The sequence below is a fragment of the Dryobates pubescens genome, chromosome 29 (genome assembly GCF_014839835.1).
Source record: "Dryobates pubescens isolate bDryPub1 chromosome 29, bDryPub1.pri, whole genome shotgun sequence".
In the NCBI taxonomy this organism is placed as follows: domain Eukaryota; kingdom Metazoa; phylum Chordata; class Aves; order Piciformes; family Picidae; genus Dryobates; species Dryobates pubescens.
In genome coordinates this window covers 5,657,555-5,779,450 of record NC_071640.1, presented here as the reverse complement: position 1 = coordinate 5,779,450, position 121,896 = coordinate 5,657,555, and the positions used below count along the sequence as shown (strand labels likewise).

Below are 121,896 nucleotides of genomic sequence, written 5' to 3'. Positions count from 1 at the left end.
GCTGAAAGCAAGCAAAGGGCTCCCATGTGCTTCATTTGTCCCCCTTGCTTGGAGTGAGACAGTCTATTTCTGATGTCTACACCTCTGCCAGCAACTTTTTCCTGTTCAGAACATTATTTGTTCAAGAACTCTTTGGAATTTCCTTCACATTTCAATACATTGTCTGCTTGACTGCACCACTTGTCTGCTCCCTGCCTCAACTTCTTCCAGTTTTCAAAGTAATGAAGACACCCTCTTGGACTCAGATCAACTTTATTTTCTGTAACAGGTTTAAACACCTCAAATCTTCTGCTTTGGGAAGCTACAATTGCACAACAAAGAAGGTCCCTGAGAGATCACCGTCTGCCAGACCCAGGCAAATACTTACATGATTAGCTTTGTTTTAGCCACAGGTTGGTAAAGTTTTAGTCTATCTACTTCTGATCTTGTCAGAATTGTATTTAAATTCTTTTGACAGATTCTTGGCCTGCAGTTTGTTAACAGATCGTTGTTGAAGCAGGATGATGGAAATTAGAGTGGTTTTGAACAGGAGAGACACATGGTGCATTTATTCTCCAGTTCAGTGATTATCTCTCTGCCTGGCTCCACTCCTAACACAAGTTCACCTTGGGACATTACAAGAGTTGCTGGCTAGTTTGGGAACTACTGAATATTCACTGGAATATGCACAAGATGCAGCCATGTCAAGGGTCCAGGCACAACTGCAGTGTGTGCTTTCAGCTTCTGGACAATTTGTATGGCCTCTGGCCAGCTCAAAAGAAAATCAGTCCCATACAGGGTTGGATCGTACAGGGCCTCAGTATATTCTCCCATCAGTTCTGCAGACAGACATTGAGTGTAAGTGCAGTCAGCCATCCAGGTATCTGGACTTCATGCAGCAGAGACACAAATGTAGCTCCTGACAGCACAAGAAAACAGTCCTTGGGTTTCTCTAACTGACTGTCATTTCACACACAAAGGCCAGTGGTGATTTGTCACCTTCTGTTGCAGGCAGTTGCAGGCTTCAGTCCCATAGCCACAAGCTGCTGGGCACCAGGCTCCCACCAGTGCTATAGTGGGATCCCTGCTGACTTTCACCTAGCAGTGCTTCAGGCTTCACTGGTGCACTACAGAGCGCTCGAGACTGTCTCAGTGTGTGCAGCTGTTGGGCTGACTGTGGCTGTCAGAGTTATCTGGCTGTCGTTTGAAACCCCTGAGCAAACAGATTTAGGTGCCAAGCTATTTCATCAGAGTGCTGGAACAATGAAACCCCTCTGCCCACCACTCTCACCTGTTACAGAAAACCAGTCCTCATCTGCTAAGACTCTAGTTTTTGCAACTCCTTTATTCTGCAGAACAAAAAAGTGACTGATGATTCGCACTTGTTGCCCTGAAGAAGCAGCATGTTTGTCTTTCACGCTGCAAGAGCAGGTGCAATGTTCATAGAGTAAAATAGTACTGAAGATTTTGATAAATATTCCAAGCTACCCAGTTCCTCTTTAAATAAGGTCCAAGGTTTCAAGATGTCATTTGGCACTCACACAAAGAGAAAGCACTGACTATGAAACTGGGAAACAAGGCAGGGTATAAATGCAGACGCCAAAATACCTGGGAGTTTATACACCATATCCACACATCCTGTAAAGACAGAGGTATCAGTTTCAATGGCCACCTGCTGAGAAAAACACTAACATGCATTGTATCCCAAATAAGTTTTCAGAAATGTATCTAGGGTCTATTTAACTTCCCTGTCAGATGTCTTGTAGGATAGTAAACTTGGATTGCAGCTTTGTTAATGCTAGAAACAGACTTCAGGAGTGCTAAAAAAAACACCCAAACAAACAGAGAGAGAGAGAGAGAAAAAAGTTTACATTCTTTAGGCTTGGACACAGTTCATCCCACAAGATGAAGGTAAGCCCTGAAAGTACATAGCCTTAGCTTTGTAAAGAGGGCATTTCAGACAGTATAAGGATGACCTTCCTCGTGCTAAACAGAAACTGCTGAGCAGACCTGTCAGACCACATAAGCACTCTAGATATTGGCCTAGAATGTTAAAAAAAGCATTTCACTTGACACTCTTTTCTTCAGCCTTCTTTCTTCTAAATGCTTTACTACTTACCATGCTCTTCAGAACAGGATCACCACATTATATCTCTTCTAACCCAGAACACTGGGGACCCAGTAAATTAGGGATGGTGGTTGTGCCCAGTGATGCCACTCATTACCCCATCATCTGTTCAGAGGAATGCAGGGAGGTTGTCAGGGTTTACTGCTCCTAATGATATCTGTGCTGGAGGCCTTTGAATGACTGTAGAAAACATGAACAAGACACGAGGAGAGGCTAAGGGAGCTGGGGTTGTTTAGCCTGGAGGGGGCTCAGGGGAGACCTTCTTGCTCTCTACAACTATCTGAAGGGAGGTTGTAGCCAGGTGGGGGTTGGTGTCTTCTCCCAGGCAACCAGCACCAGAACAAGAGGACACAGTCTCAAGCTGTGCCAGGGGAGGTTTAGGCTAGAGGTGAGGAAAAAGTTCTTCCCAGAAAGAGTTATTTGCCATTGGAATGTGCTGCCCAGGGAGGTGGTGGGGTCACTGTCCCTGGAGGTGTTCAAAAAGGGATTGGATGTGGCACTTGGAGCCATGGTTTAGTTAGTCATGAGGTGTTGGGTGCTGGGTTGGACTTGATGATCTCTGAGGTCTTTCCCAACCTTATTGATTCTGTAATTCTGTGATTCTGTGAACAGTGGAGGGCATCAACCCAGAAGGAAAGTTTGCAGTCCAACAGGTGTGAAAAAGCCTATGTGACAAATCTGGGAAAGATGCTGTTCTTAGGACCATCAGCTGTGTCTACATAAATAGGACTGGAAACATATCCTATAAAGTTAACAGGGAGAAACAAGCATTTGTCTGAATCTCAGCCAGCAATAGATGGAGCTAGTGGTGCACTAAGACAGCTTTGAACTATGAAAAAGGTGTACCTGCACATCTGCAAAAGAGCCAGTCATGTACCTGGGAGGATAGGAAAAGACACTATATTACCAGAAGGTAAAACAATAATTGTAGGACATCTGCTTAGTTGTCAAGGACCAAGAGGGAAATAAAGCTGTTGTCCCCTCTAGCTAAAACCTGCTGTTTCTTTTTCCCTAGACTCCCAACTACCAAATGCTCTACAGTTTGTATGCCAATCCAATTTTGATGCCTGTAATTCACCCCAGAGACTGTTTATTTTAACTTTATCAACTGAAGTGAAAAACAACTGTGTTAAAATAATAAAAAAGGGGAACATCTGGCAGGAGGATAGTCTTTCTCTCAGACAGCTTCCCAGACTAACTGGTGTACAAGAAGATACGACTTTAGATACTCAAGGGTCAAAATGAGGGAGAGAAGAGTGCAGAGTGCAGGTTCTCTCTGTATTTATCTTAAAGGTGATCTTTTTGGTCTGTTGGAACAAATGTTCTCAATATGTGTGCTCCACCTCAAAGCAGGCAGCCAAGCATCATCTGAGCGCTACAGGACACAATAGAGACAAATCCACACACAGGGCACTATCTGGTGTAGCCTATGCCAAAGAAAGTGTCCTTTGTAACTCCACCAATGTGGCAATGTATCTCCAGAGCCCCCTGACCTGCGTAGGACAGAGCATCAAAGGGCATTTTGGAAAGCAGATGTGTCTGCTTCTTTTTCCAGATTTCAAGTATCAGGCACCTTTCCCACACTTCCGTGGCACAGACACTCTGAGCAATGTCAGCACATGCCAGTTTGCCATGTGCAAGGTGTCCTCAGTTAGAGCTTGTAAATCAGGGGATCTCTCATCTCGTGACATAAGCTGATTCCTTCATATTTTGTGACAGGACTTTCCTATTCACTGGCAGGGGCTAATGCCACGCTTGGCTCTGCAGCTCTGCCAGTCTGGCTGGTGGGGTTTTTCTTTGCAAGACTGGCACCAAGAAAGAGACTGGGGGTTGGTTTTCTTCCTCTTGACTGCTTCGGTTCCCTTTCGTTGGCAAGTCTTTTGGAGCGCTGGAGGAAACCCCAGACATTTCACAATAGCTTTGCCCAGCCACCCTATTTTTGTTTGCATGCTTTCATCTGAGTATTGCACTGACAGAGAACACTCATTTTTAAATAATCAGGAGGGACACTGCAGATGTGTAGATTTGGCCTGGACACAAGACCCTAGTTTTGTATTTTGGCCATCTGCTAACTGGGTGCTGTTCAGAGGGAGTCTGCAGGATGTCTGACTCGCTTCTGATGTAAAAGGCTCCGCTCCTCTTGGAATGAAACACAGGCCTGTTCCTCTCAGCCACGCCACCTACTCGAACAATGTCATGTTCTGAGCATTAACTATCTCAAGAAGGAAGACACTGTACTTAGTAAAATGGAGAAAGTTTCCTTTAGGCAAGAAGCCAATGCACTACTTACATTCTTGTGTTGTTCTCCGAGACAGTCTCCTGTAATTAACATTTAATGTTTGGAACAAATAACATTTTACTTTATTTATTTTTAATCAACAAGGTTTTATTTCAGGAACTTACACATCTAGAAAACATATTAAGATATGTGGTAGGAAAATCTCACTGCATGGCTGCCATGTTTAAAATCAGAGAATCAGAATGGTTTGGATTGGAAATGTTACAGGCTCTTTTCTCTATGGGTAAACCAGGGCATTTCTTTTAACAGGGCAGTAAGCTGGAGAAAATCAGTTAAAATGGAGGTCAGATGTAGTTTATCCAGGTAATACCAAACCAGTTTTACTGACCTCCTTGACATGCAGCAGGATTCCTTAATTTTGAGGTGTATGTCTCTTTTTTCCTTTCACCATGTAACATTAAAAGCACAGCAATTTTAGGTAGGTTTCCTTTTTTTCTTTTTTCTTTTTTTCTTTTTTTTTTTTTTTCCCCCCATGCATTTTTTTTAAGGCTCTTTAGCCTGGAAAGGGGAAAGTTGAGAGATGATATAATTGCATATAAATATCTAAAGGGTGGAGGTCGTGAGGATGGAGCTGGGCTCTTTTCAGCGGTGGTCAGTGTTAAGAGAAGGGGCAATGGGTACGAATTATAACATAGGTTTCACCTGAACTTAAGGAGAAAATTCTTCACTTTGAGGGTGATGGAGCACTGGAACGGACTGCCCAGAGATCGTGGAGTCTCCTTCTCTGAAGACTTTCAAAACCTACCTGGATGCACTCCTGGACTACCCAATGTAGACATACCTGCATTAGCAGGGGGTTAGACTACATGATCTCCAGGGGTCTCTTCCAACCCCTACCATTCTATGAGCTAAACATAAAAGTTTGGGAGGCTTCCCCCTTCTTTGTCCGTTATCATTTTTTATTTTCTTTGAAAGTCTCCAAGCTTTACAGAAAACCCCTTAGATGAGCCCCACAAGCCAGTAAGCACAGCATTGCTTCCCTTCACATATGGTAAAAGAAAGGCAAAGGAAAGCGTAACAAGACAGCCCGGGTAAAAGCCCGGAGGAGCATGTCGTCTGATCCTGTCCTGCCCCAGGCTTGTCCCCAGGGGGAAGGGCCGTTGGAGGGGGACACGGGGCGGTGGGGTGAGGCAGCCCGTTGGGCGGCACAGCACGGGCCGGTATCACCTGCTTAGTGTGAATTAAACCAAAGTTACAGAGCCAAAGCCAGGTTCAGGTCCGCAGCGATGTACAAGCCCTCGGGGCTATGCTTATTACTCTGGAGAGTCCGTCCCGGCAGGCAGAACGCCCAGGCACCGCTGGCCCGAGCAGGACCGCCATTTCGGAGGCTACGGATAGGGACGGGGTGGGGGGGGGGAGAGGGTGGGGAAGGGGCAGCCGGGGCGGGAGACGGGGGGCAGGGGCAGGGGCAGGGGCAGGGGCAGGGGCAGGCGGGGTCACCCCAGGCCCCGCCGCGGTGACCCGGAAGTGCTCAGCAGGCGCCGCCCGTGCCTGTCGGAGCGGTAAGATGGCGGCGGTCTCCGTGCTGCAGGCGCCCAGTGGTGGTTTCAGCTTCGACAATTGTGCTCGGTGAGGCGCGGGTGGGACGCTGGGGCTGGGTGCGGACCCGGGAGGCAGCGGGTCGCTGTGGCCGTGGCCAGGGGAAGCCCTCCGGCCGGCCTCACTTCCCGCTTTGTGTTTCAGGAACTCCTTGCTGGAGGCCGAGCTCGTCCAGAAGGGCCTGCGACTGCCCACCGCCCGTAAGACGGGCACCACCATCGCTGGCATCGTCTTTAAGGTGAGGCGGGCTCTGGGATGCTTCACGGCGGGTTGGGAGGCTGGGGGCCGGGTTGCTCTTTCTCCCTCAGGCCTGGGCCGAGCCGGGCAGGGGCGCGGCCGCCCCTCGCTCCTGAGCCGGTCCAGGGCAAGGCCTCTCGGCCCCATGGCAGCCTCGTCGGGAAGCGGTGGCCAGGCATGGCTCGCTGCGGAGGATCCGTGGTGCTGAGTCATCTTCGGCGGCCCGAGTTACGGCCTGTGCGGAGATGGCTCCTGCGGCCTCCCACAGCAAGCCGCCCCCTGCCTCTGGTAATCCTGCAGGCAGATCAGGTTTGGAGATCGAGGTTTTGGAAATCATTCTCTCTTTCTGTAGGATGGCATCGTCCTTGGAGCAGATACAAGAGCAACTGAAGGAATGGTTGTTGCTGACAAGAACTGTTCGAAAATACACTTTATTTCCCCTAATATCTAGTAAGTGTTAAAATTGCTTATTGTGTTATGCTATTGGTAATAATATTGGGATTTTTAGCCATATTAGCTAAAAGGAAATATTAAGGTGTGCTTTAAAATGATAATTTATTAGCAAGGCTTGGTGACTGTTGGCATTTCATTCACGCTTAGGCTATCTTGTCTTGTGCTCTGAAAACACTAGCTTAAGAGAGAACTTAATTTCTTCTGTTTAACAACAAGATGGCTTCTGCTTGTTGGATAAAGCAGAGATGTTTCTTCTCTGCTTATCTTTTCCTAAATTGCTTTTAATATTTTCCAGTTGTTGTGGTGCAGGAACAGCTGCAGATACTGAAATGACAACTCAGTTGATTTCTTCCAATCTGGAGCTCCATTCACTATCTACTGGACGACTTCCAAGAGTTGTCACAGCTAATCGAATGCTAAAGCAAATGCTCTTCAGGTAACTGAATGGGTTTCTTGTTTATTTACACTGCTGTTAAAACCTTCCTTGGCCTCCTTAGTCTTCATAACAAGAATTATTTAATAATTTCTCTTTGCTTTATTTGCTTCTTTCGAAATGAAAGAAAAACTAAGTCTGAGGCGTTTAGAGAATTGATACTATAGTTATACCTTGTTGCTACTGTTCACAAGGCAAAAATAAAAGGACAATAGTTTTGTTAAACTGTTGCTCACACCCATCTGTTATGTGTCTCTGTGGTGAGATGGCTGGACCAGTAATAATCTTGTAACATACAAGCTTGTAAAGTTGGGAATTTTATGTGACTATCTCAAAATGATTTATTTTTTTCCAAATGAATAAAGTGTTCAACCATTTGAAGCCTATAGCTGTTAATAGAGAAGTCTGCTGGTGTTACAGTGTGATAAATGAGTAGAATGATTGAAAGTTGTGCTTCAGTTATCCTAAGACTTCCTTTTGATTTCTTGACTGACCACAAGTCGGTGGTAGCTGAACTTCCTAACTAGCAGCGTGATGCAGAAGGCTCCCTTTGATCAAAGGTATACTGTCTAAACTTTCAGTGTTCCAGTACAGTTGGCACTGCCTTTTGCAGAAATAAAAATGGTATTGAAAGAGAAGGAAAGAAAGGAAGAAATGTGTGTTTCAATTAAACATATATTGTTCAAGCTGTTGGAAAGTCTCCAGGAAGGTGAAATAAAGCAATGAAAAGGGTGTGCTTTGTGCAACAAAGTGGCTTGAGATAAGCAACTGTGATTCAGCTCAGCCACTTAATGCTGCATTTCTGGGCAGTTTGCTTTTTCTTTTAAGTGTATTGCAAACCAAATGAAGTTAATGCAGCCAAGAGCATTTCCTGGTGGGAATGAAGGACTCAGTTTTGTTTGAGGTCTGAGTAAAAACTTAATTGCATATACAGAAATTTCATTTAAGGCTTCAAAACTAATTTGAATTCTTTCCCTGTTAGCACAAATGTATCATCCAGCCTACTTGCTTGTGCAGTGTTTGTTCTGTTTGATCCTGAAATACACCTTGTTTTAGGCAATCTCCTAATTTAAAGTACTGCTCATGGACAGTACAAGTAGTCTTGCTAGCACAGATGTACCTGCTGTAATTGTGGAAAAATTCTCACAAGCATGCAATGTGTTACAGAACCACAGCTTTACTGTGGCCTTTCAGATTCATGTGTAAACATTGCTCCTAGGTATCAAGGCTACATTGGTGCTGCCCTGGTTTTAGGGGGAGTTGATGTGACAGGACCTCACCTTTACTGCATATACCCCCATGGATCAACTGACAAACTGCCTTATGTCACCATGGGTAAGTGATGCTCCCTCAGAATCGTAACACAACTGCCTGGTTAAAAGGATGAACATTTCAAAGCACTATTTAAAGTGTTTTTACTTAAATTCCATTGTTTCCTGGGAGCTGTACAAACTTCAGACTTCCAAGAGAAAGTTGTCCCCATATTTCTTTTCTAAGACTTTAAAAACATGGGCTATTATACTAGTGAAGCTGTTGGAAACCTGAAACTAGTAAAGTTGCTGTGTGTATTCCCCAGCATACCTTAAAGCAAGAGCATTGTGATATTCCCAAAAGTTTGCTGTGTGGGGGGGAAAAAAGAGAAAATCTTAGAAACTTGATTTGCACATAGTCCTGACTCATGGTTCATGTGAAATCTCACCTGAGGAATTACATCCTGCCTAAATTCTTCTGTAGTTTCATTAGGACAAAACTGTGCCTTGCTCCTCCTTTAGGACTGTTGTATTTCTGTATTTCAAACAGCAGCAGCTGTTTGACTCAAGGTGCTTCATTGTAGTGAAGCAACACCTGGTTTACTTGCTTCATATAGTAATTGGTCTTAACTACTGTATGGAGCTTCTCCATGAAGAAGTTTAATTCTGTTACTGGGGTCAACTTGCCATTAATCACCAGGTTATTAGGTGTTAGTATCCCAGCTCTTTGTCTATGTAATGCCTTCTGTAGTAGCAGTAATGGAATAGTGCTAATACAGAAAGCTGAAATCACGGATTTCTGCATGCTTTTTTGGCAATTAGGAGCTATACTGTCAAGACCAATTACAAAAACAATGTTCAGGATATATTGTGAAATACAATCTAGGTAAATATATTCTTATTTGCTTGGATTTTTGACTATAAATAAGATTATGGAGTAGTGTGGAAATAAGCACTTTGTGGTAGCAGGATGGAAGTCACATACAGCTTTTCTGGAGTGTCTTGTCTTTCTTACTGGAAAAGCAGAAACATTGCACAGTTTGCAACATTCCAGTTGTACTGAGGGAGATGAAGAATGATTAGCAGGAGAGAATTAAACTCTTGAACTCTGTACTGCTTTGGAGTAGCAATAATTTCAAGTAGTGAAGTGACTTGAGCCACATACCCTTTATCTCCAGGAAGACACTATTACAGAATACAAAATCTTTGTCTGTAGTCTTGATTTGTGACTTCAACTTGTCATTCCTCCTGTGTTTTCTAACTATTCTTTGTCCATATTCTCTAGGTAATTTTTTTCTTTAGACATCTTGTTCTGTTTTAATTATTGAGGGATACTTGGAGAGTCCCCGTGCTAAGAATCCTGAAATAATAAGCTGTAATAAGCTTTGTGACTTGAAGGAGAGCCTTAGTGATCACCATCATCCTCATACTTTTTTCAGAAGGGAAATAACACAGGCATTGTTGAAGGGAAGGACACACCTTGCAATATTACAGAACTTGCCAAGTCTCTGGCAAAGGGGGGGATGTTTTCAGTAGTTGTGCCAGCTTGTTTGATTAGTTCTGAATTCTTTTGTGATTTATAGGCAATAATCTGGGGTCAAAAATAGTAAGAAGTATCACTGAGAGACTGGTAAGAGATTAAATTAGTGCCTTCTGAGCTAGTAATATTCTTGAGCACTTTCATCTGTGTCTTTTAAGGCTAATGCCCTACTGAGAATATATATATCTGGAAAAAGTAAAGTTAACAAAAATCATCAGAGTTGCAAATTTGTTTGTCTTAAATTAAATACAGGTGATCACTGTATTATTTCAGACTTGCATTGGTTTGGATTTGAGACTTGGATGATTTTTAAATGAAAACTGGGTTTTGGTAGATCTGTGAAAGTGTAATCTAGAGTCCAAATAAATATCAGGGCAGGGGGGAAATGGGAAAATAAGTGTGTTGGATTAGTAAATCACATTCAACCTGTGTCTGTGGTTGGCATCTCTAGAGAAAACACCTGTTTACTATATTCTTGGAAATATTGAAGGTTTTTCTTCTGTATCTTTGCACTGCTGAAACAGTGCAGCTGTTCCCCTGAATCGTCTGGTTGACTATCATGAGAACTGTGATTATCTTGTGGAAATTCTGCAGAGGTGGTGTTGAACCCATAGATGGTGCCATTACCTCAGGAACTGGCAAATTCTTGGCAAGTGAAATCCATGTAACAGTCATGTGATGTCATTGTTTAGCCTTTGATATATAAAAAGTAAATGTCTGATTCTTCTAATTGCCTTATGCCCAATATTGTAGTAAACTGTAAAGCTATGATTTGAGCTGCTAGCAGTTGACTGCTTGAAGAAAATCACGCAGTTTCCTTTATATATGTGGTTATTTTCATGCCTGTGTTTTTAGAGCTTCAAAGTATGGCATTTCTGAAAATCCTGGCCACTCCTCTTTCCCTCCACAAAAATAACAGAGCAGCAGCAGCATAAGTTCACAAAGAGTAGGAAGCAGAAAGTGAGTAGACTAAGTTCATTGTAGTTTAAACTTTGTTGTTTTCAGCTGTACCAGATTTGTGTCTGGTGATTGCATGTTACTTTTGGCCATGCTGTCAAACAAAACCCTGCTCAGCACAACTGCCCTTTACCTTTCTACACCCAGTGCACTGATACTTCTTCCAGTGCCTGGGATATGTTTTAGTAAACAATTTATACAGATAAATGAAAGAACTGAGACAGCAGAGAAAAGATCACAGGTTAAATGAGAGGTAGTAGTTGGCATTGTATTTTGGTATTATTTACACAAGTCTATTGTTTGTTTTTTCTGCACATGTTCTAAGAGCAGTTTATTAAATCAGTTTAGTTTTTTTTGGCTTGTTAATTTCTGAAAGTTTAGTAGTAAATAGGAAAGATGGTTGAGGTGTTGGATTTTTGGTTGCTTTAATGCGCTGGAGTGTTTTTGGGGAAGGTAGAGAGTGGTGTCCTCTCTTGCAAGGGAGATTTAAAAGATATTCAGTGCTTACTCAGGAGTGAAAACATCAAATTAAACTGTTTATGCTGACAAAGGACAAAATTGGATTTCAGCAAACGATGCAAGATCGTCTGATTGCTTGGCTTGTCTAGGAAAGCTTCTGGCCAAGACATAATGAAATGCATGCATAAAATTAAAGCAGTTGAAGTCTGTAGTTCAGCTTTCGGAAACAGTAAGTATGTTCCAGTAGTCTCTGGTGGCTGATGCAGGTCCCCTGGTACTGGTGTTGCTTCATATTCATAAATCAGCTCTTCACGCATTGGCAGTGTCATCCTGCAGAGCAAGCACTACTGCTGCTGAGACCCAGCCCCTCAGCCAGGAACCAGGGTGAAAAATGATCCCAATCGATGGGGCTGTGCAGATCACTGAATTTTTACCTAGAATGAACAGCAAATTGAATAACAATGAGTGTGTGTGAATAAATGCCCTGTCAGGGAGCCCTGACACTGATGGATTAGGAAGTGCTAAATGTTGCTCTCTCAAGGCTCTGTACATCCTCTGGTGTGGCAGGCTGAGGGAGCAAACAGGTCCTTGCCTGATGAAAATGGACTGTGCTTAGCAATAAGGAGTTGTCTTCAGTGAATGGTCTGCTGTAAAAGATCCAGTTCATCTGTTTTAGAAAAGCTACTGCAGTTGCAAAACACAGTGAAAGTTGTCAGCTGGGTTTTTTTTTGCTATGTATCTATAATTGTCTTTCATTTGCAGTCAATACCGAAGTGGTACAACTGCTCAAGAAAAGACCAGATGGGATTTTTAAAGCGAGTTTATTGCAGTTGACTCCAGATACATATTTTTTTTTTAATAACTTGGCTATGAACACTTAGGAAATGACCAATGTTTCTTAAAGGGGAGGGGGGAAGAAAAATCTTTTAGGGGCTTATAACTTACCTGGTCCGTGCTAATTATCACGCTGAAAAGCATTTGCCTCAGCTTTGCATCTCGGTTTCTGTAGTTCTTTGTAATTTGTTTGGCATTAGATGCTAGATAATTACTTCCTGAATATTTGTATCTAAAATGCATACACAATAAATTCTTTGGAGTTGATACAACCATTTATTTTTTTCCTTGATGGTTGTTTCCAAGGCTGAAGTGTAACCATTCATAGCAGTCAGTGATTCCCAAACATCTACCTGAAGGGGTATTTTCCTGAACATCACAAATAAATGATGATTTGACCAATTATGCTTTATTACCCTTATTGCTTATACACAGAACTGTTACAAAGTTCCAATATTGAAACAAAAATCCAACAAAGAGCATCCTATTATGCATTGGTTGTGTGTTATTTTCAAACTAAAGTTCTCCAAGGTAACCACCTGGTTTGCTGTTACTTTGAGCTCAGTTGAAGGCACTACTTAATGATGCATTATCTTGCAGCTTTTCTGAATGCCTCAATAGATTGGAGGTTAGCAATGCTGAATCCTAAATGGTAATGACTTCAATCAGTCGTTGTTTGTATGAGGGGGAACATGTATCCCCAATTAATGGATGATGTTTAGCAATGTTTGAATTTTACCTTTCTCTAGATGTTTGAGAACTGTTAAGCTTGTTTCTACTTAAAGGCAAAGCATGCTTGTTAAAAATGAATTATTGGTGGGCACTGAATGTATGGACAAGAGAACAGCTGTTTCCCACATACAAACAAGTTCTCCACAGACCCTTAATATCTTAGTTTTCTGTGCTTTTATGGGTACTGCAATAAGAAAACCATACTGCCAGTGTTTACTTAAGTTCACAGATTTTATTGCCAGCTCTCCTGTTACAATGCCTAGCTTTCACAAGGCTGTTGGACTACTTGGAACTTTGTGAGGTTGTTTGGATCTCATGTGGGATTTGACAAGTTGAGGGAAGTTGGTGTAAGTGAGTAGTGGGGTTCACCACTATGCTCACAAGCAACTGTCTGCTGCTGGGTTTCTGCGTGGGCAGTCAAATGATAAGGCCCTGGTTCACCAGCAGTGCGAAGGGGTGTTGAGGGGTTTCTCTTAGTTAATGTGCTACAATTGAATATATGCACATCACCAGTATGTTGTAAAAACAGTTTGTATTGCGGTTGTCAAACAGCAGATGATTTGATGAGGAGACTCAGAAGTGTACCCCTGTGTTTCTGAAAACATGGCGTTCGCATCTGGTGCTAGTAAGAGGAAAGAATTTTCATTGTGCTGTTTAAGGTTACAAAAACCTGTTCTTTCAGAGAATGCTTAGCTGTGCTGTGAGACTTTGGCTAAGGCACCTTTAAAATGGCAAGCTTATAAAGCTTATGTTCAGGATTTATGGCCAGTAGAGGGAAAAACCAAATGAGTTTATTCAGCTTTTCCAGCCTTACTTCCTGTTCTGTTCGAACCTCCTTGGGATCTTGGTTTTCAGATGTAAATGTCTACTTGTAGGTTTAATCAAATTAACACTTGCAGCAGCTCTTTGGAAACTTAAATGCAAGCGGCACTAAAATGTATTTATTTAAGTTAACATTAGATTTGGCATTTATTGGCCTCTTGGTAACACAGTGAGATAATCTATGTCTAAACAAATATGCTTTCCAGGATTTCACATAATGCAACATAAGGTGTGGTGGTGTCCTGTCTGTGCCCTCCACCTTTTTCTTCTTTGTACATCACTCAGATCTTGCCCATGGGTTCTTTTGGGAACCTCTTTTCAAAAGGAGCTGGAGGAGTGAATCCTGTCTGAGCTGTGCAGGATATTACTGCAATATCTGTGTCATTGATAATTCTTGCTTGCTGTAGAAGAGTTAAGAAATTAAGAGTGCTTTTTTTTTTAGCTCAGCAGCTGCTGTAGTAATTTCTGTCAGTTGCTGCCTTTTATACTTCATTCTTGCACATTTTTCAGTCTTTATATTCCTTTTTCAGAGAACCCTTATACAAGGGTAAGATTGTTTTCTGGTTTTGAGGCTTCCCATGCTATTCATGGTAGGCCTTCATTTGAGTCTAGTAAGACTGTTGTCTTAGTCTGAGACTATATCTCAGATTATTATTTTTATTTCCCCCTCATTAGAAATGTTCCTGTGTCACTCCACAAGAAGAAATACTTTTAGGTTCAAGTCCTGTATTTGTTTTGGAAGACATTTTTGACCTTGTTTGAAGGACCAGTAAAAGTCCTTTTATCTGTGATTTGTTGTGTGGCACCAGCTGTCTGTCTCAGCAGTTCATTTCTGCTATTAGTTGCTTAAAAATATCTTTTTTTTTTATTCCCAGTTTCAGCATTTAAAAAAATGGAGTCATGAATTGCTCCGAGGTGTAAATGAATAGTCATTGCCTGTAATACAAGTACACACTTAGAGTGTCCTACTGCTTTTAGATGTGATGTATTTGGTACTGTAAAGGTAATGATCCTCAACCACAGCAATATTCTGTAACAGGAATATCTGTCATATTCATTGGGATTACCATGTTCATTGATTTGTGTCTGTAAATCTGCTGTTTCTACCCTTTAAATTTGATCTATAATTGGACCTCCTTAAATGGTTCAGATAAGGTAGTCTGTATTTTCTCAACAGTGTCACTGTCAGCTTCTCCTTTTTCATTATACATTCAGCAGACTTGATAAAATCAGCAGGACACCTCATTTGAAACTGTTTAATCGCTGCCTTTTTCTTCTGCTAAACCATTGAGGTGGTCAAGCGATATACACAAATCATTTTAAATAGAAAATATGGCTCTCTCTGTGACCCAGCTAAACAGATAGCAGTATGCAAAACAAGTTAAAAAGTAATAAATGCCAAAAAATCTTCTAATTGGAGTAAAAAATGGCGGGTAACTTTATTCACTCCCCAAAAGTGGTGCTCTCTGAAATATGGTTAGGGCCACAGACAGACAAGATGCCTTCCCAAGGACTCACTCTTTCTGAACAAAGCAAGTTTACACTTTCAAATAGTGCCAGCCTGCTTTTTGTGCTAATTTACAGAAAGCACATTTCTAACACTTGCAGTTACAGTGTTTGGGTGGAGATGTTCAGTATTGCACTGGCACTGCATCCTTCAAGAGAAGTAACCTCAAACTCTTGACTTTATATCTGTCATTTTGTCTAGTCAGCTGGTATTGTTCAGTGTAAAAAAATAATGGCATAAAGTAAACACCTAATTAACTGTTTTAAAGTAGGTATGGGAAATAACCTGGTGGCAGCAGCCAGCTCCCTGTTACCATTGCTGATTTACTCCTCCCCATGTGTAAAGGTGACTGTGCCAGGGCAGCTTGTTAAAGCAATCTATTCATTCCCAGTGTCTTAGTACTAAGTGACATACCTTCTGACGTGGCCAGGCACAAAAGTGGGACAGGAAAAATGGAGGGATTACAAACTGGCATTTGGTTAACTCTCTTTCTAACCTCATTTTCATATCTTATGGTAAAAAAAGAGGCTGTTGGAACGAGGACCATGACAAGTCTGCACAGTGCCTGTACATTTAGGATTAAATTAGGTGGTGGACTTGAAGACAGTAGATACTTTGGAGTGTATAGTAAACTGAAATAGACTTAGCTTGGTTTGTGCTTCTGATATTTGTTATCTTTAAAATATACTGGCTAAAGTAGTATTCTCATTTTGTTACCATAGGCTCTGGATCACTAGCAGCTATGGCAGTATTTGAAGATAAATATAAACCTGACCTGGAGGTAAGGAAGTTTATTTTATTTTTTTAAACCTCAGCAGACCTCATGATCATAAGAATTGAAGAGGTTTGAAGCCTTACAAAAGTTAAATCTGCTCTAATTTCCCTGATCTTCAAATATACTGATGTCAGCTACTGCAAGTAAACTGATGAATAAAATTTGGAGTAATACAGCTTTTTGCAAATGGGAACACTTATGTGATTTCAGTGTATGTGGAAGCTTTTCACCTACAACTTACTAATTATAGTTGAATTGAGGAATTCAACAGCTCTTGCATAGCCAATATTCCAGATTGTCAGTAGCCAATCCTTCTCTCTGTCTGGTAGAGAGAATGCATGATTGTAAAATCAACAAAAAAATGTTTGAGGAATATATGAAAGGATTTAAGATTTCTGGTGGATTGAGTATAAGCAGAGCTAGTAACTGCACCTCTAATAGCCACTTCTAAAAGCTGATGATTAGAAGACTTAAGGTTGTGGGTTGCTTGTGTTTTGCTGAGGATCTTGATAAGAATGGAAAAATGCTTCCTTGCTCATTATAGAGACTCATTCAGGAGGGCTAAATGCTGGAGTGTCATGATTAAGATCAGGATGAACTGTTCAGTTCTGGGTGTATGCAGTGCATTATTTGTGTTATCTATAGTATTTACTTACACTTAGACCATGTTCAGTGCCTGCTAAACTAAGCAACAAAAAAATCCAGATATCTGCAGACACAATCCAAAACCATTAAAGGACTTCCTGTAGCCCTATTGTGTGAAGTGCCCTAGTCACATCAAGCCCTCTTTTAAACCACACCAATCCCTTCAGACTGTGGATGCTCCTTCTTATTCCAATTAAAAATTTTATCATGAAGAAAAAAAATGAGAATTGAACCAAAACTGAAAATGGAATCCATTAAACCACTAACAGTTGCAGCTGGTTCAGCCTAAAATGCAGATGTAATAAATCTTACAGTTACTGAGTATCCCTGAATAACATGGAACTGGAAAAAATAGCTTTGTTTCAAAAAAGGTCTTCAGAAGTTCCTCATCTTCATAATGCAACTGTTGTGGGTCACTTCCTCCCTTCAGATGCTGGTGATGGTCCCAGAAGTCCACTGGGTTCCTCTAAAGTTGATCAATTAAGTGATGCCACACATCTCCTGATGAAATGTAAGGTGTGTGTAATATCAACTGATCTAAAATTAACCCCACAAACCCAACTTGTTTAGAGTTTTCCATTAAACTAATCCAAGAGTCAGCAATAAGCAGTTTCCCAGTTGTTCCTGTGAGTGGCTTCTCTTCTGTCAGCACAGGTGGAATAATTGTGGGTGTGCAGAATGAGGAAAATGCAGTTAAGATCAGGACTCCTGTGTTGCTGCAGTGTTGTGGGCATTATGTGACACACTGGGCTTGTGGCCTCTAGCAGATTTATAAATGCCATCAGAAATATTTTAATATTTTTAATAGGCATTCAAATGTTTTCTCTATGTAGTGTTGCACTAGATGACTGGTAGGAAGAACCACTAGGTAGAGGTAGCCTCTACTATTTTCTTCTCCCCTCACTGCTGTGAGAATGACAGTCTCTTTTTCAGCCTCTGGTGTGACTGTGCTCTTGGCATGTGTGCTATTCATTCTGAAAACATGGGCTACAAATCCTTGGAATCAACAGCTACAGCAAAATAATCCTCTTTCAAAGATAAAAATGTCAAAGAGCTCTGCTATGAAACGAAAAATTTCATCTTATTCTCAGCTAGTTTTCAGGCTTGTATTTGGAGTCATTCTTTGTGTAAGAGCAACCAAAAAAGGCACCAAAAATTGGTAAATCTCCAGCTTTTCCTATTTAGAAAGGTCATCCTAATTAAATTGTCTTCATACACAACCATAAATGGCAGCAGATATTCAGTGTTCTAACAAGCCTGAAGAAGTGCAGCCTACCAATTTGTAGAAATAGATATTTAGATCTTTGAGACTTGCATGCACCTTAACCCTTCCTTTGTTTTTACTAGATACACTTAATAACAGTTTAGCAATTGCAGTCACTAAACCGGCAAAGTTTCAGGTGACAAAGCTCAGCTGTGCTCTTAAACATATTTTGTTGTGGCTGCCTGCTTAAAATATTTACCTTCTCAGTCAGATGTGTGTTTTGTTCCAGTAGAGCAACAAAATAAAGGATATTTATGCTGAAATGAAACTGAATCTGAAGCCTGCTATGTATGTTTTCCATAACATTTGCTATGAAATGGCAACGCCGGTAAACTCCCGAGTTCCTGGAGATTAATTTAATGAAATGGGGAGAGGATTACTATTTTTCTGTCAAGATCAATACCTCTTTCTTTTGCACTAATTGTCAGAATATCTTGCTAGGGCTACTGGAGGGTAGTGGTGTGCTTCAAGACCATCACATCACAGCAAAAAAAAAAGATTCAAAGGCAAACTGTCCTGCACCCTCTGGTATCGACTTGCAAATTAGCATCTGGAATGTAATTAAACAAGCTTAATGAAAGTAGCAGCTGAATACTACTGGAAAAGACAATCAGCTTTTTCGCCTCTGATATCTATTCTGTACTCTTGAAGCTGATCACCAAACGCAGCGCGTGAGCACAGTTAAAAAAAATTAGCATTTATTTGAAGAATAGGAACTGTTTTTCATTCTGTTCTGCTTTTGGCATGCACTGGTGTCCCAGGAGAGCCATGCCACAGCAGATAGTGCACAATATTTATAAATCCATGACAGGCAATAATAGCAACTTGAAAAATTCTTTTGCTAGAATTTCAAGTTGAGAGCTGCCAAAAGCTGAGAGGATCAAATCTGCAGTGGCAGCTGCTGTGCCCTACAGTTAGAATTGTAGACTTTGAAGATGCTCAACTTAAAAAAATAAAAAAATAAAGGAAGACTGCAGGCTTAGCCAATTTTTGCAGGTTTCTGGAGCCCTGGCTCTCTGCCTTTTGAAGATGAGTTGCTGAAGCTTCTACCACTGCCTGAGGCATGCTAACACCAGCAGGATGTGTTTTTTTCCATAGACTTAGTGTGTCTTCAGATTTAAGTAGCACATGCTTTATCAGTGCCAACTGTGATGGTCCTTTCCCTGGTTGCAATGCCGGGAGATGATCTTTACCCAACATCCTTCAGAGAAAGTGCTAAGATAGATGGTGACGTACCCAAGTGCCAGTTCTGCCGTCTGATTTATGGAGGCATGTTTCATTATGAAGCAAGTGCTGGCCTCTAGAGGAACCATTATAGATTGCTGAAGATGTGAACACTTTCAGCCCTGAAGGCCTGTAGATGCTTCAAAAATGTAATGCCAAGCACCTAACTACTGTGGAACAATATTAATCTGTCATGTGGGCAGCTATAGATCTACTTTAAAAAACGTAAGTGGAAGAACAGCACATCTAATAGAGTGTTTTGAGCTTAGATCTTTCATTGCAGCCAATTTTTCTTTCAATAGAGTAGCCACATGGTTTTTAAACCTTACAGGTAGATTTTTTTTGCAAATGCATTCATGCCTTCTGGTGCTAAAGAGCAGTAAAGAAATACTCTTGAGTCAGTGGGTATGGAAACCGCCGTGGTCTAGGGAAAAAATGTCTACAGTATTAAATACTGAGATTCTGGGTTTATCTTCACTGTGCTTGTTGAATTCCTAGGGAGATTAGGCAGACTATTATCTATTTTATTCTGGTATTTGATTTCTGTTTTTTGAGAAATGGAAGCTTTTTGTCTGTAGAGGAATTACGTGATGTGTGGTGAGGCTATGTTGCAGCCTTCTGACAAGAGCTTCATCTTTAAGCAGGGAAACAGACTGCTTGTAACTTCCTCTCTTTTACGTGTTTCATCAACACAGCCAGGGTTAATAAAAAGAGGATCTAAAAGGAAGAGAATCTGTAGAAGCCACAGAAAGCAGAACTATTTCAAGGAAAGGGAAGTAAATCTTAGTGCAGTGAGTCCAGGGGCACAGAGTGGGTGCAAAAGACAAGAAAAGGTAGATGTTTATTTCTAAAATGGATCACCCCAAAAAGGGAAAATTATCTTTGCAGGTGTTTGTGTGTGTGTGTTTGTTTTTTCAAGTGTGACAGGAAATCAAGTGATAGTGAATGAAAACAAAATACTCCAGAGGAGTAAGAACAGATTAAAAGAAAGAGGGGGCTGTTCTGACTATATTCCACTTGGTGCAGGGCATTCCCTCTCTGGCAGCAGCCATGCTGTCCCAATAACTGTTTTGCTCTCTTCTCCTTCACCTGTTGGCCAGATCTGCTTTTGTGATCATTCTGCAGTGATTGCTTTTGCTAACTTATTTGTTTTTGACAAATGTAGGTCAGGGAGCAATCTTGTGAGCAGTTCAGATGGCAGATTGGGGTAATCTTCTGTAAAAGGAGAAGTAACCTTTCAGTGAATAGTTGCAGCTGTCGGAGTAGGTGTGTTCACAAAGAAATAATAAGAAAGAAGAGAACTGCAGGTTGCAGAACGTGTAGACTCAGGCTTTCCCGGTCCATAGTTTTGTTTCTGGTTTTGCCAGGCTTTTGAGCAGCCCCATATCTCCGGAGGGAAGCTGAGGTATAGATGATGCTGTTCTCCAAGTGCTTGATGTGTGCTTATCTTTGCTGTATCGAAGTAAAAAGTAGTCTTAAGTGCAACTTTCACTGTGCACCTCTTGTTCCAGTAAAAAAAATACATCAGGCAGAGTACAAAATATTATGCAAACATGTTGCTTTCTTCTGTTAAGCAGCTGACACACAAACCATTCAAACGTTGCTGTGCTCCTATTTCCTACTGCCCCTCAATATGGTGGAATTATTTTTTGTTAACTACTGACAATAATACTGAGCTATTTTTGGAAACTGTCAAAACTCTCTAATCTTCAACAATAATTGTCTCATCAGTCTTATTTAGCCTGCATCTGTGTGATTCTGGGCTCAGGAGCAATGACAAGCTGCATATGAATTCTGTATTCATTAGTGATGGTGATCAGAATGCCGGTGTCCCTGCCACAGGGCTCAGGTGTGGCAGTCTGCAGGCTAATCCCACCAGCTGACAGTCGGAGGTTTAATGGCTCCATGGGAAGGTGACCACTTGCTGGGAGGTTTGTCTGCTGAACTCAGACAGCAGACAATAGAGATCAAGCCAGACTATCAGAGTTAAGCTAGAGAGCCTGCCTGAGATACTTGAACCCCTGGTGGTGTCAAACACAGTGATTAAGTAAATGGGGGGGAAATCTGACTCCATGAGCAAAAATAAGTACTTCGTATTTGTGTGCTCTGTGTATCTGTTTATTTCACTACCCAATGACAGTAACTGAGACAGTGGCATTTCTTGACTGCCTTTTCTGACAGAGCTCATGGTGATACGGATTTCATGCTTCCGCTACATACCTGTGTTGTTGTCTCCTTTAGAGACTTGCATTTCCATGGTTAAGTACCAGGTGTTAGTGCAGACAGTCATCCAGAAAACAAAGGCTTATCATGCTGTTATTAAATTTTGATGTTAGCTTGAAATTACTCTGTAGAAACCTGGTTTCCATGTGAGGCTTTACAGAACTAAGGTTAAACAGGAAATAAGAGGCTGATCTAAAGTGTGCTGGCTTCATGTGCTCTGGAATGGCTGGGATTGCTGGATGTGTGCTTTCTGAATATATCAGGGCACAATTTCTGTGCAGAAATCAGGTGGGAAACTGGCAACATGAGCCTGAGTTAGTGATACCCAGGAGCACCACCTTCTAGTTTTCTGTTCTGTATCAAGGAAAATAAATTTTACCTGAGTTTAAACTGGGCCTTACTGCTTGATGAAGAGCAACAATTCATCACCTTCATCAAAGTTACACTTAAACTTTGTATGTAGTAATGTGGACAAGCTAGTCAGAAGTAGGGCTCTGTGTTAAGAGATCATTTCCCTGCCCTGGGTAGCTTTGATGCATTTCTTAGGAGCAGGTGTTCCAGTTTAAGTTGTTTCAGTTTGTATATCCTACAACTGCAGAACATCCTGGATGTTTCAGGTGACACAAAGCCTGAGTGCTGCTCCTGTGGTGAGAGCTGTGGAGCCAGAGTGTGATTCCTGTCTGAGCAGGGAAGAGTGGATGGAGGCAGGGCAGAGTGGAAGGCAGGTAGGAGTTGTTGGGGGAGACCCTTGCCCTGCTAGTAAGTGTTATGGAGCATTTTGATGTATTAGGAAAAAGCACCAGAGGGCCCAAGACCTTTTTCCTAACCAAATGTTGATCTTCATTCCTTTCCATGATTTCTTCAGAGGTGAAGGCAGTTCTGTGGATGGAGATTTACTTTATTTGGTTGCAGATGTGTTATTGTTGGATATGAATTTTTTGATGTGCAGTAATAATACAGACTAATTTGAATTGTCCTTTTGGTATGGTTTACATATCTGGCTATTTCCTGGTAGCTGAAGCTCAGTGTGGTACTCGGTGGTAATGCAGCAACACAGAAAATTGAGGCTATTGCTCTGCCAGAGTAGAACTTGTAGGCTGGCAGAATCTACATCTTTTACCCTTGAGCAAGTTCTTATTTTGAGCATCAGTTCCTTAGAAAAAGACCTTGAACTCCACCCAGATGTAGGAAGTGATGGGTTAAAGCATTGAGAGGAATGCTCATATTCTTAGTTCAGAGTATTGAAAGAAATCCTGTAGTTGTGAGAGGAGCTTGTAATTTAATTCGGTGCCATTGGAAACATGGTTTGTAGCATATTGTAGGAGTGACATAGAGGAGCTAATGTTACTGAATAGCAGTTCCCAATCAGATAAGTTTCTTGTCTTGGCAGGTAATTTGGCATAAATTGTTAATGTAAATCCAGGTTAGTGGGGAAGACATTATTTTAGTAAAAAAGATAAACTGCTGATTAATTCAGTATAGAACTCAATTACAAATTGAAAGTGTCTCTGCGGGACACCAGTACCCTAAAGACAGCAGATGTTGAATTGATACTCCAGCATATTTCACAGTGGTATGAAATATTAACATGGTTTATTATACTTGTGTGGTGTATCAGAAAGGGGGAGGTGGTGGTGGGTCTGGGCTTGCAGGCATCTACCATCAGAACAGGGAAAAACTAATTGCTGAGAATAACAATTAGGGACTAAGGTGCATTTTATTTGAGAAGTTCTTTGTAGAAAACAGGTGTAAAAATAAACATTACTAACATACTAGTCACAACAAACCCCACACCAAATGCTGTGAAGAACTACTTGATCTCTGGCTTCTGTGAAGGAATATAGGTACATTGGGTAAAAACTGGAATTGCTGAGCTTGAACCAGACTGCTGGGGCAGTGCTAGGCTGAGTTCTTCTTGCATGATACTTTGCCTGTGCCATATTGGTGTTGAAGATTGTTGCTTCCCAACAGAAGTAATTGTTCTGTATTCATCCTGTGAGGTAGGCAGCATGTTAATCCAGATGTCTTCACAGTCCAAGAATTTAAGCAAGCTGGAGTTTTGTCTTACTGCACTGTGTGGTGGTGGCTGTGAAGATTTTGCCCCGTGATGAGCAGGGTAGTAGTGCCACTGCACAAGGAAGTCAGGAATGTATGGAACTGAAACTGGCTTGTGCTTTTTTTCCCCCTTCCTTGGAAGGGGAAGTCCAGCTTTGAAAGCTTGCAGAGAGGTTAGAATTTAGACAAGAGTATCTGAAGTCACCATTCCAAACAGAAGGCCTACTCAACAGTGCTTGAAGCCCATGTGTTCTGGAGAGAAAATTCTAATCATATTTCATAGTCTTTGAGTCCTTGAGACTGTTTGTTGTGCAAATATTGAGTCATTCACTTGCCTTCCTGCAGGTGAATGAAAGTAATGTTTGAGAATTCAGAGCATTTCAATTTCTTGTTAAATAAGGCTGTGGAGGGAGGACTGGAAAATACCATGATACACATTACCTTGATTTAACATTACCTTGCTGTTTAACACACAAAGTAATAAGAGTTATTTCACTTCCCCTCCTGACTTTGCTTTAGAAACTGCTAAATTTCTGTTTATATTAGTCCTTAACAGCTGTTCAGTAAAACTAAAGTTGTATGTAATACTGAAGGTGTATTTTCCTCTGGATTTAAGTGTTTTGATTCCAAGATAGCATGTGGGTGAAATCCAGCAGGTTGGAGGCAGTGCCATCTTTGTACCTATACATGGCAGTCTTAGCCCCAGATATCTTTAGGTATTTTACTTTTTCCATCACATGCTGGGAACATTCTGGTAATTTCTGTCCACTCTTCTTCATGGTGCTTGTTTCCAGGACCCTTCTCTGTATTTTACTGCTCCATGTCATCCAGATACTGCTATTTCACAGCTGTTGATTTTCATAACCCCTTTGCCTTTGGTGTGATTATTGCTTTAAATCCTTCTGCTTGCAGCTTCTATCTTGTAAATGCTTCTTTGTGCTGTGGTCATTTGTCAAGTCAGTGCAATCCTGGGTTTTGCTTTTTGGACTCCTGATCCTACATACATGCTTTGCATCATTTGGAGTTAGGTCTTGGCATTCTGCCTCTAACTTCAATGGTGACTGTTCAGAGTGCAAACAAAAGGTGTTGGAGGAGAAAGGTGAGTGGAGAGCTAGAAAGACTGGCTACTTGGATCAGGTAAAAGAAAGTTAGAAGATCAGAGAAAAGCAGACTACTGGGATTGTAGCATAGATCTACTGCTAAATAAAACTAGGAAACCAGGTTTGTCATTCATTGGTTTAGGAGGTACTGCTTGAGATCCACACTTGGTTTTGGTGAGGAGTGGTTTAAATTACAGGTGCCAGCCCCCTGCCAGCCTCAGAGGGCAGCCAAAACAAATCCATTCTCACTAATGGAGCCTTTCAACTCCCCTTACAAGAAAAACACAAAGTACTTTCCTTCTCAGTTTTGTTTTCTCTTCAGGCTTTGCCAGCAGATTTTAGCATCGCTTCCAGTTACATATTGATCTCTACCACAACTTCTCCCAACAGGCAGCTTACACTTCCTCTCACATGTTGTAGCTGCTGATTGCTCTTCCAAAGTGTAATTATGCTTCTGGAGGTGCGTGTGTCCTTCAAGAGGTATCACTTTCCTAGGCCCAAATTCCCAACACTCCTTTATAGATCTATTTGTTTTATTACCATTGTTCTTCCTAAAGCTTGATTATTCTTTCCCCCCAGCTTCTTCTCCCATGAGTCTTACAGATTCTCACCTTAAATAGGATCAACTTTCTATATAATCTGGAAAAAAAAAATCATTCTGTTGTCAAACTGTTAAGTATTTGGATTTTTATTTTTACCAAAACTGCCTCACACTCTGATACTCAATCTGGCCTAGTTCCTCTCTGTATTTCAAATTCTTCATAATGTTTTGCTGTTGGAGAGCTGCACTGTGTATCTCACACCTACCAGCACACTTGTGACCTGCAGAAGGTGATAAGAAGCTAAGAAAAAAGTCCTTCCTACAGTTTTAATTGGGAAAAGACATCTCCTGTTAAACTTGCTCATGAAGGTACAAAATATTGAGGAAATAATATTGACAAAGCTGTTCCAGCTGCTCCCTTTGCTGCTGGAGGCATAATGACAAACCTGTTTAAAAGCTATTGGTAAAGATAGTAGTAATGGGATGCAGAAATACCCACAGCTTCTGCAGGAAAGTATCTTTTCTTTTTTCCTCCAGTAGCATTTGAAGCCTGGAAATAGCTTAAGTGAGAAGAGAAACTTGATTCAAGTCATATACAAGAATAATGTGTAAAAGTTCCTTATTGGTGCTGTTTGGGACTTGCACTATAGCAGCTGTGAAGAGGTAATCCATCAGTTCTTGAGTGTCTACAAAATGCAACTCTCCAGATAACAGGTTTAAAGTAAAGATTTAATACAGGCTCTATCTACTATGATGTTGCAGTGACAGTTTAAAACTCATTCTCTAAATCTCAGCAGACTTTATAGCCAGCAGTGGGCCCATATAAAGCTTAATGGCATCACAAGACATAAATCATCTTTTAAAGATGCTACCAGTAGCACCAATATTAAATGCAGACAATTGTCTGTGTTATAAATAATTTATCAAACACCATTTCAGATTAGCCTTCCATGCTGAGTTATTTATTTTAGCCTTTACTGTACTATTCCTAAGACACATTTTGAAAGATCCATTACTGGTCACTTTAATGAACTTGGGGCTCTCTTTTCTCCCCCTTCGAGCACTCCGGTACATCTGTGGTGACCATTACAGGGCTGATCTGGACCTCTTTGCGCCTTTTACAAGTGCTGCCCATTTGTCATGTGGTGGTAAATGGAGTTGCACATTGGAGTCCAGGGACACATGGTGTGATGTGGTGATGGAGACAAACAGATAGCTCTATAAAGTGCTGCTTGTCACAACCGCCTTGTACTGCGGCGCAATCACTCTTACTGTAATCTCATTTAGGCAGCAGTGTGGACCCAAGAGAATGATATTCCCAGTTAGCTTGGTCTCTGCAACCATAAAGCAGGAAGTGCTGCTTTTATATACTCTGAACTTTTAGGTTGTTCTTTTAAGATTAATTATTACAGTGACTCATTCCTGCCCCTGTACTTAAGACTCTGTCAGCACTTTTCATGCTAACCCTGTTTTCTGACTGTAAAACAGCAGTCCTTGCTGGAACTTCCTCTGCAGGATCTCCAGCAAAGAATGTTGTGGAGTTTTTCTTGTGGCTATTCTGTTCATCTTTCTAAATTGTAAAAGGGAGGAGGAGCAGGGTTTCTGTAATTAAAATTATTGCAGGTTCCTGAAGCAGGCTGCACTGTCAGATGAAAGAGCTGAGGTTAGAGTTTAGACTTTCTCAGCACAGTGGATGTCTTAGTGCAATTACAGCTGAGCTCTCCTGGCTGCAAGGGCTGTGTTTAGAACTACTTTGATAACACAAAGTTGACAGAAAATGTTTTAAATATATAAAAATTTAAATGGAGAGGCCTCTCAGATTTGCAGTTACCTAAAAAAGATTAAATTAAAAGGGAGAGTGACAACTCCCATCAGTCTGCTTCAGCTTTTGCAGTACTTTTCTTACACTAACACATTACAGCTTAAAAGTATTCTGGTTGTGCTACCACCTAACTTCTAAAAGACATCTGCTGTTCTGTACTGTTCTGCTCATCCTGGTTTATTCTATTTACTTCCACTATAGCACTAAAATACCCTTAGCATGCAGCAACTTGGTGACAGTAGTCTTCTGTGAGTTGAATGAGAAAATAGGTGCTCACCAGTTTTATTACCAAAACCACTGAAGAAAGGCACAGGAGTTATTTTTACAACTTGGCTCTTTTGTTCTGCTCAGCTTGGTAGAAAGTGTAACTGAGTGTTTTGGAGGGGGGCTTTGTTTGTTTGTGTGTTGTTTTTGTTTCTTTTTTAGAGAGTGATGATAAAGTGGGAATGAAGTAAGAATTTGTGCTATTTCTCTAGGCTGCTGGAAAAAAAATGGCCCTCTCCTGGTTGATCCCTTAATTAAGCTGTTGGAACAGGAATCCTGCTATTACCGAGCTCTTTTCTGGAGGGCCATCGGAGAATGTGGAGTATGCCCTGGGAGCAGACACGATGGTAGCTGAGCTAATTTTGGGCTCCTCTTCAGCTGCACTTGTACACTGGGGTGTGTGCAGCTGCTGCCTGAGTGGGGTGGGCTGTGGCTCTCAGCATCATGAGTTTCATGTGGCAGGACATCAGCAGAGCACCGAGGCTTTGAAAACAAAGGTAGTGTTAAAAAGCTGCGTTTATCACAATCAGCAGTGAATATTTGTTCTTTCATTTGTGATGCCACTGTGATGCCTAGTGGCAGGAGATTATTCAAAGGTGTGAAATACCAGCAGAGCACTGAGTGATCATGGTGAACCGAGCAGTCAGTTATGATTGTGTTGGACTGGCTGAGCAGCAACTGCCAGGAGTGACTTGAAGATAAAACAAGAGTCCAGATTTCTTTGTAGCTGTTTCAGCCGTGTTCTTTGCTGGACGAGGCATGCCCTAATCACAGCTCTCAAGTTCCTTATACATATTTGAGAAAAAATAAGGCATCTTACTTGATGTGGTATGTACTTGGACTGAAAAGAATAAATGTCTGTGTGTGCATCTGTGTACAGCCACCCAGACACAATCCACAATCTGTTATACTTTTGCCAGACAGCTGAGCTCTAACCTGTAGTCTGTATGGACTTAGTTGGAGCTGAGGATGCAGGACATGTCTTGGATGGTTTTGTGGCTCTTGGCGTGTAACCCAGTGCCCTGTGAAAAGGTGCAGGGCAAAAGGCCCCACCCTGAACTGTAGGGCTTGTTCAGGTAGTAGTGTGTCTTGTTGCAAGGATGGGCATGTGGAGGTGCTGTCTGATGTCTGTACCTGCTTTTTACATGAAAGTTCTTCTGCAGCATTTCTTTGTGCTCACCATCCTTGGTTACAGTGCAAAACTAAGGATTTACTGGCTGCTCATTTCGAAGAGCACTGGTTCTGACGTGCGGTTTCCCGTAACTCCCTTGGAAGCAGAAAGCAGCCCTGCCTGGGTCTGTAGAGGGAGCCAGCGCAGCTGTAATGACTCTGCTGTGCTGCTACCGGCAGTCGGGCACATCCAAACATGTACTGCTGACGCCCTCACCTCAGTAACGTTCATGTCTCTTACAGGGAAGGAATGATGATCTGTTCTAATATTGTAATGGAGAGTTTGAATTTGAAATACAGAAGGGGCTGATCTGAAGGTTGTGTCTGTAAAGCTGACACCACTGTACTCTTTTCTGGGCTCTTTACACACCTTCTAAAGAGCCAATGTCCCTGTTTGCTGCGGCGTGTGCATTTCAGCAGCTGTGTGCTTGCCCTTCTGAAAGACACTATATATACAAAGCCTGCAAGAAAGCAAACATTAGAACTTGTGCAGGATTATTGCTTGGTTTCAGATGCAGAAGAGAGCTTTATTTCCTGGTCTGGTTTTCTGGTGTAGGTTTGTTGCAAAGGATGTTTGCATGACAGGTAACTGAGACATAGACCTGCTCTGGAAACAAACACAGCACTGAATGAGCTGTACTGAGTATGTGTTCTGCTTTAGCTACCTATGGGATTGCTGAAATGTTCAGCAGAAAAACTAGCAAATTATGCTTTTTTTCCCCCTTATTTTTTCATTTAAATATTAAGAACTACAAATTGTAGTGTTTTTACTGAGGTACCCAGTTTGACCAGTACTTTCAGCAGGTTTAACTCCTCTACCCTTGTGTTAATGACTGGAATGAGTAGAGTTGGCCAGCTCCAGCTCAGCACAGGGCTGGGCTGCTTTGCACTACAGTTGGTTAAGATTGCTGAATAAATTCTGCAAACCAAGCTCTGGTACAAGATCATAGAAATAATTTTGGTACTACAGAGGCTGACTCAGTGGTCCCTGCCTGGGGAAGTCTTGTAACTAAACTAGTGTGGCTCTTTAATTTGTATGCAGCTGTTACGGTGAGGGCACTACAGGGACCTTGCAGCGTACAAGTGGCACAAAAGCCTGGAAGATAAAAATTGTAAAACTTATTTTCTCTGTTCATTAAGACAGAAATCTTCATTTTGCTTCCTTGACTGTCTTTAAAAGTCTGATCTGTCCTAGGGGTGGTGGATCATGACCAGGACAAAAGGTGGTCCCTGCAGACAGTCCCACTGTTGAGCACCGTTGTTAATGCTCTGCAGTACCTAGTGCCTAAAAAGGCCCTGGTAGCTCAGTTATTGTTCTGAGAGCTCACAGCTTCCCAGGTCACATGGACAAACATTTCTGTGAAATGCCAACACTTGTGCACTGACAGCTTTTTGAACTTTTCCAGGAAGAGGAAGCCAAACAGCTTGTGAGAGATGCCATCGCAGCTGGCATATACAACGACCTGGGCTCCGGCAGCAACATCGATATCTGTGTTATCAGCAAGAGCAAGCTGGATTTCATCCGGCCGTACGACGTAGTCAACAAAAAGGGGGAGAGGTAAGATTGGAGCTTGATACTGTCCAGCTTCTTCCCAGCAATTCCCATTTCCTGTTATACTAAATTTTGTCAGAGTAGTCTCTAAACAAGGAAACAGACTTAGTGGCTGTACCTGCAGTTGCTAGAGGCTGATGTGTGAAGGATAGAGAAGGGCTGTTTAATTCCTGCTGTTCTAGGGGCTGCTCTGGAGTGCACATTTGTGACTGAGCAGATACTTGCGTTTCCTTACCAGGTAGCAACACAGTCTCGTTCTGTGGTGGTGTTGAAGTTTGTGTGGTGTCAGGAACATCAGTGGAAGTACTGAACCCTCTGCAGCTCTGCAAAGTGATAGCGTGGGGATTTGGAAAGCTGTTTTGGGCACCAGAGCTTGTCATTAGCTTCTATAAAATACCAACTCACTGCAGGACAAAACCAAAAACCAGGAGAAAACTTCTCACTCCAGCCTGTGACTGCTGGGTTGTGTTTTTTGCTTTCTATAGGCCCTTTCCAGCACATACAAGATTTTTAGGACAACACAGACACTGTTTTGATCCCTAGATGGAAAGTGTCACATTTATCATGATGTGCTGAAAGGACAGGGTACAGTTAATAGCTAAACACAGCAGTCACAAGGTTTTCAGTTGGGCTAAACCTGAGTGCCATTTCCTGTATGAATAAACAACAGGCACATAAGCATTCCTAACCTCCCAATCAAACACTCCCCTCTCAACCACTTCCAATACTTAGAAATTCAAGGTTGGTTTTTTCCTTATGCTGAGCTCTTCAATTTGGCAAGCCACATCAAAAAACCCTTCTGCACAGCTGCATTTTACTACTGTTCATTTTCTTAATGCACATGGGGGGAGTGGTGCACCATGTGACACTGCCCTGCACTTCCCCTTCAGAAGTGAGGTGATTGTTTCCTTAAGACGAACACCAAATCAGATGTTTTCTGTCGTAACAAGGCTACATTTAAGTGTGGATCATGTGATCTTGTCCTACTGGTAGTGTTCAGGATGCAGAAGGGGATAAAAGAGCAAAATTGGAGCGTTAGAGTGGGCAGCTTTTACTTCTGCACCCTCAGGTGTGTTGACTGCAGAAATGCCTTGCTGAAGTGGTAAAATCACAGCCCCGCCAAAGGCAGCTGACGGGTCTCCATGATGTACTTATGGTACATGTAACAAGCTGTACAGCTCTTCTGCCCAGTGCCAAAACAGCTGAGTTTAAAGGAAATCCTTTTCCCCTAGGGCCAGTGTGTGTTGGTTTCTTTAAGGGCAGTGTGCTTCTTCAAAATGCTCATTTTGCTGAAGCTTCAGCACTCTGGAGTGGGCAGTAAGCACAGTTCCTCTACTTACTGTGGACTCTTACAGGAAGCTTCTAGAGAAAGCTGATTAGTTCTCAAATTTTACACAAGTGCCATCTTCCAGCTTAATTTTCACCTCTTTCTTCACAGGCATGGCAGATACAAGTGTGAAAAGGGAACTACTGCTGTTCTCACAGAAAATGTATCACTGCTGGAAATTGAGGTGGTGGATGAAACTGTACAGACCATGGACACATCCTGAACCATCACATGCAGCCCTCCTGTGTCACTGGAGACCAGCAGTAGTTCTGTAGAAGCCTTCCAGCACAAGAAACAAACTTGCAGCTGGCATAGAATAAAGAGCTTCTGACCCTGCTTTTACTGAATGTTTGCAAGTGATGCTGATTTCTTTTGCTACTTTTCTATTCTCACCAATCCTGTAGTACTTGAGATAAACTAATTTCAAATTGTTTCATGCAGCACCACATAATCCTGAGGAAAAGGTAAGCTAGCAGAAAATCCACCTGCATTTATTTTTTCACTCAGTCAAAAGGGAAGGCCTAGCCTCTGCACTTGGCTTCAAAAGGTTAATTGGTACCAGTCCAGCCTGGAGAAACTGCTGTACCTGTGCCATGTTTCCCATGGTTTCTGTAGTCCTGTTGCCCATTTTCTGAAAAAACCCCCAAACATCTACAAAGAAGAACTGTTAGGAGCAGCCTCACAGCTTCAGGCCTCTTTCCAACAGTTGGGTTTTTTAACACATGTATTTTTCCTTAATACTGGACTCTCTTCTTTTTTTTTTTTTAAACAAAAGTGTTTATTTTGTAAATCATTTTTTATTTATCTAAAAAGGCACAATGGCAAAAAATTACCTTTTGAAATACATTTACTTGTAAGCACTAATAAATTTTATGTAGCAAGAAAGTGACCAGACTTCTCAAGATACTCAAAATTTCAGCCGAGCTTCCCTGGAAGCCAAAGATCCTTTTCTGTGTTACACCACCAGGAGAGGCACAGCACAACCATCCCTCTGAACGTGTAGCTGCCACCCTGGCTTAAAGGAAATCTGCAGTGGAGCAGTGACAGTCTTAACTCTAAGGATTGCTAAAGAAGCTGGGTATAAATTAAACAAGGTAGCATGGGAATGTTGGAAGCAATTTGGTGCCTCCACTTCGTTCTCATGCTGATTTGAATTTCCTGAATCTCTCATGAGAGCAGCAGGCTCAACTTTCTGCTGAGAAGACTCAATAAAATGGCACCTTGCATTAATGATACCAACATTATTCACAGCAATTAATAGCTCTTCTTTGCTCCCCTATATAAATAGTTTGAGATTTGACAGAAGTAGTTGAAGGTAGCACTGCAGTTTTCCTTTAAGCAGAGCAAATTAGGTTAAAAAACCCAGAAAAACCACTAGAAGCATGTATGTGTGTGTGTGTAACCCTCTAACTCTAACCTTATTCCCAAAACATTAAGGATTGTTTGCTTTTCTTAAGAAAGAACAGGCCCAGGCTGCAGTGGAACAGTCAGACACAAACGCAGATGTTGGCACACAGGGCAGCAGTGCTGAGCGGGGCAGTTCCTTTCCCTGCTGCAGTCCTTGAGGACACTCAGTGCAGCCCTGCTCCTCTGAACAGGCAAATGAAACGGAAACACTTGAACGTGAATCCAGGTTTGTTCCTAAAGCAGTGACTGTTTCTCATCGCCAGTAAGGAAACAAATCATTGATTCAATGAATGAATTTAGTTGGCTGAAAATTTTCATGTAAAAGAAGATGACTCCTTCAAATCAGGATGAGATTTTACAAAAATTCACATTCTGTAAATGAGCTTTCACAGTTGAACAGTTGGGGGCTGAGCCTTGTGTAGAATTAGATACACAAAGCACTACTTTTTCAGACGTGTTCTCCGTGTTTCAAACACTGCTTTGCTCAGGTTTTACCTGCAGTACCTAAGGTACCTCTCTGAACGTGGAGCAGTATCTTCACCAGGATCGAGCTGGCTTAGATCAACCTTGGTTTCTAACAAAACCCTGTAGTCTAAAAAGACTCATGCCAAACAGGAAGAGTTGGTTAAGGAGAAATTCTTTGCAGAAGCAATGCTTGTTTGGGATTCCCTTGGCATGTTTTTTTTTTCCCCCCACCCCAGGTACATGCTCAGCTCGCCTCGCCTCACCTCCTTGGCTGTAGCCAAGTTCAGAGATCTATCCAAGTAATCACTCTAAAATTGCAATTAAAACAAAACAAACAAAAAAACTTGAAAGAAATGAGTTTCCCCCCAGTTCCTAATCCGAAGAGGAGGGAATTAACACAAACACAGAAATGACTGCTTTAAAATATACGAAGTAGAAACTGGATTTGCTATTAACCATTTGCAGAAGAGGCAAAGTAGCAGTTATACAAATGACACAAAACCTACTGTAATTCTTACATTAGTATAAAGTGATTTCACTGAAGGAATTATTTCAATATTTCACATTACAGTTAAGATAGAAGGGGTGTGTCAGAGCTCTGGCACCCCTGTTAATATCATCTATCCTAGATTACACACGACAGTTTTAAGAAAGGACCCTTAAATGATCTACATCTGTAACATGTTATTGGCTTTAAAAAAATAATAATAATAATAAAAGAATCACTTGCAATACCTCACAGAATCTTCACGTTAAAGCATGACCACCTTGTAAGAGTCCTTGTCAAATAACCTGCAGAAATAATAGAGCATCTTGCTACGAGTGCTCAACCCTCTCGCTCTTGTGACTAGGCACCAGTCGGTTTCATCTGAGAAAAAAAATTCAAGTAAGACTGAGCTGTGCTGGCTTGGAGCGCGGAGGCCTCATGTGCTGGAGGTCCAGACGTGCATTTGTTTTGCTATTTGGTGCACGTAACCAATGTCAGGTCTTTGATCGGGGTCGGGGTATATGCACATGCTGACCAGCTCCCGCAGCTGAAAGACAGGAAAGCGTGGACAAATGTGAACAGATCCAAACGGTTCTCACTGGAAGAGAGCATGGGAATGTTTGTCCGACCGCTGGAACCCAGGACAGGAGCTGGGCCTCTCGGCAGACTGCAGGCACATCTCCATCTGTTCTGTCCTGTATCCCACTCAACCCTGCAAAAGGAGCAGGATGAACCTTTTCTGCCAAACCTTCCCCACCGACAGGTCAAAGCTTCCATGCAACCCAGTGGATTTTACATCATCCTTTACAAGGTGGTAGTTGTGCATACATACCTGGGGTTCCCTGCTCAGTGGGTTAGTGCTGCTGCGCAGCCAGCCACCTCTGACCTGTCACACTGGCAGCTTCACAGCATTTCCTCCCCCGACCAAGGGGAATTTCAATTCTCCTCAGTGAACCACAGCAGCAACAACCAGAGGCATCACACAACCAGCAGCTCACAATCAACAGGAGTCTGAAGCACAGGACAGGGGAGCCAGCTGGCAGAGTGGGGAAGGAAGCCTGGCCCAGGAGGACTCGGTGACTGTAGCAAGGGCATGGGCAGAGGGAGGCATCCGTTGCGTGAGCAGGATGTGCAGGAAGATAAATGAGAGCACTACCAGCTATCTGACTCAGCTGACAGGCAGAAATGGACTTGCCAGTGAAAGTGGATGCTGAGGAAAGGGAGAAGTAGAGGGAGCGGTTTGGAAAGGTGCCCTCACCAGAGCTCTCCTGCATTTCCCACACCAAGCCCTGGTAGCAGGCCAGGTCAAGGTTTTTAATGGAAGAGCAGCCCCTGTGCTTTGTAAGAGAGTGGTGCATGCCTGTCAGACACCAGTGCCTCCTAAAAACCTTTGTGAAGAGGAGAGACTGGTCATTGATTATGTTTAATAAATAAAATGCAGAAGGGCTGAAGTCTCCCTCCCCCCCCCCCCTCCCCCCCCAACCCTTTTTATTGTGCACATGAAAGATTGTAGCTTTTAATTATACAGACACTGAAAGCTGCTCATACCCCCAAGGCACCGGGAGAAACAGCCTTGAGCCTCTGATCTTCTCACATCCCCCAGTAGCCACAGTGCCAATTATTTTAATGGTAATTAAAAGCATGACCATACAGCTATCAAGCACACGGCTTCAGCCGCATCACTGAATGTCCTCAAGTGAGGTTTTGGCTCTGGATGGAGCAAGGCCTCCTGCTTCACACTGAGCTGGGCCTGCCATGGGCTCCAGCAGTGATTCCTATGGGGGCAGGAGGGAGGGAGGCAGGGGCAGCACAAGCAGCAAGGACAGGGTGTAGTGCAGAGACTGCTCACTGCCCTGCCTTGTCACTGTGCATCCGAGCCAGGCTGTCTCCACACTAAACTCATCTCCACTGCCTGGCTCTGGCCAAGCCTTTCCTAACTGCTGTGGTCACTTAATCCAAGGGCCAGGGTTGCTGCCTTTGTAACCCAGACCCCAAGGATTTAACACTTAGCTCAACCCTGATCAGAAAGACCACAGACAAGTTAAAGCTCTTCTAAAGCTCTGACCAGAGTGTGCAAAATCAGAACGATTTGTCCAACCAGTCAATACAGCACTTAACCACAGCCCAGGAAGTTTCCTTATGCCAGGACAGCACAAGCATTGCACCATCATCTACAAGAAGCTGTCAGACCAAGCCCTGATAGGCACCATAAGCCAGTATCTCTGATTACTAACAAATTTGTTCCTGATACAGAAAACTAATCCTGGCTGGAGTCCCAGGTCCTCCTCTTGTACAAGCAGCCAGTTGATCAGAGAGGATTTGGACTGGTTAGTCACAAAGAGGAACATCACTGAAAGGAAACCCCATTAAAGCAGGCATTCTTTAATAAATGCTCTGCCTTGTTCATCTAAAACAACACTGCAGCTAAAATATTCATGTGATCAGCAGTCAGCCTACAGCCAAAGCTTCGCTTCGAGACCGCATTACTGAGGCACAGGAAAGCCATGCCGATGGCTGCACTGGAAGCGTGACATGGCCCAATCCTCACCCCAGTCCTCAGTGGGAGGATATAAAGGCTTTGCTGTCCCACATCACTGACAAACCTGTGGCAATGATGATATCAGAGGGGCTGTGAGATTCTGTCCTTTCAATCCAACCCAGAGACATTTGCTCCTGAAGGACCGTGCCTCCATCTGGAGTGAGGAGCAGCCACCCATCCACCACAGGAAGAACAAATTCTTTCCAGTGCAACCTGCTGCTTCAGGCAGCTGCCTCTTCCTTTCCAGTCCTGTCTGCTTGCCTTATCTATCTCAGCTGATGGGAGTCACCAACACACTTTCCTACTCCAAAATATCCAAGAGTCCAATCTTTGGACTAAAAGCAGGTACTGAAAGTGGAGCCATGTTCTGGTGTTGAGAGAACTGAAGCTCCTTGTGGTTTCAGTCAGAAGCAGCAGCTAACACAGCAAGAGGAGCCACAGCCAAAGGCACAGCCCTCCTCCGACTCTGTCAAGCATTCTGTTAATAGTGTATGAACACCATCTGGAGTCTCGTTCTCTGGGACCTGGCGCCTTTGAGCTTTAAACCATCCTTCTCACCCTGGATTGTATCACTACACTACACACACTCTTTAGCACTGCCAGAGGGAAGCAAACAGACAGTAATTGTAAAGACAGGAAACACATCTGTCAACTTACACTAATTCCTGCTGCCAGCAGGCATATCCTGAAATGCACGCTGCAACAGCATGGCAAACGTGAATGCACAGAGCTGGGCCTGGCTGCTACGGCAGCTTGGGGAAAAAACCCAGAAGAGATTCACTTTTCCAGAACAGTTCTCAAAATAATCTTTTTGCATGAGCTACACCGAATAAAAAGCCAAGTAAAATGTAAAATATGTGGTGCAGGGTCCCTCTCAGGGTGGAGACCAGACTGTCTGCTGCAGACGGTATTTCCCCTGCATCCTGCCTCTTGCTCCTCAGAACTCTGAGGTGGAATAAAACAAAAGAAAACCCCCAAAGGATATGGTGAACATTTAAAATTACATTAGCCATTTCCTTTCAAATAGAAGGCAACTAACTGACTGAGGAGGTAAGGAAAACCAGCTGGTGTGTCTAGGTAAGGCGGGGGTGGGGAAGGGAGAGGGAAAAAAGCCAGCTCAAAAGGTCTGAACAAAACCAACAGGAGTGTCTGCAGCTGAAGCAAAACATCACCAGGGAGCAGGCACAGCCACCATTCTTCATGCACTCCAGTTCAGCTACTGCTCTTTATATCCCTTGCTTTCATATGCACAAAACCTAGGCTTTAAAGAGCCCTGGCATAGCTACTGTGTGGATGCTCACTGCACTAAACTAAAGAGCTTTCCTTCCTTATTTCTTAAGAAGAGACTTTCCCCCCCCTTGTTTCACTCCACAGATTTCATAAACAAGTACTGAAGCTCTGGTCCATGGCTGTGTTATTGTAAGGGGAAGGAAGTGAAGGGGAGGGCTTTCCCATGCCTCACTGCTGGATATTGTCAGCATCACTGACTTTCAGTTTCATAATATTCCCTGCATTAAGAAATCTTTTGTGTCTTGATTTAGTTTGTCAATAGTCAGACATCAACAATGACAGTTTCCTTAGCCAGCCCTTCAAGTACCCAGGACACACTGGCCTGTTCTGCCTTGGATATGAAGGGGGTGCTCCTCATGCAGAGAGGAACTTCACTGCACCTCCCACATTCCCTGCAAAAAATCTTCCCCATTTACCTTTTCAGAATAATGTTCTGCTGGAAGAGGTGGGTAGTCACATTGCTCTATTTTTTGGCAGAGGGAAAACAGGTTCATTTTATCTCCATAGAAAGGACTCTGAAGAGCTGCCATCTGGAGAGGAAAAAACCAGAAAATATTTCAGAAACGTGAAGGATTTAACAGCCCTCAGCACTGCTGCTCTGCAGGAGCAAAGTCTTTGACAGCACACAAGTGATAACTTCACTCTCAGACTGTCCACAGCCAAAGCTGCTCCCAGCTCACGACACGCTGTCACAGGGCTGCTGCCAGGCTGCCACCACCACATGCTCACCAGCGCCCTGCTGGCCTCACACTGAGCATGCAGCATTGTGCAACTCCTCCTGCCAGTCGTGCAGATGCAGCAGTGCCAGTTGTGCCTGCTCTGACACCATTTACTGGGCACACCTTGTCCCAGTCTCCCACCTCCACTACCCATGACCAGGGCACACAACACTGTGCTGGGGAAAAAAACCTCTGTTTTCCTGTCCCTGTGATTCTTTCTGCCCAAACCAGATGTGAGACACCAGGTATACACAGACAGTCCTGCAAGCACACAGGAAAAAGTACCTGTTTAAAACAGAAACAAATCAAGAACTAGGATGCTCAGGCCATGGGGCAATCAGTGAGAAACCAACCAGCTCTAAGGTGACTATGAAAACCTCGCAAACACAATCATCTCTTTCAAAAGCAGAAGCTCTTCTGTCTTTGACCACATGTCATAGTTCCAGTCTCCCTTGGTTACAACCATATTCAGTCCATTTGCTCTCTGTGACCAGCAGCTTTTTAACAGCCTGCCATAGGGACTAAATGGATTATTTGTGGGCATTTAGCTGTTTCAAAGACAAAGATCTAAAGCATGAGCAATGCACTCCAGCCTTTTAAAACAACCAAAACAGCCTCAAAACAAACGTCCTCTCCTGCTGGCAATCTGCTGTTTAGAAAAGAGTATCCCAGGTGGAAGTGGGAACCAAACTACTGCAAGTTCTCCTCCTCAATCTGGCCTTTTTCAGTTGTTTTATAAATCCAGCATTTGCACCTCCAAAAATCTGAGAGATGTCCCAGACAAACAGCCTCTTCACGCTGCAGGGAGAGCATGACGGAAGGCTCTGGGTGGGGAAGAATTCCTTTCAGGGCATGTGGAGACTCCTTACAAAGATATGTTTATATCATACTTAAGTCTCAGGAAGGAAACGGTATCTTTGTGTGTGGAAAACCATTTACACTGCAAGCTCTCAAACAGGAGGTCTAAATGACCGCTGGAGGAGAAGTCTCAGACAAACAGTTGTGGCAAGACAGGCATTTCTGAAGTTGGAAGATGCAGCTGAAGTCTACTAAAGGTACACACCATGTAGGTGCTCAGCACCTTCCCTCCCACTTGCCTCCACTAGGACCCAAGCCCAGCAGAGCCACCTGTGGCTGATGGCCATGCCAGGCCCATCTGGTCATCAGTCCAGGGTGCTGCTCATGCGCTGCCCACACAGTACAGTGATACCAGCTCCTAATGAAGCACCACTGGACAACTGTGGATCTTATCCACTGTTGAGATCTTAAACAATTTTGCTACAAAACACATCAAATTGGCAAGCTTTTCATACTGAGGCCAGCTGAAGTTGATGCTTCTCACTACAGCTTTAATAGGGGGTTATTTGGTAATTATTAGTCTTTTGCTCATTACCATAGACTGTGAAAGCCAGCTGAAGAATGCTGTCTTGTTGCTGACACACAAAGCAAGCTCCCAGCAGAATTAAAAAAGTCAATACTAGATCCTCCACTCAATTATCCTGCAGTTAGGAATCAAGATTGATGGATTATCAGTGATTTGGTGACAGAGAAGCAGTTTGGAATAAGGCAGAGGTTTGGGCTGGACTTCCAGCAGGCTGTGGCCTGGCACAGAAGCATCCCTGAGCAGGCTGTGGCTGGGGATGTCTTACTGAAACCTTCTTCTCATTAACACATGTCCAAATGTTAAGCAATGTAGGACATGACGATAAACAATCCTTGGTTTAAATTATAAACATTTTAAAAATAATTTGCAGTCCTTAAGCTCATTCCATATAGGTTACTGTGTGAAATCAGAGAAAAGCTGTCTCAGCTACAGGGTAAGACAACTGTGCCAGAGGCCTGAGACCCTCTGCAAGGAGTTCTGAGTCATTACGGGAAGTAGTAAGATATGTTCTGGCCAAATTTCCACAGTTCTCTCCTTATGTACCACCAGGCTAAACTTTCTCAGGAAGCTCTGCCAGAGGTATTTATCATCTATCCTGAGAGGCTTATAAATGGCAAAAGAGAACCTATGCAGGTAGCCAAATTTCACTGAAGGACACAATGGACACAGGGCACAGCTCAAAAATCTCTCAGAAGGTTCCAGGCTTGTTCAGTTCAGTGTCCAGTGCTTCATGTAACATAGCTTGAGGTATCTGCTGTGCTAGTGACATTTACTGTGCTGCAGGCTGAGCAGGAATAGGAATTACACATTTAACAGGGGCACAAAGAAGCAGGTTGGGGAACAGGCAGGCTTTTAGCTCTCTGTGGTTTCACCACTATTACCAGTAGTAACACCAAAATACTCCCTATAAGTCTCCAGACCTGAAGCTGAAGAGTTGCCCAGCAGGCTTGTGAACAGGCAAGAGCCTGGAGAGCCTTGTGTCCCTGCCTTCTGGAAGGTTTTGAATGTAAAAGGTGACACTATGTCACTGTTACATCACTACTGTCATAATAGGAACAGGCAAATCAGTGGGGAAGAATTACAGGCTCCAGTTAGACTCTCATCTCCAATTAAAGATTGATAGCAAACTGCTCTCAATCAGTTACAACACAAGTGGAGAGCCCAGCAAGCAGGGTTGTTCCAAGAAAAGCACTAATGGGCACATTAGGGAAGGCACAGGAGGCACTGAAGGGTTAAACAAGGTCTTCAAGACTTTGATACAAACATCAATAATGCCAGTGAGGTTCAAAGGGGTTTTTCAATTGCCATTAACTCTTCTTTCCAAGTCTAGTTAAGCATCATGGGCAGAAGAGAAGGAGTGGAAGCAGTGTCGAGTTCTGGGGTGGTAAATGCAGGGAGTTAAAAGGGGAAGAGGTAGCACACATGGCCTGACTGAAACAGTCAGGTCTGCAGGGATTGTGACCACCACAGGCCACCCGAGTGTCTCACTAACAACAGTTTGTGATGCTGCACTGGGGTTTGCTCCTGACATTTTGATTAGAGCAATTACTGCAGGACAGCCAGATCTCCACTTAAAATGACCACCATGCAGTATGACTGGTTAAAAAATACATACATAGGAGCCACTGCTAGCGTTTAAATTGATTGTCTTGCCAGAGAAGCTAAAGTCATTGCTTGTAGCTATGTTCTGGGAATTAACAACTTATTTTCATCCCCTCCAAGTTATCTTGCTGACAGATATCTACAGGAAGTGAGGGCTGAAGACAGTTACTACTATATTGATAAGATTTAATAAAAATCACTGTAAGATTATCAATGTCAAAGTTAAGTGGTGCTATGTGGCATCACATCCCAAACCCCTCAATGTTCCCTAAATGGATTCCAGTGGACACGCGTGTCTCTGAAGGCAATTTGTCCATTAAATCTCTCTGCAGCTTATCTACACAATCTATCTGGAGAAAGATCAGAAGTGACTCATAACCACACAAACATCCCGTCCTTACTTTTAAGCCAAATGGAAAAAACCATTCTCGTTACATGAAATTAGTGAAGATAAATTACAGCTCCTTCAAAAGACAGAGGAATCTGATCTTTAATTTTCCAAATTCTAGCAAGTTTAAAGAGTCAAGTAGCTGTTTATCTACTGAACACACAACTGGAACTGTCTGGTCCTCCCTGGAATCTGAAAGCTCGCACAGCTCCTGCTCACAAAGTTAAAGCTTACCTAGGGAGAAAGCGTATTTAAAACCGCTTCCCATGCCAAAGCTTTCACGTTACTATAGAACTGCTACTCCTACCAGAGAATTATGTTTAGTGCACAATTAAGTCAGCTTCTTGAAATGTAAGGAGTACCAAGACTACTGTGCCATAAGGGGACCATATTGCCTGCAACAAAAACATAGCACAAAGCTAAATATTTCTCTCGGCATAAATCTGGAATCCCATCTCCAGCAGAGCTCAGCCTCTGACTTGCCTCAGAACAGCCCCCAGAGCAGCTCTGTGCTACAGCAGCAAACGGGCAGCGGTGTGCAACGTGAGTGACTTTGACCATGACTGACAGACTTGGCAAGACCAACACACCACAGCAGGGCCAAAGTCCTCAACCTAGCAAAACCTTAAACTGAGATTCCTCTTCAGGCCCTACACATGAAACATAACTGGAACTGTTCAGCATCATGCATTACTGGGAGCTGAGGCTTCCCTCCACCTGTTACCACAGAAAAGAAGCCAAATTCCTTTCAACCACCACCAGCAGACCCAGGTACATGCAGCTATACTGCACCACTCCAGCTTTCAGTATCTCATTACAAGCAAAACCACCCTTTATAAAAAAAACCAAAACAACCCAGCTTTTAATCATAGGTTGTTGCTGCTTTGGGAATTATTAAACATCTCCTGAACTCTTTTGCTAGAGGTAATGAGAGCTTGAGGACAGAAACAAAGCCACTCAATTTAAGCTCCCAATTTTCCAAATGTTTTTGATCAAGTACTTAGCAGAGTGTCTTACAGCCTTCCTCTTCCTCCTATCCCAGGGAACTTCAACAGCAAAGCAGTGATGTAGCCATGCTGGGCTCCAGTGTCTCCACCAAACTGGATCTTCCCTTCAGCAGATCTAGTGGCTACTTGCTCTGATACTCCTAAGGTCAGCACCGGGGCTTTTACACCACTCATGGTGACTTAATGGGATGTTTAAGCCAGACACCCAGACACATCTTGCTCCTTAATGAAGCCCTATGCCGTGGCAAGCATACAGCACCACCAGCAGTTGTGAGCAGGCTGATGGACTGTGGAGATACAGTTTTTGGATGGACCCTGGTTGGAGTACAAAACGAACGAATGTGGGTTCCCCTCCCCATCAAGAGCATTTTCTGGAACACACTTCAGTCCATAACCACACCTGGGCAGCTCTCTTATATTCGAGAAGCTGAGGGCTGTAGGAGCCCCCAGCTGCTTAGGTCCCTTCAGCAGCATTTATTGATTTATTTCACTGAGCTCCCAGCACCAACCTCCCTCCCTGAAGACACCCAGCACATGGCACATTCACACTCTGCCAACAGGAAATCAGCACCTATGACACTGTACAGCTCAGGGCTTGGTAGCACACTGATGACAGTGGGTCACCTCACTCAACAAGCAGTTGGTTGTATTAGATGAGCCTTCTCCTCAGCAGCAAGGAACAGTGACAAGCACTGTGCTCCTGCTGGGAAGATCAATGGTGTGGGGAAATTTATTTTTATACTGCCAGGTCCCAAAGGTTTGTTTAACAACTTGCTGAAGTGGATGCTTAACTTTTGTAGTTTTCACATCTGATGTGCTCACAAAAGAAATTGTGTTTCTGTTTATTCTCTAACTCCATGTGGTTAGAAGTTGTGGTGAGAAGCAAAATGTCATCAGTTCATGTAATTTATTATGCAAAGAGGATGTGAGCAATACTCCTACCCCTAAACACCCCAGGGATTTGTAATTCTCTGGGCTGGAACAAAAGTTTTCTCAATGTTGACAGACACTGGCAATTGAATTCAAGGACATCTAAAAAACCATTAAGATCAGATTATGTTTTATCCCTGCTAAAACCAAAATCACTAAACAAAGTACTGGTATAAAATCATAGCACTGATTTTCAAACTACATGTAGTAACTTCTAGGAAAAGCTGCCTGCTGGTGTATGGGTCACAGAGTGCCTGCTTTGTCCCTCTCTGTTTGGCTAGAAGACAATGTACAATTAGAAAGACTCCAGCTCTAGTTTAATAAATTTAGAGAAACTGATTTCACAGTGCATAAAGCCTCTGTTTTTCTTTACTGAAAGCTCCCCAAATTAGGCTATTCTGGTTGGTCAGAATGCATTTTAACAAACTAGTAGCTCAGATGGAAATAAATTTGCTATTTTTAAAACACACACAGAGCAGTCAGGAGAAACTATCAACCTGCTGCCCTGACAACAGCTCTGCTGGCAGTCAGGAGGAGGAATGCAGTAAGCTGACATGTTCATGTCCACAGCCTCAACATCCACTGTGACCTACAAATTAACTTTGTGTAAGCACAACCCCTTTGTTGTCCATACTCTAGAAGCACACAATGAGCACAAGAGGAGTTAACTTTTCCAAAGGTTTCTCAACAATTAAGCTGAAGTAAGTCTGGCCTATTCAAGCCCTGTACTGCATTGTATGGTTAAGACAAACTTGGGGGGGAAGAGGGTGGGGGAAGAAAAAAAGTTAGAAGATACTTGCCTCATACAATAAACAGCCCAAAGACCAGATATCAGATTTAAAGTTATAGCCGTTTTCATGTATTCTTTCTGGGGACATATAGTATGGAGTTCCCACTGCAAAAACAAACAGACAAGGAGTTAGTGTCTCCAGAGTGACTGTGCAGCCTGTACTGGACCACAGCTTGACTTTGTTCAAGGATTAGGTTTAACACGAGAACCAACTAGAAGAGATTGGCACAAAAATTCAGAAACAAATGGTGGTTTCGAAGGCACAGCACCAAATACATCATCCTGTGCAGAGCTAGAGGCCTGGGGGACACTACTGAGAGTATTTCCTGTGCTTCTGAAATCTGAGAAACGTTTTCTTCCCCCTCCAGTCTTCTAAGTACCTCCAGAGTGTCTCGGGCGGCCAGAGCGATCGTAAAGGATCATCCTCCTCTGGATCACTCAACAGCACCGAAACCGCAAGTTAGATGTCATGAACATACTCGGCTGAAACAGGGCTCCTGTGACAGCATACTGACTGAGCATTCACCTGGCACCCACCACACCAGCAGCACGACAGGGGCTCAGATATGATGACAGGGTACCCTTTTTATAGGTTCAGGAGACCATTTACTGCAGCAGAGAAACAGAAGTAACAAGCCCAGCAGCAGACAGGTATTCAGAAACTTTCTGAAAGAACCAAGGTAATAATTCCAAACTTTAGAGCACTGCTGCAACCTGCAGCCACATCAGAAGCTGGGGAATTTCTATGTACTTCCAGAAGTCTGTATTTTATCAAAAGAAATTTACTCCAGCATTTTGGACAGAAGTTACAGGAAATTATTAATAAATTCCTTACCTCAAAAGGTTCTTTTTTAAATCCTAAATAAGTTTCAGTTGTGGTACTGAAAATACAAGACATCCTGGCAGTCTCAACTACATCAAATAATCCTCAGATACATCATTTATTAAAACATCCAAGGACTTTACATGCTCTCTTTTCTCTTGCTTCCCCTGCTTGCCTGTCCCCTGTCAGTTTTTTTTTACTTTTTGCTTTTGGCATTCAAGTGTATCCTTCTCCTAATTAAAGACCTTTCCTTGCAAGATGGCAAATGTTTAATTTGCCTGCAACGTTCAGTTTACAATTTCTCCATTTGAAATGCTGACTGCAGACAGCTGGAAGACTAATAAGCAGTTGAAGGATGGTGTTAAGAGGTGGAGGGGGAAGGAAAGCCACCACCTTCCCCCAGCATTCCTAAGGAGGGGTTTGTACAATGCAGGAAACAAATGAGCTCTGGGGCAGAAAGCAACAGCTTCCCAAAAGGCAACAAAATCACCTCTTGTTGAGTGCACAAGTGACCCAGCACAGAGCTGCTGCTGTCAGTGCACTGAGCAGAACCACTTTGGGGTCCCTCCGGCTCAGACTGTGCTAAGCTTACACGAGTGCAAATCCTAACTGCGCTCCTCTGCCTCTCAGAGAACCTAAACTCAGGCCAGCATCCCAATGGTACAGGCACTGTTCCACACCTGTCCTCCCAGAACAGAAAGACCCTTACAGCCCTGAAGAACTCACCACATGTATATAAACCAAGACAGAGGAACAGTGATCAGCTGCTCTATCTGAAACTCAGCTTGTGCTTGCAGGTCATTCAAATCAGAAATCTCTTCACTGTCACAGTGAAGAGCACCCTAATGAGAAACCACATTTCTGCAAATCCTATATACAAACTACAACACAGGAACAACAGTTTTATTTCCATGCTCAGCAACACAACATCCAGCCTTGGAGCACATCATACTGACACTGTCCCAGATCTGGAAGGTTTTAACTGCCAGTGAAAGGCCTCTGTGGATGGATAGCCCAGGTTATCTTCCAATAGCTACCTTTTAGCAGAGTGCACAGAGTAACCACAGAACACCAAGAGCAGACAGACAAGAGTCATTCAAAGAGCCCAGCATGGCTTTCCACGGATGTCTCCCATGTGCATGCAAGATGCACACGAAGGACAGCACAGATCTCCAAGTAATTCCCACACATTTGCCAGATTTCTGTACAAGAACTGACTTGGTTGGGAATAGCACTGATTCATTTTCCTGCTTAAAAATATGCAGCTGCAGAAGAAATGGTGATTCATCATGTGAAATTCTTGGAGACAGTTCCGGAATTCCCCACTGAGCACCAGTGTGTAAGACACTTCCCTACCTTCAACTTCTCCATGCTGCTGCTTTTCTCCACTCTGCCAGAAGAGCTAACAGGGCGCCTGAAGCTGCAAGACCTGCCAGCCCCTCACTGCCAGCGACTCCAGGAGCTGAGCAGGAGCACACAGAAGCACACAGCTGGCAGGAGGCAACAGAGAGATCATTCCCACTCTTGCTCCCCAAACCCTTCGTGCTTCAGAGTGCTGGAACCAGGGGTAGCCTCCAGCCTTCGCTGTTCTTGCGATCAGTTATTCTGGGTCACAGCGTGACAACCTCAGAGCAAATAACAATGTGTGGGCTCCAAAGTTCTGGCCTTGCCTTCCACGTTAGCAGGGGTCTGCTTGGTAGGCTAAAACTGTCCTTTCAGATAATGCCTTAACCTGGCCTTCGATCAAAGCAGGATGACAGGGTTTATAACACGGCTGAGTGCCTTATAGCCCCTCTTTGATTTTCTGAGCATTAGTCTCTTCCATTACATTAATGGGTCTGTGGAGCAGTCCACGCCTGAGCTGATTTTAGGAGGTCTACCTTGCACATTTACCTATCATTACTGGAGTGTTGTCAGCAAATGGACGAGCAGGCGAGCCTCTGCGTTTCAAAACCGAAGCATTAATTTTTAAATAACTGTCATGATAAAAGACTGACAAGCCCAATTCTCTTTATGGCCTGTCCAACATTATGTGGGAATCTCCTGTAATGAGCATCTTCTAGAAAACCACACAGGGCTTCCAGTGCAATCAGCCAGGGCTCACCATTGCATTACATTAGTCAATTTGACAAGAACAGGCTAATCAGGGACTATTAATCAGACACTTTCTTTGCATTTGCCCTGCTGAAAATACAAAATATTGTTCAGATTCAATACTAAGCATCAGGTAGTAGAAATTTGTGAAGGTTGCAAAACCATAGAGCAGATGATGACTAAAATTCCTGAAAGTCAAAACACTTCACTTGAGATCAGCCTGCTTCAGTGATACCAGAACAACATTTCTTCCTGCTCTCCCCAGCACTGTCTGTGTGCACAGCTACAACACCCACATGGACCAGAACAGCTCTGGGATATCTGCAATAGTCAACTTAGGGAAATACTAATTATTTCCACTTAGATTAGGAGCAGAGGCTTGGTTCACCAGGAAAACACACAGGCAAAGAAGTGAAATTCCTTTCCTCTGAGCTAAGAGCCTGATCTGCACAACTACAGCAGCCAGTGTGCATAAGTGCTTAGCTGCCACATAGATGCTCAGAAACACCCAGGGAAGATCGTGCTCATTTCTCATCTTGAATCAGGACTGTTGTTGTTGTGGAAGTGACAGTGGTCAGGTTATTTACCACAGTCACACATACCAGGGATCAAGGTTTCCTCTGAAATTCAGCCTTAGCTGCTGATAGGCACAAACCCAAGAAAATCTGATTCATGCTTTTAGGAGGCTCAGAGTCCCATTCAGTGAATTCAACATGCCACAGACAAGTCTCTTGCAGTGGCAGCTCTCCCACACCTTTAGGCAGATTGTCATTAGCCTGAAATCGTGCATTTCCAAACATTTTAATAGGCTCTGTATGTTGGAGCTTTTTAAATGCTATTAAAAAAAGGGGGGGGAAAAGGGAAGGAAAAAGAGAGGCATTTCCTGAAGTTAATCAAACTCCATAGCCGCATTTGGCTGCAAAGTACAAGTGATAAGGAAAGCTTTTATTGTGCCAACCTCACCAGCACACCTTCCTGCTCATCTTCAACTCTGAGCTGAACAGCATTTCTGCATCTATCACTTTTCTTTCTCACAGCAGGGAAACAGAGTTCTGAATATGAAAGAACCTAACAAATTCTGACCTTTATTGTATCTTTACAGAGTATTCCCAGTTTCAAACCAAGAGATATCAGAGCGCAACGCAGGCCTCAAAGGGGTAATGTTGATTAAAGCATTCCTTCGTTCTAGAGATGTTCCACTCCTGTCAAAACAAACTTTGCAATGTTTTGAAATACTTGTGATTTTTGAAACATGCTCATTACAACTGAAAAAGGCAAAGAACTACGCTTGAAAACTTGAGATACCATCCATGAATAGCAAAAAAACCCACCCAGTTTTTAAAACAGTCATTAAGTATTTCCACGACTATTAACTTCGCTTCAGTATCTAAGACACACTGTTGCACATTCCATGAATGTAAAGACAGCTGAGAAAAACATTTTAGCACGTTTTAGTAATATCTGGTGGTGCAAACCCAGCAGGGAAGCAACTCTACTTGAAAATGAAAGTCTATAGCTCTCACCTGTCTCATCTCTCCAGACATGATTATAGCTTACCAAGAAAAAAACCAAACCCAGTATTATTTAAAAGGAGTCTAGTTCATACACAGCTGTTTCTAAAGGTCTGCACTATGTGGGGCACATTGTCCCAGTGGTCTTTTACCAGAAGGAGAATTTGGGAATTAACCCACCTTTGGGCAATTAGCTAAAGTGATACTGTGGTCAAAGGCACTAAAAAATACTTCAGATTCCTTCAAATCAGTGTGAGTACCTCCACTAGGTGTTTCGAGGGGAGGAAGAAAGGAAAAAAACAAACCAACAAACTAAAAGATAAAATCTACTTATGCTTAGAAAAAAAGAGAATAAAATATCTTGTGCATAATATTGCAGCTGTTTTACAAGACCTGTTGCTTTAAGCTATTTTTTTGTTATTAGTACTTAATTACATAAATAACCCTATCAAAGTCCTTACCATTTTTTGGTTGGTTGGGAGTTCTTGTTTTGCTTCTAGGCAGTACAATGTACCTGCAGTAATTCTGCAGCAATCTTTTCTTCCACAAATACTGTAGTACAGGCACAGGTTAAAAGGCCAACATTTCTCAAAAGGCACAGAATATTGGCTGTTGAAATTTTAGGCAGATTTCCTGTGCCCATTTTTTCCTTACAAACACTGCTTACCACCCCCTAGAAGTACTGCAGTTTTGTTTCAGATGGCAAACTGGCTTGGCAAGCAAAAGGAAAAGACGACAAATAGTCCATTTATAAAAGAGCTCTTCTCATGAGTGCAGTTACTGCCTGCTTGCCCTCATATCCAATAAGAAACCAGAAGGAACGTGTGACACCCCACGTACTCCAGGCCACTGTTATTTGCACACTCTAAACTGGGAAGCTTTGACTTCCCCCAGAAGGAAAATCTGCTCCAAAGGTTATTCTTGTCCAAGAATAAATAATCATCATCTGCTCCAAACCAAGATTATTCTGTGTAAAACTGGTTTTGGTTCTGAGTATTTTTTGTTTTCTCTTTTTTTTTTCCCCAGTATGTAAAGTCAGCAAGAAGCTTTGGATAGTGCCAAGTTTACAATAAAAAGTTATCCATTTTAACATTAAAGCAAATCTATTTAGTGCTGCTCCCATAAACTGCAAATGTAAAGGCTGTAAGAGTTTTTCAAGAAAACAGTACGCAGTACTACTGAAAATTAAAACAATACAAACCAAAACAAATGGGAAAAAAGCATTCCTCCTCATTTTATGCTGAATTGTCCCCCTGTTCCTACCTACACTCTCCCAAAAAAGAAGCTTCTGTGGCATACAAGTCCATCTCCATTATCTTGCAGCTTCTGCTACAGAGGCCTAGTTAAGGAAAGAAGGATGACAAGCCACCACGTTGTAGCAAGAAGCAGTAAAATTCACCTTATTTACACTCATTAACTTTAACACATGGACATTTTCTGATAAAGCTTGTGCACAAGGAGCTCTTCCCCACAGAAGAGTACCTCCTGTCTTCTCCCAAGTCATACAAGGAAAAGGGAACATGGCAGCAGAGGTCCCATCTGTGAATTCATCCACAGGTGAACCAGCCCCCAGCTGTTTCCCAGTGTTTGTCACCCACCCGCACTAGTGCTGCCTTCCTCCTTACTTAGCAAAGACAGGAGGTGTTCATGCCTCCCCTCTCACAGCTCTGCCTGTGGAGGTTTCCAGGGGCTGGGGCTTTCCCTGCCTCATGGCTGCTGCTGTCCCGGTGCTGCTCTGGACCGGCCACACTGCCGGTCAGGCATCCTGCCACTGCTCCCAGCAAGGCACCTGCCTGCATCCCACGAGCTGTGTATAGGCAAATCTTTCATTTTTCTTTCATTACCCCGGCATGTACTGTCACTTAATTTTTATGTATGCAATCCTTCCTGACAAATATGATCTGCTGCCTGGTAATTCATCTGACGTTCATTCTGTTCCTTGCTCTAATTACAGCTCCCATTCCTGACACGGCGGCGGCCGCGCTGCCGCAGCCCGGTGGTACACCTGTCAGACGGGTCGTGGTACTGCCTAATGCCCTTTTATGCCAGTCTGATGCTAGCAAATACAACGAAAGAAAAAAATTAGATGAATATATTTGCATAAGCTGTGCATTCAATTCATGGGTCAGCAGCCAGAGAAATGATGGTTCAGGGCGGTTGCCAGGGCAACGTGGCTACGGGAAGTGCCCGGCATCACAGCCTGGGTCCGCACGGGTACCACGCTCTGGTTTGCAGGGTGTTCATCACTCACAGCTACTTAAACAAATGTCTTAATTAAACCAAACCCAAGATCTGTAGATTTCCTGCTGCTCAAAAACCTGTATGTCTGGCAATTTACCAAAAAAAAAAAAAAAAGCAGCCTGAAGTCTGCCTATTTTTTGATTGTTGAAGTGTTCTTTTTGCACGGATACAAGCATCACTGGAAATGATGGTGTGTCCATCCCTCCCACAACACAACATGCTGTCTCCACCATCACTTAGCTGCTTCTCCCTTAGTGTTTTGCACCTTACTCTCCCATTTCCAGGATGCTGTTGATTTGAGGAAGGGCAAGGTTCATGTAGAAGAGGCTTAACTCTTCCCACATGAGCTTTCTCAATTAAGAAAGAGCAACCCTGGTAAAGGTCACAAGCTTGGCTTACATGTGCAGCCAGTTTTCAAGCCCCAATTTATTCTTATTAATATAATAAGTGCAGCAGTCAAACTAGATAAGATCATATCATTAGACACAATCATATTTTTGCCTGTTCAGATGATGTGACTAACTTTCAATGAAGAGGATTTATTTTCATCTAAGCATAGTGTGTATATATCCTAGGATAGCTTTTGACACAAAGGGAAATCTAATATTTTATGGAAGTGAACTATAGAAATGCCCTTTTTATTTTTTAGGCACAAATAGTGAAACAAATGTCATGTGTTCCAAAATCAACTGTGAGAGCTAAATGTAAGAGAGCTTAAATACCACACTAAAAGCCAACATCTCTTCACCGCTGTAACACAGAGGTGACTCAAAAAATTGAGACCCATTAATAAAAATGGAAAAATCAGCCAGCTCTCAAGAGGTTACACAGTTATGAAAGACTTTCTACTTACAGAATGCACACTTTATACTGCACACTGCTCTACAGCATTGCAATTAATGCTAATGGTAAAAATGAGAGAAACTCGGATGCTCTAAACCAGCCAACTTAATTTCTGTACCCAGAGAAGTGCTGGAGGTATAACCATGCTACATTTAAAAGAGAAAAAAAATCCAACAACTGAACAAAGAACAACAGTAAAACCAAACCAAAGACACAAAAACCCCACCAAACCAAAACAAACAAAAAATCCAAACAAACAAAAAAAAAAAAACAAAGGGGAAAAAAACCCAACCAACCAAATAAACAAATACAACAAAAAATACCACCAAAACCAAACCACCAAAACCCCACCAACCAATCATAAAACCAACCAAACCAAACCAAAGAATCATCCTTATTGTGACTGGTCTACAGAACTCCATGACAAGTGATAAAATATTTTTCCATCATAAGGTAAGGGGCCTCAGAGGGAGGGAAACAGAAGCAACAGATGTATTAACACATTAATGCTTCCATCAAAGGCTTGTAACTTTACTCAGAAGTAAACTGTTAAATCTCTCTCAATAAAACTACTTATTGACTGCAAAATTGGTTGGAAAAACAGAAGGCCTACTTCACTTTAGGACAGCCATTAGCTTTAGCTTTGTTCCACACATGCATTAGCAGAGGACCATAGTGGTGTCACTGGCTACATAGCTAACAAAATAACCTGGAATGAACTAAAGCACAGTGGAGTACAGAATTAAAATCCAGAGTAATGGTAAGTAGAATTTAGAAATGAGATACCATTTCAGATCAATAAAAGTAAGGTACCACACTTTGGCAAGAACTAGTAGCTGCATCAACAGAAAAGATATGTGGAAGACATCAAAAAAACTTGGATCTTTAAAGCTTATTCTGAGTTTCAGATGCAGTCCTGTTTGTAATAGACGATTCCCTCCCTCTCCTTAGACAACAGTCACAATCCCTGTTTTGGGTAGGATGTCTGACCAGTATCTGCTCAAAATGGTGGTGGTCTAACATTTAACTCCCATAGGAGAGCACAGGCAAACACACTATATAGGGTGGGAAAGCTCCAGTTCCCTACATTTGCTGTTAGTCAGACATTCACCAGCCACATCTTCTAGGAAAAAAATACCAAGTGGAGTTTTAAGGCACAAAGTATTAATTTCATGTGAAGAGTATTTAAAAGACATCACAAAATATAACACACATCCACTGAATCAAGCTTCTGTCACAGTAAGAGGACATCACTTCTTTTGAACTTCACAGCTGACAACTGTATAGCAGTGCTTGGTTAATGTCTCCAAGTACCATCTTACCTAAGGAATGTGCTGCAGTGGTTTTAGAACTAAAAAACCGGCCTAATCCAAGATCTCCCAGCTTCACCACCCCTGTGGCTGTTATAAACACGTTGGCTGGTTTTATGTCTGCAAGAAGAAAAAGGTAAAAGGTCAAAGCCACAAAAGGTTATTTGGTTCTACTACTGCAATAGAAACATAGCCTGGAGCACACTCTGTACAAAAGAGGCTCGAGCAGAACTGTGCTTCTTTATAGCTTTGATATGCTCAATCTTCCAAGACTTCAAGCTCTGCACATACACAAAAATCAGAGTGCACTTCCCAGCACACAAGAAATACCAATGAGGGAAAACGTAGGAAACGGCACAACGAAAGAGGCAAATCAAGGAACCAAGCCTGCTGCTCTTTGGAAGTTGTTTTCAACAGAAATTTGCACTGCCCACCATCATCCACACACGCCAAAGGCTAATTATTGTCTCACATACACATAAATTCAGGGCTCTATGCAAGCCAGTTTGATTACGGAGGATAAAAATTACTGGAACCCCGGTTTTCCCCAGCATTCATGTCACGATTGAATTAGTGAGGCTCTTTCTTCCCCTTAAAGAAAATTAAACATGTACGGCGCCAAATCTCTGCTGCCAATTACAGATCTAATTCAGGCACAACTGATCAACTGCACCAGGGGATGGATGAAGGAGCAAAAACGGTATCACATTGCTGGGGAAAAAAAAAAAAAGTGACGAATTCACTACTTCAAAGGAGAAAGGAAATAACGAGCAGCAGAGATTGGTATTGGTGCCTTCTGGGATATTTGCATTTCCTGGGTCAAGTCCTTCACAAAGGATTTCATTTATGCTGAAAGAAGCAGTGTAATTTTTGGACAGAGCTCAAAGTTATGAAAAGTTCTAAGACAAGAGATTCAAAAATAATTAATGAAAGCAGAGAACGGGTGATGAGAGTGTGGGACATATTTGTATTAATATTTCAGAGAAGCTTGCAAGATAGAAAAACTCTTCTAAAACTCTCTAAGGTCACAGCTACTGCAATGAAGTCTGTTTCTCAGAGTTCACTGTATCCAGTAGTCTCAGCATTTTACTTCTGACACTTTTCTAATGGCAAGTTTGACACTTCTACTTAATATCAGTGTCTGGAATACAAAGCAGCTCATCTTCCTAATACCACCCTCACTTCGGACTGAATCCTTTAACAATGAGGCAGAGAGACAGAAGGAGAAATCCATCTTGCAAGCTCCAGCCTCTCTAAACATGCATTGGCTGAACATCAGCATAATTGTTTTTGAATGTAGGCGCTTACTAATTGGAACATTATATTATTATTCAGTGAAAAGAGACTGAATTAATGTTACCTCTGTGCATCACCCTGCGGGAGTGCATGTGTTCCACTGCACTGCATAACTGCACAAAATATTTCCACACCGTCCTTTCCGGGATTAACCGTTTCTGCTTTTTAAAATACTGTGGGAGGAAATAAATAAAAGATCAGTGAAAAAGCAACATATTTGACTCCTTCCTGGACTTGTGTCAGTCAGCTGCTGGTTGCTCATGTCTTCCAGATCTGCAGCAGCAAGACTTTTCTTCCGATTAGCTTTTAACTCCTTCTTTCTCTCTCTCCACGTAAACTTCAATGCAGTCCACTAATTAACAACTATTATGAGAAATACACTTAAATAGGTTTGACATTTTTGAATGGACACCAATTATAATTAGCATTAATCTCCTTAATTACCTTGCAAAACATATTTAATGCCTCAAAACAACAAATGTCTCAAATATTTTGCCTTAAGTAACAAAAGATCATTAAAAAAATCATCTTGTAAACATTCATTGTTGTTCAGTCTATTAACGACAATAAGGTAATCTGTTTCCTCTTTTTAATAGAGGGCCAGAGCATCAATAAAATGTCCCTGTTTCTTCTGTGATCAGGTAGAATAATATATTCTATTTCATGCATAATAGGAATACTAAATTAACTGAACTATCTCTAGTGAGACAGAAAGACACTACTGATCAAGAGACACACAGATCTGGAAAAAAGACCATTTTGTGTGCATTTACCCAGCACCCAGCATAGCTGAATCCATATTCAAGGTATCTTTGGGTGCCAACAGCTCTCTAATAAAATAATTGTAAGCCTAACACGGACAACACAAAGGAGCCCAGCCAGCCTGGTGATGGTTGTCTGCAATACTGAAGTCTCCCTCCTGAGCAACTTATTACAGGAATAAATAAGCAGCTGCATACTTCAGTGAAGGCTAAACATTCTGTCTCTCCAACTACTCTTTCTCCATTTCACAAATGTACGGCCATGTACGTCACACACAGACGTGACCGCCTCCTCCGCTGCATCCCAAAAATTCCACTGCTTTGGATTATTGGTCCCTGACTTCCCATTGCTTCTTCCTGTGCTAAGCACTGAGCCAGCTCTTCGGCCAGAGCATTAACAAAATACACTTAGAATAGGCTTCCAGAGGGTTAAGATTTATTCTCATCCCTTGATATGTGAGGTGTCACTGGGTAACGACTACCTCACAAACGCTGTACACCTTCTAGCGCACCGCATCGCACCCCTGAGAATTTCCACCAGCAGCATTCGGAACAAGAATAAAAAAGGAAGGGAATTGGTTGTTGCCCCTTCCTGCATCTTGTGCTTTCTCCTCTCAGTACAGCCATCTGATGTCCGTTGTCACATTTTATAGTTTACGTGAAACGCTGTTACTGGTTCGTGTTTGACTCAAGTAATGGCAAATTCTCTTTTGCAGATCAGCTGTGAAGGGGCACGACCGTGCAATTCCCCAGGCAGCAAACCCGACAGATTGCAAGAGTTTCAAACCAAAACTTGATAGAGAGCACAGAGGAATTACAGAGGGTGAGGGATAAAGTGTTATATACACAATAAAATTATTTAATTCTCATTAAAGTATTTAAGAGTGGTTATGCAAGACCACAAGTGCTAATTTTCTAAATGTCATGTCCAATAAGATTTCTCTGACATTTACAAGAAGTCCCAGCTCTCCAGTGGGTTATCCTGCAGCACTCTCTTACATCAGCTTTACAATACCTCATAAATAATGCAGGCACCAGGGGCGTGACAAAGACAGTCCCTGTTTTTATCACTCTCGCACCTTCAGAGTGTTGTTACTGCTGTTCCTACCGCCTCGCTGAAACTGAAAATCCTCACATAAGCTTCAGCTCCCAAGGGATGGGGGGTGGGGGTGACAGAGGGGCAGGCAGGAAAGCTCCACTTACACAGTTAAAGCTATTTGAGGAGAAGACTTCTGTTTCTTTTGGGGTTTAGGGGTTGGGGTTCCCCCCCCCCTATTAAAAAGAATTTAATTACAAGATCTTCACCAATGGAAAAACATCATTTGTATGACCTTGAAAAAACACACTGCATCTTCTTCATGCCTGCAACAAACACGTGGGAGAAGAGAGCACACCAGAGCGCTGGCAGGAAGAAGACATCAACCTAAGAATCTACAAACTACATTTTGGAAAATGCAGCTCCTTTTTATAATGATGTAAGAAGGGATTCTAAAAATAAAATAACCAATGCTGGTAGAAAATGGCCCCAAAAGGGGAATATTTTGTATTATGGTATCTCACTTATGTAGGTAAAACTTTTCATAAGGTAAGATTTAAAATCACGCAAAACACCTGCACACCCCAGGAGGATCACAGCCCTGACTCCTGCTCTTGCAATCCTCACTTTTTTTTCCATCTTTAACCACAAAAATTCTGAGACAAACTATTTCCCAGGATCTGTTGGGAAAAGGCTAAAACAACATAGGAGGAACGACAAGAAAACAGTGAAAGAAAAATCCACAGGAGCTCTTCCTGGGCAGAGGACAAGCTGTCTCCATAAGCTTCAGTGAGCACAACCAAGAGCTTGCCATCAGCAGCTGCAGGAGATGGTGGCCATTGGCACAAGTCACTGCATGCTGAAGGTGCTGGCACAAGCCCACACATGTGGCTTCGGTCACCACCGTCTTGTCCCTCGTGTTTGGGGCAGACCCAACCACGGCTTCTGCTAATGAGTGGCCACCCAGAGAGGCCATATCTGGAATTTTTGGGGCTCTCCTCAGGAACAGCTCTGCCAAATGCCTGTTCCCAGCTTGCTTGCCCAGGGGGACTCTCCTGTGAGATGGAGCAGATTTTCATGGATACTGTAAATTTAGCCATTGACTATGGCCTAAATGGATAACTTGTTTGACAGCCTTTGGCCTAGTGCCTCATAGCTCTGCTGGCAAAGAAAACAAATCTGTTAATAAGATATTTTAACTGCGACAAGGAGGAGGTGGAGAACTTTCCAAACATTCATTTATGATAATTACAGTATAATGATGGCAAAAAATCAGGTAAAACATGGAGAGAAGGTTGAGAGTGCTAACAAACATGATATAACACATCTGTTCTCACAAGGGATGTATGTCTAAAGATTAACATGTCAAAGAAAATATAAAAGCAGGTGGTAACAGCTTAACTAAAGCTGGTTTGCAGCAATACAAGTATTCCTAAGAGCAACATAAAAGAAGAACAAGTACTTGAAACATTTTCTCAAACCCAAATCCCCATTGCAAAGAAAGTCAATACGCTTCCTTGAATGTCTTTGGAGTGGCAGACAAGCTATGTGAATAGTGAATCTAACAATAATTAAATGTCCCCATCAATCATAGGTGGATAAAATGGCCTTGCAAGTAACACACACGTCCCACCAAAGCATGCAGAAGGTTGCTTCCTTCTGAAGCAGTGACCAGAAACAAGCAGCACACTCTGGTGTACTTACAACACTCCAGACAATTGGGTTTAGGCTCTGGAAGCATCCTGTGGGTGTGTAAAACTGCAAGAGCAGCATAAAAATTCTTCTAGAAGATACGCTCACCCCTGCCATCCCATGTCTCTACCTAATCCTGAAGGCTTGCAGCACCTCTAGAACTGACACATCCTTACCTTAATCATCTGAGAGAGGTCACCAGCATCAGCCAGTTCCAGGACAATGTTAAGCTCATTGTCTTCAATAAAAGAGTCCAAGTACTTAATTATATTGGGGTGGTTCAGTTGCTGCAGATAGAGGGAATGCAAGAACGTTGTAATGCTGCAGTGACAACAGCTCTGCTCCAAGATACAATACCTGTGCCACTTCTGTAATCATTACACAAATCAATTCACAACTGCTACAACTACAAACTGTGCTCTGAGCTACTATAGACAAAAAGTCCTGTAAGGAATACATTTTATTGCAAGCACAGCATAGTAAAAGTGCCTTGAGCAAAGAGCAACACAGCAACACAGCCCAAAATATCACAAAACCACCTTTTCTACTGTAAACTCAAAATATTTAAAAGCAATGTCCTGAAAGAAGCTTTGTTGAGCAGCAACTGACTTTTTTTTCCCCACTACTAAATATAAACAAATGCTCCAGCTGTTGATTAGAGTACACCTTCAGGTCTCCTTGCCCCTTAAAAGAACAGAATTAAATGAAAACAAAACAAAGCTCTGATGAAGGAAAATAATGCATAAAGTGCATAGGTCAGTTTATTTTTTAAATTATTTATCTTGCACCTTACTAATTTCTCCTTCCATGTCAGTATAGCTGCAGCTTAAGTTCACAACGGGTATTTTGATTTTTCCACTCCCCCTCCACACACTTTCTATGTTTCTTAAAAACCCCACACCTTCCCAGAGTGTTACACTTTACTCACAGCACTAAATTAAGCAACAGCCTCAATAAATTAGAATTTCTGTTTTAATATTTTATGTTGCAATTTCATATATTGGAAACCTGCAATTGCTTAGAAGGTAATGTAGTACCTAGAGCTCATTACTCACTCTCTCTTGCTCATTTTGGTTTATATTATCTTTCTCTTGTGCTCTTAGAAATGCAGTAAATTTAGAAACTACTAAAGTGTGCATTTCATCTACTAAACAGCTGTGACTCAACCCGTCTATTCCAGGGGTTACAAAGCCAAAAGCAACACCGTTCTGATCCATCACACTAATCACTCCTCTCTGCATGCACATTAGGGGACAGATTCTCCTGTGCAATGCCTCGGCACTAGCACACATTAGCGCTAATGGGATCCATGTGCAGGCATCAGGAGAAGAACATTCCCACAAGCCCAACCCTTAAATAAATAAATAAATACCTCAGTCCATCATTTCTGTTGAAATTTCTTTTAAATGTCTGCTCTTAGGTACAATGGTCAAAGATTAACTTCCAGTGAAAAAAAGCACTGAAGTCTGGAGCAGCACAACTCCTGACACTCAACACACATAAGAGTGCCCTCCCACCACCAGCACACACACTGTCCAGCATGGCAGACCCCTAGGACAGAGTCACACCAATGATTAAAGAGAGATTTTCTGTCCTCTTCAGAATGCTCTGATGGAAACTCTCTCCAGAGTTCCCAAAGGCATCAGGGAGTTCCAGAAGTCAAGCCTTTTTGTAAGCTCCAGCACCATGCGCCAGTAAAAAGCTACAGCTCTAACAGGGGATGGAGACCACACATGGCTGGGAGAGCTCCTACACTAACATCTTGCCTATCCTGCACCCCAGGCTTGACTTAGTTTATTTGATATAACAAAGCCCAGCTTACTCAGACCTAAGTATTACTTACCAAATATAAAGAACCTAAGTATCTTTTGTTAGACTCCACACACTTTTTCTGATGCTTTGTACTTACTTAAAAGAAACTCATCAGACCTAGAGAGGCATATTTATTCTATTATCATGTAAAAGCAAATAAACAAAACACCCAAGCCAACACACTAACTTCTGTGGTAACCTCTCTGAGGAGCAATCTCCCAGGAGTTCCCTTCCAGCAGCAGAAGCTGACACACCCTCTGCTGAAGCTGAGCAGGGGGTGAGGAGTCTAGAAAGAGCCTTGCAACACCGTCTTCCCTGCTGGGAAACACCAGAGACTGACCAACACCTTTTTACAGGTGAAAATGCAAAAGGACACTTTTTTCCTACCATTCACTGACCACTTTTCCCAGAACAGCCAAGTAGATCACTCTGGATAAGCCAGACTTCCTTTCATCAGCCTCCCTTTTGTCAAACTTATTTTAAATACATATATAGACGATGGGTTTTTTAAATAACTGTTGTATATTTGTGTGACATGGCAGAGGCTACCTGAATTTCCTTTTGTTAGAAGCAAGTATATTCATTCTCACAAAACATTACAAACACTTTCTCTTTGGTTAATGACTTTTCTTTAATGCATCCTAAAAGTATGACAGCAGTTAATGCCTGATGTGTATGCACAGCAGCACTGCCAGCAAGAGGCACATGGAGGAGTAAGTCACGACTAAATGAGTGAGTGTGGGTGCTGGCAGCCCAAACACTGATTACAGCCATATTATGGACCTGGTTTACCTAAACCTTTTACCAAGAATTACACTGAAGGTAACAGACAATTTTGTCTGGCTTCCATTAAATTTTGAATAATTAGAATTCATTGACAAATCACAAGAACCCCTTTGTTTCCATGGGCACATAGGAGTCTTTGATCAAAAAACCCAAAGTATTACTCTGACAGGGATGGGCTAGAGCAAGTCAATGCAATTTCTTTCCAAATCTCTCAAAGGTCTAAATTAAAAATAAAAACTAAGAACAACTCCTACAGCAAGGTGACTTGGCAATAGTCTGTAATTGCTTTACACTACACACTGGAATTTTAAAGCAGCAGGAAAGTTTTAGAAGCACGATTTTCTCATACTACATGGCCAGTCACTAAACAACTGCAAGGCTTCATGTACTTCATAACAGAGTCGTGAGAAAAATAATCTCCTCTGATCCCAACTAATCTACATTCTGCTCGGAATAAATCCAGGGCAATTTTCTGATATCTTCCATAACCAGAGTTCAAGACAGAACTGCTTAGCTGCCCTAGAACCCAGAAATACCACATATTTTCTTTTGAATGTTAGTGTTGACATTACTCTCCTCTCTGAGTGCTAAGCAATTGGAACACATTCAAACTGCTATCTTCGGGTTTATCCTGTGTGCCTTCACTACAGTTTAGCAGACTCAAGCTTTGCCTACAAGTGCATAAATATCAATTGATGGTTTAACTGGCAATATTCAAACTGAATTCTTCAATACTTTTACAGTTAAATGTGACTAGCTAAACTAAAACTTTAGCCTTCCACAATCTGTTGCATTCACTCAAAACAGCTGCTTTTAGAGCCATGCATATATACTTTCTACCATTTTGAAATAAATGGCTGAGATGGTAAAAGAATCACTACATTGTTTAATCCCCTAGAAAACACCCTCTGGTTTGAGATCCTTTCCCTAAACTACCATTTTTCATGTGATGTTTATACATAGACACACGACATGCACATGCAAAAGCCTTTTCCCTTTTAGCTAGCTGACTGATTAGCTTATTTTGAAGTGACAAATAAATCAAAACACACAGGGCAGAATTTACATGCCGCTCAGAGAGGAGTACTTGTGCTTCTTCATGACAAAGATTTTTAACAGATTCCTTAGACCACAGGTAGAAAACTCAAAATTAATTTTTAAGACAAAAGTCTTCCATCATGTAGCAATCCTAGACTGCAGAGGCAGTGTTTTTAAGATCATACTGTGTGCTATATGAGTGTTACTTGCCACAAAAGGCTCATGGCTGTTGCCAACCTGAAAACTACTTTTTCCTCAAAAGAAGAAACAGAAAAATTCTTACCTTCAAGAGGTCAATTTCTTTAATGCAATCTTGCCTAGCCTTGGCATCCATCATTTCAAAAATCTTCAAAGACAAAAACATAGAAGAAAATGAAACAAGAGCAAAAAAGAATTCTCTATTTTAACAAGAAATTGGTCATTCCTCCCCCAATTTGTATATCCTGCACTGTAACGAGTATAGACACAATCCCCAGATCAAAGAAAGATCAATGTTTTCTTTATTTTGAAGCTGCTAAAGGGCTAGCAATGGGGGGAAATTAATTTTGGGACCTGTAGGTAATATTCTAAGCGGCATGAAAAATAAAGACACTAGTTTGTGAATTTGCTTCTGTGACTTTCAAAACATAGTTTAGTTACTGTTTCACATGATAAATAAGACAAAATGTTGTGTGTTTTTTAAACAGAGATAACAGTTTGCACTGATTTCTCTGTAATAATTAACAATATAGAGCATTAATATGCATTCTGTAATAAACAAAATTGTTAGAAACAAGAGCTTAAGGGATCTGTTGAAGGATTAAAGACAAATTTCTTCAAACAAAATGCTGAACACTGCACAATACTTTAAGCCAAGTTACAAACTCTTCTAAAACTCCATCAGCAAAGGCAGAAATTTTTCCCTTCATACTCTGCTGCTCTCAGGATTCCTGTGTGTTGAGGCAGCAGAATCCCAGCTCTCTGACTGTGCCCATTTGGGCCTTGCTCTTTTACACACAATTAAAATTTAGTGAACCCTTCATGAAAATAAAAAAGTGATATTAAAAATAAATATGAAATTGCACCATTGCTGCATGATTCTGATTTAGAAACAACCCCACTCCAAGATGATGAAGGCCATGCAGTGCAGACAGACTGCTCAAAATAGAAATAGGGTCCTGTATAGAATATAGGAGAAGATAGAGGGTAAAGTCAAGGGGTAGGCAGGAGCACAGTGGGGCCACTTGGTCTCTTCTAACCAGATGTAAACTATGCACCATGAAACTAACCTGACTTAATCAGTATTTGTAAAACTGCTTTGAGACCTCCAGAAGCATTATCCCTTAGTCCTCATGTTGGAGTAAGTCGTAAACAAACAAACCTCTAAAACCCAACTGAACAAGAGTAGAAAGCAGAGTGTTGGAGTTTTTAATACAGAAATATCAAACCAGATCATGTAGTGTAGATCATGTAGTGTTCCAAACCTTACACTCTCAATTTCTAAAGCAGTTTTTGTCACATCGTTACTGCTGACAAATGAATACTGAAATCAGTATCTGACTCAAAGTAATCTGTGCAGATGCTTAAAGCATTGCCATTCTGCCTGCTAAATACGAACACTTCGGAATTAAATGCTCACCTGAACCTTCTTTAATGCCACAGGTTTTCTGTCCAGAAGACAAGTAGCTTTGTAAACTTCGCTGAACTGCCCTCGTCCAATCTTTTTCTCTATCTGAAAATCGGCCAGCGTGCAGCGATATGGATATGATGTTAAATGTCTCTGTGCAAGTCAAAAAAATTACATCAATGAACCAGAAAAAGGAACATAAAAGCATACATTTGCATTCCAGTCTGCCTTGTTTATGACCACACACTAGTGGGTTCTATGACTAATCATAGTCACAAGGATAAATTCCTCACAGTAAGGATTGCCCAGTAAGAAAGACAAAGAAACTTGGTGTTGGTTTGCTGTACAATGGAGTGGTCTGGTTTTCCCTGTGCAACCTTCAGTTTTCTTTGTCCACTTCAGACAACCAGAGCAGTCACTATATAAAGGCTCCACACAAAGGTAGTGGTTAGGACTTGTACACAAATGTTAACCAAAGCTGACCGTACCACTGGTAGCAGCTACCAAAACCATACAGAACAGAGTTAAGATTCTGAATTATTCTTGTCCTCACTGCTGACGGTCAAGAGTTTAATCTAGGCTGATTATCTATAATTACAACCATAAATACATTAATCCCTAGTAAATATATTAGCAATGTTGGCTGAATGAAGCTAAATGCCTTTTTTAAAAAGGAAATAGTGTCTTGTCTGCCACGTAAGGAACTAATTAGTCCCAAACTACTGTCTCCCTAGTTACACACCCTCTCATCAACTTTGCCTGCTTGTGTCACTGGGGAGATGCTGATGCCTGCTTCTGAGGGGTCTCAGGTAAACACCCAGCCAGGCAGGTAGACACAGCATAACGAGGATTATGTACTCCATGGACCAGCAAGTGCTCCCTAGAGCCATTCTGGTCTCTTCTGTAATTAACAAGGCTGCTAACCAACGTTTAAAAAAGAAATTATGAAAACTAATTACTTAAAGTTGCCACACATGCCAAGCAGAATTTATTTTCAAGCTTCAGCTTCTTGAGCCACTTCAGAGCTCTCTCCAGATGACAAACACACAATCAAAGCCTGGGGGAGGGCTTCCCAGGGAAGGAGCCCTTGTTTAAAGATGGATCTTTAACAGACAACCCCAGCAGAAGTGCAGAAAGAGAGCAGGCCAGGAGGGCTGGGTGTCTCAAGGAGCCAACTATTGCTACCACTGCCATTTCTTAACACAGTGAATTGGGGATGGAAGTAAGATTTAAAATGCAGGTAAAGCTTTCAGTCCAGCATCTTTGCCAGCACGAGGATTTCTTACATGGTAGATGTATTTTGACAAGTAAATAACCTTGAACTTCTTTTCAACAGAAATAAAAAAGATTACTATTCAATTACACACAAAAAAGTATCAACCAGACATTTGAAAATGCTTCCAGATTTCAAGGTGTTGGCACAGCTCTGAACTACAATCACAGTTATTTGGCAGGTTTTATAAACAAAGTAGTAAAATTCAATGTTTTTAAGAAAACTTACCAATAAAGTACCCTAAATAGTAATTCCTGACCCACAAACTGTATCAATCAACCAAGACAAGCTATTTTGAAAACTGTCATCTTTACAGCATCTTGATCACAGCAAACACAGCAGAAATGCCCCCAACAAAAGCTACCCTTCTGCAGGCATGCTCAAGAAAAACAATGGCATTTTAAAAATGCTGATGATAACAGAGCTGCAGATCTAAATCACAAACCAGACAGGGAAAAGACTAGCAGGTCTTTTTGCTGTCACCTTCCCCCTCATCTCTCTGGCAGTGAAAGGCTGTTTGTTGCTGGAGCTTGTCCCACACTTCCACACCACTGCCCTGTGTCAGCCGTTGAGAACTTCCCGAGGATAAAGCTCTGCAGCTATGAACAGAGGTCTGTTGCTGAACTGAGAAGCTTAGACCGTTATGAACGCCAGGGAAGACAAAACTGCTGCACCCTAACGTCCAGCCAACGCCTGCTAATTCAAGCAGGCACATAACTGCAAATTTAACTCCAGGCCATCACAATCATCAGCTTTCTCAGTTTAAGCTCCCTAAAAGAGCTCCTCTGCAGAAGAAATGACACTTCAAGTAATTATTTTTGAAATGCCAAGGCCACAGGTAAGTTTTTTTTCCCACCATGAGCATTTAAACAGTTTCATACGATGAGAAATGTTTTGCATTTCTCTAGGCTGAAGATGACACACAAAAAAATATTAATTCATGAACAATAACCTACAGAAATAAGAAGGCTGCATTAGAATTAACAGGAATACTCATCTCATTCCAGGGACTGCTTAATGCAACATAACTTTATGTGCATTTTTTGGTGGGAGAAATCACAGAAAAAGTGATTTCAGAAGTACATCTGAACAAAGGATTTGTTCAACTTGACTGGATACTAACCAGAAACACTTCCATTTCCCACCCTTTTTGTCAGGAGCTACTAAGCAAATAAATTGAGCTGTCCAGTCAAATTGCTTTACCCAGCCAAACCCAAGATGTCAGCACATAAAATTACAAAACACTTTTCCCTTATTAAAAAATGAAAGGAATCAAAGCATTTCTTTAACAAACAGTGTGACTCATGAGTAGTAAGGAAGTTTGAGGAAAAGCTTTTCTAACTTGGAGTTAATATTTGCAGCCAAGGTAGCTGTTTTAATGAGCTTTTATAAAGCAACTATCACAAAACTTTCTTTTTAAGGAAGAAAGCCATGCTGCAGTCAAGTATGGTATCCATTTGCCCTTCATAAATCATTCAATGGTGTGTTTAAACCAGGAGTGTTTAAGTGTAAATTAATATTTTAAGCATGTGCCAAGAAATCTAGCAACTTCTCCACTTGAAAATATAAATAAATGCTAGGCAAGTGACAGGGTGTATGTGTGTGTCCCAACCACTTTCACATGGTTAACACATAAAGTCTGCTTGCCATGCTGGAGTTAATGCTGGGTGATGACTGGACACCTTAGCTGATATGTTCTGGCATCCTCCAGGACTACAGCTGCACATTTACATATGCAATGACCTAGATTTGCATTTGTTATCACAACCTATCAGACCTAATTAAAGTAATGGAGCTTTCATACAGGCTAGAAGACGTTTGATTATCGTATAAACCAGGGAGCATGCTCAGGTTAGAGCAAACCATACCAGGAGCTCCCTATTGATTACAGCAGCCCATTTTCCATACGTCTGTTTAAAATTAATCTTCTCTTACGCTTTACTTCAGCATACACAAGTAACTCTTCGAAATACTGTTACAAGGACACATTAAGAATACCTAAGAAATATTTACTTTCTCAGAATCCCATCCCTATGGTCTGGCCTTGCATACATTTCACTTACTGCATGACTTTTAACAAGGGAATTCCATTTCTTTCAAGTCCTTCCACATTCAAATGCTGCAATTTTTCATAGGGCTGCCACAAAACCAGTATCTATCCATTCAAATAAACCAAACCCTTCATTTTCTGCAAATATCAGTATGTAAAATTAGAGACCAACCTCATCTTCAAAACTAGATTGTCCCATTTTTCAGGACAGATTCAGGCTCACTGAAGGGTTCAGGTCTGCACAAATACTGCGAAAAGCAAGCCACCGTCTCTGCAGAACAGGTTTCAAGGTCAGTGATGGAGCTTGCATTAAAAAAAGAAATCAGAAACAAAAAAAGGAGAGGGAAAAAAACCCAAACCTTCCAACCACTGGACCTCTAAAGACACTACAAAAATTGGGCCGTTTGCACATTTCTGTTTCCAGGGCAGTTGTAGGAAGGGGACAGTCTGGGAAGAGCCTGTTTTGAGACAAAGGCTGCTCTCTTTAGCCACACAATGAACTCTCATTATTCTACTACTCCATTAAAAAAAAAAAAAAGGCCAAAGATTAAAGCCAGTTAATTCATCCTTCAAATAAAGAGACTATTCATTTTTAAGAAGAAATGCAGAGATTATTCCAAGAACAAGCTATTCAGAACAACATCTCTGGCATAGGCATTCACTTTTGGATACAATCACTGATGCGAGAGCAAAAATTCCAAGGCTGGCAACAGCCTGGAAGGAAAGCCCTCATCACAGTACTTGAGGGAGAAGTTTAATAGAACTTTCAGCCCCCAAGTTTGAGGTGCTATGAGATTTTCTGCAAAACAGAATTAGTAAGGGTCTTACATACCACAAAAATCTCATGTCACAGAGATTTCAGTTCTATTATCTTGTACACACCTGAACAGATCAGCTGTGAGAATAAGAACACTGAAGGTTAATAGGAGTCTCTATTTATATCAGATCATAATGCAACCCTCGTTATCTACTTGCTCCTTGCAGATAGGTTGCAGTTTCTACTTACAGTGCCCCATTTTCAGGGATGTCCATCCCAGCACTACAAGAGCCATCTCACCACAGGCCACTTGGAGCACACAAGTTATAAAATGTGTCCAAATTTGCCACTAGAGATTTGATACCATTTCCTTCAATCCCTTCCCATGCTGCTGTAACCACGTGCAGCTAGGACAGCTACATAACCTGAACATTTATTTTTTTTTTTTAATTTTGTTAAATGAGTAGCTGTAAAGCTCATAATTTGTCTTTTGAGATAAGGAAAAGCAAGGGGGAAAACAAACAAACAAAACCCAACAAACTCTTCTGCAGAAAGACTTTCAGTCTCCAGAGCCAATACATTTACCTCTTTGTAATTACTTAAAATTGGGGAAAAACCTGAACAGTTCTGAGAAAACTGACCAAGCAGCCTTGCCCAACATTTCAGGCAGAGCAGAGTACTTAGAGACTGAAGACAAACACATCAGTAAAATACTAAGACACTGCAGAGCAATGCCTGGGTGAATGCTTCCCTGACAGGCACAGACAAAAAACTAAGCCTGAATGAGCTGCAGAGGGGGGAATGTTCCCTGTTAATTGCACAATACGTAAACCCAGAGTGCTACTGTTAATTGCTGATAAAGTCAATCGTTTTACTGCTGTCTGATTGGCATGTGGAAATCCAGCACTAGTCATCAGCCTGCACAAATGGCTACAAGGTCAGGAGACCTTTAGATTATTTGCAGTCACCTTAAAAATTGTTAAGGACTGGTTAAGCAACAGTTAAAAAGTCAGACACCACAATCTGCCAATAAAAGCATCTTTCCTGTAGAGCCATGAAATGAAATATTCTTTAGAAGAGTAAAAACATACTCGCCCAATTAATTTTCTGAAATCTCATTAAAAAATTTAGCCCGACTAAGTCATACACTTCTGACCTGAATTTTAATTATCTTTACACTGGATAGAAGGCTTTTTCCTGATATTTGCAATGCATCATTAATTTTAAAAGAATGATTTCCTTGCTTCTAAAGTGCATACTTCATCTGAGTGACATTTACTGTAAACTAATTTCACCTTTAAAAGACATCTGCGACAGTGGATGGGGAAGCTTCAGCCCCTGCAGTTGAACACGGATACATTATAAGCAATGATTTACTATCAACATCAGTGTTTCAAGCCTCTTTATGATGTCCCAAATTATACACCCATCTCCACTCAATAATGCCTACCTGAAAAGAGTTTTGCATACTTTGAGGTTGAAATTCCAGTGTGAATTTATGAGAACACATTAGAATAGATTGATTAAAAAGAGAACTTCTAAGCTCCCTAGAGATGAGGAAACTTTTAAAATATGGATTATCCTTCAAACAGGTAGCTAAGTAATTATTGAAGGATACATCAGGGTTTTCAATTTGCAGCTTCAAAACTAGACCACAGAGTCCTACAATATCCTTAACTCAACCTGTTACCCAGAATTTAAAGTTCCTGAAGAACTCGGCTTGAATTTCTAAGTTTTAACACTCCTATCAGGAGATATTTCTACTAGCTTGTAACAAGGAAAGAGAGAAGTATTCTCTTGAAAATAGTAGACTAAGATCATAATCACAAATAAATTAAGACAGACATAGAAATAACCTAAGCATTTCAGAAAATGATGAAGTGAAGAGACTGCACTGCTAGATGACCAGTTCAAGTCTACTGTCAATTGGCAGACCAGTAAGAACAACTATGAACAGCTCTGCTGCTGTCTGAGTATATAAGAAGGTTGTTTGAAAGTGAGTTATTGTGTTTATTTAGCACAAAAACCATGTCAAAAGTTATAGCTCCCTCCATATTTTTATATCACTGATTTACTCCTTAATAACTTTCATTGCTTACTGCTGTAAACACTAATCTAGAGATTTAAACAATTGACACTTTCACTCTGGAAAATTACTAGAAAACATTCTGCCTCTGGCTGACAAACTTCATCAGGGTAATTCTGGGCAAGTAAGGGAGTCAAGAGATAAACCTGTGACCTCCTTTGGCCCTTTTTTATATTTACATATTAACTTACTCCAGAAACCTTCTAAATCTGAAGCATTACTAGTTACAAATCAGAAATAACACTTCTGTCAGAATGAATTGAAATTGACAAAAACCCCAACCAACCACCACCACCACAAATCAGCTTTAGGAAGCAGAGCAACTATAGGAAAAGTTTCTAGCAGAGGAGCATGCTGTTGCTGTGGTGTTTCATGGGGTGACACAGAAGCTCTGAATGAAAGGGCTGGAAGGTAGAGAGGGCTATTTCAGACAAAACCCCCTCCTCATCCAAGGCTCTGAAAGCTCAGGTTCTGTTTTTTTCTGCTTAAGCTTTCAGCCCTGCCATTCATAACATTTCTTGAAGGATCAGTTTGGTCAATTTTTCCTTTCTCTCTCTCTTCCACAAGCTATTATATAGCATGCCCTCACTACTCATACCTTCAGAAGAAAGAACTGATGTAATTTTGAATTCATGCAGGTAATAGGTATGAGAAAACTGAAAGTGATATAATTATGTTCCTGGAAAATGGAAAAATCAGAAATCCATAATAAGCAATCATATCATGCCATCAGTACAGGGTAGCCTGCCCTCAGAACAGTACCATTTCTGTTAATTTCTAAACTGAGTTTGCTGAGGAAATCTTTTTCCCCAAAAAAATTCTCTGTCAGACTGCCTATTTCTGTTATTCAGCTTTAAAAAAAATAAACCAACCATTAAAGAAAGTATTTTTCTGCACTACTAATTCCAAATTAGATCATTCTCAGAACGGTTAGTATAGTCAGAGACCTCCATTAACACAGCCTGGGTATTAACCGAGTTGAGGGGAGGTTTCACTGAACAATGACCATACAGCAAAATGAGCCCGCTCAGCATCAGTGTAAAACCAGAATATAGATTATTAGCTACTAATTACACTTAACTATGTCATTACAAATTCTAACATGTGCTCCAAGATGCCATGAATGTATCTGCTGCACAGGAACACTTCCTAATCTTGTTCATGAAATAATTACAGGGGCTCTATCCTGCCAAATGAGGCAGTAATTAACCCTAATTGCTCAAAATGCAACTGGCTAATTCTAGGAGATTAATCAAGGGGATTCAATTATTATTAAATTACTTAATATGACAAATTGCTACATTAGGAGAGGGGGGCTTTGCTCCATACAACATTACTTTTCCAGCAGTGCTGGGTGAGACACATTCATCCCTGTACTCTGAATGTAGGCAACTTACCACTTCTGCAAACCCTACCTTGTGTTTTGATTACACTTTTTCCTAAGGAACCTGGATCACCACAGGGCCACACATTTGGAATGAGAAATTAACCTCCACAGTCCCATCCCCAAAGTAAGTGTACACCACAGTTGCAAGAGTTTTCTTTCTGGCAGCTTTTCTTCTTTAAAATACATATAGGTAAAACTTAATTGCTCTGATAAAAAGCAGGCAGGCAGCCAGAATTCACAACATACAAGGTTCATGACTATAGGAAAGGTATCAGTGCTGCTCTGAGTGCAGGTCTAAGCCTTGCTTCAGCCCACTGCTGCAGAAAGGCAGGGAGGAGAGAGATGAGCTGCTCTGGTGAAACTTGGTAACAGTAAGGACAAAACACATTGTGTGAGAGATTCCAGGGCCTCACAGGAAATGAAGTCAGAGACTACAGCTTCACATAGGATGAACTACTTGTATTTGGTAATTACCTCTTCAGCTTTTATTACTAAACTAAAAAATAAATTCTGTTTATTCACTTAGACAATCAATTGATTGTCCCTTTCTTCAAAGAGGAAAAGGAGAGAAATCCAACACAGCGAATGTTTTTACAGGACGATTTAAAAATAGTTACTTTAAGCAAAATTCAAACAATTTGCCTTTTTTTTTTTCCTCCCTCCTCATTATCACGAAAAAAAAATTGATTCAGGAAACTCTTGCTAGCTGGCAGAATCCCAAACTGGATATACCCTGAGACAGCCCTAACTGCACTACAAAGAGGAAAAAAGGCTAAATGGTAAGAAATCTGTGGGCCTTTATAAAGGGAAGAAAAGACAGGAGAAAGATTAGAGACACATGCACTTACCTGAGGATCATGCTGGTATTCCTGCCCTGGCAGCTTGCAAAGAGGGTTGTTCTGGTCCCCTAGATGATGTGGATGGTTGTGCTGCCCTTCCATGGTATCATACCAGACTTGGCCTCACAGTTCTGCAGGATTTAAAAGAAAGTGGGGAGAGAGAAGTCTCATCACTGTCCATCCAGTGCTGAAAGCAAGAAACTCTTCCTAGGGGTGTGCCCAGATGTGCTTGTATACCCAGACAGCAAGAACCGATTCCTCCCCTTTCTCCCCTCAGACTGACTGGGGTGTACAATTCTCAAAAGAAAGAAACCTCTTGTCTACAGCAGCCCCACCGCAGCTCAGCTGGTTCCTGGCTGACCAGCAGGCACCCACTGCTGCCTGCAAACTGAAAGGACACAGCAACAGGTCAAAGATACCCTTTCTGTCCCAACATAACAAAAGTACCAGTATCACTAATACTACTGGTATCATTTCAGAAGAAGCAAGAGCAGAAAACAAGTTTATTTGGTCAGCGGAGTGTTACCCACAAAAGATACTGCTTTTGTCAACTCTAACAGCCACTAGTGCTACTTTCCTAGACCTACTGAAACTAGGTGATCCCCAACAGTATCAGACACTTGGTGGACAAGTCAAGAAAGGCCAGCACCTTTCCATTTGTGAAACAAAAAGGACAACAGACCCGCCAGCCAGTTGTAGCTTTCTTTGGCCACTGACAACCCAGAGGCACAGCTTCAGCCATGTTCTCTCTTGTCTACCCCCAAATCAAAAATTTTCAAGCAGGGTGGTAAAGCCACAGGAAGCAGTAGCTAGAAACCATATTAAGATTGAACAAGATCAAAATATTATTCTAGGACAAATATACAAACAAGGGGAAATTCCATGAATTAGCTTATTCCAGCTTTATCTTCAGCAGTTACTAAGCACAGTTGTCCAGCACTATTTCCTACAGAAATTACAAGCATGCAGTGCTGAAGAGAATCTAGCTGAGGTTACAAGACACAGAGCTTACTCTAAGAGTAGTAAACAGTAATACATATTTTCTAGCCCTTCTAGGAAACTAAAACCACACTTGAACTATTAGAGTCACCATGTCCAAGCCTGACGCAGGGCCAAATCCTGGTAATTTTATCAGCTATTCGGGGGACACAGCATGGATCACAGTGCTCCCTGCTCCATGCCAGTTCTGGGGTCAGGCTCTGGAAAGCCCCAAGCAAAGACAGTCCTCAAAATACATCCACAGCATATACAGAACATGCACAATAAACCCACTAACATCCTTTCCCCACAAAGGGCTGTATGTAGGTTTGGGGGCTTATTTAAGAACGTTATTCATAGAGAGCTATTTATTATCCCTGCATGCTCCAGGTAGTGTCACTTAGAGTTACACTGTTGTTCTCCCAAGCAGCGACTAGAAGCCTAATGGTGACAAGGGAAGATTTAGTGGCCAGCAAAAGCATTTGCAGAAAGTTGTTTCAAGAGTTTTGGCAAGTATTCACTCAGTGAAAGAGCACAACCTGACCTCATTAGTGTATTAATAGTGCATGCCTGGCACTAGGGCAATGACTAATTCTTAATTTAAAATACAAAGGTATTTTAAATATTTTGGGGGGAGTGGGGGAGAAAATATGATGCAGAAGAATTTCTGTAGCAAGCTGTGCTTGGTTCTTTTAACACGTGTCCCTGAAACTGGCCTTTAGCTGTAGCACATCCTTCCCAACACCAGCTACCCTAATGTGCACACAATACTGGGGAACAACCAGAGAAAAGGCTCTCCTGACTCTTAACATTCAGTAGAAAAAGAGCTGTGCAAGCTGAGTACCTGCTGCATACAAACAGGATAACACAAAGGTTGCTCTCAGTAAAACAGTTTTTCAAAGACACTATGAAACTCCAGTGGCAAAAGGATAATCTCTAGTAAGAAGTAGTTTGGCTTCCAGATTCCTACAGTACCAGGCATCTGTAGCTTTACTAGTAACCAGGGGAATACTTAAAATAACATTATGTCTCTTAAAATCAACATTAAACTGTCCTATGAAATTTCTACCTTCTATTACACTATTTTAATTACTTTTGTATTCATGGTTTGAAGAAGGGCTGCTTACTTGAAGGGAGAACACAACACTCGTTCTTTCTCAAGTCCACAAGCAGAGAGGGACTGAAGGCTACTGCCAGCCTCGCTTCTGCCACTTATCTCCAGAGGAATTCAAAAATCTCATGTTTACAGCCTTGAGATAATAGGTGTGTCCAGGCAGTGTCATGTGAAATGTCTGCAGTCTAACACTGATCAAACATTGCATTTACTGAGTCCAGCTTTTGGGAAGGACTAAAACTCAAAACCAGAAAAGGGAGTTATTTCCAAATACAGGAACCTGACTCATCTGATCATACACAGCTCTGGGACATTCCCAAGAGAACCACAGCTGTCCAGCTGCCATAACGAAGCTCCAACTACAATTACTTACTGTGAAGGATTAGACAAGGGGAAGACAACTAACAGCCCAGAACAGCCTGCCTGCCAGGAACTGTATGGAAATGGGTTAGGTGGAGTATTTGGGTTTGGTCACTGTTTGTTTAAAGCACTACAGCTGGAAGCAAAGAAAGAAGTAAGAACAAAATATCAGCTTTGAAAAGAGATATGGCACAGCTCACATGACACCAGCTCCCAGCCTGCTGACACCTACGGGACAGCATGTCCTGCCCAGAGCCGTCAGCTCAGCTATTCTGGGCTATGGGCAAGCACATGTTATAGGTAGATTGGAAGGGGAACCCCCCAGAAAGGGGCTTCCCAAAGGGTCTTCAAATAGAAAGGAGCAACAGAAAGGTGCTTTATTAATGTTAAAAAAAATAAATGGTATGGAGATTGCACAGAATTTTAGTTCTACAAGAATCTACAGATGTGTTGAGATTCTCTCTTTTTAAAGGTCTAACTATAGAATATGGCAATTATAAACATGGAAATGCTGAGCCAAAAACTTGACAGTGTCCAATACAGCTGTTCAAAACCAATGACTTTCACCCCCATTTCAGTTACTTGCACACTCCTGAGGAAGTGACCACATTTTGAGCTACATTTTACTAATCCTGAAGTTAATGTGGATATTGGGTACAAAATGTTAGGCAGGAGTTATTTTAGACTACTGAAGAAAACCACAAACATGTAAGAAATGTTTAAACCCATTTAGCCACCCCTTCCTCCATCACTCCACATGATCTGTGCATTAAGTTATCCCATAGAATCCAACAGTTACCATGAAACCTTTCCTTCTCATGCCAAGAGAAGCTGTTTCTACACACAGCATCAGGTGAAGGCTAACCACACAGCAGTAAAAAGGCTGAACTACACACAAGATTTCAGCTTCATTAAAGCATGTAACGCCTCATTAACTGACAGAAGTATGTAATGCCTCATTAACTAACTGCAATATTAATAGGTAATGAATTTTCCTTTAATCATTTAAGTAGCAATCTTAAAATGCAACAGTTAATTCACCAACATCTAGAATATTGACGTGTCTAAACCAAAGTTGTGTCTCCCCATCTAATTCGAACTCTGACCTGCGTAAGAAGCAGGAGAAAATAAATCTGCTATCCTGGTGTATTTTAGGGTGTAACTCTACTAACAACTGCTCAAGACACTGACTTTACATGGCACTTCTCAGCAGCAACAGTTATCAAAAACTGTCAGGCAGGAGGGCCAATGGCATCCCTGGCCTGCATCAGGAACAGTATGGCCAGCAGGAACAGGGAGGTCATTCTGTCCCTGTACACTGCACTGGTCAGGCCACACCTCAAGTACTGTGTCCAGTTCTGGGCTCCTCAGTTTAGGAAGGATGTTGAAGGTTGCAGACAGGCAGAGGTTGGTCTCTTCTCCCAGGCAACCAGCACCAGAAAAAGAGGACACAGTCTCAGGCTGTGCCAGAGGAGGTTTAGGCTGGAGGTTAGGAGGAAGTTTTACACACAGAGAGTGATTGCCCCTTGGAATGGGCTGCCTGAGGAGGTGGTGGAGTCCCCATCACTGGAGATTTTCAGGTGGAGACTTGATGGGGTGCTTGGTGCCATGGGTTAATTGTTTAGGTGGGTTGGATTGGTTGATCGGTTGGATGCGATGATCTTGAAGGTCTCTTCCAACCTGGTTTATTCTATTCTATTCTATCTTGAAGGTCTCTTCCAACCTGGTTTATTCTATTCTATTCTATCTTGAAGGTCTCTTCCAACCTGGTTTATTCTATTCTATTCTATCTTGAAGGTCTCTTCCAACCTGGTTTATTCTATTCTATTCTATCTTGAAGGTCTCTTCCAACCTGGTTTATTCTCTTCAATGACATCAAAAGAAAAAAAGAACTAAAAAAAGGGTAACTAGGCATAAACCCAAGTAGTGATTACACTCCAGATTCCATCTCATTTCCTTATTATCAGATGAGGGGGAGGGGGGGAAAGTCAGTTGCAGACAAATAATTGAGGATTTTTCTATCTGTTTAAACAGCCAAAGACAATAGTAAGAAATAAGACAAGAGGTCTTGGGAGTAAGCTCTCTTCACACTGGCACATTTTTACTTTACATTGTTCTACCTCTGCACTTTTACTTCTCAAGTGAGAGTTTTTCTTAATCTTGCTGCCAAGTTTCCTATGAAGTTTTGCAGTGTCAGATAATCTGAGACTGGGTCTTGACCATGACAGTAAATGAAAACATTTTTTTAATTGCATGAAGCACCACATATAATGGATCAAAGAACAGGATCATCATCTGTGAAAGGATTTACAAGAACAGCCCAACAGCTTTCTGGAATTAGTACAAATACTCCAGCATCTCATATACACAATTCCCCAATAACAAATATGCCTCAAAAATCAATATACACAAAAGGAAGGACAGCATATACAGTTTATAAAACCTCCCACAGCATCCTCTAGCTATTAAAGACAGATTTTCACCCTATTTTAATAACAAATGAAGCATTTACCTCTACCTCAAATAAATTACAGCAATTGGGTTCCAGTCTTGGAGAGAGGAATGGGTAAGTGGAAATAACCATGTTTGTCCCTACAGGTAATGAAGTGCAGGGAGGAAGATTTTACTGAAGCTCTATTGGTGTAGCAGGTACTCCCAGGATAGTCCAGCCAAGTTCTGTGAAGGATGTATTGACAACTGTTTCAGTATTTGGGGTCAATTCTAATCAGCCAAATTCCAAATTACTTGGCTTGGCTGCCAACCAATGCAATGACTTTTACAACAGCAGTTCAGGAGACATTCAAATACTAGAGTTTATGGTCATTCAAGATAAAAAAAATCCATTCCCTTCTACAACGGCCATCTCTGATTTACAGTAACAGACAAAGGCTCATGTCCCTCTGCACCAACCACAATAGTACACTTACACCAAAACCAGAGGGAACTCTCATGAATACAGGATCCACTGCTCTTTCAAATTATTAAAATATCAGTACTTAGCTGTACAGTAAAAATAAAGTGAGACCTACATTGTCTTGGAAAAGCTTTTACCTTTCTAACACATTCAGACATCATGGCAGCACAGAGCCACACACAAAAGGTGGCAGCTCTCCTATAACTGAGTGGTGCAGGATTGTTTGCCTGTACCTGATCCACAGGGGAAACAGTTTCTGAAAACAATGAAAGGAAGTGAAGTATTTCAAATTAAATCAAAGACCTACTTAATATGAGAATATATAACTGAACTCAGCATAGAGCTGCTTCTCTTCTCCCAACAGAGCTTAAGGTATAAACCAGGAAATTTTGACAACAATGCACTGAAAATACCCAAAGTACCAAAACCTTCCACCTCAATGTCTCCAGTTTTGTATCTGAACAGTTTTTCAGGCATTTCAGTTACTCTCAAGAGTTCAGAGTAATTTAACAACAGAGCAGGGAATACGACCAAAGCCCATGTGGGATGAACAGTTCATTATTTCAAACTACAACTTGAAGTAGGTTTGCCTGTCACCATGTGCCCTCCACTGGGCAAGAATGCAAAAAGGAGAAACAAAACATGTCCAGCTATGCCAAAACACCTAAAAAAGAGAAGTCTCCACCCATGCAGTATCGTGACAAGCATCGGTCTTCAGGCATCCTGCCATTTACTGTCACCCTTCTGCAGTACAGATATTACTGTACACAGTGGCAGTAGCCACAGGTACATGGGAGTTCTTACAAATCAAGTGAAAATAAACTTCTCCTGCAGTCAGCTCCCCTACCACATCCCAAGTACCTAAGTACTTACACCCCTTACCTTACATCCCATCCCATCCCATCCCATCCCATCCCATCCCATCCATCCGATGCCTGAATCAGCAGAAAGCTAAACAAAACAAACCCCATCAAACCTCATGGTACCTTACAGGTACCCGACAGGTGGGATTCTCAGAGCCCCAGAGCACTTGATAGCAAAGGCCAAGATCATTAGTTCCAAGATACTCATTAAGGAGCAGAACCTCAGCAGCGTCTTGGCATTTAGTCTCACACACCCTCCTGCCCCGGGTGCAGCTCCTCTCTAAACCAGCTTGGTGAAACAGCTGTGACCAGTCTAATCGAGTATCACCATGTGTCTCTGCATGCCTCAAACTCCACTGCAGGCCAAATTATTTACTCCCAGATGAATAATCAACATAATAGGACCATGCACCTCTAAAGCATACAGCAAAGCAGCAGTTTGAGCGCTGTGTTGGAACCACTTTCTGTACCAACACTCTTCACCTTCCTGCAAGACACACCGGCTGCTCCATGTGCCCAGCGTTCAGCTCTGCGGCTGTCTACCACACTGGAGGAGCCAAACTCTTAGCACTGCAGCCACTGCTACCTGCTCCTCAAGGATCAGGGAGACAGCAAGGGGTGGCATTGCATAGAGCAGCTCTTTCTGTAGCACATGCTGAAGGCTCCAATAAAGAGCTTTGCCAATGCAAAACCAGCCACAGCACTTTCAGCTCTCCCTAGTACTGCCACAAGAAGTATTCTGTGGAATAAACTGGAAGGTTTTCCACTTTTGCACCACTTCCTACTGTAAAAGCAATACCAGTCCATCTTGAAGAGTCTCAGCATTCTGGCTGTGAAGTGAGGGCAGCTGTTCTGGGAAACATTATGGGGCTTTTTGTACCTCTGACCTGCCCCAATGCCCTCAAATATCATGCAAGATATACATATCTATATGCTTTTCTGCTCAGTTCCTATAGTCTGCTCACATGCTCTTGCTCATGCAGACTCGGGCCAGGGAAGCAAGCAGCTCTGTTCAAGTACCTTGTGTGAAACAAAACAAAAGGGCAAGTGTTCTATAATGTCAGAAATCTATAAGCTGTTTAAACACTGCCAAGTACATTACTTAAAACATTGCACAAATTTCCATCTTTAAACATACACAAAGAATTGAGATTAAGAGTGAATAAAATCCACCCCTGCACAGTAAGCAGGCTCCTCGGTCAGGTGTGGGTACCTGCAGAGGAGGAGCTGACAGAGGGAGTGCAGGCTCTGCTCCCTCCCTCCCCTGAGCCATCAGCATGCTGTTTTCTGCAGACTCCCCCAAGACTGGAGCAATGCAAACTATTTTACAAAATAAACACAACCACATCAGTAACAATTTCTGCCTCTCTACTGCCAAATAATATTCTTCCTCTTGCCTGCTCATAAAATAAATCTGTCAGGATACTACATGAGATTACCTATATATTTAAATGATGATCTTGGCTTATGATTACATTATCACTGTGGTTCAGGGTACGTGCTGTGGGGAAGGCAGTCCAATCCTCAGAGAGTATTATTTCCGAGTGACTTTTATTGTCCATTATCTTACACCATTTGTGTCACAGCTATGATGTCTGGTAGGAATAGTTCACAACAGAAATATCTTTGTCGTTAGTATTCTCATTGCAATTTAGTCAGATCAACCTTTAAATCTCATCCATCATACTGAAGAGCTCTGGCAAAGCAAGCGCAGTAATATATGCTTCCATGCAAAACCTAATTACAGGCTAGGTTAAAAAGCCTACCCCATTCCTTCTGCAGTGCAAGGTGACAGGAAATCCTGAGCATCCCTTGGTTTCTCACTCTCCCTTTTTGCTGGTGAAGTGTGTAACCCATTCATTACAGCAGACTGATTCTGTCTGGCACATGACAAACTTACTTGAACCTAACAATTAAACTTCTGACAGCGTTTCCAAAAGCAGAGAGTATTTACTGTAAATGCTTGACAATTTTTTCCTCTCTGCTCATCTCTCTCAACAGTCACCTTGTGATGACTGGAAATTACCATAAGCAAATAGCAGTCTAACATCCAAAACCCCCTCATGTTAATGTGAAATACACACCTGCCAACACTGAAAAAAATGACTATGAATGTTAAAGGAAACAACATGAGGAATGCCACTGAAATGCATGAGACAGAAGAGAATGCTGCAAGCAAGAACAGAGTTAAAAAACACAATTCAGTACAAAACTGTTCAGGAAGAGCTGCCTACAGAAGGTACAGCTGGCCGGAACGCTGCGGTGCCATGGCCGCCTACGAAGCTCACCAGCCCTGCAGAGAAGGACTGCACGGCTTGTCTTACCCACAGCTCCAGAGTGCAACCACAGAATTCAAGCAAGAACAGTTAAACAGAGTAGATGCATCACCAGGAAACAGCTTCAAAATTTTAGGCTTAGCATTAAGATGAAACTGCATCTATAGGTACACACATACACGTAACCCTGCTTGAGCTACGGGCAGCTGCCACGCCCCAGGAAGCATAAAATACACACAAGAGAGAACAGACTTTTAAAACTAACATATAAAGACCGCTCCCTTACACAGCTTCGTTCATTTTAATGTCATCCATGACCAAAGTAATATTACCTAGCACAACTTTACTCATCCTCATTGACAGAAGCTCTAAAAGACAAATGACAACTGGCAGAAATTCATTTCCCCAGCCTTCAATACCAGGAAACCTTTACCAGGTAGGCCCTGAATCTAGTACCAAAAGTACTAAAAGCATCAGCCACCAAATGGCATTAAAGACAACAGTTGTGTTTTAAAGTAGCATTTTTCTTTATCAGTATTTTAAGTACTAAGGACCCCAGCTGTGTTTTTTTAACTCAACCTTTATTTACACTTCCTTTAACAGATGGCTATTTTCAAAAGCTTTCAGAAGCACATCCTCATTCAATCTGAAGTAACGCATTGATGTTACTCACATTTTGGAAAATGACCACATAATAGGAAAACACAACAATACATTTATGCATTCATGTATTCAGAATGTTACAAATAGCTGCTGCCCAATCGAGATGCAAAAAGGAGACACAGCCTTCAGTGAAAGCTGCACCTGTAATTGATAAACCTTTAAGAAGGCTGAGGATGTTTGTAAGCAACTGACCAACCACTGAGCACACTTCCATTTTAGGAGCATTGGAATTACCCTGAAAGCAGGTGCAGGTGGGTTTGTGTGACGACTGTGCAGACCTGTTGTTAAGATTTTGTGCAAACTAGGTTTTTCAACAGCCAGTAGCTGAGTGCTGGCTTCTCAAAGACCCCAAAGCCACTAACATAATGTTTTAGTGAAATGGCTGAAAAGCCCTAGAGCTTTTTCGTACTATGTCAACAACTGATATTCATTAAACAAATGCTGTGACAGACACTGTAATTCACTGTTCCATACCTAGAAGCAAAATGACATTAAGTCAACTATTTAAAGCTATTCAGAGCCATCTCACTGTAGATGTCAATAAAACAAATGCTTCCTGCCAATAATTAAGTATTTGTGTCAAACTTCCCACTCTCTTTCCAGTCACTCTCTGCATCCAGCTCAGGTCCACATTCCCATTTTAAGCAAGCAAAATTATCATTTCAAATACTCTGTATTCTAGTCTGGGGACAAATCTAGTAAAATGACCTGAAAATAGCAAGGTCTGACACAGTGTTCTCCCCTCCCCAACTGTTTTATTATGCCTCAAGATGCTACTTGAGTTTCTGTAACACTTTTGACAGAACAATTTGTATTCCCATTACTTAAACCAGTTCTCAACAACAAGGAAGGTAGGTAGTTCACTTCTAACTTGGAGTTTTAAACATTTCATCTGAGTAAGGGTTTGGTTTGTTATTTTGGAGGGCTGTTTTCCCCCCTATGTTGTAGTATTAGCTCCCTAGAACTTGGTCCCAAATCAAAAGCCCTAATTGTATGTAAAAGTCTCTGAATACACTTTAGATGCTATATAGCTCAATCCATCCATTTTAAGGGATGGTTTCACATGGCTCCTATTAAACAGTCCTAGGACCACTGCCAAGTGTGCTTGGTGATTTATAGTTATGACTAAGGGACCAATGTGATAAGGTAAATAAAAGTTCCTTTTCAGCAGCCTAACTGGACTATTCCTACCTCTTATTTCACTGCACAGAATTTCCTAGCACAGTAAATATGTAAATATTTATGTACTATGTTTGTGTGAAATGCAGATAAATATCAAATACCTATCCCCATCTCAAACTGAGAAAGGATAGCAGTCAGCAGCATTTAAAGTGACAACAGTTCCTTTGAAGGAATACAGTAAATACAGCACAGCAACAGCAGGTTGCATTTTTCCACAAGTCGTTTTCACTTATGTATGTTTTAGATACAGAAAGAAGCCAAGATACCTCAGTTTATATTCTTCTAGTTGCAATTTTGAGCCCTCCAAAATTATTCACTATATTAATTTCTACAACCTTTGAAACATTAGAGATAGAACTCTCAGGCTACTACTGGTGCTAACAAAACACGTTAAAAATAAGCACACACTAAATCTACCTGGAATTTTACTGTATTGCTTACTAAGCATGCAACAACATGCTCACCTTTTAATTTATAATGCAATAAAGCTTTCAAGCCCGAAGCCAAATTATTTAAGAACACTTGTGTTATCCTTCTCAGAACTCATTCATTTCTGATGAAGGAAAGATTAAATATAGGCTGGAAATATATTCATAACGTATATGTTCACAGAAACTGCCAGACATTTTCACATCATTAAATCATAACTGAAATAAGTAACATCACATCCAGCTCTGAAGCGTGCTGCCTGTACCAGTAATGTCAACTTCATTATCGCACCGGCTCTATGCTCTCCCTTCCGCATCAAGGGAACAATCAGCTATTTGCACATAAGTAAGCAAACTTACTGTACTACCAGTGAGCTGACAATCTACACATGAAATACAAACAGTTTCAACTCTCAAACAATATCTGAACAGATCTTGTAAAAAAGAAGAGCCCAAAATCAAGTAGTAGGGAAGACTGACTGCTCCCAACCTATGGCAAAAACATCCAGGTCGAGCCAATCCCTAAACTTTCTGCCACACACAACTAGGAATACAAATTACTTCTAGAGCTTCTTCCCATCAAGACACCTTTAGCAACTAACCATCCCAAACAAGAGCACAAGCTGATAGATCATCTTAAGCTAGCAAGACAAAACCACAAGTAACATCCAAAGTACAAGAGTTCAAATAATCTCTGTTGCTACAGAGTTCCCCAATGCTGGAACTGTTCTCAGAAAGCTTAACAAGCAGATGACCATCAATCCTAACAAAGTTTTCTAGAAATGCATATGTAGGCATGTGATTAGAAACACCACCATTTAGCACTGATAAATACCTTCAAATGTATTCCAAGCAGTTGACAAACATTAAGCAAACCTCACTCACAGAAAGATATTTCTGAAATACTACTGTAATTTCTCCGATGTTTAAGGAAAGCTTAGGCAGACCAAAGAGAGCAAGGCTCATGTATGATATACATGAAACCTGCTGTAAGCACTCTCTTCATACAGTTTATCTCTAGAGCCATTCATCTGAGTCTTTAACAGCCAAAACAGCTGTGTCAAATACAAGGGAAAGGAACAGAAGATATAGATATATATAGATACAGATACATGGTCATCCAACTTCAAAACATCAGAACAGCAGCTTGAAGTATTTACATTTATCATAATCAGAAATAGGAGGAAGTGATGCCGAGAATTACTCAGCCCAGCCAATCTAAAGATTCATGTGATGCAAATCCAAAGGCAACTTCAAAGCCACCTCATAAAATCCTGCGCAAAACATCCAAGCAGCCAGATGTGAGCACTGCAGGAAGAGTCTTCACAGCATCTGGATCTTGCAAGCAACAGCCAACCGGAAGCAGAAACTCTTCCCCATGTAAAACGTCTAACATTCTTCTACTTACAAAAATAGCTACATCAGAAAGATGTTTGTATATTTTCTGCCTCAAAATATGCTAAATAGGACACAATTACCATCACCAGTGCTATAAGGTGTCTTACCTCTACTAAACAGTCAGCTTTTCTACACATGTTTGAGTATCTGGAACTAATGGCACCAGCTCTCCAGAAATTAATACAGCTCTTTAGTTCATACCCACACTTCCATATCACTTTAACAGCTCCATCTCCCATACAGGCACAGCTTTCCTTAAAGAGTAACATTCATTCACCCATGCATTGTAGATCACAGCTACAGAGTAAAATAAAAAAGATATGTTCTTTACAAATTCTGCATAGCTACTTTTATTACTTATTTTGATGAAAGACAGGGTTAATGAAGTTCTTGCAGAGAACTCTCCCTTTCCTGGGCTAAATGCCCAAATTCTTTCAGGATTCACAAGACTTGTCTATTTAAATTGGGTCCAATTTTTTTCCCCCGAAGAAAGGCCTGCACAGAATGTTCTGAAGAGAAACTGGGAATTAACCTTTCAAGAAAATCATAACTAAATGTGCAAGCTTTGTATAAAGAGACAAATCACATTTTACACTATATTCTGCCCTCTATGTAACAATTTTCCATTATTCTAATAAGCTTCAATTTTGAGGCACAAATTCAGTAGTATCAGATTATTAAAACCTATAAACTTATTCATGCAAACAAAACCTCTCCTGCCCACCCTGCATGTCTTCCCAACCTCCCCTGACTGCCAAGACACCACGCTGATCAATACTACGCTGTTAAAACAGAGATTCACCCATTTGAGGGAACTAGAAAATTAAACTTTACTTACCAAGACAACAGCTCCACATTTACACTTCCATCCTGCCTGAAAAAAAATTCTGCTATATACCACACGGAACTTTTCAGACATTCCCAGCTCTTACAGCAATATATTGATCAGAGTGAGCAGTTTCTCAATGTACAGGGACAGGGAATGGCCATAGTGAAGACGACTTGCCCTGTCCTGGTATTTTCTTTCCTCTAAAACTGAGGTCCATCCCACAGTTGTTTGGCAGATACTACGCAATCCTTCAGATAATAAAAGAATTTGTGTCAGAGAGCATGAATGAAAGAATTAACAGACGTTTGCAAAGGCCTCTATGTTTTCAAAAGGCAGCATCTGTTCTATCTACCACCAGACCACTACCTACCAGCCACAACCATGATGAGAAATACTTAGGGTTAATGTGCTAATGCAATTAAAGGGGAAAAAACAACAACAAAAAAAAACCAATCCAGCTGAGGCACATAATGCAATTTAGCTTTCAGCAATCCATGAAGTAAGCAAAATGTAATTTTCCAACCATCTCAAATTACCTGGTTTTAAGAGTAATTATGCAGAGCACTGCTGAAAATATCTACCATGGACCAGTTCATCAGCATTCAAAGACACCTGTTTACCATGAGATGCTCACACAAACACAAAGGTTTGTTTCAAAAAAGAAAGACAAATATTTACAGTATTTCAAAATAAGCCACAATATGGTTCAGTAATATCAATGCAAATTATGTTGGCACCTTATTAGTACCTGGAAATAACACACTACTACTCATGAATAATTTTTTGAGTCCAGCAAACTGCAGGCACAGCCATCCTCAACCAGTGAAACAGCAAGGAGCATGGCAAAGTGCAAGAACAGAAAAATAAAGGAGCAGGAACAAAAAAAGCCAACAGCAACAAAAACCAAAATCAAACTGACCCAATGTAAAACAAACCAGCTTAAACAGCTAGGAGAAAAATATAAATGAATACTGATGTAGTAATTTACTTGGAAATGAATTTTCTGTACTTGGTGTCCAGACTTGGCTGGAGTCAAAGATGGGAACAAAATACGCCTGCCCTGACTCCATACTCTACTCTGCTCTAACCCCCAGACAGTATCACAAAATAAATGTGGATCACCACACTGATGTCAGCAGGACCCAGATATTTGGAAAGCAAAAAGAGCGTGTGGGCAAGGTTTCCATAAAAAAAACAAAGCTGTTCCAGCAGCACACATTCCTGTGAGTGGAGAGAATTCCCACACTACAACCACGAGATGTAAAACAGCTTGTTTTAGAAGAGTGGAAGTGTGGGAAAGGGGAACGTGTGGAAGAAAAGAAGATCTTTAAATTAAGATATTTGTTAATGAATTTGCAACACCTACCAGGTGGCTGACAGACATGAAATATTTCAGACTGATCCAAAGTCTGAGAAACGCAAGCCCTCAGTGTAAGGAGGCAGAGGCAGGACCACACTATCCAGTTTTAGGTTTTAAAGGTTGCGTTTGACCTCTAAGCGGTATAAGGAGAGTTGCTGGTAGTGATCCCAGCTCCACTGCATGGTGACTCACTCCCTGAAAAGTCTACAGTCTAAATCAAGCCAAAAGCCTACCAGTAAAATGATAGTTAGCCTACGGAAGATAGTAACTGCCACATGCTCTCAGCAAAATCTACAGCCATACACCTGCAGGCACCAGAATGTCATGCTGTGGTAAAAGCATGAAGGAGAAACTATGGACAACATCACTGAAGTCCAAATGTGAATCAATGCCACCTATCAGATGCATGAACAGCAGCTCCTCTGGTTATTAAAAGTTATTACTGCTGCCTGATCATTAAGAGCATATATAAATTTCAGTATAGTATTGTCTAACAAATTAGAGACAGTCTCCAAAGGGAACTATATTCCCCACACCATCTAGCTGCCAAACTCACTAGTGCCACCTGTGCCACCAAAGACAGGAGCAAACAGTTACCAATTTCTGATGAATAGGAAAGATAACATGCAACTTCAGCAAAGTCTGGTAAGACTTGTGATGAATGATTCATTTCAACCTTCATTTCCTTTAGAACACCACATGCAAACAAGTTTAAAAACACGTACAACACTTCTCCTGCTAACCCAGGCTTCACTTTCACTTCAGCTTTTCTAGCTGACCAACTTCCCACACACCAGCCAGAGAAAAACACTGCCAGCTTCTCCTGTCAGTGCCACAAACTCCAAAATACAGCTGACAAAAGGCAGGATAAAAATATTAAAATGGGAACCTGGCTGAATCTTTGAAACCAATACAGTCTTCATTGAAAGCAATGATCTACACTACATTACACCAAACATGCTACAAGGTCTGTCTGTGAGCATGAATCACGGTTTACCCCTGGGAATAAAGAAAAATGCAACTACAACATAAGCTCCTTTGGGGACTTATTAGATCCTCAAAAAGTCATCACTGATGCTGAAACCCACGTTTGCAGGAGAAGCTTCATCTTGAAAATGTGTGAGACAAAAGCCAGTAGATTACACTTCAGCATCCAGAGGTAACAAAAGGAAGAGACTTGCGCACCGGACTGTTTATCATCTCTGCCCAGATGCTTCCCAAGCCACCAGCAATTTTGTCAACCACACAAACCTCTCTCCCACCTTACCACTCCAAACTTACTCTCAGAGGGTAAAATGCTACAGAAAGAGGGCATGCCCCTTCGTTACCCAAGGATCAGCATCATCAGGTTGTACTGCTGTGGAAATGCTGATGGTGACAAAAGGAGCAAGGGGAAAGGCAATTTCAAGAAGAAAAAATCCCAGTGCCAGGAGATGACTTTATTCTCTTTCCATAGGCCAGTTGAAACCCCATATAGTCAGAGTGGATTTTCACTTTAATGTGCACAGCTACAATGAGAATATAAAATCAGCCAGTCATTCCTCCCTACTAGAGAGCCAAACCCTCCCCCAGAGAGCTGTGTGCTCACAGCACAGCAAAATATTTGATTTAATCAGTTTCATCAGTAGACAATCAAAAATATTTAAACACTATTTGCAGCGATTTTGACTTAAGTAGCTGAAACTTGATTAACTCTCTTTCCTTCAGAGAACTGCTGCAAGTTTTCCCTCTCCCTGCATTAGTCATGAAGCACAAAAGCTAAAGTAAGTCATCACAGTCACTTTAAAGTACAAACCAGGGAGGCTAAATGAAATCCCAATAAATAAGTCACAGAGTAAGTTACTGCATACCTTAATATACAAAGAACTATGAGCAAACACAGGTAAAGAACCATGCTCAACACTGTTTACCCTTGGATGGCAAAGCTCTTACAACTGACAATGTTATAAATTGAGTAACTGACCCGCGAGGAAGTAAGGAGCTCAAGAGAGTTAAAAATTACCCTATAAATACCATAAAGATTAACAGATTTGTAATACCCACCCAAGAAGCGCTTAGTCTAAGTAGAATGATTATGAAAACACAGCAAGAATATTTACTACATAGTACTGAGTTCAGTATATACAGACTGCCACAAAACGCAGCACTGGTTCTTAGTATAGTGACAGCTGAAAGTCACCACTTAGGTTTCCCAATTGATTAAAGGGTAGCACAGAGACACACACAGTTGTGACTTGTTTGCTTCTCTGGAATACATTCATATATTTTTAAAAACCTTTTCAAGGCTGTTTGGGCTTTTTTGTTGTTCCAGTTTAACATTTTTAGACTTATATTTTGCACAGCTCTGACAGAAGAGCTAATGAAATACTGACAGCACAAAAGAATGAAAGCAGAACTTCCATGAATGAAAGAGGAGGGAATTTTTATGTCTATGTCTGTTGGCATCTATTCTACCCTGGGTCCCTACTCTTGGAGAAAAAGAAGTTTAAAATATCCACACCTTTTCTCCCATCTCCTCACTGTATGACATAGGTATGCTCTGAGAACCAGAATCCACCACAAACTTTAAGACAGACTTGACATTCAGAGTGTTCCTAAGCAAGAAACAGTCTTCCAACAAGGAGAGAGCCCATCTCTTTTTAGGGTGGCAGAGACAAGTGTCCACAAGGTTAAGAAAAGGACAGAGACTTAGACTGAAATTCCTGAAAGGAATCATATTGAATGTACTGTGAACTTGCAATCCATCCTCTAGGTCAGCATTCCCCGATTATTGCATCATCTGCAGTCATATTGATCTCCACCTCCACAGGTTAAAGATCATTACATTAAGAATAAAGATACTCTAGAGTAGAACACAGCAGTTGGCTCCAAGAAAGGAAGAAACATTGGAACTTATACAACCCTGTACCACCTGAGGCAGAAGACAGCAGATGCTCCGGAAGCAAGCACCACTGAGCAGTGATTACAAATAAAACAGTTTAGGCTGTGCTACCTCCCAGCACCCTGGCTCTCAGAGGGAGCCATCCCAACTATCCAGCACCCAGTTTTCCTGTCAGCATGGACTTAAAGCTCTGCTTCAAGCAAGCCATGAGTTTTCAACAGGCTGGTAGGTATTTCTTGCCTCGTAGCAAGTGGGCTTCTCAAAGACTGAACGACAAAAGTAACTAGAGAATGGTATCTGTTACTGAGCTCTGCAAAATGAAAGACTTGCAAATCCTCCTCAGGGTGTGGAGCAACACCTGCTCTGTCAGCAGGCTGGGTCACAGCCCTTATCAGTTAATTTTCTGACCCCTGGCGCACTAGGTGAGGCAACTGATCCACTTGGATATGGCATGTGGTAGGATGGTGAAAGCATCCCCCACATGCACAGGAGAACCATTCCTGGGGAATCCCACCCAGATCAAATACCAAATGATGTTTTGGGTCCAGAAGGTGGGATGCTGTGTTGAAATGAGACACTGGAGGCCTCTTCAGGAAGGTGCTTCAGCTGTGTCCTGGCAATGCTGAAATGCATATCTGGGGATGCACCAGCCAGGCTGCTGACAGCCATTCATTTTGTGCTGCCACAGCTATTTACAAGACATTACCACCCCCCTCCTCAAAGGGGAATCTCTGCATTTTTCTCCAGCATTACCACACTCAGGTTTATTACCCTTGATTCCCCAGTCAGATTGCTTTATAAGAGGTTTAGCTCACTGAACCAGCATTGCCTGAAATGAGCCAGGGAGCACTCCCACACATCATCCTACCAGTGGCAACACAAGATCTGGGAGCCATCTCTTCCCCCTAATCAGAAGGCTGACTTCCAAAAAGGGGCTCTGGAACAGCTCCAGCAGCATCTCCATGCTTAGGAAAACCCCACTTCCAACACATTTTCCAGTGGATGTTGCACAAACAATCCATCCACTGAATTATACAAAGAGCATATTGCACCTTATATTGAAATAAATCAGTCTAGAGGTGCAGCCACATTTTAAAGGCATGGTGAGCTGAAATGTATGCAGACCACTGGACCTGCCAGCTGCAGCAGAGAAATAAGAATAGCTTCAGAATGAGAACTGTTTGAAATTAAACCAAAACCAGTCCATGCTTTGATGAACAACAAAATAAACTGCCTTCCTAAAACACAAAGGCATTTATCTGTCAGGGATGGTACACAATGTCTGTCCAAAGGCAGGGACTGGCTGGGCACCTTGATTCATCATCTGAAGCGCACACTAAGGATGGAGCCCAGAACCAGAGACCTAAGTTACTCAAAGCAAATAAACACAAAAACTTTAAGATGTGCCTAGGGATTGTAATATATCTGTTAATAGTCCAGAGGGAAAAAATAAAGAGAGGAAAGAACCATGTGGGAAAAAGCTTTATGCCAGCAGCAGCAGCAACTTTTTAATTTAAAAACAATCTTGTGATCAGACATGTCGTAACTATTTTAATAAGTTTTATAATTGCCATGGTGTGCTAGCTCGGAGAACAATAAACCAGCATATCCAATTTACAATCTACAGCTGAATTCAGATAGTTCTGTGCATTAACTCAATTTCTGCATGCTTGATATTTTAGCAGAAAACACTCAACTCTAACAAAAACCATTAGGCCTTTCACTCCTGCTCCTTCTCAGACTTCTTGTACTCTAATAAAACCACAGATTTGCCACATGCTTTCCTAACAGCTTCTAATCTACCTGATTTTGCTTGTATAAAACATTGTAGAAGAGCAGGACAGATGATATCACTTTATCTCACTGAAACACAGCAGGCTCTAAAGTAGTAATTGATGAACTACCTGCAAGTAGTACCTGTTTCCTTTTTGTGCTGTTTTGTTTGTTTGGTTTCTTAAATGTCATAAATAATGCATTCTGACTGCGAAACAAACATCTGTGAGGTTTCAAGAGCGCTTTGGAGTATGAAATTCCTAGAGTCTCGCTAACCCACACCATTTGGTTTCAAACAGATAAGAGTCTGCTGTTGGTTCATGCAAACATGTAACAGGAAACTCAAATTTGACTAAAAGGTTGTATTACATTACTACTGGTTTTATATGGAAAGCTTTTTAGAAGTAAGAAGCTAAGGGGAAGGTTTTTTTCTTCTCCCATCTGCGACAGACAGCTGTTCACTGCCTGGAATCCATGATAGCAGACACTTAAAGTGGCACCAAGCTGAAGCAAACACTTTAGAAATTGAATTAATTGTACTGACAGTGTAATATTATTTCAATTTATTGCATCGTGCTGTGTGATAAGCCCTCTCACATGGCTGAACACACTGGAAGCTAAATACACTGGTTTTATGACTAAAGTTTAATCTTTTTTTTTTTTTCCAGCAGTATTTCAGGTGTTAAAAAACATTCCAAGAGCCTTCACACACATGTACAGGAACGGCGCTTACAGCAGCTCCAGATGTTTAAGTACTTAGCACAGGTTGGAACTTGATGTAATCTTGATCCAATCCAATATGCATATAAAAAATGAGCCAAGATAGGAAAAGGCCTATCTACCCATAAAAAGATTTGACAGTTTTACAGACTTCTGCATTCAAGCCACTATTAAAAATAACTCCCTGTGGTTTTCTGCTTTTATACAAAATTTAGCTTACAAGCTCTAGAACTGCCCACTTCATCACACACTCACACAGAACCCTGGGTCTCCCTGTGCAAACTAAAGACAGCAGCTTCCAGTCTGGCTTTAAAAACAAACATACTGCACTTCCACTCACACCCCCCCCAAACCTGCAAGACATTTTTTAAGCAGTATTTTATACTGCTTGATTTTTCTATGTAATTTAGACACATTGGAGCAGTTTCAACCTGCTAGAGGGGATTAAAAAAAGGAGAGATTTTGCATGCTCATTTTCTGGCTGCTGGGTTTTTATTTTCTTCAAAAAGAAAAAATATTGTCTGAGCAAACACCACCTCTTAGTCTGAACACCTCCTGTCTCCTAGGTACTATTTTTTAATCAAACTTCAGGTATGGGTGGTTTGCCTCCTCTTTTAGTTGCTTAGTTTTACACCAACTCAAAAATATTCAGAATGCCAGTCAGAGCACAGGGCAAGAGAGGACACAAAGGAAACCATCCTGTTTAGTAGCATCAAGATGTTGGAGGTTAGTTCAGCCATCCAGAGATAACACATGATGCTGAGACATACCACATCTTCTTGATGCTGCTATCCTCAGCTTTAAGATAAACTGCATTTATCTTCTAGGACATTTAGAGATCTACCAATGAAAAAGCACAAGGAATGTGCCAAGTATTGGCACGTACTTGTACTAAAAGCTTTGCAAAAGGAAGGCTGAGGAGAATAAAACCTGGTGTTAACAGGAATTAGTAATAGGAGAAACTATGTTCAAGGCCTTTAACAGGACGAGGTATTCATTCTGTCCATTGACAACCTTTAACTTTCACTTAACTTTATACTGGAAAGGTCATTTTGGCTAGTCCTCAGAACATGGCATGGATACATCAGCTTCATACACCACCACGCCTGTCTTGTACCCAGTAGCAGAGTGGGCCACCGTTTTCTTGACCAAAGCCACTTTTTTAGGGTCTCCAGTGATTAATGGTATCAAGGCAAGCATGAACTACATTTCAACTGCATGGATATTTAGTGCTTACTTTCAACAGCACAATAATGTTCTGCCATTTACAGTGGCTAGAAAGACACATATCGCATAATTAATTTCAAACAGCTTGGTCAAGCAATCTGGATAGGTGTACACTGAGTTAGTCACCATCACTCATAAAAACCTAAACTGGACTGGTTAAGTGAGTTTACAAGACAAATGCAGGAGCATGTGTCACAGACAGAATGGCTGTTGATGACTTCCTTAATCGTAATTCTGTGTTCAAACTATGTAGATCATCACGGCCACTGTCTGCCTTGATGGGTACTTAATTGTAATAATTCTGAGGAAGCTGCAATTAAAAACACATTCATTCAAGGCTAGGGATGAGCCCAGCTTCTAAAATGAGGCCACATGTATTTCTTTTTCTCATTTGCTGGAGCCCACCGTGAACAATGTCTATAACAAGAGCACACAGAAAAGCAAATCAGAATGACAAAACCTGAAAACACAACCTGGACTGTTTTAACTCTCCTCTAGCTGGGATACAGTCCTTACAGGATTTCACTTAGGACAGAGCAGAAGACAAGCTCCAGAGGTCATACTGATGCCCACTTCCATCGCTTTGTTTTTGAAATCTTCCTCTAGTTACTTTCTCTGCTCCTCAGCAATACACGGTCAGTTTCCTTGTTTTATACTCAGAATGAATACATTGCATTTCTACCACCTGCCCCACTTGCTGGCAGTACAGACTAGAGGTGTGAACTGCAGCTGCTATGCTTGTTGTGTATACATTTTTCACAGCCTCAAGGTTAAATATATTTGGCACCACATGAAGTATGAAAAGACACTGAAGTACATCCACTAATTTGACTTCTACACATCCCTAATGTGAGCTCTGAAGGTGTGCAGAAGGTAGACTTGTTGGTAACTACCCCTATCTTACAGCTAAAAAAGCAGAGGTAGAGCAGGAGAAAAACCCACAGAAGTATTTCTGGCTCCTATCCTCATACAAAAAAATTACTCATTTTACTGAGTAAACAATCATTAATAGATCATTCAGTACACAAAAAAAATGTCCGTAAAGCCACTGGAAGAGACATTCACACCAACAGGTAGGCCTGAATAAAGCCTAAAAGAATGCTGTAATACACATCTCTGAACCTCCCACTCTTCAGTACAGCCTCAATTATTAAGAGAAAAGACAAAAGTCAGTGTAGGCTCAGTACTTTCAGTGTATGTTTAACTATTACACACTGACATAGAACTTTTCAGGTAGGATTATAGAAGGCAAGCACTACCAAAAAAATCTCTTTCCCAATGGGGGCTTGGAGTCCAAGTTCGTCCCCTTCACCTGCTTTTCTCTCAACAAAGTGAACACTGAAGAATTTGAGAGGGAACATCAAAGCTCGTATGTAAATGACACGTCCATCCTCACTTGTAAAACATGTACTTGTGAAGAAACGGAATTCCAGAGGAAGGATGTAAAAATGAAGTAACCAGAAGCATTTTGTATGTCACACGTGTTACAAACCCAAAAGGTGGATTCTGTTGTGACAGTTTCTTTAGGGTGACAGCAGTCACTCACACTCTGTCTACAAATCTCACTTCTCACAGATGTTCTTTTTCCATCATAATAGAAGTTCCTCCCAGCTCCCGTTTTTCAGATCTCTAAGGCACAGAGTCATAGGAAACAGAAGCAGCAACACTCTTATCTAAAAGTTGTTCCTTTTTTATTTGCCAACCCCTCTCCCTCCCCCCTTCTTCCCCCCCCTGTTATTGCTTAAAAGAATATGACGGTGACAAAGAATGTCAACAGGGGAAAAAAAGAAACAGTGGAAAGAGTTTGACTCAATGTCAAGAGATGTCTCAGAATGTAAAAACTGTAGAAATGCTGCAGAAGTTCAATGGCTGCTTGCAATGATTCATAAAAATGAACTTTTAAAGGAGACACTGAAATGACAAGACAGTCATAATGTGTCAGGAACTTGCATCACTGGACTTCTAATTGCTACAATATTTCCTATCAAACTACTTGTACTGCAATAATGCCATCGGCAGTCACCATTGGCAGAGATACTCCGTGTGAGAGAACAGACAGACAAACAGATGGAGCTCAGAAACCCACCATTATTCTAAATAACCATAAATCACACTTTAGAGGGAATAACATGTTGGGGGGAAAAAATGGTATTTCATAGTTAGCTCTAACATGTGCTCTCCCCAAAAGCAATATGGCAATGCCTGACGCTCTAGGTTTATCTCAGAGTTTATCTTTTGAGATAACACAAAGGAGAGCACCCTAGAACAGGTACGCTGCTCTGGCAGGAGTGGAACCAGGAGCCGCAGGCTCGGGAGACCACAACAGAGACGAGCTGTGCAGGGTGTAAGGCCAGCAGCCGGGGTTCTCTGGTGCAGCCCGGGCGCTCACCAGGTCTCACAGAGTCGAATGAACGAGGAGCACAGACCGGGCTCTGGGGCAGCCGCTTTAGCGGCTCGTACGGGAACCGTTCCGCCGGGACATGTGTGCTTGGCAGCACTGCTGCTGCAAAATAACCCAAAACCTTCAAGAAAAGCTCTGCAATGACGCCAAACCCCACGGCCATTCGTATCTTTGCAATCGTTGTAACTTTGCCCAAACCTTAACGTAGCCAGACACCATCTCCCGGAAAGGAGCCGAGGACGACCCGCCAGCCCTCCCAATTTCGCTGCCATTCCCGTTCATTACCCACTCCTGCACGGGCACGTGTCGGCCCCGGGGCCGGCGGCGCGTTAACTCCGGTAAGACTGAAGGCCATGAGGCGCCGCGGGCCGGACCCCGCGCCGGGACAGCCGCCCGGCCGCCCGTCCCTTGGCGGCTCCGGCACTGCGGCAGCCTGCCTCGCACGCTCGACCTGCGGCCCAGGCCCGCCAAGGCTGGCGGAAAACCAGCGGAGGCGCGGCAGCACGGGCAGAGGGGCCCGCGGCGGGCACACCCCCAATACGGCAGAGCTCGGCGCGGCCCGTCCGCGGCCCTGGGCGATCGTGCGGCCCTATCGTGCTCACCTGCGGCCGGCGAGGCGGTGGAGAAGCGCCGGTGCCCGTCCTGCAGAGAGAGAGCTCAGGGAGAGGGAGGGGGCGGTTCGGGCGGCCGCGGCCCCCTCAGCCCCGCAGCAAGCGAGCGAGCGCCGACCGCGTCCCGCAGACAACTTCGCCGCGCGCGCCCGTCACCCGCGCACGCGCTGCCCGCCGCCGCCGCTGCCTCGGGAGCGCGCACCCCGCCGGCTGCCACGCAGGCCGGGAGAGAGCGGGAGCGCGCGCGGCAGGCAGGCAGGAGGCGGCGCCGCGCCGTGCTCTGCCCACCTGCCGGGCCGCCCGCCCCGAGCCCTCCGGCATCCACCGTGCCGCTTTACCTGGCACGGGCCTGCGCCCACTCCTCGCACGCGTGTGCCCCGCGTTCCGCGGTGCGGTATCGGCGAAGGCCGGTGGCGCCTGTGGAGCAGAGTATGAGCGAAGCTCTCCTGCAGCCACCACCGCGACCTTTCCTCCCCACGGAAAGTGACGGTCTCCCCGCGCTCCAGGTGTCGGAAGAAATCCCCACGGCTCCCCCCGCCGTGAAAACCGACCCGACGCCTGCTTGCGGGGTTTCCCGTTTTTAGCTGCAGACTCGCGCTCCTGGGATTAGCTCCTTCCGCCGGTGCAAGGCGCGGGCGGCGGCCCCGGCAGAAGCGCTGCAGAACGGCGGAGTTGCGCCGCGTCTTTTGCTTCGCTTGCACCGGTGCTCTTGCTAGTTTGGGGGGCTCGGCCTTGCACCCCGGTGGATCGGGTGCATTTCACGGCCTGACCACATGCCTGAAGCCAAGCACATGCGTGGTTTTGCAGGCATGGGTCTAAACGGGTGCAACTCGAAGTACATTGAGCATTTCAGGTGGAAAATCCCCAATTCACAAGTTGCTGTGGTCTCAGGTGAAGAAAAATATCAGTGCCTAGAATGTTGAACTTGAAATTCAGCAGGATTTTTTGAAAGTGAAGAAAATCCTGGAAGTGACACAGCAAATAAAACTGAAACTAGCAAGCCTGGTCTAACTGTCAAAGCTGGGGAAAGAAACAGGGCAGCAGCTTCTCAGGTGAAAAACACTCATGAGTTGGCAGCTCCACGGCCCAGCTCCATCAGGAGGTGTTTGCTGGTACAAACAGGAAACTCCTCATGCTGTCACAGCAGAAAGTGTTAATGCCAGCATGACTTTGAGCAAACAAAATAAGCTGTGCAAGCAGACACCTTTTGCCAGTAGAGCTTATTTTCTACTCACTCCTTTGGCACGTCAAAATAATCAGTTTGGGGTTTTTCTAATCAATCGTCTATGCAAGACTAGTTAAATTGCTGTAAGTGGTTGGCGTGGAGCTAATCACAGCTGGGACAAGGCAGGCAGTTCAGGTCAGCCCAGTTCATTAGGATAACCAGGCAAACACAGGGATCCCTGTTCTTTGGGACATGCCCCATGATTTTATCTCATTCTCCTGTGCTTTGGATTCCATGTGTTTCCAAGTCTCTTTAGGTGTCTTTTCTAGAGAAGGCAGACAGACACCATGATGCCCTTCCCAACAGTACTGTTTGTCATTTATGTTCCTTGTGAGAAGCACAAAGGCCCTGTTTTGTGTTCCCTGAGTTAGGTTCATAAACATACAACTTCCAGGGTAGTGCTTGAAGCCAGTGTGGGGTGTAACACTGGGCTGCTGCATCTCCTCTTGATTGATTGCATTGCCTACACCTACACCAGAGCTGCGGGGAACCTGCTACCAAAGAAAGGCATTTTGACTCAGATAAGTCACTTTTCCTGGCAGACTCCACTAACATAGTTTAAGCTCCAAAGTTACTCTGTGTGTTTGCAGGACCCGAAAAATCATGTCAGGCCTTTGCTCAAACAGTGGTGTTTGTCCATTGAAACTCTTACTTCTAGCAAAATGCTCTCACTAATGCAGTGCCACCTCTGGCACCCAGAGATAAGAAGCTGCAGCAAGCAGTAGCAGGATGTTTAGGTGGTTTGGTCAGTTCTGAACTCTTTCATCTGGAAATGTCCCTAGGTTTTGGTTTTGTTGTAATGTTGTTTACAGAAAGTTAATATAAATGCAGTGTATTCGGTTCAGGCAAATGTAAACATGATCCTTCCAGGGGCTCAAGTTTCTGATACATCTCACATTTAAGATACTATAAAACTAGATTCTCTCTCCCTGAGCATTTATGATAGCATAAAGCGCTATCTCTCCAGGGTACAGATGCCTGCACAGCTATGCAATGCTTCTCACTAGAGACAGAGCAATAGACACAACAGATGGAAACTCAGAGGCCACCTGGTTTTAAAGCAAATCATATCATCAAACTATCAGTACAAAATCTGAAACATGGGAAAGTGCTTAGAGAAACAAAATGAATTAAATTTTTTTCTCAAACTCAATTTTCCCAAGGTCTGTTGATGTACCATTTGCAAAATTGCATTTCTTCCTCTTAAAAAGAGTGTCATTGGATTGAGGTAGAAGAATTTTAGTGTTTTACATCAAAACAATGACCAAAAAGTGGTCTTTTGTTACGCTGCCATCTTTTCCCATCCTTCTATTCAGAAAAGCTGTTGTTAAAAATCTGCTACATACTTGTGCACAGCTTCAAGGTCCAGGTTTTGCATTGCTAAATTGGACAGACCGGACAGAATTACTTTGGATTATCAACAGCAATTCAGTTAGGAAGGAAAATTTAATTTCCTCAGTTACATCTTGACAGAAATAGTCTTTCATAGTCTACACTATGGTTCTGTGTGAAATTCTGTTTTAAGTCACCTCCCTAAAGTGAGAACTTTCAGGAGATGCTCTTCTGAGAACATCTGTATGTTGCAAGAACAGCCTTAAGACCAGCCACAGCTGATCCCGTGGTCTGGCTCACCCTGAGGCATGTAAAGCTCATGTCTCTTGTACAGTGACACATCCATTGGACCACAGCAGGCAGTGCCCAAGAGCAGGAAGATTTGGCTTTACATCTCCAGATGAAGCCTCTTGGAGTGTAAGCAGTGCCTCTCCTACACATGCATCTAAAGGAAGTTGCAGCATTCACAAACCTCAGCTAACCATTCTCATGTAATTAGTTTAATTACTTTTTACAGTTCAAGGGTGGGCTGATGTACATTTTAATCTACAATATTTAAAACCCCATGGATACAACTGCCAAAAGGAATTCTTAGTGTAAGCCTGTAAGGAATGGAGAACTACATAAATAAAAGTATTTTAAATAACCTGATTTTTAACCTGAAATACAAGGAAATAGTCTTTCATGCCTCTTAAGCTTGTATGGCTAATACATGGTTGCAGATCAGCTACCATCTCCTCATTATTTACAGCCCAAATGTGTTAGTGCTGAGCCATGGCTGGTGAGGCCACTTTGGTTTAATTGTTCAAAGAGAACCAAGCACAGCAAGTAAACACATCCCATTACTGCAGGCTGAGAAAATTAAACAGGAACATTTCTACATTACTTGCAGATAGGAAGATTCCCGGTAGCAAGTCTGTTTTGGGAAAACTAGAATGATCTTGATCCAAGTCTTTAAGGATTTTAAATCAACATACAGTCGATTTGATCGATTTACTTTATTCTGAGCGCTAAATGCAACTGTCACTGTACCCTTCATTCTCAGCCCATTATTGATAAAATCCTGGCCTCACTGACTTAATATATGCCTATTGACTTATTTGGTATTTTCCATTCTTAATAGCACACACTGAGGAGACTCTGCTGGAAGTTATTTTCAGAAAACAAAACAAAACAAAGCAGCAACCAAAGCACAACCTTCTTCTTCAAAAGAAAATTACTCAGTTTCAAGAGAGTCAATTTTCCAGCAGTAGCTGGAGCAGACAGGCTGTGATTTCTCTCTCCACAGACAGAGCTGCAGCATGGCTTCTCCACACACACCCCACATGCAGGCTGACTTTCCTAGTGTGTCTGCAGCCTGCACGCTCGGTTCTCGTATTTCTGTAAGGTTTGAGTCCCAGAGGAAGCATTAATGCTAAAGGAATGCATACCAGTGTGGAACTCGTCTAAAAGTCAGTGCAAAATCTCTCCAACAGATTGCTCAGAGAAACACCTCTTTTTTACCATATTTAAGACCCATAGATTGATCTCATGAGCATTTGTGTGGCAGTTTAGTCTCAAACTGGTAAGAGTGATGCAAAAAGAGAGAAACAGAATGAAAAGAGATTTTAAAGTGCTGGTCTTCAGAATGATAAGGCAACCTAGAGCTGCCACGTGACCCAGCAAACACTCCAGCTCCACCGCCTGCAGATCTCATCAGGGAACCAGATGTGACCAGTGGCAGAATGTCCTTCGCAGCGTGAGATCTGGAGCATGTGATTGCCATCCAGGAAAGGGGAGATGGGAAAGTATGATGGAGAAAATGTCCCTTTTTATAGAGTTTAATTGCTTAGAAGAAAGACACATTTTCTTTTAAAGAAGAAGGGGTGCTAGCAAACAGACTCAGGAAGGCGTCTGGAAGAAGGACCAGAAGGCTTTTTCAGATGGACAGAAAATTTAGCACTGCTTCCTCTTTTCTGGTGATGGTGTATTTTATGTGACTAAGTGGCAGTGGCCAGTTTTTATTCATTTCTTTGGTCAGCAGAAAGCAGGGTGGGCCACTACAGAAAAAAATAGGTCTGTTGTCCCCTACCAGCAGGGCAGGAAATTGTGACTTTTCATTCATGAATTTGCTCATTCTTCTGTGTGAAGAAGACAGCTGGGAAGTGGGTTTCACCCCCATGGAGCCCCTCCACACAGCCAAGGGGCTGAGGGAACACCTCAGTGTCAGCCATAGCACCCTCTCTTTGTTACCTCCAGGCTGGCTCTAGGGCCATCCCTGTCTAACTCAGGTTGATACCTACCATTACCCCAAGCTGTAATGACAGCTCATGACATGAGCTCCATGTTGCCTAGCAGGGGCTGTGGAATGGCTGGTTTTCTTGCTTTTGTTGAAGGACAAGTGGAAGATGGATTTTTTTGGGCACACAGGCTTGTGGTTGCTGCTTATTTTGGGGAGAGAAGTTTGTGGTACTGAGCTAGAGCTAGAACACAGGGCTAGCTGTGCATCCTGCACACACTGATTTCACTTGCTGTATCCTTGAGAGAGTAGGAGTTGTGAATGCCATGTTTCAGTTCCTAGCAAAGGATTTGGTGATGAAGCCTGTGCCCTTGAATTTGTATTCAGACAAAGAACAGAGCAGTAGTGCAGGGAGCAGAGTGCTGGGGCAAGGCCCCCAGCAGCCTGTGTTGCCAAGCAGATGGGCTGCCGTGTTCTCAATCAACTGCAGTTTTTAAGGTCATGCCTAGATAATGAGCATCACAGCACTCAAGCCTACACATCATGAATATATGGATGAATATTGACTCATGCATTTTCCTTTCTGCAGCTCTGTTCATATAACTTCCCCTCTGCTCCAAAGGCAGCACATCCTCCCTTTTGGTGTCTCTGCAGAGTCCTCACCACTCTCTGTCCGCTCATGATTCCCTGGCTTTTCTGGCAGCTCAGTTCTTGATAGCATGTGGTCAGCTGGTTGCCACCGCTGCCACCACCCTGATAGGTACCAACAACAGTGCAGAGAGAAGTAAGGATAATGGTGACAAGAGGAAACCTGAACTGTGTCCTGCACCATTGCTGCAAGCTGTGGCTGGACCCAGAGTGGACCCGTGCAATAGGGAGGAGGAGCGCCACAAACATTTCAGTAAAGCAATGTCTAGTGAGGAGTAAGTTGGAGGGTTGGAAGAAGACCTTGTGAAATTGGAAAATTATCCAATCATCTGTGATCAGAGGGTCACAATCTGAAACACAGAGCACACTGCTAGAGAGGTGTGTCATTTCAGTACTTTCTCTGATGCATCCTGTGGTGTGCTGTCACCCCAGTTTTCTTCTCTTGTTGGCAGAAGTGTCTGTACTAAGTCAGCAGATACCCAAGAGAAAGAAAGGAAGGTGAAAGGAAGGATCAAGGGAAAAAGAAAAGGAAGAGGGAAGAGGGAAGAGGGAAGAGGGAAGAGGAGAGGAGAGGAGATTTAAAAAGAGAAAAGAAAATAAGAGAAAAGCAATTGAAGCCAGATTGAGCAGCTCTGGTTTTAACAGTCCCAGGCCCTTCCCATATTTTCGCTGACATTCCTCCTTGTGACCCCTTCCAAGTGTTCTGTGCAAATTTTGCAGGAATGCACAGTTTCAGTCTCCGTGAGCTCTGCCTGTTATTCACAAGGAATTGGCAGAGCTTTCCAGCTTTCACAGCCAGATGTTACAAGTGTGACCCTGCCAGAAGCTCCATGCATGCACCTTCCCATTCTCAGCCCCCTTTCACAGGGGATACTTTCTGAGGTACTTTTCTGTTGTGATTTGTTTTCTTCTCTTCTAGGATCTGTTCATAGCACTGGTGCTATATAATTTCAGAACTAGAGAAAGTGGGATGAATTTTCCCATAATCTTCAATGGCAGCAGGACAGACTACCAACACTGTAGGATTTTTAGGTCCTGCTCATGAGTCAGGACCAAAACTGTGCTTGGTGTTGTGCAAAAAAAACCCAAACAACCAGGACAAAAGAAGACTCCTTGCCAGAAAAAGCTTGCAGATAAGTTTTACATTTCAGGCTGACCATATGGATACACAGACAAAATAATGCAAATGAAAAATGAGGCAATATTGGTTCGCACAACACCCAGGGATCACAGCATATCACTAGCTTTTCTTCATCTTTTCTTCACCTTTTCCATATATTCCTGCAGCTTATTAAGAGCTGTGGTGATGCATGTGCCTGGTTCTGCAACCGGGACTCAGTGCTTTAGAAGCACGGCAATGTGTCACTAGACACTAAATGACAGCACGACAATTTCATGGTTCTAACTTCATGTCTAAACAGTCACAACTGGACTTGTCCAACCTCCTCCTTTCTCTTCTACTGCTTTTCTTAGTTATAACTAAGCTATAAATTCTGTGGGACAAAAGCTTTGTCCATTGTGGTAGCACATGAGATTCCTGACCACTGTTACACTCTCAAAGAGCTCCTACACTGCAATACATACCATACGTCTCAGAACTAATGACTTGTCTCCTCATTTAATGTACCAAGATGTCAAATGGAGATTATACCTTACCTCAAAATGAGCAGAGGTGGAAATCATGAAGTTTAAACTTAATACCTTTTTATGATCCCAGGAAACAAATGACAAATTTAACCTTTAAAATAATATTTTGAAAGGAACTTAAAGTAATTGCATAGCAGAATTCTTAAAGTCAGCCAAAGGTGCTGCAGAAATGCAGAGCATTATGTTTGTTTATTAATAATCCCACAACAAAATTTTCGTGCTGGCCACTGGGGACTGTCTGACAGGTGACACAGGCGACCTCCTGCCGGGAGTGACATCTCCCCTACAATTTACATTCTCTAAAAGATTTGCGATCAAATTACTTAGAGCACAGATTAGCTTCTCCCCCCACCATTCACTCTCACAGCACCGTATTCAACTGTTTGTTCCATAGGCCATAAAAATAATAATATGGAAAGTCACTGCCTCTGCTTCCAGGGTACTCTGACATGGAGAGAGTACACTGGCCAGGAGATCAATTCCTGTTCTCATTTTCACAGGCACTGGGATTTGCATCTGGGGGAGATGCAGGTCACTGGCTTGAAAAGAGCATCGTGAGTTCACATTTTGATTGCACATTCAGATAAACAAATGAAGTGTCCTAATTAGAGGGAAGAAAATAATCAGTCTGTGGTTTGGTGGTACAGGAACTGCATGGATTAAGGAACAAACAGATGTGGAACGGTCAAAGGAGAAATCCCAGACTTTTACTGGATACTAGGGAGACTGTAACCATTGGTGGAAGGGAAATGGTTAAGAGAATATATTGAAGGTGCAAAGGGTCTCCCAACCTCTGCCACTGTCAGTTCTGTCAATGGGTCTACAGATGCCAGTGGAATAATTATGACCTATATTTAGATTATGGATGCATTGGGCAGGGTGAAGGTTGAACATGGGGAACATGGTTGTTTGCAGTTCATTAGCGATTGGAGCAGCCTAGGGTGGGAGGAGGGCGCTGAACTGGATTCATCCCACCTGGAGTGCATGTGCTGAGCTGCATAATGTCAGGGAAAGAGATCTGATTATATGTGGAAACAAAAGCAATAAACAACCGTGTTCAGACTGTCACACCCAGTGAGCTGAAGAAAGGAAGGAAAGAAGAGAAAGCAAGACCAGGCTCTGGCTTCCAGCCACACTGTTCCTGTATGAGTTGATGCAACGGCCACTGAGAAACTGGCTGGGGGGAAACACAGAAGAGCTGAGGAGAGCTCTCAGTGTGTGACTGCTGGTGTGGTGTTTGCACATGTGTGTGTAAGACACAAGAATCACATGGTGCATAAGAAGTCTCTAGCTGTATCGTGTACTCCCAGTACAAAGTGGTGCCTTTGGGAGTGCTGGACAGCTGAGGGGAGGGCATCCCTCTATTGTACCCTGAGCTGGACCAGTCGTTGCCCAGAAGCAAGGTGTTGAAGGGCTGCACAAGCAGCAGCTGGAGTTCAGGGAAAAGGCATGACTAGAGAGCTCAAAAATGTGTTCTGTGCAGTGCCTGGACAGGAAAACATTGAGGCTGTCACTGAGAAATAATCTCAGGTGCTTGTTGTGCTAAGGCCTGTAGAGGCAGAATCACATTATTTCTTCAATGCACACTGAAAATGCCTGACAGCTTCCCATCATACTGACTATACAGGACCCCAATCAAATGGCTGCCAAAGTTTCTTTACTCCAAGACACTGAGGATAATGAATTCAGAAGTTTCTGAACAGCTGCTTTTCATGGATCATTTAGAATTTGTGATGCAAATATGAAAAATCCATGTTAAATGCCCTCAACTAATTGAGTGGAGTACAGCGAATACAAAAGAATAGATCGCTGACCTTGGTGAAAACAGCACAAAAGCCTTAATCTGCCCAGAGAGACCAAGAAATTAACTGAGGAGATGAAGAGAGCAGAAGCCTGTACACTCTCACTCAGGTTCCTAATTCTGCTTGCCAAGAGGTAAATACAAGACTTTCCTTTTGGGAATGTGCATCAGCCCCCTAACTCCCTTCCTTACAAACCACAGCAATGGAGAAAGAGGTGGGTGGGATCTGGGATTCTGCCAAACTGCCAGTGTCAAACTTGACCATTCAAGGCAGAATATGACACTGGAGAAGAGAGAACAGTTAGGGGCATCTTTCAGGAAAGGTGGGGAATAGCTTAGAAGGCAGAAAATAAAAGGAGAAGCAAGGCAGGGATGGGTGGGAGTGGGGCAGACAGGAAGCAGGACTACTTGGACCACAGGGGTTGCAACACTGCTGCTCACACTCAAGCAGGAGATGAAAGGTGCGACACTGGCAAAATAAACCAAAGGTGAACTGTGACTTTCCAGGCTGACGTGGCAGAACTGTTCACCTTGGGAAAACAAGGAGTTCACGCTGCCTGACTGTGTATTGCAAATCTCTAACACTTTCCTTAGCTAGGTGTATGCTCCAAAGGTATTAATTGCTAACCATCAGCTGCCTGGATGAGGGCCTGTTATTGCTGAGTAGGCTGGGCAGATAAAGCATTGCTCTCCCAAGGCTCCCTGTATGGAAAACAGCAGCAAGGTCCAGCAAGCGAGCAAGTCTCCCCAGTTGTAGTTTTCTAAAATTGGAACATCACGTCTGCTGGGCTGCACATACCAGCTCTGGTTCTGTCAGCTGTTCCTCACTTTATCATCATGTTCCTTCGAGGGAGACCAGATAACTGCTCTCTTGTTGCTACAGGCATCACCACACCTTTCCCAGGTTGTGTCTGTGAGGAGCAGAAAAACAGAAACACTGGAAACAGTAGAGGCAAATCTATTATTTATACCCAGCTACTCCCTTTGGGCCTGAACAAGCAAAAAAGCTCTCTTTAAAGGCTTGTAATTCTTGGTCAGATTCCAAGAGAGACAAAGGGATGTTGTAAAAAGAGTTTCATGTGAGCTTGGTAAAACACTCTCCTAGGGAAGAGGCAGCAGGTTTCCTTTGTGTGGGAAGGCAGGAGGGAGATGGTCTTGTTTAAATTTACATTCACAATGAAGGATTTTCCTATAGGTGTTTCAATGACACTCATTCAAATTTACATTCCTTTGAGCAGTTTTCTGTATTTGTAGGGGTTTGGTGCCATTTCTAAAGCAGCAGCCCTGTTTCATGCCCTCTTAAGTCTGTATCACTCAGGAAGTTGAAAGTGCTGACTCAGCTCTCTTGAGAGCCCATGAAGCATCTTTGTCCTCACTCCTGGCAGTTCTCAGTTGTGAATAACCACAGAACAAAAAATGTTCTAGTGTCCCTGGTTAAAATGCCAGGCAGATATGAGGCTTCCTTTTAAACAGGAAGGAAGCAGGGAGGTACCACTGCGGTGCCATTGTTGTCAGAAATAGGAGCAGAGACAACTGAAGCCACCAAGTGTTGGGAAGAAAGCAAGAGTGCAGTCAGGTGGTGTGCCGTGTCCTGTAGGCCTGGGAAGAACGCTGAAACATGTTTTTGCTAGTTTCAGGTGAATTTTAAATGCCCAGAAAGGATCTGGAAGGTTGCCAAGACAACAGCATTTTGAAAACCACAACGTTCAGGTTTGGGTGGGAATGAGGAACGTGTTCAAGTTACTCTGCAGGATCTGGAGTCACAATCCAATAAGAGAGTACACACGGTCAGCAATGCCCAGCAGGAGCTGACACAGCTGTCACAAAGTTCTATTATTCTTTATACTCAGCACAAACCACATGTTCTTCATTAAGTCCAAATTGTAAAAGAAAATATATACATATTAAACAAAAATACCAGAGTTCTGTGAACATGTGCTTGGCAGTTTGCATTCAGGTTGCAAATGCTCATACTGTACAGCTTAGAAAAGAGCTGGTTTAGGAGGTTGTGTTCTGCAGTCAGATGATGTAAGACATGCCATATCCTCAGACATGATTTGGGCCCACACGTCCTCAAAAAGCAAATAAACAAACCTGAGCAAACTAAATCACCCTACACTTCAACAGCTTGGTTGGTTTGGGTAGATTAGTGCCTCTGAACAAAGGGGTTTATGGATCAGAGACCTCTTCAGTTGTCTGAATGTTTTAAGCCTGGTTTCCTAAGGACTCAAGACTTCTGCATTCACACTGTCCATCTGTTATCTCCCCCCACCTCCTCACTTCCATCTTTTTAACTCACTGGCCAATTTGAAATAATTCTGTGTAATTTGGCAGGCACTTGATGGAGGCTCCAACACAGATTTCAGTTCAAAAAAGTTTGTGAAAAATCAATGGACTAGAAAGTGATCAAATGAGCATCCTCACTGAGGAGAGAAGCCCAACAGCTACCTCTGTCTGTCCCGCTGGCTGGCCGCACGCAGAGCCAGGAAGGCATGGTCCCTTAGCCCAGCCAGCCAAGGATCAGGAGAGCTGTGGTGCCCCAGCAGGGGCTGTGGCACATGCACACGTCAAGGCACTTGTCACTGTAACTGCAGCTCATGCCACTGGGGCCTGGATGTAAAATTCTAACACCCCTTTCTCCAAGCACATTGTTCACTGGCATCGTGCATGGCCCTGGATTGTGCTATTGAGGAATCTGCAAGAACAAGCAGCAACTGTTCAGCAGCAATATAAGTTAAGGTGATGTTTACACCATAAAGAATGCTGTGCTGGTGAAACATGTATAGAAGGAAGCAGAATCTGAGAAGGGATTGTTTTATGAGGGGCTGACTTTAAAATGACTCATGTAGCACAGAGCAGCAATTGTGACATTATTAAAAATCACCATGTTGTGAACTCCTTGGCTCAGCTACATGTCCTGCCAACTTCGACTTCATCAGAAAATAGGTCTTGCTGAATTCCCATGGAAAAGTTCCAGAGTGGGTCCCAACTCCATCTCCCTCCCCCAGGACACAGCTGGCACTCTGTCTGTGGCTCATTTCCTGAGTGCATGGCAGGGTAGGAGCCTGATCCTGCCGTGGTGCAGATCACATCTTCTGCTGCTTTTGTAACAGCTTCCTGTTCATATTGGTGTTCCTCCACATTCATTAGGTATGTTCTGTGCAGTGCTCAGTCACTGCAAAGTGCTGGTATTAAATTAAGCAAAAAAGCTCACTTGAGATAAAAGTCAATGTTTTCACAAAAGATCTGCAGACTACAACCCCTTACCAGCCTCTGCCAGGGGACCAGGTACCAACTGCTGCACATTGTGGGGACAGGATGTTTGTAGAGAGAGCACATAACCAAGGAACAGCAAGTGTGGGAAAAACAGGACTTCTTGCATTTAAGTTTCCACAGCCTTTAAGAGGATCCAGCACATTCAGACATAAACCAGATTGGTTCATATTTTAACTTGTAAGTGTATGGACTTTACATGGGCAATTAAAAACTATATCAAACTGCTTTCTTCTCTCCCTTTCCCCAAAAACAGGTTTGGGGGATGGAAATACTGATCTAAACTAAATCCCCTGAGCCTGACAATCCTTTTGCAGAACTTCCCTGAGCCCCTGGGATGTTGCCAGCTCGAAGAGATGGAAAGGAAGACTGCCAGGTCACAGGGCATGCCACAGATGGGATTTGACTTCTAAGCAGTCATTTAATTTAGGCCTGGAACAAGATTTATGGGAGTCTATCTGAAATCACAGAGAAAGAAAAATATACAGGGCTGGGGGGAAAAGGCAGGTAGATGTGAATTCGGATGAGACAAAATCCATCTGCAGGGTGTAGAATATTCCTGTGAGGCTCCTAGTTTCCATCTCTGTTTTATGGGTGGGCAGAATAATGCTTCAAGTAAAAAAAAATCATGCCAGCAGATTGAATAACAGCAGAGGGAAGAATATCCAAGTCCTGCCATCCAGCATTATGGTCTAACCCTCCTCCTTCTGCACACATTCTCTCTGTAGGGAGGATGGGGTGGAAAGGCAGAAATTTTGTGTTTTTTTCTGTTTGTAGCAAACAAGGTACATCCACAACTGGAGACTTAAAATTGGGTTGTTCTCGTGGACATACTTGGCAGGAGACATCCAGCCAGCAGGCACAGGGAAGCTCCCTCAGCACGATCCCTTCTTGCTTGTGGTCCCAAAGCAAATGAGGCCTCAGCACAGTGAGAGGTGCAAGTATTGCAGTCACATTCCCTGGAACAGTTTCACCAGCTACTCTAAGGCAATTTTGCTGCTCCTACTGTGCAGCACCTGGCCCAGAGCTAAGCTGCTCCTCCTGAGCACTTGTCATTTTCTGTCTTCTCTCTCCTCCCCTCTTAAACAACAACCAAACAACCAACCAGGAAAGAATTTAAAAAACAAACAAAACACGACAAAACCGAGAAAAGAAAACAAAACTGTTTCCCCACAGGCTGCAGACCTGAGATCCAGGTGCAGGCCACACAAAGCTAAGGAGTTCAAATCCCAGCTCCCCACACACCCTCATGCAAGATGCCCAGCCCTTTGAAGAGCAGGAATGAACAGAGCACAAGCACAAGTGGGTGCACCTGTAGGAGGTGCAGCCTGCTCCCTCCTCTGGCCTGCTCCAGGATGCCACACTCACTTTATAGTAATGCCTCTTCCTGAAGAACTTAAAAGCAAGACTTGAAGATCAGCCTTTGTAGCACTGAAGTGAAGCTGGCCATTATTATCCCCATTCTATAAATGTAGAAACCAAGGTGTTGGGTAGAGAACTTACTTGCCCAGATCATGTGATTTGTCAGGGCAAAGACACTGGGTGGCTCTACCCCCTCTGCTGTGCCACCCTTTCCCCATGAGCTGCGGTCCTTGAGGTTTCAAAGTTCAGCCAAGGAACTCACTTCCCTCCTCTGTGGCAGTGACTGGCCACCATGGCCTGTTTAACACAGAAGGAAGAAATGAGACCTGCTCCTTTGTATCTTGGAATAGCAGGAGCCAGGTGAGACTCCCAATGAGGCCATGTGTAGCAATGTGCTACCACCTGCCCAGTCTACAGCACAGCTCACAGGGACTTTCCAAAACAGGCCCCACAAATCTCCCTGCAAGAGAAAAACCCAAGTGAGTACCAACTGCAGATAGATACAGGGACCAACACCTCCTTTTCCATCTCACCCTGTCCCACAAGGAAACCACCTAATAGCAGCTTTACTGAGGAGTCCTGGCAGTGGTGTGTCTTAATCACTGTGAAGATTTGAAAGTCAGTGGGAGGAAAAACATGTTCCTACAGCTTCAGCTGGTGATTTCCAGAATAGTCTTTTGCTTTACTGCTGGCAGCTTAGGTTCCTGCTATTAATTTGCCCCTTTGTTACTTATGGAGAGAGAGGGAAGCTTCCTCCTTCCTCTGCCCTCGACTGGCTGAGCTGCTCCAAGCCCTTACCACAGGGCAAGCTTCCTCTAGGTCTTCAGTGTTACACTGCCCTGCATACCACTGCACTAAGCAGAAACACAAGAGAGGCTTCAGCCCTGCCCTTGCAGAGACCCAGTTCCATGGCTGTGGCTTTCAGCTGTCCTCCCAAGGGTCTGTCTTTCCCGTTGCCTCTGCCCAGCATTGCCCCTGCTCTTCCAGGCAGTGCTGTGAGCCGCTGGCCCTTCCCTGCACTGCATTCCAGTCCTGGACCCTGTGGCTGATCCAGACACGGTACCTTGTTTGACAAGATTCATCTCGCCCTTCTTCCCACTGTCCAGCCAGCAGCCCTGCACTTGTCCCACTGTAACATGTCCAGCTTTACTTAATCCTCCAGCACCTCTCCTGTCCCCCAGGCTGCCAGGCACACAGCCTTGGCTACATGAGGTTCACGGGCAGTCCCGCAGAGCTGTGCTGTTACAGTGCTTCATATCCAAACACTGTAAATGTGTGATCCCCAGGAACAAGGACACAACACCCACATCCGCGTGCCAGTGCCTGAAGACAGAAGCCATTAGATCCTGCATTCAAGAGCAGAGGGGTGATGGGATTCCCCAGAGTTCTGCACACATATCACTTGAGGAAAAGAGCACCCACATCACTCTTGCTCCCTCTGATACAGGCTCTACAGGGCTGTGCCAGCTTTGCTGTGCAGACCCAAGGCAAAGGGAGAGCCTCCCTCCCTGGCTGGAGGTCTGGGCTGCTCTGCAGGCAGTCAGGATCATTGCTGGGATTGCATTCCTACATGGCAGCTCCTGCTGGTCTGTGGGGCTTCCAGCACATGGGGCAGGGCAGGGCTATGCTGTCAGGCTGACAGAGAAGCTCAGAGTGCCCAGGCTGATGTCAGTACCCAGTCTGGGGATGCTGGGGGGAGAGACTCAAACCTTACTCCCCTCCCACAAATGTGTCTCTCATTTCCTCCCATCTCATATGAGCTGATGGAGACTTTCCTTTCTCTGTCATGTTATTTTTTCTTTCACAAAGCCCTGGTTTATTTAAAGCCCGTGGTCTTCAGCAGGCTGCATGGAGAAAGTGGAAGGAAATATGCTGGAACTGGGGAGTGAGCTCTGCCATGGCAGGTGACAGCAGGATGGGAGCACGAGGAGGGCCCCTGAATTCTGTCCCATTCCCCAGAAACTCAGCTGTAACAGCCCTGGGGGTTGGGAGATCCAGTTACTATCTGGACAGATTCCCCTTAGCTGGTCTACCCAGAGGGCAGGACACCGCTCCTTGCTTCTTGCTGGGAGCAGCTGGTATTCGTGGAAGTTAACCCTTTCACCTGCCCCACATTCAGCGTCGCACTCTGCAGCTGTCTGGGCAGGTGGAGTCCCGCCGGCTGGGGCTCTCCGAGGCTGGCAGGCTGGGGAAGCCCCTGCCGTGTGTCAGCCAAGCGGCGCTTCTCCACAGCACTCCTGCCTGAGCAGCTCTCCCCACTTTGGCTGCTTTGCCATTTACTCACCAGGAAACGTTTCAGCATCGCTGAGAGCTGCAAAGCACTTTCTGCCTTTGGTTATTAACCTGCATGCAGGGATGCAAAGGGTGTCAGAAAATAGGACAGGAAGCCGGGGGTGTGCTTAGCCCCGGTTCAGGCAGTCCTGCGCGCATCCAGCCACAGCATCGCAGTTGGTGGCAAGGGGCTAAATCCAGTCTCGGTGCAAACAAGTGTGACTTGCAGTCGAGCCCCAACAGCCAGCATAAACCCAGGCCTGAAGTGGACCCTGTGGGGTGGCAGTACGCAGAGCTCCAAGCTGAGACCAGCTGTCTGGTTCCTCAGGGAGCTGAGCCGGAGCTCGGGCCAATGTGCCTGATTTCCCTCTCATTTATTTCAGACTTTCAGCAAGACATTTCCACAGCTACTCCTGATTTGCACCAGTGGGAATAAACGATGGTCCAGGCCCCTCCTCCCAGAAGCCTGGATGTGGTTCCTCAGATTTCTTCCTCGCACAAAGCATTGAGAGTCCATTTTTTCCCTGTTAAATCATCTGATTTTTTTGGCTTCCCTTTCAATAGGAATTCTTTCTTTCTTTTGCATTAATGTTGCCCAGTTCCAGCCCTGACCCATGTTTATGAAAGGGGCTTATGAGCTGTAATGTTAACTAGCCTCAGTTTGCTGATTCAGCAGCAGAATAAATAGGTAATTACACTCTGCCATATGTGTCTCTAATTCCAAATAGATGGTGTCCAAAAGATGCTGTGCATTACCAGCGGATGACTGGAGTTGGGACTGTAAAAATGAGTAAATTGGTCCCCAAGGCCAGAAAAAGCTCTGTCAAATCCCACTGTTTATATCATACTGAGTGGCTGACTTGTGGTTATTTTGTAATTTAATACTGCTAAATGTCAACGGGAAATCCTTTCAACTACAGTTTGATACCTAGTGACAGAAAATCATTCAAGACTTAGACAAAGCAGCTAGCTCAGAGAGGTGCATTTTTTGCTTTTAATCTTTGCATAAAGAGTGATCTTGCAGCAGCTGCCCTGCCCTGGAGGGGAGAGGGCAAACACACTGCTTGCATGTTTCCCTCCAAAGATGCACCCTTCCCATGCCATGTCAAGGAAGTGACTGTCATGCAGGGCAGTGTGTACCTCTCTTTCCTAGCACAGGAGTTGCTGGGCTTACTCTCTCCCAGTGCCTCCCCAGTCACACTCAACTGGACAAGTTTCTTTACTCCTTGTCTAGCACAGCCCAGTGTACCAGACCAGCTCTTTTGCCTGCATGTTTGTTTATAAGAAAACAGAAAACACAGAATGGCCACATTCTCCAAATGCTTCCTGTAAACAAATCCAAGTAAATAACCATGCACATGCAAAGGCTGTTTGAGATACCCTGGGGAAGGAGCTGCAGAGAAGAGATTCCAAAGTGACTTGTGGTGTGTCTCTTCCAAAGCATAAACTGAATCTCATACATCATGTTAACTAAATACATCTAAACTTGCCCAGCACAACTTACTGCACTGCACTCAAAGTGCTGTCCTGCCCACCCAAATGGCTTCCAAAGGACTGCTGTTGTGGGACCACTGAGAGAGCAAACAAGAGTCATGTGTCCTGGTGCTTGCAGCTGCTGGTCACCTCCTCAGGCAGTGACAGTCATCCCCTTTTCTCTAGGATCAGAGCATCACGGTGGAGGAAGAGACTTGTCTCAGAGCTGGCTGTGCACAGCCCAGGGACACCTGCCCTTTGTCAGGGAATTGTGGGCAGCACTTGCCATGGGAGAGCTCCAGCCTCAGGAGGGATGCTGACCGCAGCCCAGCCCAGACATGCACATGGCAAAAAGTTTTTTCTTCTTTATGTGCAAACACAGAGCCCTTCTTGGTTCAGGCTGAATTTCAACAGCTCTTTGTGCTGGGCAGCAGCAGCCATGCTTTCAGGGCTGCTGTCCAAGCAGGGTCTATCACACCTGATATTCCTTGCTCAGTCTGTCTCCAGCAGATCTCCTGTCTCCCGGGACTGAACAGAATAATTAGAGGTCTGAGAGCTGGACAAAGCCTGTCTGGTGGATGGGGTAATTTACAAATGCTCAGACCATCCACACTCGTAAGCCAAAGGGGAAGCTTAATTAGAGGCACAGAAGAAAGTCATCTGGGAGAAAATTAGGGCAGAGAAAAGCCCCACCCCAGCAGAGGCAGAAGGATGCCCTCGGTGCAGTCTGCCCCTTTGGAGAGCCCTCCTGCCGTGGGCCAGGGAGTGTGGCTTTGCTTGAAAGCTATGGGCAAGTGACAGCCCTGTGCCTATGAGCTGAAAAGGTTTAGTCTCCACTCATTGACTCCCCACTCCCTCCTGTGTGGGGAAGCTCTCACAAGATGCATGGCACCAGCTCAGGCATCTCTCAGGGCATCATGGCCCAGCCTTATGTTGGCGATTGCCAGCTCAGGCTAATGGGGTCTGTGGGGAAGCTGTTTCACACTCAGCTCTTCTGTTCTACACTGCTAGCTGCAAAGTGGGGGGAGCTGCACAAGCTGCTCAGGCAATATGTCTCCACAGATCCCACAGGATCCTGTCTACTACTCTTCAGTGATCCCTTAGGATCCAGTCTGCTTCCTCAGGTTTAGGCCAGTGGCTTCCAGAAAACAATGATGGAACAGCTCAAAACTTTCTCTGACAGGCTAGGGGCAGAGCAGAGTTGCACAGCAGGAGCTGCCTGGCTCCACATAGACTACCAGGAGTGTGAGTGGCTTGTGCCACAGTTTTTGGGGATGTGCCAGTACTTACAAGAAGGCACTTCAGAGGTTTGTTCCTCACAAACTGCCCCAAAATCTGGAAAAGCCCTGGAGACAATATTCTCCCAGTGTCTGCTCTCCCAAGCTGGGGGAGTGAGCTATTTAGTGGCTAATGCAGCCAAAGGCTGGGGCACGGATCTGCTCCAGCCATTTGTTCTGGGGCTTTAAGCAAATCCTTTTTGGCCCAGCTTCTTGCAGGCACCTGACAGAGAGAGAAGCCAGTGTCTAAATGCATTCCTTCTCTCGGAGTCTTCCTTTCCCATTTGTAAGCTTGGTTAATATTATCTCAGCCCCTTCCTGTGATGGTGTCAGTACATTTGAAGTGTGCCAAGATCTGCACATGAAAGAAACACAGTAATGCAGTGAAACTGCATGACTATCTGTTGGCCTTGGAGATAGCCCTCACCCTGTATCCAGACTTAGCAGCTCTTGGCATCCCCAGAAACACCAGTTAAACAGATAAAGCACTGAGGGAAAAAGTCAGCAACATCCATACCGTAGCTGTAGAAAGGTGAGCAGCTGCAATCCTTGACAGCCCTATCACAACTCTAAGTATTTCAGTTTCTCCAGGCCCATCAAATCCTAATTCCTGCTACATAGAGCAGAGGCACTTGATCTTACTCTCTAATTCTGCAGCACATTTTGATGGGAGGAGAATGCCCATCACAGACATTTCCAGAGCAGCCCAGGTGCTCAGGTTAGGACTGGCTCCAGCACAACGTGCCACTGGCTTCTACTGCTGCTACCTGCAGCCTGAGAGGCACAGAAGTGTGGGATGCCTCTAGGCCCTGGGAATTACTATTCATGTGATCTTTCTTTCCCTGTGGCCTCATTTGGCCCCAAACTCAAATTCCATAGCACCCACACTGTGCTGCATCTTCATGCCTTGCTCTGCCTCAGGCCGCTGGGATGTATGTAGCATGCACATGCCTCCTGTGAGTGGAGATAAGGCTGGGGGCACTGAGATATGATCTGTAAGGGGGATTTCCCAGCTTGTGACAATGTCTCCAGATTACTACTTTTGAGATCAACATGGAGGGGAAAGTCTAGTTTGCACAATAGTTCCTGTAAAGCAAGACAGCTACTCCAGTACTGAAGAAACAGCTTCAGTCTGATGCTCTCAAAGCCAAGTTACCTCCTGAAGTGCTTACCTCTAACACTACCTGCAGCAAGACCCAGACCCCTGCTGAGGGGACCTGTGAGACAGGGGTGTGCGGTGCCCTGTGTTCTGAGAAATATCAGCTGAAGACACCCACTCCTGTCAAGGTCTCTGGGCCAGCCATGCCTCCTGAAGTAAGGTCCATTTCTCCTGCATTCCTGGGTCTTACACAAGGGGCTGCTAACTTGTGCATTTGGAGAGCAAGTGCCACAAAGAGAGGATGCTGGGGCACACCTGGAGGCACTGAGTCCTTCGCACTGAGAAAGGGGGCTCTGGCAGGCAGGTGCAGAAGAGTAACTTTGACAGATGTCTCTGGCCAAGATGGTCAGAGGAAAGCTGCCCTGGCTGGGGAGGTAACATGTCCTGGCTGCAGCCCAGCAGGGTGGCAGGGCCAGGGAGAGATGAACTCAGAGCTGGACGGCTGAACATGGAAGTGGGGCTGTGTGCTGCTTGCTCTGGGGTACAAGGTGTTTCCCAGAGAGGAGGGAGGACTCAGTGAGGGCTTGTCAGACATGTGGCTGTGCTCTGGCAGGCTAGACCTGCCCTGTCACCCCAGCCTGAAGTGATACATGCCAAGCCCTTCCACTCTGGCTGAGAGAGATTAAAGGATGAAGTGGCTGGCAGTTAAGGCTCAGTTGATTAGAAAGAGTCCTGTTAATTGGGTATTAACTGGCCTCTGCTGGGGATCGGGGACACATGGGCTGGGAATACAGGAGCTGCAGTGTGATGCTTGTCAGACATTTGAACTTTGGCAGGCTGGTGTAGCTGGCATGGGGAGGGCAGCCCAGCCCTCAGCTGGCATGTCAGGCCATGCCCCTTGGAGATTTATGGCTGCTATTGTCTTGCCCAGACTAATCCCTCTTACTGGGATGCTGGTCTGGATTTTCCTCCCCATCCCAGATTGTGTATCACACCTCTTGGGTTTTGCTCAGTTTAAAAATACATGTTTAGGGCTTAATCTGTGCTGCTCTAGGGCACAAAGACCAGGCTGGCCCTGAGATCACCTGACATTAAGTCCTGAAACAAAGCCCTTAGGGCAGAGTCCTCATACTCTGGCACTAAAGTCTCAATTCCTGTCGCCTGGAAACATAACAGGATTGTCTCCGTTTAGTGGGATTATGTCTGAAAAAGCCTTTTGTTACTGCCACTCTCTGCTCCAGGGTTGACAGCTGAATCAAACCAGATGGAAGACCCACAGTCAGAGCAAGGAAATGGTGAAGGGCTCCTGGATCTGCTATGGGTTCACCTTGGACAAGTCACTCCACTGCCCTACACTTGGCCTTTCCTCCCTGGAGCAGAGGTGAGGAAGAGGGCTTCAGAGACCAAATGCCTTTTGCCCTAGACATGCCAGGAAGCTGTGTGCAGCTCAAGTAGCGTCAGGGTTTATTGTCACTTGTGTCCCTCTTTGACCCGAGAAGTGAGTCTCATGTATGTCAGGAACAGTGTCCCACAGTGGGTGCTGTGGGGGGACAAGTGTGTGACTTTTGGCCATACAGCAGGTCACATTCACCTGGGGCTAAGGAAATGCAGGGAGAATTCCTGTCTCCCTTTATGTCAAACCACAGCAGCATCCCTTCACAACAGCACTCTGTGCTACAGGCCAGGCCTCAGCTTTCCCGGGATTCATAGCCTGAAACTGCTCAGCCCAGGGCTCCTCCAGCTCTGCTCTGAGCAGCAGCCCAGGGAGGATGCTGCTATAGGTGCTTTTCTTTCATCACAGAGTTGCAACCAAGCAGCTCCCCCTGACACTTTGCAAAGCTGCAGTAATGACAGAAACCTCTCTACCTCTAAGGCATGAGGTATGGTACACACAGCAAGAAGGTCTGCCTAATTAACGCCGATTGTATATGACATTGTCATGTTGATTTACTAAATATACGCGGGAAATCTCTTTATTTCACCAGCTGATTGGTGACATAATCTGGGTCTGTAAGGAGCAGCCTTGACACCAATTCCCTCTGGTTATGTTACCTGTCTTTTCCACCTGCAATCGCATCAATGAAGCCCACAAGGAACTTCAATAACTAATTTATTCATTTTGCTTCTGATTTATAGTAAAATAGAAAGGATGTCAGGATACACTTGTCTAGAATGACAATCAAGCCCAGAACCCTTCCAAGCTTGTGCCTTCTCAAGAAGTAGAAGGCTTCACCTTAGCAGCATGTGCATTGAGCAGATTGCAATTACCAACCACTCTTGTGTTGCCATGGACTCACCAGATGGGCAAAAGTTTCCAGGTAACACAAGCCTAGAGAAGTCAATTACCTTGCACCCTTTTCTGCTAAAGATATGGGCATCTCTGACTGACACATGACATGTTCAATCATGCTTCTCATGTCCCTACTTACCCCAGAATAATTACTCAGTGTTTATCAGGCTGTGCTGAAGTCCTACTTTTGTACTGTACTGTGGTGGAAGGGCCACCACAGACCCATGGGATCACTTGCATGAGCAGCAGGCAAAGGAACAAGACTCAGGTTGATGCAGATGAATCCACAACTGTTTGTGGATGAGTCCCAGCAAAACTGCAGTGTGTCTCAAGGACCTTCCACATTATTCAACCTCCCTTACACTGAAGTACAGATTTTCAAATCTGCATTTTCTGTCTAAAGAAAATGGACTCCAAGACAGCTCTGAAAATCTCATCCTAAACCTTCTCCCTTCTTGTGCAACATGGGAAATGTTCAAAAGTTTGTTTTGGCAGCAAACTGTTTGCAGTATCTAACCATATGCCAGAAGGTCAAGGCTTTCCTCCCCAGATGGAAAGCAGAGAAATAATTGCCCATCTCCTCTTTAGAGGCCACAAAGAAATCTCTTTCCAAAAGAGAACACAGACCTATGTGATTTGTTGAAAAACAGCTGTTGCTAGTTCTGGTGCCTCTGGAACACTGCTGCACACCTCCACTTGCACAGGTCTGCAGTACCTGGGCTGGGCTGTGGTGTGTGCAGTTCCTGAAGAACCTGACATCATTTTTCAGGGCTGAGAGAGATGAGGAACCACGTTCCCTGCTCTCAGCACAGATATGGAAGGAGCATTGCTCTGCACCATTCATCCTGTCCAACATTAGCACATCACTGTCTCAGGCCACCACAGCTGGCATTTCCCACTGACCACAACTCTCTTTGACATTGTTTCCCAGACTTGGAGCATTTTTTTAAGGCCCAGCCCATCACTGAGTGGTCATTCTCAGGGGCCAGCCATGTAAGTGGCCTTACCCTGGGAGATTAAGAATGCATCCTTCAGCAGGCCTCTGAGCTGCTCCAGTTTCTGGCTGGAACAGCTAAAGTTTTAGACCAAACCCACTTCCTCCTTCGCCGTGACTGTCCTCATCAATACAGCACTCCTCATCACAGTGAAACAAGAGCCTCACTTGGCAGAGCAATCAGGAGAGCAGGGTTAGCTGTTCAAAGGGACGTGCAGATACTCTGTGTCAGGCGCGGAGCCTAGCTCAGCAACAGGGAAAGCAGGGGACAGGGGAGCATGCAACTCCATTGGATGAGAGCCTAGTTAAGATCCGTCTGTGTCAGCCCAAAGCTTAATCTGGATTGATGCAAACTGCAGAAAGTATCATTAGAGACTGTCTGGGGAAGTCACAGAGCTTCTCTTCTCCCTTCTTGTCTTCCCCAATAATAGAGATATTTCTGTTTACAAAGGTGGACTTGATCCTCAGAATTGCCTCTGTAGATCTCTAGTATTTGCATGTGTCACCCTGTTTTCCCTGGCTCATTAATCACTCACTGTGCTTGTCAAATTGGAGCAGTGCCTGCTGTGCTCCTGCAACCTGCTACAGGGGCCCCAGGCTGAGCGTTTCTGCTGCTCCTGTATAGCTGCTGTAGGGCACTTTGGAATGCAGCCCCCTGGTGTGTCCCCCCACACTTCTGCAGTATGCCCCCCCACACTTCTGCAGCATGCCCCAAGAGCACCCAGTCTGCATGGGAGCATCGCCCTGGCAGACTGCATGGCACACAGCTGCTGCCTTTGACACAGAACAAAGAGCTTTCCTTAAATTCCAAATAAAACATCTTCCATCATCCCTGGGGGAAGTGGGGTGTCTCCCATACTCTGACATATGTGCATGCCTGGCTTTTATTGTGCCTCCAGCCCAGCACCCAGAGCCCCAAGCTCCCATGCCTGGGTCAGAAGAAACTCTGGCTGGGTCCTGCTCACACAATACAACTGCACTCCTGCTCTACACTTCAAATCTATCAATCTTCCCTTACATTCTCACTCTTTGGTTTATTTTCTTCCCCTTCACTGAATAAAAAGAAAACAGAATAAAAGTACATCTGTACATGGCATAATGTCCATGGGCTTTAAGGGCTCCTAAGTTCAGGCCAAGGCTGAGATCCACTTTCCAGGTGATAGCCTGTTTCCTCCCTGTGTGTCTCACCCATAACACTATGGCAGCTTGCTTCTCTTCACCAGCAGCTTTTTACTGTCCCTGTCTTTGATATGAGATGAAAGTGTATCTTGCCCAGCCACCGTGGGGAGTGGGAGAACTGTGAGCAGGAGAATATGTCAACAATATATCAGGAGAACTCCTGAGCAAATACCTGTTTACAGCAGAGACAGCCTGGACCAGTAAGACAGGTCCAGGTACAGTTTCATCAAGGTCTCTTGGAGCCGGGATGTGGTTCAAGCCTGTCTCAAGCAAAGCAGAGTTCGTCTCTGCAGTGTGCAATGTCTCTGGCTGATTAGGAGCAAAGCCCATCTCCTCTTTCCTGCCTTCTCAGTCAGCTGAAGCACACAGCTTACAGAAACAGCTCCCTTGTTTTCTTCCCTCTCATTTTTAATGACCAATCTCTGTGATTGGCACGAGGAGCTGAGTCCTGGTAGGGCTGGGGAAATTCAATATTGCCAAGACCAGGACAGGAAACAGCAATGTGTTCCTGCAGTCACAACTCCACATTAAGCAATTTGTCTGTTAAACTGAAGATGACACAACTAAATACCGAAATTATCTTGGTCTATCCCAGCTTACCTTGTAAAATGAACTGAAAAGGTTTTGTTTGGTATTTCTAAGGCTTCTACCACCTCATTAGCAAACTTTGAAACACTGAAATAGTTAGGCATTTTTCAATGGTGATCTATTAGGGTGAAAACAGGATCCAGGGAGGCTCAGTCACAGAGCCTTGCGTGAGGCACATGCTGACAGCACCCTGCTGAGCCCCGGGGCTGTAGGACAGTGAGTTCCCCCAGCCAACACTGTTCTGCTCTGCTCAGTGTTAGCAATTCAAGCTGTAAGAACTGCCATGTGGTGCTAAGGAAGCTCTGCAAGATCCTCATCCTGACAAGAAGGCCAGGGATGACAGAAGACAGGAGATGTTTCCCTGAACACTGACAGGGAAAATCCCACAGGTTCAAGGTATTTTTTTTCCATTTGAAGATTTTTAACAAAAGTGTCCCTGAGCCTCCTGGTCTGCAGAGCTAGAGAAGAGACTTCAGGAAAGCCAAGTGCCCCAGGAGATTACCAAGGCTGCCTATTTTTAGTCAAGTCAGAGCTACACCAGAGGTAGTGCCACTCATGGCTGACTGACATCCACATTAACCAAAAAAAGCATCTGGGCTCTGACTGAGGAGTGGAAAAAGTTAACTCTGTCTCATGTCCAGTTGCAGAGCCATGGAGCTGAGGGCTCCAGAAGCCAGGACTGACGCATGACTGCCTTTCTGCACATGCTGCTTACTTTGCTTTGAATCGAAATGTCAAAGACTGGAACCAAGGATGGAACGCAGGTGCTTCTCTTCATTGTATCTGTGTCTATGCAGGGCTGTGAGACCAGCTGAAGTTCCTGTTCTACCTCCCTGTTTCAACTTTTCACAGTGAAAATCAGTTTGAAGAACAGTCTGAAACTGAATCTTAATATAAAGTTACTTTTGAAGTCTTATTAGAATGCTAAAATGAAACCCTGTAAACATCCAGTTGAATCCCATTAATAGCCATGAAATTTCCCACAGTAGTTAACAGCAAGGTATTAACAATGATAAGGAAACACCAAGACCACAGAAATCTGGGAGGGTTATGCCAGAACCATACTTTGACACAAACAATTGCTGGAAAATATTTCACTGAAGATTTTCCACATGAGAACTCAAAAGAGGAAATATGAATATCCAGTATCTTTAAATGTGTAGCTGAACTGCTGTAATGCTGGGGATTGTTTCAGGTAGGACACATGCCATTTCCGCAGTGCTGTGATCATTTCTTTCCCACTGTTCATTAGGAAATTGCATCAAGAGCCTTGAGAACCCATACTTAAACATGTCTGTGAAAGTGAGGAGCAGGCCAGTTGAGCAACACTCCTTCCCTTACTAACCTACTTAATCGTGTGCTTAAATATAAGCTACTGCCCACATAATATAAATATAAGCCACAGAGCCACAGATACACATTTCCATTCAGATTTCATTCATCCCAAACAAAGTATTTGTATTAAAAATCTCTGCAAATGCAGAAAGGCAAAGACATAGCCCCGGTATTGAATGGCAATTAAGCAATTCACTTCCCTCCAAAACTCGTCCACTGCAATCTTCATCAAGAAAATCAAGCCAACCCAAAGCAAATTAATATAGATATGCCTGCTCAAAGTAAATAATTGTTAGAGCAATCTCTCTGCTGGGGAAGGTTTAATCCTCTGCTTTTTTTACAGTTTACTCAGTCACTGACAAAGAAAGGGCATGTTTCATTTTCTCCACTTCAGTGGGGTGATCTAATGGACTGGAGTGGACCCACTAAAGCTCTAGAGCATGGTATAAATGGGCAACAGCCATTAGACAGTGCAGGAACAAGACAAATCAGCCCTTTTTAGCTTCAGGTTCTCTACATAGCCCAT

General features: G+C 43.1%; 2 protein-coding genes across 2 annotated transcripts; one reads left to right on the top strand and one right to left on the bottom strand.

The window, feature by feature from the left end:
• The first annotated feature begins 5,880 nt into the window (after window positions 1–5,880).
• PSMB7 (proteasome 20S subunit beta 7) lies at window positions 5,881–31,828 on the top strand. Its single transcript, XM_054174368.1, has 8 exons — window positions 5,881–5,975; window positions 6,090–6,183; window positions 6,535–6,632; window positions 6,931–7,071; window positions 8,288–8,403; window positions 15,892–15,950; window positions 29,659–29,810; window positions 31,243–31,828. Exons 1-8 carry the CDS (start codon window positions 5,914–5,916, stop codon window positions 31,352–31,354), a joined length of 834 nt encoding a protein of 277 aa, XP_054030343.1. The 5' UTR covers window positions 5,881–5,913; the 3' UTR covers window positions 31,355–31,828.
• Window positions 31,829–33,370: 1,542 nt separating this feature from the next.
• NEK6 (NIMA related kinase 6) lies at window positions 33,371–95,542 on the bottom strand. The gene is made up of 10 exons (XM_054174375.1): window positions 95,350–95,542; window positions 71,390–71,511; window positions 63,001–63,141; window positions 61,666–61,728; window positions 57,923–58,033; window positions 54,322–54,430; window positions 52,974–53,081; window positions 44,150–44,244; window positions 37,736–37,849; window positions 33,371–34,037 (listed from the first exon to the last, which is right to left on the bottom strand). Exons 2-10 carry the CDS (start codon window positions 71,480–71,482, stop codon window positions 33,927–33,929), a joined length of 945 nt encoding a protein of 314 aa, XP_054030350.1. The 5' UTR covers window positions 71,483–71,511; window positions 95,350–95,542; the 3' UTR covers window positions 33,371–33,926.
• Between the last annotated feature and the right edge of the window lie 26,354 nt (window positions 95,543–121,896).

Coding starts and splice junctions, on each gene's coding strand:
- PSMB7 (XM_054174368.1), top strand. CDS start 5,914: ATGGCGGCGGTCTCCGTGCTGCAGGCGCCCAGTGGTGGTTTCAGCTTC. Junction 7,072..8,287: donor CTAAAGCAAATGCTCTTCAG/GTAACTGAATGG, acceptor CATTGCTCCTAG/GTATCAAGGCTACATTGGTG. Junction 8,404..15,891: donor ACTGCCTTATGTCACCATGG/GTAAGTGATGCT, acceptor TTGTTACCATAG/GCTCTGGATCACTAGCAGCT.
- NEK6 (XM_054174375.1), bottom strand. CDS start 71,482: ATGGAAGGGCAGCACAACCATCCACATCATCTAGGGGACCAGAACAAC. Junction 61,729..63,000: donor TGGCATTAAAGAAGGTTCAG/GTGAGCATTTAA, acceptor TTGTCTTTGAAG/ATTTTTGAAATGATGGATGC. Junction 37,850..44,149: donor TGGGCTGTTTATTGTATGAG/GCAAGTATCTTC, acceptor TTTCCTCTCCAG/ATGGCAGCTCTTCAGAGTCC.